Consider the following 144,179-nt stretch of genomic DNA (forward strand, 5'->3'; position numbering starts at 1 on the left):
GAAAGTTATGAGCATTTGAATATTGCGATCACTAATGCTATGGAGATCCTTAAATTGGCAATGCGACAAAGATGTGTGATGTCACTTGTGAACAACTCTCCCCATTACTTTAGTACTTATTTCACTTATATTCTCACTTTTATAGAGTCTATCACAAGGTGAGGTGCTCTCTTTATGAGAGGACAAGTACAGAGGTTTCACAACATTATATCATTGATGAATCGTTTGTCATATGATTAGAATGAGCAAAAAGAGATGTTTTGGGGTATATTTTCAGTGTCCAAAAGGGGAGAGTTGTTCATCTGTGACATCATAGATCTTGGTCGCATTGCCAATGGGAGGATCTCCATAGCATTAGTGATCTCGACATTCAAATGCCCATAACTCTTCTATTGCTAGTCCTATTTTACTCAAACTTTTGTTGATCTTATTCTTTGATTTTTCTGCTTTCACAGAAGCTAACTTGCTCCAAGAGTTTCATTCTCCTTTAAGTGTGTGAATCAGGTGCCAAATTTCCCATACGAGTACATTCAGATCCGGATTCACAAAGATGGTTTTGGATCCAGGGTTTATGTATATTTCATCCATTAATCACGTTTAATTCAGCTCGTTTGTTGAGCAAGCGTCCAAAAATGATTGCGTACTTTTATCAGAGCATAAAATTGATGCCTATTACTAAGCTTACATCGTTAATGAGTCATCTGATTTGAATTAATGACTCCACTGTTTATGTCAATTGATTTACACCAACAGTGCATGAATGCAGTAACCATAGTAGCAAGCCTCAATTGAGCATCCTGTCGCAAAAGTGCACATTTGCTTTTCTATGTTTTTTTTTCAACACGTGCTAAATTAAGCGTCATTAATGGACAAAACTTTTGTAAAGCTTGGTTTGAAATCATGCATTTGAAACCACTTTTTTAATATGGGCTTTGGGGATGGATGACAGAGCTAGCATAAGTTCACAGAAAGTGCCCCATTCCTGCAGTTTTATGCCAGTTGTCAAAGTTCATTTACTTTGAATGTCTTCAAATATGTCCAATTTGCTTGTTTTTAGATGAAATTATAATTATGTTTTGTTGTGTATACTAAATGCATTTGCGTATTTTGGTGCATATGCTCATTTAAAAATCATGTTCATTCTTTAGAAACAATTTTACAAGTATTAATCAAAATTGTGTCTCTTGAAACCTGGTATAACTTAGTATCACTCGAGCTCGGTCCAATAATGCACTTTAGAAAGATTCTATATTGTTACATTTTGCTACATTTGCACTGAATTAGTTTATGAGACATGTGAACAATAACTTACATTTCAATTTTTACTTTTAACCTCATGTAAATACAGAGATTTATTAAAGAACAATTGAAAAAAATCATTGTATATTGATTTTAATTACTATTCATTCCTGTTCCAAACAGTAGATTTTAAAAAAGATTAAAATCATGTAGAAGTATCTTTCTATTCTTTAAAGGCATGTTCTCTCTGTCTCTCTCTCTCTCTCTTTTCTTTATTTTGCCTTTGCCTTTATATTATCCTTTGTTACTCTCTCTCTTATTTATAATCTCTTTTTATAATAATTTTGTTAAAAAGATAACAAGAAAGGACATATCTTTACAATATAATGGATGTAAAACTTGCCGATGGTTTCTTTAAAGGAGAATGAAACCCTTGAAACCAGCTGAATCCATATCAAAGAGAAAAATCAAAGAAACATATTGTTGAAAGTTTGAGGAAGATTGAATGAATAATAAGAAAGTTATGAGCATTTGAATATTGAGATCACTAATGCCATGTAGATCCTCCCATTGGCAATGCGACCAAGATCTGTGATGTCACACACGTACAACTCCCTCATTGCTTTAGTACTTATTTCACTTATATTCTCAATTTTATAGAATCTATCACAAGGTGAGGTGTTCTCTTTATGAGAGGACAAGTACAGAGGTTTCACAACATTATATCATTGATGAATCGTTTGTCATATGATTAGAAAGAGCAAAAAGAGATGTTTTGGGGTATATTTTCAGTGTCCAAAAGGGGAGAGTTGTTCATCTGTGATATCATAGATCTTGGTTGCGTTGCCAATGGGAGGATCTCCATAGCATTAGTGATCTCGACATTCAAATGCTCATAACTCTTCTATTGCTAATCCTATTTTACTCAAACTTTTGTTGATCTTATTCTTTGATTTTTCTGCTTTCACAAAAGCTTACTTGCTCCAAGAGTTTCATTCTCCTTTAATAGACTTCTTTATTCAGTAGTGTAATGAACCCAAAATTTTGAGTGCGTCAAATGCAGCGTATGGAGCAAAGTTCTAAAAGGATGTGAGTGAACGAAGCAAACAAGGACAAATATGAACATTTTTAGTACAAAAATTATTTTGAGGGATAGATTTTGACATAATATTAAGGAAAAAAAAACACTCCATTCGTTCCCTTTGATTTTTGTCTCACCTGCATAGCAGAGAAAACTATAGGCGCCGCTTTTCAGACGGCGACGTCAACATTGAAATCTTTTAAGGTCAAGTTTTTGAAATGTCATAACTTAGAGAGTATATGGACCTAGTTCATGAAACTTGGACAGAAGGGTAATTGTGTATCACGAAAGATCCTGTCTGAGTTTCAGATCACATGACCAAGGTCAAAGGTTACTAAGAGTCAACAAACTTTGGCCAGGTTGGGGGTATTTGTGGAATTGTCATACCTTTTAAATTTTATGGATCTACATGTATCCCTGAATATCCTGTGCGCGTTTCAGGTGACATGACCAAAATCAAAGGTCATTTAAGGTCAATGAACTTTGGCCGTACTTGGGGTATTTGTTAAATTGGCATCATAACTTCATAGTTATCATAGTTTATGGATCTACTCATGTAGTTCATGGAACATAGACATAAGGGTAATCAAGTATGGATTATTGTTTTGCACACGTCTTGGGTCACATGATCATGGTCAAAGGTCATTTTGGGTCCTACCCTCACATTTTCCCATTTACCCCCCCCCCCCTCCTTCTTACTCTCCATCTTACTTTCTCTCCCCCTATCTGTATCTATTTACATATCTGCCAGGGGCAACGGAAGCAGGGAGGGGGGCAATTGCCCCCAAAATTTCCCATAGAAAAAAATTGCCTTTTTCAAAATGGAAAGCGCCTTTTTTTTTTCAAAATGAAATGTGCCCTCTTTCAAAATGAAATACCCTTTTTGAAGTAAAACATAATACATTTTAGGTTAGAAAATCACAACATTTTTGGCTCGCGCTCGCATCAATTATTGATTAGTAAGGTACTCATTCTGTTCTTGGTCACAAAAATACATATAAATGTCCAGTTTTCAGGTTAGAATATCACAAATCTTTGGCTCGCGCTGTTGCGGGGTGACTATTTGTGCTGGGGTGACAATTTGTGGTGCAACATCCCCCCCCCAAAAAAAAAAAAAAAAAAAAAAAAAAAACGAAAACGAAAATATGTTCCGCCGCGCCTAATACCTGGCAAGTATTCTTATCAAACAGGAATATTCCTATTTCGGGTAAAAGAATGTTGCCATTTTGATCTGTGTGTTTTTATGTGAGCATTTTTCTCTAGTATTGTACATGTTGTATAGGCAATTTAAGAATGTTCCTGTTTCTGGCAATTTCTTATGAATATGCTTCCTTTCTCTCACCCCCCCCCCCTCTCTCTATCTCTCTCTCTCTCTCCCTCTCTCTACCCCCTTTCTCTGTTTGTCTCCATCTTTCTCTCCCTTTCTCCTATTTTTTCTCTCTCTTTCCCCTATGCCCCCCCCCCCTTATTTCTACCCCCTCTATTGACGGCAAAATTGAAGAACACCACTTGTCGCGATCCATTTTCATAATCATTGAAAAGTGATAATTTCACTCCATACTGCTTATAATGATTTACCTGTGACTAAATCTCGGCATTCACAGATAATAATCTCGGGGATTCTACTTGGAAAGAACTTAATGGATAGGGATTTATTTTTCTTTTCTCTCTGTGTAATCTTTGCCTAATCACGTGTCCTACTTTTCCCAGTGTCTTTTAAATGTCATATATCCCTAGGCCCGAATAGTATAGGCTCTATTGTGCAGATGTTAACTGAAGAAGAAAAAAAAAGGAGACAAAACAGCTCTTAATTTACCATACATTATCTTATGATTAATAAGTAATACAGAATGTATAGATAGATTACTGCCTTGGGAGCGCGGATATTTTTTTATTGGGTCATTTTTTTTTAATTGGGGGCGGCGGATTTACAGCGTGGAAGACAATGTAGTTGGCCTACATCGCAATCCGATGGGGAGGGAGTCGTCTATTTAATGTTTGACAGAAATTTTAGGAACAAGTAGGTGCTATGCGAAGGGGGGAGGCGGCTAGGTGGGGGAAAAGGGAAGAGGGGGGTACGTATGGAGAGAGGGGGAGGAGAAAGTGCAAAAGAAAAGAGAGACGGGGAAATAGAAGGAGAGGGAGAAAGATATGTCGGAATCGAATATCATATTGATAATCATTTATACGCAAATATATATAAATATAAATATATATATAGTGTTTATTGACTTTACATATTCCTGGTTCCTGTTCTGGGTCCACATGAACAAGAAATAAAAACACTTGAAGTGAACTGGCGGAATTGCAGAAAACAATACATTTTTTTACAATGGGCAGTGGCGTAAAGATGGAGGGGGGGTTGGGGCGCTTGCCCCCCCAAAAAAAATGGAAAGAGAGAAGGGTGAAATACTAATGTCAAAACCTATCACAAAATTGGATTTGTGTCATAAGAATGTCGAAATTTTTTCCCGCTCACAACTTTTCATATATGTTGCCAGATATGCCATATCTGGTCCCCTGCAATTGTGTTTTTGCTCATTACGTCACTGACAATTGGGCCCCAATTGGGCTACTGATGTGATCTATTGCGGCCATCCGTTCCACCTCAAGCTCTCTTTTACTTACGATAAATATCTGTCTGTCTCCAATAAAAGTGGGATTCCCCCCTTGCTATAGGCTATCAATTACGGATGTTTTCTTCTTCTTGACGCTTGATCAATTATACTCACTATAAGAAATGTAAGGAGAAATCAGGCATTTTCGGGTGCAAACAAGATTACACCGCAAGGGGCTGCCGGTATTTCACTCAAGGTGCTTGTGGATCAATAGGCATTGCCCACACTCCGATTTTCTCATCTTGAAAATATCGTCAATATTTTCAATGAAGATCGATTTGTTGTGCCCTATGAAATTTGGCACACTTGACCGAGTAATTGGTGAAATGACCTGGGGAGGAGCTTTTAAGATGGGGCGCTGGTTTTTGAAAAAAAAAGTAGACAAGGAAAAGAAAAACAAAAGGTTCCCACTCCAAAACGAACTTGCTTTTAGTCATAAAAATTTGACAAGGAAAAAATAAAAAGGTTTCTCGCTCCAAAATGAAGGTGAATTTGGTAAAATTCATACTTTTTAGCATACCAACCTAATTTTCAGTGGGTGCTGCCACTGGTGTATAACTTACGCAACACCCCCTAGACAAATCTGCACTGTAAAAACTCCGGTGTTGATTTACCACCAGCCCTTATGTCCACGCCAGAGAAGTATTAAACAACATCAGTTTGGGTTTGGTCTAACACCAGATAGGTGTTTATACAACACCATTTAGTATTAAAACAGCATCAGCTGGATTCAAAACTGGTGTTGTTTCAATACTTCTCTGGTGTGGATATATATATATTCCGGTCTGGTGGTAAATCAACACCGGAGTTCTTTCAATGGGGGGGGGGGGGGGGGCTTCGATCAGCACCCCCGCGTCCCGCCATGTCCCGGTGACTTGGAAAGGCCGGTAGGATTGTTTTCTGGAAAAAAAATTCTCAAAATTCTTCGAATTCACTGTCATGTTGCTGCTCTACGAAAGCGTTAACTGAGTAAATAAGATCAGTTGCAATTAAACGGATCTAAAAAAAAATCATAACACACAACAAAGATATGTGATCAAAATGAATGGTAATGTAATGTAATTCAGAACTTAATACGTAAACGTGTTTATTAATTTCTCTTTGTATATAATCAATCGTTTTATGATTTCTGTATACAGCAGAAAGAATCATTTATCTTTATTATTATTTATTTATCTTTACTCTTATTCTTATTCATATTTTATTCATTATATCTTTTGGTTTGTTTATTTCTTTTATTTTATCTTATTTTTAATTCATAAAATGTACTTATAAAGGGGGGCCTTCACCCTACAAGCTCTGCTTTTTAATTGGTCTCCTTCCATTTCTATATCATGGTATTATTGTATTATAAAAATTGATTTAAATGTTATAGTTTGTAAATATGTATATCGAACTATCAATGTATATAAAAAAAAGATTGGAAGAGGAAATGAATGAATTGAATTGAATAGTGATGGCAAACTTCTAAAAATATATATGTAATGTATCAAAGAAGCAAAATAAGTAACCAGTCACCACTTTGTAAAAAAAAAAAAAAAAAAAAATCAGTGCCCTGAATTCGGCTAATTCATCATTAAAGTCCTTGTCTCGCCTGTAATAAATTTCACATTTTGTTAACTTCTAGAAATTACCAACGACAATTATTCATTATGTAGGTCCACCAGTGAAGCCTACGGGATATCAATTTCAGTACATAAGAAAACTCTCCCATTAAAATCTCAAGAATTGCAATTCAAATAAGGCGAGCATCCGTCTGTTATCTAAATTGTGTCAGACGGAGATTGCGACTTGATGCATGTATAATCTAAAATCATACGCAGTATTCCTTCCGAAGACCCAATTGTGTGACTCAGGGGCGCGCCCGGGAGGTGCCATGTTATTTTGATGGGTGGGAGAGGGGGGGGGGGGGGTGGCAAGACGACGTAAACGTGACGTCATATTTTGTCTTAATTTAATTATAAAGGTAATATACAACGTTACACGGTCCTGGCCGCTCAGTTTTATAAAAATTTCTTGCTTCTTTATTCCCCTTTCTCCCCTTTTTTGACTTGTTGAAATTTGGGGCGAACGCCCCTGCCCCCTGTGGCTTTTCCCCTTGATTTAGATACATGAATAAAAAGGTAACATGTGACTTACATTCTCTCTTTTTTTTTCTTTCCTTTCTTGTACCGAGTATTTTTTTTTCGCTGTGGCTCCGCTCCTTATTACGCATGGATGAGAAGCTCAAATGTCACTTCCATTTTATATCCTTCCCTCTTGTTTCGTTCCTTTCCATTTTTTTTTTGTGCGAATATTATTTTTTTCTGAAGGGGTAGAGTATCATGCGGGCGGTAGACCCCTGCCCCCCTCCTCCTATGGCACTGCCCGTTGATACATTTGCATGTAAAACAACCTCCAATGTCACTTTCATTCTCTCTTGTTTCCTTTGACCTTCTTTCTCCCCTTTCCACTGTTTGTACCGAATGGAGAAGTGAAAAATTACATGGGCTGTCACCCCCCCCCCCCCCCCCCCGCTGTGGCTCTACCCCTTATTATGCATGATGATAAGCTCAAATGTCACTTCCATTTTATTTCACTCCCTCTTCTTTCTTTCCTTTCCATTTTTGTTTGTACACAGAGTATTTTTTTTCTGAACGGGTAAAGAATCATGCGGGCGATAGCCCCTTGCCTCCCCCTCCTCCTCCTCCTAGTCTGCAGGCACAGACCCTGATTGGAACTTTGATCAACAAGTGTGCCTCCTTGCAAAGACTAGCACATACAAAATTTGCTGTTCCAATACAGCGAGAGAGCCTTCACTACACATGGCATGAGTAGGCTGCACATTCAGACCCTTAACTCGAGTGAAGGGTTTGCCCAGCACTGCCCATTGATGCAGATACATCTGCATAATCTCGAATTTCGCTTTCATTCTCCTCTATTATTTCCTTTTACCTTCTTTCTTTCCTTTCCACTTTTTGTACCGAATGGACAAGTGAAAAGTGAGCTGTCACCCCTGCACACCCCCCCCCCCCCCCGCTGTGGCTCCGCCCCTCAATGTAGATATATCTGCATGTATAACAAGCTCGAATGTCACTTTTATTCCCTCTTATTTCCTTCTCTCTTCTTTCTTTCCTTTCCATTTTTTTTTACAGAGTGGGGGTGGAAAATTATGTGGGCGATGCCCCCTGCCCCCCCCCCCCCCCGCCCCCGTGGCTCCGCCACTGTCGATAGAATAATGTGCATATAATAAGAAGCTTGAATGTCTCTTTCATTCTATCTTATAACATTTTCTCTCTCTTCTTTCTTTCCTTTCCAATTTTTTTTTCCTGTACTGAGTATAATATTTTTTTTTCTTGAGGGGTGAGTAATATTTGTGTGTCCAGGAAGACGGGCTACAAGTGTTGTAGATGCAATCCAAATGACACCGTTTCCTCATCAGACGAAGGGGGATTGTTCTTGCGGTCTGCGGCTGACCGATTGAACTCAAGTACTAGTTCCCCAGACCACAAGTGATTACTTCACGTTATCTCAAGTTCAGACATGAGAAGAACCCCCCCCCCCACGCCTGTCTTGATTTATTAAGAAAAAAATGAGAGTAGACCGCATAAAACAATAATGAATAATAATAAATAACATTTATACAGCGCTTAATACATATTGTTTCTTGAAGGGCTAGATACTGTAAGTAAATAGAATATAAGTTCAAGAGATGAATCTATGTGTAGGCCTATTCATAAATAATCTTTTGAGGTGTGTAAAAGTAAAATCAGCCAGACATGAAGTTGAATTCCCCCCCCAAAATAATGATTTTGAAGAAAAAAATACTACATAATAGTTATCTTTTTTTAATACCTCATTGTTAATAAAAATATTGTTATTGTTCATATATTATTGTTAATATGTTCATATGTCATTGTTAGTATGTTATTGTTAATAATTATGTTCATTTTAATATGTTCATTTTTAAACGCATATTCATTAATGTAAATATGTCATATTTATACGCAAATCCACTATTGAAAATAAAATGTTCTCGTTGAGACTCTCATACTTCTGATAGGGGATCGATAGAGTTTAATAAAGTCTCATTTCATCTTATCTTATCTTTACCTTATCTTTGTTTTTATATATTTCCTTTTCATTTTCTATATTTCTAACTTTAAAATTAAATAAATCCAATAAAATGTCAAAACATTTTACAAGTTCTTGGTGAATTGGGCGACACAGCAAAAGCTTATTTATGAAAATAAAATTTCATACAGATAATTTTCTGTCTTCAAATTACTTCTTGCCCATTTAACTAATTCCTCATCTTAATTGCAGTTTTCCATCTTGTCTCATAATACTTTTTTTCTTCTTCATCTTAATTATTCGGTTTTTTTTTCTTCACTCATAATGATTTCGTTCAATCATGTACGATACATGGTATAATACCTCAAAAATTTTATCGTGTATTTTGATTTAAGACCCGCCCCACCTCAGTGGCGCGGCACCAAGGGGGGGGGGGGCATGGGGGCGTCCTCCGTTAACCGTTGCCCCCCCTATCATGCCTATTGAAAAAAACGACAACAAAACGCCCGTGCCCCCGCAACATTTCCTTTTGCCCTTTACTTGCCCCCCCCCCCCCATATCATGTGCCGCCATTGCCACATCCCCAAATCCCCCTTTTAGTTGTTCGGCGCCTTTACCTTTTCTTCTATTCCTTTCATTTAAAATTCCAATCTAGTTGCTAGTTTATAAAAGATGGGTCGAGTATGCCTTGAAGAGTCTGTCAGGTCACGTGACTCCAATTTTCCGTTTTAAGAAGCCCTCTTTTCTTCTTCAACTGCCTCCTGGCTACTTCTAAACTATGAATAGAATGGGGGAAATAATATTACTCGGAGAAAGAAGTCTTCTCGTGATAGAAACAAAGCACCAATTCTCTTCGAGCTGTTCGTAAAATGGTGATGCTTGAATATCGCATCCTTCATAGACTTAAGTCTATGAGGGCTTTTATTTCGTTCTACGATCATTCCCCTAAATAAACATTGTGTTAAAGGGGAAGTTCACCCTGAAGAAAACTTTGTTGTAAAAATAGCAGAAAAAATAGTAAAACATATTGGTGAAGGTTTGAGGAAAATCCGTTAAAGAGTAAGAAAGTTATTAGAGTTCAAAGTTTTGGATTTGTGACGTCATAAACGAGCATTGCCCCATGTGTTATGTAATATAAATTGCATGAATTTCAAATTTTGTATGGTTCCTGATGACTTAATTTTGTTTTCTATTCATGATCGGGTGTGAAATGATTGGTCTATTGATATACAAAAGGTACAGTGAAAACCATTTTCAATTTTCTGAGAAAATGAAATTTCATTGATTTTTTACCATTCGCTATGTAGGAATGCTGCTCGCATATGACGTCACAAATCAAATAATTGAAATTCTAATAACTTTTTAATTATTTGATGAATTTTTCTCAAAGCATCCTGACAGTAGTGCGCATTCGCCACCCACTCCCAACCAGGGGAGTGTTTCATCAACATTTTCATCCGACAAGTTGTCAGATCTGACATCTTTCTCTGATGTTGATTGGCTGAGAGGTACTGTTACTATGGTAACTGTCGGATAAAATGGGACTTGTCGGATAAAACGTCCGACAAGTCCTTTCATGAAACGCCCCCCAGATTTCGAGGGGTGAATCATGATTAGGGCGACCCCAAGATGTTTTGATTGGGGGGGGGGGGGGGGCAAGACGACCTCAAGCTGAAGTCAGCTTTTCTCCGTTGATTTGTAGGTGTATTACAAAGGGTAAATTGGCAATTCGTCAACTGCCAAGATGCTTAAATCTCATTTAAGAAGATGCTTAAATCTCATTTGTTTCAACATGTTTAATATATTGCAAGTAGTGTTTCATTTTGTGTAGTTTTTGTTTTTTGTTTTGTCATTTGTACAGCGCTTTTTAACTTTTGAAAAAGCGCTTAATAAGAAGTAATTATTATTATTATTATTAGTCCACTCACCACACGGTCTACCTTCACTTAGTCTAATGCCATTCCGTCCATTAACATTCCGTCTAACAAGCACTTGGTCTAATCATCACTTCGTCTAATCATCAGTTCGTCTATCACCATTTTGTCCCATAACCAGTTGGTCTAATATCTATTTAATTTTCATTAATTTCTTCCAATTAGGCCTAACACTTAGTCCAAGTTAGACCAACTGGTGTATGGACTACATGGCTAGCGGACCAACTGGTTATTAGACGAAATGGTAATTAGACCGATAGAGCATGAACTGAAGATAGAACAAATGATTGTAGACGAGTTGGTAATTGGACGAATTGACATGAGACCATTAGAAATAAACCATTACAAAGTTACACAGCCCAGACCTCTCCTTTTTATACACTTCTTTCTCCTATCTTCTCTTTTCTCCCTCTTCCCGCCATTTTCCTCCTCCTTTTTCCTACTTGATAAATAACAGCCTCCACTGTGGCACTGCCATAAAAAGATATCTATTACACAGAAAAAAGAAAACTGCATAATTACAATTGATCTTAAAACTAAACACACCAGGAAACATGCCATCATTTCGTTTGACAGCAAAAAAGAAAAAAAATCTTTTTATCTTTCAATTTATAAAACATTTGCAAGAGTATAGTCTGTTCTTAAGCGCTTCCTGAATACATTATTTCAAGGAGACTCGATATTTTGTTTAAAAAGTGACAGCAAATACCTTATTCATGGTATTGGGGTGGGTGGGAAAAATACGGAATGAAAAGGGGGATAAGAGATGAATAAAAATCATCGAAAATATAATAACCTTTTTGGCAAAGGGGTAATGAGAAACAAAGGCATGTTTTCCAGGACGGGGTCATCGATGTGGAATTTGCATTGGCGCCTGTTTCCCTCGTTATTTATTCATCTCATTTTGCGTCCCATCATCCGCGCATCTTCATTATCTATTCACAATTCTCTATCTCCCGATCTCCTCCAACAATTGACAGTTCGTGTCTAAATCTGAAGTAATGGTGTTAACGAACCGGATTCCTCACAATATGGGTTAAGGGCTTGGTGAGGGGCACAAAAGGAAAGGAAAACTACTTCTGAGGCAAACGAGAGGAAGAGAGAAGAGGAGAGGGATAGAGAGAGATAGAAAAGAGGAGAAGAGGAAGGGAATGGAGTAGAAATAGAAAGAGAGGGGGCGGGTAGGGGGTGGAGAGAAAGGGGGAAATGAGTGCTAGAGGGAGAGGGGGGGGGGGAGAGAAATGGGAAGAGAGATGGTAAATGGATAAGGAGAGCGACGGTTAGAAAGAGGGGAGAGAGAGAAATGGAGAGAGAGAAAAGTGAATGTAGAGACAGAGGGGGAGAGGGAGAGAGAGGAGACGGCGCGCCGAAGGGGGGAAGGGATGGGTGGAAGGGAGAAAAGGAGTTTGATAGGGTGAAATTAATAAGATATCGACAAAGAGATTTTTACCCCAAAAATATATTTTTTAAAGACATGCAATTATGAGGAATTATAAAAGCAATTACAGCCCAACAAAACCTTTAGTTATACCGACCGGAACCATGCCCTTCTTTTATAAATTCACTGTCATGTTTGGGGATTATCGTTGTCATTTTCTTTAAAATGTCAATCCTTTAATCCGTATCTTATATATAGTAGTTTTTAACATGTTAGAATGGAAATGAAATAAATAATTGATAATTAAATCAGTTGAATGGGCTGACGATATCACGTTAAATAAAATGCCACACGAAGACACAATCCAATCCTCTGTCATCCTCTCATCTACTTATCCCACATCTTTGCCGACATCACGAGTTCAGTTACGACACTCGGGGCCCCCCTTTCACAAAACACAATATTCAAAATATCAAGTGCAAGTCCCACATTTCGCGTTTGATTTTTATTTTTTTATATTTTATTTCGTTTGATCTTATTTGCCCACGCGTGTCACCCGGAAATGAATACCGTTCAAACTGGTGTTTCATTTTGGTTCCAGCAAATTCGTAGGCCCTATTTCATTTGGACTAAAAATATTCTTGAGTTTTCAGTAAATGATGTACACTATATGAAAAATAAATATTTCAGACGATTTTTAGTTTCTTTTCTCATTCGATTGCAAAGTAGACAACAGGCGAATGAATCATATGAAAGCACGCATGAAAAATAGATTACCACTGATCTAGATCATTTTCTTCCAAAAGAAAAATTTCACGACTAAGAAAAACAAAAGAGAAAAGGCGATAAAATGAAAATTAAAAAAGAAATAAAATATAATTTTTTAATGAATTGTCTCTCTCTTTTGTCTAAAATTAAATTATTATTCCTCTTCACCACAATTGATCAAATTCCTTTTTAGCATCCTCCAAACACTCTCCTCAGTCCTCTTTCTTAAACAAACATCTTACTCCTCCCCTAAAATGCACTCAAATTTTTATAAATTCCATCATTGAGAATATACTTTTATGCAAACAATTTTGCCTCTATTTAAAATGTAAAAAAATCTCCATGGCAAAGTCATAATTAATAAAACAATGAGCGTAGAATCATGTTAAGTAATTTTCCCTCTTTGGTTCATTTAAGATCTATAGGAAATTAAGGTGAAAATCCTTATTTTGATGGTTATAAAGAATTCAAACTCCAAGGAACTTTACATATTAGTGTTTGTCTATTTACCACAAAATAAAGATAACTTTGATAGTTAAATTGAAACAATACAATAAATGACAATTCAGAAAAAGACTGTTTTTTTCATTTTATCCATCTGGCCCTTTTAATAACAGTATAGCACAAAATATGGTCTCAAGTCAAACAACCAAGAAAAAAAAGAAGAAAAGAAATAGCTCTGTACATAAATTGGAGAAAATTGAATAGGAAATATTTTATGATGTACATGTATATAATGTGAAAAATAAAGATTTCATGAATGAGGCTCGAACAGTGTACACATGTATATAAAAGTGGCACTGTTGTGCTTTGCCTTTATGTGCATTATGTGATTCAAGTTTGCAATTTATACAGCAAATTGGTGCTGGGAAGTTTGGTTACCATGGTAACTGGGTAGAGAAGGGGGGAAAGCCGTTTCTTGCCATAACATCAACACAAACTTTTTTCATATGCCGCAATAGTACACTTTATTTCTACTTTTTTTTCTTCTTCAAAGTAAATCGTGTAGTTAATCTTTCACAGTAGCAAAATCTGAGGTAATTCGCAGACAATCATTATCTTTCATTATTTCCCCTCTCTCTCTCTCATATTGATATGATCTTATACATTGTTTCCCTTGAGAAAGCCTAGGAAAGTGACAGAAATATATTATACTCTGAATATGAAACACGTTGATGTGTCTTTCATAATAATATGAGTCTATAAAAATAGGATATATCTGTATTAACTAGACAGCAGCGTTGAAGACTGATTTTATCTTAAGCAAGTTCATTCCTAGTTATCTATATTCCTTTATCGTTCTAATCAAAATAGTGGAAAATAAGAGACACAAAATAAAGAAAGGAATACATAAAAGAAGAATTTTTACAAAGTAGATCAAGTGATCTAATGAATTATCATGACAAGTACAAGTTTAATTATCAAAATTTTGTTCTTATTAGTTACATAGAACTTTACATACATTTCTTTTTACTCATATAAAAGAAATATCATTTTAAACCATTTCAGCCATTTTTATCAATATTATTTCAGCCCAGTATTTATACCTTAGATTTTACAATTCTTTGGCTAAATTCAACTGAAAAATAGACCTGATAAATTCATCACTAATTCATTCCACTTTCTTGTCTCTCTTCTATTACTTTTCATATACACATATATCGACTTTTCATTTACCCAATTACATACTGATAGTAGTGAAAATAATAATTTAGAAATACAATTTCAGATAATCTATAGAAGTTAGTCCAATACAAGCAAAACATTTGACAAAAAAAAATGATTCTCCTCCATCAATTTATCTATTTCAGTCCAATACACCTTATTCCTGAATTCACCAACAATATAAACATTACAGTGAACTATGGTAGCCATGAAGAACATTGAAAATACTCAACATAATTTGGCAAATCTACAAATTAAAAAAATATTACATCATTTAATTAATCAGATATCATAAGGAATACAAACAACAATTGATACAAAAACAACACAAATTTGGAGGAAATAATGAGGGAAATTACTTTTTTTTTTAAAGAGTCATATTAAACAAAAAGTGTTAATACCAACTTTATCACTGTCTTGATGCGCTAATGGATGGACTTCTCGCCTTCTTAAGCGCCAGCAAGTGAAATTGATGGACTGTACAAAAAAGCCTTCAACGGATCTTAATATTATGCCCACATAGTGGATCATCAGGCATGGAAACACATCGACTCTCGGGGGATGCGAATCCAATGCTCAACATTTTAATCATTCTAATTCCTAGTCATCATTCCTTTGACGCCCCTTTGCATTCATCATTTTGTGACATTTTTATGAGGGCCTATTAGGAACACCACCTTTTTCGAAACCCAATCTATCCATTATCCTTAAAGAGAGGAATTAAAAGAAATGGGTACATCTTTATTCATACCCAATTCTTTATTGATGAGGTTTTTTACAAGAAAGGAATATGTAAAAAAAAAAAAAAAAAACTCTTGACCCACTCAACTTGTGAAAGGGGTATTACAGAGTTAATCAAATTCAGCGAAGACAAACTGATGTGATCTTTGAGATTATAACATGATGAGGACCTAAATCTGCATATTTCATACATTCTCTTCTTTTTTTCTAAAAAACATATAACTAGACAGATAATATATTGTTTAATCTTGTAAATCCTTTATTCTTCTTCCTAGCGATTAATCAAATATTTCATTCAAAACATCCAAGGTTTGTTTCAGTTCCTAAGCATTTGATATATAAATCCTACTTTGAGCATTTCCCCTCCTTACACTGACTTATCAGAAACTATTCTTAAAGGGATAGATAAGATCTGATACTTAGAGAATAATAACAAATATTTTTAAAATAATATGGTTTTTTTCTATCGATTTTAAGGATTCATACAAGTATTTTCTAAAATCTAATAAAGCCAAAACCAAGATGAATAAAAATAAAATGCTAGAAAATACCCTGTGTTGCTTTCAGCTGGTTTTGGAAAAGAAAATTATTCATACTTAATGTTTAATGATTTAATTTAATATTTGTTTACATCTATCATCATTTTTAGCAGTGGAACAAAGCAGTGTGACAGAATGAAACAAACAGATTCAATTAACATGAATAATAGAATCAAATTAAGGTAATTTATTCATGTATTAATTTATGAAATGTCGAATGTAATTGCCCAGGATATCATATGCAATGGACTGTTCTAAATATGTTAACAACCGATTCAAAGTACATTAGTTAGAGCCGATTAAGTACTCCAAATCAGGAACGACTTACAACTCTGCTTTGGTCATGGGCGTAGGTGTTAACAAATGCATACTCACTTATAGAGATAGGCAAGTGATAGGATGAAAAACATAAAAGGAAATATTAAATCTCGGATAATATTCACCACAGTTCAACCCGAAAGAGGAACGTAACATGGGTGACACAAAAATCCATGAAGTTCATGGGATATATTAAAATTCATTGGTGGACAATTTTTGGTTCTAATTTTTCCAAATTTATGACCCAGAGAGTTCACACCTCCTGCACTCTGCATTGGAGTGAATGGGAGATCACTCCTCTATCGGTGTTCTGTTTAAACCCTTGAGGACGGACCATTCCACCCCTCCCCTCCTCCTGGCCTTTTAAGCTTATTTTTTCCATTCAACCTTTTAAAAATATGAAACTGGATGAGAAGTGAATGCCCAAAGCATTACAGTGCGGTTGCTGGCAGAGGAAAACAAAACAGGAAGTTCAAACCACGGTGAAGATGCTTCATTTTAATTTGTATTTGTTTGCTTAGATTAAATTAATTCTCTGTCCCACTTTATTCCAACATTTTCAAGGATTGATCCCTTACTTTTAGCTACCTTGGTTGGAAAAATGCGTATCATTTCAACCACTATTGTGAGGCTTGATATATGGGAGCTGCCACCAACGATGTCAGCAAAGAAGCGGTTGTGGCTTGCTTCACGTTGGCCGAGTACCTAGCTTGGTGAAACCTAGGCAAAGAGATGTTTAAGCAACATGCGTCCAGGATTTGAAAAGTGGACTGGAACTCTTGAGAGCGTGTAACAACATTCATGATGACTGGAAGTGGGCGATCTTTGTAGTGAATTAATGGGGATCGAAGAACTGGATCCTGAACAGCATTTCCAGTTTATATATTTTTTTTTTACTTCGTAGTTTTTCATTGCAGATCTACAAGGATTGTTTCTCCCCATGTCGAGCGTAGGTCATGTGGCTTATGTTAATGTTTCTCCAAAGCTTTCGTGGATACGAGGAAGTCGGGGTGTGAGAATGGGAGGGGATAATGGATGATTGTTAACAGGCATCAGGTCTACTGTCTTACGGATGAATCCGTTCCAGGAACCGACCATATGAGCTGGCCGTGCCACAAAGAAAGTCTATAGTTCCTGATTCATATCCTTTCCTGGCTCCACAGTGAAATTTGAACCATGTGGCGAACGTGCTTCGCAGGCATCAAGCAACCAACAACCTCAATGACCACTAGCTACTACCATCAGCACTCTTAAGGAGCACAGGCAGCTCCAATAAAAATACATTCCCAATTACAAAATAACCCTTATTATAAGACATAATAATTTAATATATTAACAAATAAAAAGAGAATTGGGTCACAATTGGTTGGTAATTATAGCTGGTAGTTGGATATATCACTTGGCAATCCATCCGTTGAAGGGTTATGAATAGTTTAAAAATTGTTGTGTCGGTGCAAGAGCGCCCTTGGCAAAACATTTTTGCGCACAACGTTGGTGCAGAAACGCCCTTACGCAATGCACTTAGGCGCACTGCTAAGGGCATTTTTATGTGCATGTGATTTTCGAAATAGTGGTGTTAAGGGCGTCCTTGCACCGATACGACGACATCACCATGGAAACATGAATTTATTTTAATAGTCCTGAACTTCTTGGGAAATTAATAATCATCGTACCATGGATATCAACAACTCCTTTAAAGTGTTTTGAAATGTTAATGCTTTAAATGATATTTACCACTGTATGTTGGTCCCTTTTTTTGTGTAATCAGAAGAGGGGGTTATGAGGGACAATTTCACAAGACAAATTTGTGCAATTTGTTGGTCTCTTAATTTTAGTAAACATTGTCAATTATCAAAACACAATATAATATTATATTATCCTTAGAATTTATCAATGGTGCTACTACAACAGTGCGAAAAAATATCATACACAGATATGTGGAAATACCCTGACATTTAATGAAATGGAAACTATGAAATTCATCTGTAGAAACAAGTTATTAAAAAAAAATCAGCCTTGTTTAGTTTTGCACTGGTATAGAAAAGTCATAGAGAAAGGAAAATAAACATTAAAAAAATAAGGAAAAAAGAGAGATAGAGCTAGAGTAACTATGTCTTTCATCTCATATCTGAACAATAACAATATTTACTTTCTCTCTCACACATTATTCAAAATAACAAATCCTCAGTCACTTTTTACAATGCAGCATTCAAGATTGCAGCCTCTGTTGTAGAAAAAAAAAATTGAAGAATGAATGAAGACGTGTGTTGTTTTTTGTTATGAAGATACATGAAAAAACAGATTCGGCTTAAGGTAGGTAGACTCGATGTATAAAAAAATAGACACTGCGTTTCTTTCCTCTCAGATACGATTGAAGATCAAACAAACCCTCTTGACGGTATGTACTAACAATAATAAAAAGTCCAGTAATGAAATAACGACAGGCTCATTGCGTACTGTGTAGACTGAGAGTTGAACATCAAAAGAATCAATAAAAACATCCATCATCTAGATAGTCAACAAGTTACAAAAAGAAAATTTATCCTGAGTCTAGTTTTCAACCATTACAGGCAGGTAGCGATCTGAAAAATCCTCCTAAAATTACATTTTTGACAACATATCACTCACGTTTGCCAACATCCATAAAATGCAAGTGAGAAATTTAATTGATTGCTCGTGCATACTCTTCTAGCGCTGCTTCCAAAAGCTAAAAATTCACTACATGAAAAGTAATCATCTCATACATGTTGTATGAGGAATAATTAGGTTTAGCCGACGATGAAAGTGGTATATTTTCTGCTTCTTAAGAGCATCCTTTAGTATTTAAGCCTTGACAGGTCTGTCAATAAATATAATTCTGGTTTATCAAAAAGACGGTTATTATTTTGATAGATATGGGAAAACCAATTAATAAATATAACAAATTGAAAAATGAAGATAAGCATTATTTTCTAGTTTGGCTCCTTTTTTATTTCTTCGGTCTCCCCTCTTTGAATACCAATTAAAGGCGAATGACTGAATCTTTTATAAAAGACATCATTTTAAGTAATAGCTCAAATTAACTTTATCGATTAATACTTCTGAAGGATTTAGCGATAAATTGATTTGAAACATTCTTTTCCAAAATTACATGAATTTTTTTTCAATCTTTCAGCTATATATTTCAGTTTGTACATTTCAAGACAAATAAAGAATAGGAAGTGTAGGCTCATTTGGTAGAGCGTCCGCCTCACAACTGGGAGATCGTCAGAAAAAAAGGCATCAAAGATGGGAGTTGCTACTATAGAGCTACGTCGATCTGGCGCTGCGCAGTGGCTACCAGGCCAACAATCAATTGGGCAAAATGAATGTTTGGAGATTTTTTATTTCAGATCTCTTATTTTCAAACAATAAAATATGGTTATCATTTTCCTTTTTCATTTTCATGATGTCATGTTGATGTTTATGATCGAAAATCATTAAACAATACATTCCTATGTTTAATATTGATTCCAAAAATGTAAGAGCTTGGTTTTGCAGCCAAATGGGAAGCAAGGTACAAAGCATGGGTGTTTCTCAAGAGGAAGCTGAAAAAAAAAATGTCACAAAACATAAAAAAAAACAATCATTGATACTACAATCTATTCCAACTTCCATCAAAGAAAATGGAATAAAAATCTACACAATGAGACCAGATTTTGAGAGCTTTCGTCACAGGCGCATTCTGCGAAAAAAGGCCGTCTGTTTTCATCAATACATAGTCAAATGCCATTCCCTTCAGAATTTCAATTCGTAGATGTCATTTCTTTTTTATATGTTATTCACTATTTACACTGCTGTCTTAAATATTATACAACTTGGCCACTGATAAAACTTTTCACAGTACAGTAAATGATATAAAACAATACATAGTAACATTATTTTTGGTACCTTTGTAAATTGTGCTTCTCTTGTCATATCATTTCTATTTCTCTTTATGCGTGGAACAATCAGGAGCCAAGAGCTATTTAAACACAGATTAGGGGGAAAAAAGGAGCTGCAAAAAAAAACCAACCAACAATTCCAAGCCAAACGGTCCTCAAAGTAATTGTTTATCTGTAATCAATTGCAAATTTGTCTGCTTCATGCGATGTAAAGTTTAATAGATTTCCTGTTGTTAACATTGATATATTGATTGCAAAGTTAAAAATAACACTTGCCATTGATTTAAATGGAGATCCATGCCACGCCCACCTATCTCAAATGGATACTCATTATATATTAGTCATCTATCAAAGACAATTATACGTTCCAAGATAATGCTTTGTGATAAGATCCTTACAGTTGTTCAGGCTGCCAAAAGTGATCATGAACATTCAAACTTTCATTTATTTGATACCTCCACTTACAATAAAGATAACCATAGAATTTTAGGTGCATATCTAAAAAAAATAAAACAAGGACAGTGTTATCTCAAGGGCTTAAGAGTTTCAATGTTAAAAAATTTTGAAAGTTTAATTTATTTTCAACAACAAACTGAATATTTCTTACCTGTGTCAGAATGGAATGGATTCATGATAAGCAAGTGTTTTCATGTTTTTTTACAGTTCATTTATGGCTTTTAGAACATAATTTTTTGCTCTCCCTAAGTTAAAAGGACCTACATACCCTGTTTGAACCCTTTCTTTGCATTTCGTGCTGTGCTAACAAAAACAGTGCTTGCACTTGTCTTCAAATCAAACAATATTACAAGAGATACTTCCTTCTTCTAACATTTTTCACTGACATATCGGTGCCATAACGGCACAGGGTTACATCAACACACATTCAGAATGGCCTGAATTCCCTCTGTTTTCTATTGCTTACAAAGCCCTCTCGGGCTCAAAATCACACATCTATGCATAAAAAAATCAGACATTCAACCTGAAAAATCGCCTTGTCCATTGTGAAGAAATGAAGCCCAGTGCTGACGACAGCATGACCTGGGATTTGTTTGAATCGGTACTACTTTGCAGACTCAAAACCTTCAACTGTCACTGTAAAGAGATGACATATATATCATCTGTAGGAGATTTGCCCTTTTTTTTACCCCGCTCTTTAGGTCTGGTTATGAGAACATTCTGCAAAAGTTTGCTCTATGAAATATCCAACTATTACTGCGTTTCTTGAATACAACTCTCGTTACCAATTGCAGCGGTGATTGTCCTGAAATCTGAAATATTGAGAGAACTTCTAGGAAAGTCTCCTTTTTGACCCCAAATAGTCATGTCATAAATATTCTCAGGGTTTGTTAATTGGATGCAGACCAGCTGATATCCACCCAGATCTTAAGGTGCTGCAATTTCCTCATTAGCTTGATGATGAAAGAATATTTCAATTTTCTATGTTCCCCATGGTTGCTAGCTTCACCAAGGTGCCTTTCAGGAAACCCAAGGTTCCTTTACAGAAAAAGATGTTTCTCTGAGTCTGGGCAACAAATGCTTCCCTGCAGAACTCCCAAAATCAGTCTTGGGATTCATCACAAACTCCTAGAAATATGCCCAACTCTGGAGTACATCCTTCTTCCTTTGCCTTGAAGATTCTCCCAGAAACATGGCCAGCTCTGCTGAACGTCCTTTTCCCTTTGGCTCGTCGATTCACCTCAATACACCAACATGCAGGATATCTTGGTCACCACTGCTTCAAGGTGAACCCCAAACACCATCTTCTGTGAACAATCTTGATACCTGATAATATTGTCTTACACAGGTGCCCCTCCAGAGCTGCAATCCCATAAAGAAGTCTCCAAAGAGAATTCTCCAAAGAGAAGTCTCCACAGATGAACCCCCAGAGAGGATGTTGCACAATGTCTTTGCAGTCTTTGAAGGCTCATCCGATCAACACACATACTATCTACTTATCTAGTTATGCCACCTTTGGCTCAACTTCAGAACAGCCTCATGGCCATGGCTGTGGAGTCCGGTGGTGGTGGTGCCACCATGGTGTGGCGTGGTACTGCTGTAAGCTCCAGGTAACTGGTGCTGATGGTCCGTAGTGTAGGCATACACATGAGTACCTGGGGTAGGAGATTGGGCTTACAGCGGTGGTTCTGCGAAAGCATGTAGGCAAAGCCGCTCAGTACTTTGTCTTGTAGGGCTTCCACCTGCATCTTCTGTTTCAGTCCTTGTAAATCTATGAGTAAAGAAATGAAAAGAAGACAATGTAACATCAATGATATTAATTTGTTGAAAAACATGTGGCATTATAATCAGTAATAACTGCATGATATGATGACAAGTCTAGACAAAACAATTATGAAAATTATAGAGCGTTACCTAGAGGTACCAAAACAAATGAGCTTTTGACCTGGAGTAGTAAATATACATGTACCATCTTGGTTTATTTATTTATATCATTATCTTAAGGAAGGTTATAAGGCACTGTAAAATCATAGAAACTACCCCAACATCATTCCATACACACCTATGGCTACTATAGTCTGTTAAGAAACCTTCCTCAATTCCTGTTTTGGGGTCATACACATTAAATATACTTAGAAGTGGAGATATATGTTTATATTTTTATATTTCATTAATTGTTTATTCCAATTTTGTAACTTACAGCCCTTCAGAGGCTGAATTGCAATCAAATTTCAAAAGATACAAAAACGGTACATACTACATGTACATACATAATTGATATGAATATGATAAGCACAACAAATTAAAATCTATCATAGAATTTTACGTGAACAAATACAGAATAATTCATGGATTGATATTATCATGTACATTCAGATGCAGCTCTTTGATACTAAGGATTAAAATCTTACTATAGCTCTGAATGAAATCTTTCAGAAGATGTGAAATAGATAATGCTGAAATAAAGATAACTAATAATTTTCCATTCCCCAAATCTTAAGGTTTTAAAGAAGGTGGAGAGAAGTTCAAGATGAGCAGATAAAAGAGACAAAGATTAAGAGTGAAACGGGAAATTAAAAACAGATACTGATATAGTAAGAGACAAGAAGATGCGATAAAAAAGATAAATGTGGAGCAAGAATGCTCATCTTATTGCACATGGACTTAACCCGTTGACTACCAACTTCTAATAGGCTTTGTGCAGGGACTGGCTGGTTACAGTAGGCACCAGGTTTAGTAGTGCAACAAGGACTTTAGGGACCTGATCATCTGTCTAAGAAAGATCTAAAACATTCTCTAAGGGGATAGGCCCTGAAGCATATGCAGTGTATTGGGGATTTTCTGATGGCTAACCAAGAGTTTAACCACTTGATTACCAAGTCCCAACTTCACAGAAGACTATGTACACAAGGAGTATGGTTCTTATAGGTAGTGTTAAGAACTGAAATGGAGTGACTTGTATGGAGGCTGATATAAACTGATATGATAGAAATGGACAATTTAGAGAATTTACATCATGTTATGTGAAAGAAATCAAGCAAATAAAGCATCAAAATTTCTTCTTGGGTTTATTCCCAATTATATTTATTCATCAAGAAATTATTCTATCAACAAGAATATTTCTGAAACTATGTCACATTCTATTCTTAATTTCATTTGCAAAAAGGAAAATTGGTCCATTTAAATTACTACTGAATGGGAGAAATGATTGAAAATGACAGTTAGATTTGCTGTGAAGTACAAGCTTATGTTGGCATCATTTTTTTTTCTTCCACAGAGCATGGAGCTTTTACCCCTTCATTTAACAATCTTTAGCATAATTCATCAGTTATCTGGCTTATCATATCAACCTCTGGCAAATCCTTTGCCTCACATTGTGGCATGTTGGCAATTACAAGATGCTTTCCTCTTCCCCAATTTCTCCAATTTTTTCATCGATGCCGGGCTGGTTTGCGGAGATATCATTCAAAATTGAACCCGTATTCCGATGATTGTGAATTATTCATGGCATGTTAGACAACAATGATAAGCCCCCTGTCGCACTCTTGCCTTCCTCCCCAAAGCCTAGTTGAAGTTGATAAGTGAATTGATGGGATGAAGTGAGCACTAACCTGAGGCGAGTAGGAGGAGCGCGGAGAAGACAGCGATGTCTTCCTCTCTCAGGTGCATTCCGTGAAGGCTCTCTGCCAGGCTGAACAGAAGCTCAAAGAACACGGCCAGATTGAAGTCACTTGCTGTCAGAGAGAAAAAAAGTCAAAGAAGAAACGTTGACAGTAAGTTTCATTTTCTTAGGAGAAAAATATCATCAGGTAATTGCTTATAAAGCTGGAGAAAGTCATAGATTGGTAATTGTTGGATATGAATAATGGAGAATTTATTTTGCTGATGTTCGCTTTACGTGAGGCTTTCAGAAAACTGCCTTGGGTAACAATGTTTTTTTTTCTTCAAGAATTATACATTAAAAAACAGATTCCATAATGCATAGCAGCTAGTCTGCAGGCACAGACTCCGACTGAATCTTTGATCAACAAGTGGGTCCTCACACAAAATTTTCAGCGAGAAGGCCCTCTGTACAGAAGACATAGTCTGCCGCACATTCAAACCACCTAACTCGAGTGAAGGGTTTGCACCCATGTGCAGCTATTGACAGCTACCTAATCACGATTAAATTATGACCAATAGATTATCAAGAGGAATAATCTGCCACTCTGATTTGTGGCAAATTCGAATTCTTTATTTTATTTCAGCCTCGTATAGTTTATGAAAATATGGACAAGGTTTGATTCATTACATGTGGGTGCTTCATAAAGCTGTTCATAAGTTAAGAACGACTAGTGAACCTTTCTTACGCACTAAATAATCACCAATGAACATTTAACGGTGAACATCATTTACCACAAGAAAGGAGCACCAGTCGTTCTTAAAGTCACTCTTCACTTACGAACAGCTTTATGAAACGGCCCCCAGATACGATTAAGGCACAATAATGGGCAAGGTCATGGTACCATATGTTGGTTAATCATTTCTAATCAGACTTTCATCAATCACATGCATGCTTTATACATGAATCTTTGAAAGCCCCGTTTCCCACTCGCCCAAGCAATCATTACAGAAATCCCAGTTCATCTGTGATCGATCAGTGCAATCTAATAACATAACAAATACCACAAAAAATTATAGATACATTTCCCCCTTTATGACATAACCTACAAGTATCAACCGGTTTATGGCTTCCCCTTCTATCGCTCATTCATTCTTGTATTCATCAATAATTAATTGGACAATCGTAAACTCGGTCCCTCAATCATAGACTCAATCCACCCATCAATCCATCTACATTGTCACCTGCACTACAGTCCCCAGTAGGTGGTTTCAAACCGCCTCGATCACAAGAATCCCCGTTAAATTACGAGAACTTTTTTAGGCTGAAAAATACCCATTAATTATTCCTGCATTCACACCGCCCTGAAACATACCCTTCGGGATAAGTTCCTGAAGTTACGAGCATGCGCAGTATGGTCTGATAAGCAGCAAGGCGCGAAATTCAAAATCACTAGCCCAGCAGCAACCCATGCACGGCGCCGCACCCAACGACACGCTGGGCTAAAAGTTCCCGTAATTTGCTTTCAGACCGCCAAAATACCCACGACCTTGGAAAAATCCCCGCGAAAGTTCTCGTAATTTCGCCAAGTACCTACTATTTATCGGGTATTTTCTTTCGGGGATATTACGCGTAGTTTGCTTTCACACCGCCAAAATACCTGGTATTCTCTGATCGGGGTAAATTTCCCGATCAGAGAATACCTGGAACTGGCGAACTTCGAGGCGGTCTGAAACCACCTAGTATGTAACCGATGGCCGATCATCCATACATGTCAGGCCCCTATTCAGTTAATCAATGGTTCATCGCTGCCTTTTAAAATCCCTGATCCTTATCAATTTACAAGAAAAAGACAGAGAAAATCGGTCAGCTATATATATATATCTTTATTATATTGATGAAGCAAGTTGACTGTGTCGGTTTTGTTTGAAAAACAAATGAAAAAGATAATCATGAACAGAAAAACCGTGGAGATTGACTTTCCCTGACATTCGGGCATGGCCATTAGCCCTATGATATTCTGTTCATAATTGCTTTAATTTATAAATTGATATATACTTGTATGTGTGAATAGCAATAGCACATTCTATATGTTAATGGGCTTTTGTGTCTTCAGAGTTGTCCTACTAAACTTCTGAACCCTTGCTGAGAGCTCGCAATAGATGGACGTCTCGTAGGTCACTAATGTAAATGTATTCTGGAGTTGTCCAAACATACGGTTAAGAAGAGACTCTAAGAATCTCCATTAAAGGGGTACTATCATGATGTCAACAAGGTACTGAAGATACTGCTTTCAAACCGAACTGATAAAAAAAAATACCTGCTCTTTTCTGATCAGGAATTCTACCAGGGTAAAAGCAAAGTTTGTTCCTGAAATAAAATATCTGGTAGTTAGGAGCGGGGTGGGAAATAATTTCTATTTTTTTTAGGGCCTATTCTTTTTCCACATTGGGGTGTAGGGAGATTCTTGGATACTGTTTGTGGCGGATCTTGTGGCAAATCTAGGAACAGGGTAGCCCCTATGCAGGTAAAGGTTAAGTAGCAGAGATGGGTATGACTGCATGCATTGGATAGGCTCGAGCAAGTTCTCATTAGTAAGGGTATTTTTGCAAATGGGCAGGTGTGAATAAATATTAAGGAGAAAGTAGAATAATACTGGAGGGATGACAGAAAAGGATAAAATAGATAATACCAACATGTAATTAAGATATTGTTTAAAAGATTTAAAAATATATATGACAATTGCAGAAAGGAACAAATCATAAAATGAGAGAGCAAACAACTTAGATGAGAAATACGGAGCATGGGAAAAATGTAGCATGCAGATAGGAGAGACTTTTAAATAAGTGGATTTTGAAAGCATGTTGGTTTTCAATTCATATCACATGAGTGACACTCAATATTTTCTTCTAAAAAAGAATTTCTAAAATCTGCATTTTTATGTTGGCTATTTAATGAAACGACTAAGACCAAAAATGCTCAGTCATATTAAGTGTAAGTGAAAGTTTAGTTTTCTTCAAATGGTGTACACTGGGGTCTTGCCTTGTGGCTCGAGCACAGTTTGGCACCTACATTGCATACACTGCCTTTACACTAAAAACAATCAGTTCCGTATTTCGAGGAGGGGAAAAAAATGATTGAAGTATGAGAGATGAAATCGATAATCAATTATGCATGCAGCAACTAGATCATAAAAGTAATTCTGAAATTAATCTTCCATCAGTTAATTGGCTCATCTCGACTGCAAAGCTTAACCTCCAAAAATAGAAGCCAAGTCCAAGGCTGCATGGGCCTGGAAACGTGATGTGACGTGAGAATGTAATGATATTAGTGCAAAGTAATACTCTTGTCTACGGCATACTTGGCATACCTAAACGCAACGGTATCTAATAGATGTTTGGCGGCAATATATAAGGAATGACCTTGACTTCTGCAAGTTTAACTTCAGGTGTTGTGTACGTAGGGTTAAACTGAAGTAGGGCAGGTAGAGCTTGTTGAGAGGACAGACGGATGGAAAGCTGGTTAATGAATGGACTGGCCATGTCCAACTGCTCATCTGATGAGTTCACCAGCAGTTCCACAGCCATTGTGCTGCATATCATACATATCCTCATCACGATGTGGACCCTATCCGTTGCATAGTACGTTTGATGTTCTACATTGTTTGCAATTGTCTCTTTAAAGTAATTTTCATCTGTATCGCATCACACATGATTATGACTTCCATACTATATTGTTCAGCTCTCTTAACTTATCATCATCATCATTTGAATGTAGACATATATTTCATACTATCTACCCATTCTGTTTTGTGAATTTGTTAGATCCGTCAAATCAGCCCTTTTGTTTTCGGATATCATATTTCAAAGTATTCTACTCAAAGTTATGATCCTTTTTAAGACTATAGCTCCATAACTTGGATAACATTAAATATTGCATCTTGTAATTTTGCTTAGAGATCTTACAGTTACACATTTATAATGCATTGTAAAAAATATTACGAAGATGGAAGGAAAGTATTCAACGCAAAGCCTTGACTAAGATGAAAAAAACAAATTTTCTTGTTTTATATTTCCGTCAATACCCACAATCACAGTATTGATTATTATATTCTGGGATACATTATATGATTTTCATATAAACTATGAATATTTAGTAACTCAGGTATTCTAAATACCTTGATCAGTGGCATAGCTAGAATGCAAAACTTTCACCCTCAAAACATGATAGGGGAGGACAGCGCTATAATCTGGCCTCCTTTCTATCACTTGTGGTGCTTTAATTCCTCATTAAATTAAAGTTTTCACTTTCTCCTATCTCCCCTTCTTACTTTTGCCCCATTATGCACCCCTGGAAGTGGCACCCAGGGCAATTGGTCATTTAGCCCCTCCCTAGATGAATCCGATCCTTAAAAAAACAGTGCACAAACAAAATACTGGTATATAGTTGTTTGTGAAGTATTGGTATTATTATAAAGCTCGCCAGAGAAGCCCACATCACCGAATCAAGTGCACATCAAATCAATCACAGTGAAAGAATTATGAAGCACTTATACCAATAAATATTCCCTACCCCCTTGGGCTTACATTGATGCCAGGCAGCAACTGTTTGGAAACATCATGAGGAGAATAAACAAGGTATATATGGAGAATGTCCTTAAACCTGAAGTCACCGAGATGGAGGAAAGAAAATAAGATCAAGCTTCAACCTTGACATCGTAATTTCCTGGGACCGGTCCCGCGGAATTAATGAGAGCTCAAATAATTCTGGACAGGTATTCGGTGGTCCTCTTCAAGAAAAGCACCGCAGTCTGCAAATCAGCGGGGTAAAGGCGGATTAGTGGTTGATGGATGAGAGGGAGGGATGATCTGGGCAGACTTAATCCAACCTACTAATCCCCCGGAGTCTACAAAGAACTGAAAGCATTCCTCTATCGGGTCCCGGGAGGGCGTTTGTTGGACAGGACTGTCGACAAGGGATGCAGATCAACAGCAAGGCAGTAGCTTCACTCAAGATGCTACATAGAGAGGGGGTAGAATACGTGTAGTATGACAAAAAGAAAAAAGGACAGGACATAGAGAAAGGGAGAGAGGGAGAACAGACAAAGACAGACATACACCCACACAAACATAGATCTGACACACTGAGAGTATAAGGAAAGAGGGGGATTCAAGAGATTCAGTCAAATTATTTAGAAAAGGAAGGGAATGTATCATGCAATTACTGTGAGGAAATTAGTTCTCTTTACAATCTTCACTAAATAATTGAAAACTATTCAGGAACGTCAAAATATTCCAATTAAAAAGACGACAACCTGATGCATTGAATAAATGGGGATGATTAAGATATAAATATTCTTGTTGGATTTTTTAAAAACAGATTTTTTTTTTTTTTTTTAACTCATCAAAAAAAATATGTGGAGTGTTTCTTAATATGATTGAGTATAAAATACCAGACAACCCCCACCCCACAAAAAGTATATGGTTGAATTATCATAATATTAGAACGAACACTTGTTCTTTCCCTTTCTATTGAGTATTATTTCAAGTCTTCTATCAGTCTCCTTTCATCCATCTCTCCCTTCATATAATTCCTTTAACTCATCTCTATATTCTTTCACAAGCCTGTCAAATCCTTCTAACTTCAAATTATATTCGACTATCCAGTCCCTACTCTCTAACCTAGCTCCTTGCTAACATTTCCTATGATTATTGTCCTATATACATGTATATATCTCCTTTTTCTCTTGATTCACATTTTCTATTTCAACCCATCTCTCCATCTCTCTAATCTTCTATCCATTTCTCCCCTCCATCTCTCATTCTCTCTCCTCTGCTTGTTCTGTTGGGATGCCCGGCCAGAGAACTGATTGAGAGTCATGCTCTTGACCTTGGCAGTGCATTGTTGGTAGATGGAAAGGTTATGAGTCACAGAGAGAAACGGAGCTATCGGTTTTATGATGATCATCTCCACCGCAAGAGCCACGGAGCAGTCTGATGCATCTGCCAAACGCGAATGGTGCGTTCCACATTACCAACGAGGCAGAACTAATATGTCCCACTTTACATCCACGAACACAGCTTCATGGAACACCGTCACCCCCCCCCCCACACCACCACCACTACCATCATCAATACAAAACCAAACCTCTATATGACTACATGTGGTCTAATTCACAGGCGGCCCTAGTTGGTTTCATCCTCTATCTTGTCTCTCGATGCGATCCCCTCATACTCTGTGTTCTGGGGCATGAGTTGCCTATCTGGAACATGATAATTTGTCAGGTGCAGCCGACGACGTGAAAATGGGTCATTAATTTTGGAGATGAATTTCGAAGGGATCGAAGAGAGTGATTGTCGGGACCGCGTAGGACGGAGGGACAGACAGGGACATTGAAGTACCACATGTGTTTTATGAGTCTGCACTAAAGAGCAATCCAAGAGGTCACTCCAAGGCAAAAATATGCTCATTTTTTCTTGTGTGAACTGATAACAATTACAACCATCCATAGCATTCAAGAATTCATTAAAAAATGTCTGCCAAGTACGTCACAAAATCTCCAAAATTAGTAAAATCAAGTTATTGCAGAAATGTAGCAGAGAAAAGGAAAAGAAATATGCCGTTAACAGGCAATTTCTTAAAACATGTCATAATAAAAAATTTACCATAACAGTTTAAAGCTACTGAAATCTTTTCATCCAAAAATTGCGCATTTGGTATTGTATTGATTCTTCACGGAACAAGACCCTATTTCGCAATCCCTTATATATATATAATGACATAAACACTCCCATATTTTCTTCAGTGTGTTTGCCAGTTTAGTTTCTGAAGTGAATCAGCAATTACAGAGGAGGAAGGGCACAATCTTTCTTGGCTCAAATCAAAGGGGGGAAAGAGGGCTACACTAAACTGGATCAAAACCCAGGGTTGAACACCTATCCCATTTCAATCTTGACTTTCACTTTGCTCAAATTGACCTGCTTAAAGCCAGTCAGAGTGGGTGTTGGGTTTCATGTCTACAGACAGTTTAAACAATATACACAGAGATGTAGTTGGTCTGGCATAAATATGATGCATTGTTGCTTGTACATAGACATACAAGCAAATCCGTCATCCCTTTTCCACTCTTGTCGATGGTAATTAGATTTGTGTGTGTGTGTGTGAGGGTGAAGGACTACTGGGGAGTTGCAAGAAACTTGCAATCAATTGCAAGTCTATTTTTGGTCCCAAATCAATCAAATTAATTGCAAATTTGTGATTGATTGCTAATCTGCTCCTTGAAACAAGAAGTGTAACCTGATTTGCTACAGCTACACTATATCTATCAATTGTAAATTTGCAATAGAATTTTTGCAATTGATTGCAAATATTTTCTTGCTTGCAACACCCCCTATGACTGATTAAGAGCATATACACATCCTTTAAGAAAGTCTTTTCTCAACTTTGATGTAGCCATTTTGTTGTTGCAATGCACAGTAGTTTTGAGTGTGGGCCAGGTGTGTGGGTGCACATACACAAACACACACACCCACACAAGAGAAGCATATTTGTCTACTTCAATGCCTGGCAATCTGAAAGGCATGTTTATGTGAACACATGCATACACATTTGTTTTCTCCACTTTGTTACCAAAATTTGACATGTGAGGGTGTGGGTGGGTGTGTGTGTGTTTTGAGGGATGCATGAAAGCAAATGTGAGAAGTATCCTGACATATGCATACATAATTATTTTTGGATGCAAGCATGTGTGAAATAGTGGGTTTATTTCTGCTGTGGTAATTCATTTGAGTGAAAATGTATGGATGTGGGTGTACATGCAAGCCCATGATATTTCTCTAGTGTATATGAAAATGTGATTTGTGGGTGTGAGTGTGTGCCCTGTACATGTAATCCTCATTTGCATATGCTGCTTCCATATGACATTTGTGTGTATGAGGGTGTGGATACACAAGCAATCCCAATGTATTTTTGCTTCTATATTGCATGTGTGCTTGTGCGCGGGTGGGTGTGTTTGTGCGAGTGGGTACACAAGCAAGCCTCCTCGGATCTTCCTTCCACTTTGTTGTCGCATGGTGTCCTGCATATATAGATATATATATCTCCTTATTTCCTTATACATGGCACGGGTAAGAGACATGTTAGTAGGCTTGGAGCGAAGTGGGATGGTGCGTTGACGTCAACGTTAGGAATACAGCCCAGAGCACTGCTCCTGAATACTGATGCAATGAAGAAGAAGAGCCGTCTTTTTAGTCTATGCATCGGGCACCAGGAAGGGCTGCGGTAACGCTTCACTGATATACATACCTGATAACCCGATACTCTTATTAGAACTTCATCTTCCGGTGCCTCTGTCATCTATTTTGCCCTTCTGATGAACTCCTCAAAGATCCTATTTTGGCCTTTGCAATTTCAACGTGTTCACTGTAAAACATTTAGTGTGGTGAAAGTGTGTATATATCTGTAGATCAAACGTCAGAATGAAGCTGTATTTCATGCTCTTTGTTGAAATGAGTTGTTCAAGTAAAGTTTAGTTTAGGTACCTTGTCATTCTTTAAATTTGGCATCTTAAGGACAGAAATGAGAGCTGTTTCCAACAAAAACAAAATTCCAATCATTCAATCAATATAATGGGTATATCTAGGCAGATAAAACACCTAACATTAAATCAGTATCCAATAAAAAGTATAAAAAAATGAACCCGATACTCTTATTAGAACTTCATCTTCCGTTGCCTCTGTCATCTGTTTTGCCCCTCTGATGAACTCCTCAAAGATCCTATTTTGGCCTTTGCAATTTCAATGTGTTCACTGTAAAACATTTAGTGTGGTGAAAGTGTGTGTATATCTGTAGATCAAACGTCAGAATGAAGCTGTATTTCATGCTCTTTGTTGAAATGAGTTGTTCAAGTAAAGTTTAGTTTAGGTACATTGTCATTCTTTAAATTTGGCATTTTAAGGACAGAAATGAGAGCTTTTTCCAACAATAACAAAATTCCAATCATTCAATCAATATAATGGGTATATCTAGGCAGATAAAACACCTAACACGAAAGCGGTATCCAATAAAAGTTACAAAAATTGAACATTGTTCTGCAAATTTACTCCAGTTGGGTGAGGCAAACATGTATTCAAGCAAGCACTCTTGAATTACCTGCATTGCTGTGAGATTGGAAAAATTTGTTATAACTTCAGCAATTTTCTACCATGCCAAACTGACAATAACTTAATTTCTCTTTTCACGCTGGTTTGCTGAATAACTTTTCAATTACTTTTCTGCTTATCTGTTGAAAAAATATCCACATGTTATCAGTTCATGGGTGGTAGAAAAAAAAATTGTGACTTTTATTAATTCTGTTTGGTGAATGCAAGCAAGAATTGGAAATAAGCGTACAAATCCCTAGTATTCTCATCCTCCTTCTGGTACACATTAACAATCCTAAGCTCAATTTTCCTCCAACATTTGTTACTGCTTTTCAGACTGAGCGAATGCAAATTCAGCAAAACACATGTCAGTTTAGCGAGGAAATGTGATTATTATTAGGCAAATCCACAAAAATGCAGAGCAAAAGTTTGGGAGAGCTCCACGCGGCACTAACAAGACAGAAAGAATGTTAAACTGAGGTAAGGGAAGGTTTGATTTTTAAGAGGTACAGAAAGCATGGAAGACGGGGGGGGGGGGGGGTGGAAGAGAGAGAGTGGGGGGGGGGGAGAGGGGGGGATGGAAAGAGGGAAAGGCTGAGAGAAACGAAGAGGGAGATGGGAAGAGGAAAGACGTCTGGGGTCAAAAGAACAAGGAATGGAGGGGTGAGGGGAGAAGAGATAAAGAAGTAACAGAAAGATGGAAAACAGGTAAAATGGGAGATTTGGTTTTGGTTAAAAAAGAAAGAAAATGGAAACAATATGTTGCCACATGTCAAGGGCAGTAAACCCCAGGGATGGTAAGAGGGCTGGAATGAAAGAGTAGATGAAGACAGAGATTATAGAGAAGGGCAGGAATAAAGAGAAAAGAAAAAGAAAGAGGACGATAGAGAGAGCAAAGAGAGGGAGAGAGAAAGAGAGAGAGCAAGGGAGGAATAAGAGTGGGATGGATCAAGACGGGGGAGACGTGCAGGGGAGTAAATGGAGAGATTTGGGACGGTTTTGACAATGTAAGGGGAGAAATCCCCTATGCTAGGTCCAGATTAATCTCAGAGACTTGCTAGGGATGACAGGAGCAGGCAAGTTGAAGGACCCACACAAAGAAAATGATTGGATGTCATACATTACATGGACTCCTACTGGCTTGCTGTCTGCCTGCGAGATTTGATACACGGCTTGATGATGCCATGCTTGGTTGGACCACGGAGATACAATTTGGGTAGACTACCACACTCAGGGCCTATATCCCAGTTATGATACCAATCTAAAAGGCATTTCAAAAACCTTTTCTAACACTTATAAGAAGAAGATGCCATATCCCAGCTATATGACCAATCTAAAGTAGATTTTACATACCAGTGAAATCAGATGATGTTGATCTAACATACATTTTATAAACCAGTACTGATACGTTCCTAAATTAGATTTCATAACTACAACAGAGTTGGTACATATGCTAGTTATATTACTAATCTAAAGTCAATTGCATGTACCAGTTACATAACTAATCTAAAGTAAAGCTTGTGTGTACCAGTTACGAGACAAATTTAAAGTACAATTTTTTTACACCAATTATAAGACTAATCTAAAGTAGATTTCATATACCAGTAATAAATACAAATCAAAAGTAAATACCCTATATATACCAGTTATGATAAATTTAAAGTAATATAGCTATACTAATCTAAAAGAGATTTTTATACCAGTTGTTAGACTAATCTAGAGTAGATTACGTTTTCATTTAAATTAATAATTAGCTCCATAACATCTTTTAAAAACCGTTTTTAATTTCATATAATTTTCGGCATTATCTATTATTTTATTTACAACCTACTCTCTAATATCACAATTCAAATGTGAAAAGAATTCATGACTTCTGGCTATATCTATATATATTAAATACCTGATGACGTTAGTGAAATCCTTACAAAAGTATTTACAAATCATGTTGTAGGAGAAAAAGAATAGAATATAACAAACACACACAAAAAAACCTACCCTGGACAAAAACATGTAGGAGTACCCCATGCATAAATGATAAAAAAAGAGAAAAGTTGGGATAAAATAAGATCCAAATATATTCAGAGCACATCCAAGCCAGACGTCATTTGAGAGTAAAGCACACTCTCGAAAAAGAAGAACTTGGAATATATTGAAGTGGTGTTGTTGTTGATGTTTTCTGAATTTCCTAGGCATTGGTTGTCTTGGGAATCTCTTTGGACATTTATTAATAGCCTACTTTTATTGGTTTTTGACCTGTATTTTCCTGGGGTTTTAAGTAACACAGAAATCAGGACAAAGATTTTATTAACATGTATCTAAATAAAAAAAAAACATTACGACCTAATACCAATTTCTAAGAGATCTTTTTTTTTCATTTTGATAGATTATGGACCATTTTCTGAAGTCCATTCTGCATTTATTCTGTCCTGGGTCCCGTAACACAAAGGTTAGCGATTAATCGTACGCTTGATTTTTACGATCAATTGTACATTGTAGTCAATGTAATTGATCGTAAAAAATGTTCTACGATCATTGCTAAGCTTTGTGTTACGGGCCCCTTAAAGTTTTGGGAAGCCAAAAATGTCAACCTTTTGTTAATATTGTATGCTTCTAATGTTTGATGTGCTCTTTCCCATATGCTTTATCAGTTAAGAAAACTATTCTCGTTATCATTCCATGGCAGTTATTAATGATTCAAGTGTCAAATAAGCTGAACCAGTACTATGTGTCTAGTTTCGACCAGTATGACAGGAAGAGTAGGAGAAAGTGAAATTTGACTTTAATTTAATTTGACTCAGCCCTCTTAGCGGTGCATAAAGTGACAAACAGTGCACAAAAGTTTTTACTAGGCCAACGTACCATGCAATTTCTGATTGGTTACATAACAAAATGAGCTTAATTCTGGAACTTCTTGTTTGCGTCATAACACAGAACTTGCGACAAAATACAAACAGTAATCACTTAATTTCAAACCTCTTTTCCCTGATCCCTCTTGAAGTTTTTCGTTTTCTTTTTTTAACTCCATGTGGCATCATTTCTTCAGAACTTCGGACAAAAAACCCTTCTAAACACCCTATTTTCAACCTTTCCTACATCCACCCAAAATTTCATACTCTCTTCATTAAAAACCAATCACGCAGAATGACATAACTGGAACAACCAAGTTGCAGGTGAGTGACGTAGCCTTCGTAGGAGATTTATTCACCTTCAGTTCTTGAGCTATCTGATTTACTTCTCTTTTCAACCCTGGATCTCGGGGACTACACAGAGAACGCGGTTAAGAAAAGAAGAAAAATGTGCTTGAAACGCGACTTGGCAGGGCCGCGGGGAAGAACTAGAACACTGGAAAATGATGTCTACCCACGGAACATCCTCTGCCTGTTTCCTGTTCTTATATTTTGGGGTTTTATCGATGTTCGATATCTCTTTTCCTGTCATGAGGACCGACACGCTAAATTTAGGGTACCTGTGCAGCCAACATGCCTCTACGTGCAACATGGCAACGTCATTCCAAGCATGGTTATTTCTTCCCCTTGTCTTACGGATCAAGACGGTGTTCCTGCCATTGTTGGTGACATTACTGTTCAATCTCCTATGAAGATGTAAGGGGCTAGTTTAGTTTCCGTATGAGCTCTGTCCATGTCGAGGTCTAGCGTGGAGTCGTGATTTCAAAGTAACTTTCAAGCAAGTCATAGGCACAGACTATTTCTGTAGGGTTATGAATGCGTACAATACATACAGTACGTGTTCTACAGAGTTAATCAAGAATTAAAGATAAATTCCGATTGTGGGAACGATCTCAAAATGACTTTTTACAGAATTTAATATAATGATCACCAAAGTGTCTGTTTGTATGAATAAAAAATATGTGCCAAAGGATTCTGGAAGAAATTGTGTAATTGCTGAGAAATAAGCAAAATAAGCGCGGAATCGGTCACTTCCGTCAGGTCTTTATTCCAGCAATAATAATACACTGTCCCATGTGTGCCTATCTATGTTGGCGATCTTCAGTGTGATAGTTTTTTAGCTAGATATTATGATTTCACAAAGTTCAGTTTATGTAACTGTACCAGATCTAGATCCACGATGATATATCGATACTTTACCTTGGTTTTACACTTTCTCACAAAATCAGTGTTTTACTGCAACTACGTTCATTTAGCTTTAAAGTAGATCCAAATTCATATACGCCTTAGTCAAAATACCTTGATATTAAGGTATTATGAAGCACACATAAATGGGTGTTTTAGGAACCTCATAGGTAAATCAGTAATATTACCATAATATTACCATATTCTACACACCTCAGTCAAAATACCTCGATATTAAGGTATTATGAAGCACACATGAATGGGTGTTTTAAGAGCCTCATAGGTAAATCAGTAATATTACCATATTCATATATGCCTTAGTCAAAATACCTTGATATTGTGGTATTATGAGGCATGTATGAATGGGTGTTTTAAGAGCCTCATAGGTAAGTCAGTAATATTACCATAATATTACTATATTCATATTTGCCTCAGTCAAAATACCTTGATATTATGGTATTATGAGGCACATATGAATGGGTATTTTAAGAGCCTAATAGGTAAATCAGTAATATTACCATATTCATATACACCTTAGTCAAAATACCTTGATATTGTGGTATTATGGAGCACATATGAATGGGTGTTTTAGGAGACTCATAGGTAAATCCGTAATAATACCATAATATTACCATATTCATATACACCTTAGTCAAAATACCTTGATATTGTGGTATTATGAGGCACATATGAATGGGTGTTTTTAGAGCCTCATAGGTAAATCAGTAATATTACCATATTCATATACACCTTAGTCAAAATACCTTGATACTGTGGTATCATGAGGCATATACAAATGTGGGTTTTACATGCCTACTGAGGCAATTTTGGAATATTACCATAATATTGGGGTCATAGCATATACCAGCATGGTGTGTCATGTTTTGCCATGTTTTTTTTATATTTTAGGGGACCTTGCTTAAAAAGTTTGTGAATATAATTTTAGTCTCCAATATTGAATTATGTTTGTTCCATGTAACTTAGTATATACATTTTAGGGGTTTATGCTCAAAATGAATAAATTGAACTTGACTTGGTATAAGTGACAGCGAGAGAGAGAGAAATAGAGAGGGGTGTATAGAGGAGAGAAGGAGAAGATGAAATGGGACAGGGGTCATGGTTGAAAAAGATGATATGAAGAGGACAAAGAAAAAAGAAAAGTTTGAATACTTACTAAGTTTTCTGGCTTGCTCAGGTGATAGCCACATCCCCTCCCACACTCTAAGTAACTTTGACTTGTGGTCATAGATCTGTGACAACTGTAATAGAATAACCTCTAGACCACCTGCAACAAAAATAAAAAAGATGATGATAATAACAATAATAATAACAATAATTATAATAATAATAGCATTATGATAATAATATTCAGTTCCTTAACAGTGCATATCACATATCACCTAACGCCTCTATGCTCTTTCAAAAGGATATATATATATATATATACATATATATGTAGATAGAATATAGTTACCATGGCTTTAACCAACAAGCCTTTTACAATGCACAGGCTTTCAAGGAATAAATTCCTGCCGGGTACCCATTTACCTCATCCTGGGTCGAGTGCAGCAAAGCGTGGATCACTTTCTTGCTAAAGGAAATTATGCCATGGCTGGGATTCGAAACAATGACCCACAGTTTCATAGTTTGGAGGCGATTCCACTGGGCCACAGCATTTCATAATCCATGTAAGACCTTGTTCAGAAATGCTACCAATAAGCTATCTAACATTTTGTGCTTATAAGGAATACGGTATTCCCTATGATATGATAAGAAATATGGCACAGAGTCAGATTTCTTTTTTAAATGTCCATCCATCTGCAAAACAAAATGGAGGACCGATTTTTTTAAATGAAAAACAAAATATGATGTCATGATTCTGTCTAAAGAATGTTGCATAGAAATCTGTGATTTGATAGCTGATGCGTATACTGCACATTTATGATAAAACAGGTTATTTTTCCCAACATGTGAACACAACACATGATGTTAATATTGTATGTTTGAAAAAAGTATAAAGTAATATAAATGAAGTACATAGTTAATCTGTAAACTGAATATTTGATATAGTATATCAATCTTTATTATCCATCTTTTTAATTACAATACCAATATATCTAGATTCCCCAAAATGCCTCTTTCGCAGGTGGGGGGAGGGGAGCTTCATATACTGTTTGTGCTCTTGTTCTCATAACAAGTGGAATGCCTCTGGCCGTCTCACCTGCATCACGCGATTCAATATAGCAGCAGTGCTGATTTTGAAAACTACTATAACTCGCACAAGATGTTCAGTGATACTTGGTTACTCTTATTTCCACGTTTTATGAACTAGACCCATACACTTATAGAGATATGATGGTAATTCAACAAATACCCCCAACGTGGCCAAAGTTCATTGACCTTACATGACCTTTGACCTTGATCATGTGACCTGAAACTCGCACAGGATGTTCAGTGATACTTGATTACTCTTATGTCTAAGTTTCAAGAGAAAGATCCATCAACTTTCCAAGTTATGATGGTAATTCAACAGATACCCCCATTATGGCCAAAGTTCATTGACCTTTGACCTTGGTCATGTGACCTAAAATGCGCAAAGGATGTTCAGTGATACTTCATTACTCTTATGTCCAAGTTTTATGAACTAGACCAACACACTTTCAAAGTTATGGCGGTAATTCAACAAATACCCCAATTTGACCAAAGTTCATTGACCCTAAATGACCTTTGACCTTGATCATGTGACCTGAAACTTGCACAGGATGTTCAGTAATACTTGATTACTATTATGTCCAAGTTTCATGAATCAGATCCATAAACTTTTAAAGTTATGATGGTAAATCTACAGATACCCCCAATTCGGCCAAAGTTCATTGACCCTAAATGACCATTGACCTTGGTCATGTGACGTGAAACTCATGCAGGATGTTCAGTGATACTTGATTAACCTTATGCATAAGTTTCATGAACTAGGTCCATATATTTTCTAAGTTATGATGACATTTCAAAAACTTAACCTTAGGTTAAGATTTTGATGTTGATTCCCCCAACATGGTCTAAGTTCATTGACCCTAAATGACCATTGACCATGGTCATGTGACATGAAACTCAGGCAGGATGTTCAGTAATACTTGATTAACCTTATGGCCAAGTTTCATGAACTAGGTCCATATACTTTCTAAGTTATGCTGTCATTTCAAAAACTTAACCTCAGGTTAAGATTTGGTGTTGACGACGCCGCCGCCGCCGCCGTCGGAAAAGCGGCGCCTATAGTCTCACTCTGCTATGCAGGTGAGACAAAAAGCAAGACTCCAAGTGCAGTGTACAACCTGTAAACCTTTAAAAAATCAAAACAATAACAATAATAAGAAGAAGAACAACAAAAACAACAATAATATCCTGCTTTTATATGTACGCGCCTAATACATTAAAGCGATTATATTATTACCAAGTTCAAAATATTGAATTTTGTAAGAACTCTTTTTAAATAATTGTTAGAATTTAAGCAATAGTTATGGCTGAAAAGTGAAAAATCCAGTCGCATGCAATTGTGTTCAATATTTCTTACCAATTTGCAATAAAATCCTCTGGTCCTCTTTACTAAAATCCCCAAAGCCTGGTATGGACTCTGCAAACTGGACGATTCGTTCATACTGGCTGCCCAATAAGACTGACAGTCGTGTTAAAATCTCTTCCTTGGTCTGTATTACAATAAAACAAGAGAAAAAAAGACAAATTTATGGTTTAGATAAGATTTATAAATTTGGATATAGAGTGATACAATTTTATTTTATTGATAAGATCATTTGCATGAGTATAAGGATGGATTTTTAGTAAATATTTCTATAAAAAAAAGTATGTTTCCAATATGAAATGTAAATGAAATCTTCTATATGCACTTAATTAATCTTTCTCAAGTTTATTGATGCAAGATTTTGGACCTGCCTTAGACTTTCTGCAGTGTATCAACATGAAATGGGACTAATCCTATGACGGCAGCACATATTATGCAAAGCATTTCTATGTTATCTTAGCAAGTATTTTTTTTTAATCGTTGATATTCTGAAGAGTGCCCGAGGCAGGCTGAATAATTTTCATCAGCGAATTTGAAAACTGTTAGATCTATTGGCATTTAAAAGATTTCTTGTTATTTCCATCCACATATGTATATATAGAACACTGTCTCTCTTTAACAAGTATCATATTCGGTGACACGACATTTGCTCCTGTAACATTTGCTCTGGTCTGAATATCTCAGAGGGCATAAGGTTAGAATTAGGATTGTCATAGAGTTTTTTGTTCAGAATAATGTAAAGATAATGATTAGGGTTTTATTAAGTTTTGTAGGTTGGATTTTATGTTTGGCTTAACGTGCAGATTTTCAACAGGAGCAATTGTCGCCGGAGCAAATGTCATGGAACCATTATATTCACTAGCTCAACAAGTTTGTACATGCATGCACATGTGAAAATATACATGAAGGGGGAGACTTGTAGCAAAAATATTCCTCAAAATTACTTCTCACACAAAATACTTCTCAAAATCACTTCTCACACAGAATTAATATCACTTCATTTGATCGTGTGTATCTTAAACCAAACATTCTTCTACCCCTTATGTGACGTAATATAATTTCTATCCAAACACTCGCAAATTGTAGTAGCTGTGTATTTTGAGAAAGGGGCTTTGCACTTGAGGTAATGTATACCTGTATTTAAGAGAAAGCTCCGAGATGTTTAAAGTCTAGCTCCGTTCTACTGAGATATTGGCTGGTGCTGACAAGTCAAGTTCGGCGGATATTATTCTTAAAGGGATAGAAGCGCCAAAGGATGGACAAAATCAATATTCTTTGTTGCCATTCAGAACTTTGCACGAGGAAGCCACCATATGTCAGGACTACATCAATATGATAGTGGGTGGCAATGTGGGGGGGGGGGGGCTTACCCTCCCCCTTTCAAATTTTGAATCTTGTACAGCACCTTGTGGGAGAGGAATGTCTCATCCCCCCCCCCCCCGGACCAAAAATCTTATAAAATCGTTGCCATGCATTCCCGTAATTCAAAAATTAAAATCATTAACTGCAAAACACTTGGGTCCCTTTCAGGCCAAGTCGGTCATCAGATAACTCCAGAGTCTAATTGAAGTGATATGATAAAAGACTCAGGTAACAAAATTATCTGTTTAATCATTGAAGAGGACTTTTTTTATTATCTGAATTCTGGTCGATAAAATACAAAAAAATCATATCTCAGGTTTATATATATGGAAACCCATGTCTCTCTTTCACCAAGCAAAAAAACTTCACTCTTAAGCATCAAAAGCCCTCACTCTTACCCCCTAATATACACAAATCCCATCAAGCTGGAATTTCTTTATAATGCTAAGAGTTAAGTGCATGGTAGAGTGTTTTCAGATCTCCTTAAGATAAGGGTAATACAAGGGGAATAAGAACAATGTTACAAAGATTCACAACTGATACGACAGCCCTCCCTATTCTGAATACATTAAAAAAAATCAATGTGTTGAATTAATGTTTAAATATGTGGAACACAATTGTCTAAAACATGATTTTTTGTCTTATTAATGTTGCTATTTTTCAGGGTGTATCGAAGTGAGTTTCACAATTTTCGTACTTATAATTATTTAACCTAGCCCAATCAAAGAAAGCTTGGAATAAGTTTTGATTGATCTATTTCACCACTAAGGCTATTAAAAATAGTTCTCATCTTACTATTATCACTTTTCTCAAAGTGATATTATTAAAATTATCTTACTATTATCACTTTGTGAAAAATTATGAGAAGCTAAATAAATAATTCTCTAAAACCTTGTAGCCACACATTACACACCACTGAAAATAAATATGTCAACTGAAACAACAGTTTAAAATAAATGAATGCAACATTTCACAAAGTTTAAATATCTGACTGAAAATTGGTTACATGCTGAAAATAAAGTCATCCTTTATGGTGACAGAAATATATGAGCCTTAAAAAAAAATAATATATCGAATATAAATCGAGACCTCGATTTCCTTTTTACCCATAAACATTGATGTAATGGCTATAATGAACTGAATTACATATAAATTATCAAAGCTCAAACAATTCAGAGAGCAACCACTAATCATCTGCTTCTGCAAAGGAAGAATTTTTATGACTTTTGGACAAATTTCCTGGGGACAAGGTTAAAGATAAATTCCAGTTTTGGTAACGATCTAAAAATGACTTTTTACAGAATCTAATATAATGACCACCTAAGTGTCTGTTTGTATGAATAAAAAATATGTGCCAAAGGATTCTGGAAGAAATTGTGTGATTGCTGAGAAATAAGCAAAATAAGCGCGGATTCGGTCACTTCCGTCGGGTCTTTATTTTAGCAATAATAATACACTGTCCCACGTGTGCCTATCTGTGTTGGTGATCTTCAGTGTGAACATTTTTCAGCGTAGATTTCAAGATTTCACAAAGTTCAGTTTATGTAACTGTACCAGATCTAGATCCTCGATGATATACTGACAATTAAGCCTTGTTTTACAGACTTTCTCAAGAAATCAGTGTTTACTGCAAATACTGGAATTTCTATTTAAGCTAATTTCAGGCGAGCAAAGACAAAAACAAGGATTCTTTTACATGCCTATATTCCCATCTGCAGGACGTTTACTCCCTTTTTTTCAACAAAGGTGTGAGTGTGGTCAAAAAGTTATTGCACAATTTCCATTGAATTGGAGAGGCAAATGGTCTTTTTTAATAATTGTTTTCTATGATTTTTTTCATATCCTTGTGGCATGTGTTAATGACAGAGCTAATCTAGAAATAAAGTTTTACTACTACTACTACTACTACTACTACTTCTACTACTACTACTACTATTACTACTATTGCTGCTACTACTACTACTACTACTACTACTACTACTACTACTACCTACTACTATTATCATTATTATTGTTGTTGTTGTTATTGTTATTGGTGCTATTGTTGTTGTTATTATTATTATCATAAATATTATCATTATTATTATTATCATCATCATCATCATTATTAATTTATCAATATTATTATCATCACCATCATCTCCATCAAGGCTATTATCTAAATAAATAGCCTCACTTGCAAAAAAAAAGGTTTGATATGAGAGAGTACTTCATGGCTTTCAATAAATCAGGTAAAAAAAAAAGTATACTTCACATGAGAACACCCGTTAGGTGGATAGCTTTTCATTAGCAAACTCTTTATCTTTCGATTGGCTCCCGTGCCACAGGCTTTTCTGTACTATCGCAAACACAATCAAGCTTATTAACAGGTGCACACATCTTATTTTATTGGTTTAAGATTTGCAACATGATCAGGACTCAAGGTCAAACCTATTGATGGAATTTTTAAAATAAATTATTAAATATAAGCATGGGTAATGTCAACAATGATGTTTTCTGTAAACAATCTCTCGATACACCTGTACTTAGAATCTGCACAACGACACAAACAGCAAAGTATTTGTGGTAACATTCGGAAAGGCGGAGTAAAAAGCTTTGTGGATTGACGCCGAGCCGTAATTGCAAATGCAAGATTAATTTCGGTGTCAACAAACATGCCACACTCATCTTTCTAAACGATAGGCAAAACACTGTCCTCTACTATGCAGAATGGAGGGCAGAAACAAAAAAAGTGCATTGGCCTTTCTGACCCCCTGAGGTGTATAGTCTTGTCCAAGCCACTGGAGTATTAATGAGATCAATTACATCACCAGGTGTGATGAAATCTCTGGTGCTATTTTCTACTTCGTGTCGTGCTGTGCGCCGCTCCGTCGACGCTAAACAAGATCATGGTCACAACAGTTTTTGTCCGTGACACCGTTATTGTTTTTGGCCCCGAGTAAATTAAAATTCTGGGTATTCCAGTTTCACAAGTCTAACCTTGCCCTTAATACAATAAAATCCTTGGCAATTTTTTTTTGTATGAAACAACTGTGTATGGTATATCATAATGACTTATATTTTTACTAAGAATATACCATTGTTTCATTTCCCGAATCTCGTTCATCTTCGTAAATGGTCTTCAAACAATTAAGCATCCTCAAAATAAACTTAACTGAAGGACCATTTTAAAATGTTATCTTGCTTCATTTATTGGATAAAAGATTATCGGATTTGTAAGTAAATCTCAACAATTCTTATTTTTTCTGTACCAAAACCAATCTTCTACAATAACCCATTTTGCTTCCTCTGAAACCAATCTACTGATTATAAGCCAGAAGGGTTGTAGCTCATTGCATTCAGTATGAAAAGGTAATGAACTCATAGCTCAAATTGGTCAATAACATATCAATTTTCTTGAGAGTGAAATTAGGAAATAACTACCAGAAGAAGGATGGGGGATTGAAAAAAAATATTAAAAGAAAAAGGCAGAGAGGGGCGGGGATAGAAGTAGAGGAGAGTTTTTCATCAGAGGAATGATTGTCCCTCTTGACATTTAGTAGGGACACATGTGAAAGTCTTATACCAAGCTATGAAACATCCAATTTGCTTAGCACAGCATCGAATTAGTCCCATTAGGAATAACGGTCTTAATGAACCAAGTCCGTTCCCCTTCCCATCATGCTTGGAATGGGCTTCCTCTTCTCAACCGACCCATTTACGATCTCCCATTTTTCAATTACCCCTCTTTAGGGTGACCCAAAATCCATGTTCTACTTTTAATGTCCTGCTTTCAAACCCATGTCATGTTCTACTTTTTCAATTAGACTATGCCCTCTCACTCTTCTTCCTACTTCTTTCTCTCTCTCTCTATTATGCCCCTCTCTCTCATATTTCTCTTTCTCTTTTCCTCTTCTATGCCCCTCTCTTTTGCTCCCCCGCTCCCCACCTCTCTTTGTCCTTCATATTCCTCCTCATCCCTTCCTAGCTCCCCTCTCTCATTCCCTCTCTTCCTTAAAAAACAAGAAAGAAAATGGCATCCTTCGGGAGAAACGTCTTCCACCATCTAATGCACAACCCTTTTTCCCCTCTTGCACATCACCCTCGGAACATCGCTCTCTTATTGGGTAAATTGAGAAACACTCCTTCTCATTGTAACTTGACAAGCTCTCCTGATGAATTCAGGGACAGAAAGGGGATGGGCCGAAAAATACAGAGATTTCTCATACAGAAGCAAAAATAAAAATCTACATGCTCCTGCATTTGGTAAGCTAAAATGTAATTACAAAAAAGGGGCTGTACTTTTCATAGTAATATATTTCAGTAGGCTGTCTCATTTGCATATTACTAATATTATTAGCTGCCCCCCCCCCCCAAAAAAAATCATACAGTATACTTGCAAAATTCGATCTGACAAACAATACCAGAGAGTTATAAGCTTCTTTATTTCCATATCAGAAGCACAAATGACCAGCAATTACATCCCCTAATGTAGAAGGAGAAAGGCGGAGAACAAATTCAAGCAATCTCCTTCGGACACCTATGACTTGACTTGAACAAGAGCTTTCCTTTAACACACCATCTCAGCATCTTAAAGAGACCTAATCCTCCAAATGCACGCTAACCCAAACTGCAAAGCCCTCAAATGACAGGCTGGTAAACCTCTCTCAGAGCTCTGTTTAGTAAAAGCCTTTCTCGACGACGACACGATGATTCAGGTAATGAAAAACAAGCACGAGACTTGCTACATGACAGACCCTCAAGAAAAAAAAAGGAATGTGTATTTATTATTCATGTGACACATGGTGGAGAACACTTGAAAATTTTAATTTCTTGACATTTACAGTCATAATCTGCTAAAAATGTTTCATGCTGGCTGAATGTCACCAAAAAAAAAAGACAGCAAGTGTTTGAAGACACACACAAACACACCGAAAAAGTTTATGCAATTTCTGAGTAGTTCTATATGACTGGTATTGTATACACTGATTAATTTGTGGTGGAGTATCTTCACGAGTAGTAAAAGTAAATATGAAATTCTTCTTTGTCATGTATTCATATCAACTGAATAAAAATGCAATAAAATTTGTGACACTAAAGCCTCTCCAATTTCCCATAATCACTTAACATTGCAAAAAGTTATGGTGTTTATCATAAATAGATGTAGTAAAAACAGAATAAATATTGACAAATGAGTATTGAGGCTATGAACAGGTCAAGAGGTATACTATTAATGCAGACATAAAGATTCTCCAGAAAACATTGTTGTAAAATAATCTAATCTGTCTGTTAAATAAAGTAAGGCACCTTGAAAGGTTCAAACAAAAAAGGAAGAAATACCCTTTCTACAAATATAATAGTTAAATGAGCTTCCATTCAAAACTATACTTTATCAAAAAGAACATCAGCTTGGGGGTATATTGGGTATATACCTGTATTACATCAGTACAAGGAATATAATTTTTTGTCGTCATAAGTAGTTACACATAGCCACGTATTACTTGCGATTTCAAGAACGAGATGCATTACTTGTATGGATCAACTGCAATTATAGGGACCATAATAGTGAGTATGGAAGGGTAAAGCAGTGGATAGTTTATATATCTTGCAGCACATGATCCAAATGCCTTGTTATGCCAACATATCTTTGGGTTTATGTACATATGGCTTCTTATTCTAACCCTTCTATATATATCTAACCAAAGGCACAGTTTACCTCAACCTATTGCCGAAGAAATCCCATTTAGGAAAACAACTTGCACATTATAAGTATAAGTACCCTCTATCTAGGAATGCAAATACGCCCTAAGCTATCCAAATTGCAATATAAACATGGCAAGGTTTAATAAACAGTGTAGCACTGCCATTAATACCAGTCTAAGTTAGTCACATATGCATGTTCATCAATCTTTGCATTTGGCCCCCCCCCCCCCCTCCTCGCCATCCCTTGCTTCTCCTCAAGCTATAACAGAGAGTGAAAGATGAGACTTTTTCATAATTGATATTTCACATGTTAATGAATTAAAATTTGATCAGTTTTACATTTAAAAATGATCCAGATCCATTGTAGTTTACAAAAGCTGTTAGGGCCGATAGCTTACTATCTTCATTAGATAGCTGTCTGGGGGGAGATGGATAAAACAAGTGTTTTGCTACTTTTTAACATAGAATACAGGAAAGCGGAGGTCAACATGACAGATACTAGCAAACGAAGGTCTAAAAATAGAGAGATTGATAGGGATAGAGAGAGTGGGAAGAGAAAATAACAGATGGCAATTCAGAGCAAGAGAATAGAAGACAGATAGAGAGAGAGAGAAAAGATATGTGACCCCACACAAAGTCAAGGCAGAATAAGAAAACGGCAGTATATGCCACCTGTGAACCTTGTTTTAATTTTTGAAAAGAATCTCATTTAGAATAGGTGTAAATATTTGTGCAGGAGGAGGAAGGACAAGGAGAGAGAAAGATGGAGAGGTTGAAAAGAGAGGATGTGGGGGGGGGGATGTTCAATATTTGAAATAAAGAGTAGTTTAATTTTGAAGATAACCCCTTTTAAAATAGGTGATTTTTTTGTGTAGGAGAAGAAAAGGCAGAAAGAGCAAAGGGGGGGGGGTAATGTAAAAGAAAGAGCAACAGTAATAAGGGGCATAAGATTTATCATGAAAATAAAAGCAATGCATGAAGAAAGTTACACATGGAATGGGGAAAGTTCATGGCATGCATATTAAGATCAAGAGAAAAAGAAAGATTTAGAGAGATGAGAAGAAAAGAGAGAAAAAGTTTCAGAGTGAAAGAAAGCTAGAGAGAGAGAGAGAGAAAAGAACAGAGAGGGGAACACGAAATAGATAAAAAGCACCAGAATGAGAGAAAGCTAGAGAGAGAGGGGAAGTTAGGGAATAAGAGCGAGTATGAAATGGGCGATAAGAACTCTACAAAAAAATTCACATAATGAATGTAACCTATTCACGTTATACACAAAGGAGGGATGGGAGATAAGGCATCACAAACAAAATGGTCACATCATATTGAACATTCAAATGTCAAATATAATGCTCGTTCATATGACACTGAACAAGCACCACCTCTGTTCGCAGCTACTCTCTTTCTCTTTTATTCCTCGCCTTTTTTATCACCTCTTTATCTCTACCTTCCACTCTCTCCCTCTCTCTCTCTCTTTCTTCCCCGCTTTTTCTCCTGCTTGTGTTTCTTCCTCCTCCTCTACCACGTGATGTCCTGCTTGGACGCACGGCGCGTGGGCCAGAGTCTGGCAGACAGGCGCCAGTAATATGGAGGTTAGGCAATTATCAATATTATTTTCTTTTTACTAAGCATTCCAGCCCAACTCCACGCCACATCTCCCCCTTTCTGCATCCAAAGCTATTGCATTTATGTGCGCATATATTATGCTATCATTTGCATTCCAGTGTGCAATTTCTTATCATTGTTCAACTTCAAGCAAACGTTTAAATCCTGTTCGTTCGTGCTGGATACAACCTCCTTCGCTTCAAATCAAATTATTTCTGCTTATGATTAATAAGGTGTACATTAGTGTCAACAGTGCAGAGTCCTCCTTCATAATGGTTTGATGTAATAGAAAATGCACAATTTCTATAACAAGTTCATTATCAACCAAACTGAAATGAACGGTTTCAGTAGCTATAAAGTGTTCAGGTACATTTGTTATAATAACAATTTTTTTTTACAGATCCCTGATATATTCAAATTATGGGAGAATCTGCAATTTGTGCGTTATATTACTTTCAATGAAAATTTTAAAGAAAATTAAGATGAAAAGGATGAATATATCTGAAGCAACACAGGAATGTGAAAGAAAGTAGAAGAGAGGGAGAGAGTGAGAACAAGCAAGAGAGATGTTGCTCCTGGTGGAACGGGAGGGGCAGTAGAGGGGCGAATATATGGAAATTAAATTCAATACATGTAGACTGGTGGTCTGAATGAAGATAAAGAGATATTATTTTCTATATTTTTACTGAAGGTCTGGCGATCCCTTTGATTCGTTATCTACCAATGACCCAAGCAACCATGATAATTAATCCCTTCTGAAGTGGCTTTATTTGATACATCAAAGCATTAAAAAAAAATTCAAACTGATGGGATACTCTGGATTTGAATGGGATATTTGTAAATCTACCCGACTTATTCTAAATATCATTGTATTCTGGTGACAGCAAGGTTGCTGGGTAATCACAGAATTTAGTCAAATCTGCAATTACTAAAGTATAATACATGGGATTATAAGATATCCATAGTTCAAGGAGTGCACTCGATCTACCTTTTTGTTTTTCCCCTCTTCTTTCTGTGATGTGATGGAAAACCAAGAGGGTGTTTTGGTCCAGAGAAAATGCAATTTTTGAAAGGGTTGACACATTCTCATTTTTCTCAAAACATATATTTATCAATACAAAAGTGGGACTGCCAGCCTTAATAGGAATATCAATAACTTAATATCTAATGCTGATTATCAATTATGGAACAGATCCTGTATAAATTTCTCTTGAAAGAGGCCCACAACCTTACAATGTTCATAGTATTCTAACATAAAAACATACTTTAGTGATACCAAGGATGATCATGAAAGGACAGCAACATCGTTGAACATTCAATAATGTGTGTCTTCACTCTGCATGTACCCATGATGCTATCTCACAAGCTCTGATGGAAATCTACATGTATGTTCGCATCTTGATATAAATGATTTTAAGATGTTATATTCTGAAATTTTTTTCTGCCTTCCATCCTTGGGAATTCCTAAGAAAAAAAACATACATTTTCAACTTTTCTTTGTCAGGACCCCACTATTTCATTTAGACAACATATTGTCTTTATGCATACGGCCCAATGATTTACTTTTTAATTTTCGTCTGATAAGAGATTCAAACTTTAAAATGAGAAATCTTTTGATCGAAAAAAAAAACCCAGAATGAATACTTAAAAGAAAAAAAAAAGAATAATTTTTCTGGATTCTACTCTTTTAATTGAGACAAATATGTAATATTTGATATTGCATATTCTACACAAGGTGTATTCTATGATGTACTTGTTCACATCTCTGACAATGAATTTGATGAGTGATCTCTTTACTTTCCAAAAGTGAATAAAGGCTTTAAAAGACAATGGAAAAGTGTAGCTGAGCTTTAAAAGTAACACGAAGACCCATCAGGTATGCGGTGTCCAGGGTTTCTTCATGCGGTGTAGCACTCGCGTTCATTGGCTCTCTGTGCCGCTGCCAACGGGTCAGAGGGTCACGCAATGTATCCTACCAAGGAGAACAAGGCAGAGAGTCAAGAAGCCGTGAGTCATGTGATATTGGAAAATAAATGATTGGCAAATAGGACTTGAGTTGAATGTCGATCGGTTTCAGAGGGCCTTCCGGTTTGATAAAGGGGATGAGACTTATGTGATTCGATTCTTTTCTCGTTCTTCTTTGGAAAGAATCAAACAAGAAGATGGAAGGGGAGGAAAATCCCCCACTCTATCGTGAGAGAAGATAGAAGAAATGAGAAAGAAGGGAGAGGTAACACAGAAGATGAGCTTGGGATGTAATCTGTATGTTTGATATTTACACAATACCAAGAATAGCTAGAAATCTGATACCTGAGTTCTGAAAAAAAAATTGCGAGCTAGATGATATTACCTGCCCCCCCCCCCCCACAAGTAAAGCTCTATCAAACCATAACCGCAAGCCAACAATGAAGAGACAAAGTATTAAAGAAAACAAAATGTCAATAGATTTTATATAATGGCTGCAAAACAATTTATATCCTTAATCCACTTTTGTAGTAAACATCTAGATGAAGAAAGATTGGATAATGCATGAGAGATGGAAGGAAATGCCTCTTGTAATATCTGAGTTTTTTAAAGAATTCTCACATATGCAGGGGAAGTCAAAACATTTGTTTTCCATTCAAGCCACCCTCAATATAGTTTTGACAGATGAGCGGACCTACTCTCTTCTATCTCTCTATAAGCCATGCCGTTGTGATCAACCCCTGTGTGTTCTCAACTGTCCAAATGCCTCCCCTTCGGGTTTCCAACCCCTCTTTTTCCTCATCCAGGAACAAGGGAAACGTTTGGGAAAACAAGAAAACAAGTCATGTCGGAGGAGGGCCAGACCGTGAGGCTGGCTGCCAGGTGCCAAGCAGTTCTGGGCGCCGTGGATGTCATACGACTCCATCAAGCTGACTGGTTTTTCTTGATGGAAGACCTATATCCTAGGTCTGATGTGTCATTCATCAACAGTGGAAGGGTTAAGTGAGGTTAAACTCTAGAGGTAGAAGGCAGACCAGTGGAAACCAGGGGGATAAAGCAAAAAGGGAGGGAAATAGCAAGTGAAATAGATACAGGATTTGCTTGGTGGAAGACACCCTTCCAAAAGAACTACAAAATCCATTCACTAATGTTCTTATACAAAATGAGATAAAACAAATAATCACAATAAGAATTTTTCTCGGAGTGTATCAATTAAGAATCCATATTCATAAAATCTATATAGAAGCTAAATTTTTACTGTGGCCATATAAGATATAACGATGCCTTAAGAATTAAGAAAGACAGTTGTTCATTATTTTCATTGTGGCTTAGTTCTAGTGCCAATTCTTTAGCCCTCAATTTTTGTTACTAAAATAACCATCAAATCTCATATTTTCATCAATATTTGAATAGCGTAATGACCATGCATGAAGAAAATGCTACATTGCCATTATCATCTAAATATCACAAGGATAACATCTACAGATAATGTGCATTTTACAGAACACAAGCAAAAGTACAAACCACTTTGCATTAATTAAGATTTTGAAATACTTTCCTAGATCAAAAGTATAAATTTTACATTATAGAATGAACAAGTTAATTTTCATTCGTTGAGTGGATTCATGAAAAATAAATTTATATATCTAATGACGGAATGTACAAATTAAATTTCATTCATTCGAGGAGGTTCATGGAAAATCAATTTCAAAATGTAGGTCTTTGGTTAAGTGTATGATATAAAAATGACCTCTGTCTACTAATATCAATGAATCTGCACTTGACATTTAAATTTTCAAAAGCAAGTTTTACCGATCCTAAATTGATTATGAACTCAAGTTCATCTTACTTGATTTATATCCCATTTCTTAATCTCTCGTGTAAATATGTATTTCCCTCTCTCCTTATCTTGACTGAACCTCACTTATCTTGTCCTTTTCAATTAAGCCATTATGTTTTTTCATATAAATCTATGCTTCTTTATACCAAACATATGGATGCATGTTTCTTGTGGCTGTATCGCATTTTGGTTATTATCTTTACACTATGTGGTGAACCTCCTCACTGACTCTCAATGACTAGTGTAATTTTCAGCACTGTCATTTCTACAGTGCTTGCTAACACTTCCATCTCTCCATTTGCATATTGACTCCACCATCTCTTTTCCCCCCTCCCTTTATCATCTCTCTACGTCCTTGGACGAATGTCATACATCTTCTGTGTTACGAGGCGTGCCGACATTCGCTGACCCTTTGCTGGCCCCGCAAATCCAATTCAAAGTACTCATATAATATTAAGAGCTTATGCATCCTCCTATGAAATGTTAATCAATCAATGCTAACCAGTGGGTCAGTCACGGAGGAACTCACATTACATACATGGATGCATGCCGAGGGTTCTTTCCTTCCATACAAATCAACCTCCCTAAACACACGCTAGGATGGAGCCGGGAGTGGCTTAACCAACAAACGTTGATGTCTTTCCTCTACACACAATCAGGCTCATTATCAAGGACTATAACAAGATGGTATTAATATAATATCATCAATAAATAAAATATATTTTTCTAATGATATACCTATATATAACATGGTAATTATTACACATCATCTAAACAAATGTAATAGCACTTGTATATTTCATTTTGTTATCTAAAAAATCCTTTTGGCGATAAAGTAGACTTTGCAATACATATTCATATCTCAGAATGTAAGTGAAATACAACTTTCAACAGCCAACAGTGTATGTAAGGAAAGTTTAATCTTAGGTTCACTCAAAAATTTCAAGCAATTTATCCTGATACACGCATAGACTACTTTTTTTCATTCTAAAATTCAAAGAGGCTTTTGATTTAATTTTTCCCTAATTATACAATTCTTCTTCTGCTCTCCTTCCTATAACACTCTTGTTTGTACATAGAAAAAATACAGAATATACTTTTTCGATAACAAAAGTGGCAATCCTAAATCCATGGTCCATTTTGATGTGTCCATCTCCCATGTAAATGTCAACATCCAGAGTTAGATAACAGATTCTCCACCTTCATCATATTATCCCATGTAACAATTGACTATCATTCCTGTTACAGCTTCAATTTTATCTTCTCATTCCAAAGCCTGTTTTGTACCTTACAATCCATCTCTCTCTCTCTCTCAAGCAACTCCTGGAATTATCTTTGCAAGGTAGTACACTGCCAACTAGATTGGAGGCTCCTTTAAATCAAGGACATAAGGCAAGGCCATGGCAGAATGGAGTAAGATACCTTAATGAACATTGTATATCATTTGCATACAAAATGAATGCTTATAAGACGTTTTTGTGCAATTTTGGAAGGGGACTAGACTAGATATACAAAAAAAAAACAATGGCCCAAGAACTGACCCTTGGGACACACCAATTTCAAATATTTGATAAAAATTGTGTATCATATTGAATAATTAGGCAACGTTTATGTCTAATTTTTGCAAGTGGACTATAAGATAGGCAGAAAAATAATGGCCAAAGGACTGACACTTGGGGGACACCAATGTAAAAATTTGTATCAACAAAAATGATATCAGGAGCCTGCTACACCAACCAGACAAGCCTTCGAACAAGAAGAAATCACACTAAACACCATACCACTACAGACAATCACACCAGAAACAAACATTTAAAAAAAAGTATTTAAAACTCCTGTTTTCCTTCCAAAAGCTTGTCTACAGATTACTGAAATAAGAAATATTCTTTTGGAGAAAAATAAAATCACTAAAAAGACCAAATAAAGAGCATCAGACTCTTTCCTTTTCTTTGCAGCATGTGGAAATATCTGGAGGGACCGCTGTTGTGAGCTCCTACGCTGATGTGTATTTTACATGCCACTTAAAGTGCATTGCATTGTTAGTGGGTAATACCTGAATGTAGCCATTAAACATGATATCACATTTAAGTTTTGTATGTAAACAAGGGTGCATGTAGAAAGCCCTGGGGCACCCCAACGGTCTGAACCAGATTCTTAATCCCTCGCATGCATACGCGTATGATATTCCATTGTTCCCTAACCCACTTCCTCTAAACAAAAATGTTCAAGTGAAACTTGCACTCTTCCACACATTTTCTCTCCTTTTTAACCTTTTTTTGGGTTAAACTCAAGGAAATATTATGAAAACATGCGCCAGGCTTATTCTGAGAAAATTTGTGTTCCGGGCTTGTAAAAGTGCAACTGAAGGAGCAAGAGAGGGAAAACGATTGAGGAGAATGAGGATTATAGCCAGAAAGTGGTGTAACAATGGCTGGGTTTTAACCACAGAAGGAACTGGGTTAGCAAAATACCCTGTGCCCTGGAGAGTGCCCCCTAGTGCCCGACGAGAAGCAGTGGGTTGCACAAATGAAAGAGACTCGTACAATGCGGGAGAATGTATGGAGGGAGAGCGGGGACAACTGCTGAGGGAGGACTATCTTAGTACTTGGAAGCTAACAACCAGAAGAGAATTAGGTAGTCAATCATAAACATAAACTGATTTTTATCTACTCATCATGGCCTACTAAAAATGGAAGTATGCGATATGAAAAATTATTTACTGCTGGCCGAAGAATGTAAGAATAAAAAGTGACAACCCAAACTTCCAGTGTCTTGAATATTATCTGACAGAAATTATCTCTTTTATTATTGTACATGAGCAAATATAAACCATTTGCTAGGTTAAGTTTATGGAATAGTTAGAGAGGGGAGAGGGAGGGCTAGAAAGAAAAGACTAAAAAATTAATGGAGACACACGGATAAGGAAATATCAGAGAGGGGGAGAAAGAGAGGAGAAATAAATAAATGAGTGAAATGTAGTTAAGGGGCCCATTTAATAAAGAGTTGCTATCATAGGAAGTTGCTATGATAGCAACTCTGGTAGAATAGCAACTTTGCATTTCATAAAAGCACATTCGCTGGAAAGTCAGGAGAGACAGATAGAGGGGGGGGGTAGCGAGATAGCTATACAGATGCGGGGGGGGGGGTGTCAGGGATAGAACGGGATAAAGAGAAAGAGAACAAGAGAAGCATGGATTCCTCAATAGATACAGTTAGAGTGAGACAGAAAGAGTGATAAAGTGAAGGATAACAAAATATGGATGGATTCAGATAGAAATGGAGAGACAAGAAAAGAATGTGGTGGGGGGAGAAAGGGGTAGTGGGAAATAACAGGGAGAGAGAGAGAGAGGGAGAGTGAGAGAGAGATTCGTTGCCGATATCAACGATGAAAATTATTCAGGATTAAGAGAAATATCAGAAGGAGAGAGGCCAGAGGGGAGTTGCATTGATTGAGTGGAATGTAAGAAGGTTTGCTGTAGAGCTTGAGCCTCAGCTCATTCACCTAAGAGATCGAGACTCTCCATGAGATAATTAATTTTTACTGAAAGAAAAAAAAATTTGCTGGCCTTTCGAGTGTCGGTGCGAACACATACGTATACGCAAGCTGCACTGTATTGGCAGTGAATTACTTGGATTACATGGACCATATCGTGTTATATTGCCTGGCATGGTGGTGCACTGGTTAAGTGCCTGCCTGATATATGACAGGTCATGGGTTCCATCCCCAGCCAAGTCATACAAAAGTATTATTACAAAATGGAAGTAAATTCCATGATCTGTAGCAAGGTGCTCAGCATATCAGAATAGAGATGAACATGATACTTCGCAGGGCCTGCTGGAAGATAACTTCATAAAGCTGAGGAGGCTATCCTGGGTAAATCAGAGTTATCATTATCATTATTAAATTATGAATCATAAGATGCACGCGTATACTGCAGTTTACAACCAGTAATATACTTAAAGGAGAATGAAACTCTTGGAGCAAGTTAGCTTTTGTGAAAGCAGAAAAATCAAAGAATAAGATCAACAAAAGTTTGAGTAGTAAAATAGGACTAGCAATAGAAGAGTTATGAGCATTTGAATGTCGATATCACTAATGCTATGGAGATCCTCCAATTGGCAATGCGGCCAAGATCTATGATGTCACAGATGAACAACTCTCCCCTTTTGGACGCTGAAAATATACCCCAAAACATCTCTTTTTGCTCATTCTAATCATATGACAAACGACTCATCAATGATATAATGTTGTGAAACCTCTGTACTTGTCCTCTCATAAAGAGAACACCTCACCTTGTGATAGACTCTATAAAAGTGAGAATATAAGTGAAATAAGTACTAAAGTAATGAGGGAGTTGTACGTGTGTGACATCACAGATCTTGGTCGCATTGCCAATGGGAGGATCTACATGGCATTAGTGATCTAAATATTCAAATGCTCATAACTTTCTTATTATTCATTCAATCTTCCTCAAACTTTCAACAATATGTTTATTTGATTTTTCTCTTTGATATGGATTCAGCTGGTTTCAAGGGTTTCATTCTCCTTTAAGGTTTTATTTTCTTCCCACATATTATGTATTCAAATATCTATATCACACATGGATATAGTGCAGAGTCTTATTGCTAATTAGTGATATAAAAGGATGCAAAATCATCCAACAGAAATCCAATGTATAACCCTATATATACAATGATCCCATTATAAAAGTAACATAAAAAGAAGAAAAAACAGCAAAATTATTCAACAGAATTCCAAACACCAAATATAAAAGTTATCTCAATGAGTTATCCTCGCGAAATCTGTTCATAATTGAAGTAAATGTTTATAGGCCAATATAATTAGTGTTACTGACTAGATCTATACTAGGTGTGGGCCTTGGAACGTCGCATTTAATTATAAGCCCTTTATATACTCCCAATGAAGCCAGTTAATGATTTTTTAAATTTATATAAAAAGTATCAACATCTGATTATATTTTGGAAGAATGGAAGTATTGCACATATCAGCAATAATAACAAGTGGAGCGCCTCTGACTGTCTCGTCTGCATTACGCCATTCAATAGAGCAGCAGCAGCAGTGCTGACTTTGAAAAAAAAAAAATAGTTATTAAAAAATTGTGAACTGAATCTCGAGCAGGATGTTAAATGATACTAGATAACTCTAATGTCTAAGTTTCATGAACTAGATATAAACTTTCAAAGTTACATGTATGATGGCAATTCAGCAAATACCTCCAACATGCCTGGCCAAAGTTTGTTGACCATAAATGACCTCTGACCTTAGTCATGTGACCTAAAACTTGCACAGGATGTTTGCTGATACTTGATTGCTCTTATATCCAAGTTTAATTAACTAGATCTAAAAACTATCAAAGTTATGATGGAAATCAGCAAATACCCCCAACATGGCCAAAGTTTGTTGACCCTAAATGACCTTTGACCTTGGTCATGTGACATCAAACTCTACAGGATGTTCAGCAATACTTAATACCCATTAAGTCCAAGTTTCATGAACTAGGCCCATATACTTTCTAAGTTATGATGACATTTCAAAAACTTAACCTTCACTTAAGATTTGGTGTCGACGCTGCCGACACCGCCGTCGGAAAAGCGGCGCCTATAGTTTTGCTCTGCTATGCAGGCGAGACAAAAATGGATTTAAATTCTTGTTGATTGACTTTGCCAGACATGAAGGGGCAAGAATAAAGATTTTTTTCATCTTTTTATCATTCTACTCACTTTTATGCACATGTACACAGCAGGTCAAAGACCATTAAAAAATTGAGCCCATCAGCCACAAACCATAACTAGCACGATTTCCCTTCAACTAATTGCTCTAATTCTACGGCACAGAAACATTGATTCTATCTCCCTTTTTCTTTTGTTTTTCTTTCGACTACTTTTTAATTTCAAGCTCCCCTGAAAGCACCGAGCACCGCTGCCGTTCCTTCCCTTGTTTTTCCCCTGCTTCATGTTTTCCATCAAGACATTTTCGAGAACATTGTTTGGGCCCACATGAGAGCCGTACAGACCACATGATGGGCTTGTATCCTCAAGGAGTAAGACACATATAGGTCAGCAATTAAGTTTTCCGTATGCAGGGGCTCTGGAAGAAACGTTAGTCAATCCCTTTGGCATTACAGTTCCTCCTGTTCAGACAAATCAATTTTGGCAGTTTCTTGTACCCATAATTGTTACCAGGTATGCGGACGGTCTTACATTCATCTGAACATGAGGATTGATTTTGCAAACTGCATTGAGTTTGTAATATAGATTCTGGCAATGAAAATTCATATTTTAATGGAGCATAATTATTTTTACTAGTTCTGGTTTAACACAAGACTGGTTTATTCAATCCTCATTTGACCACTTGCATTAATGCTAATCTGAACTGAAAGATGAACAAGACTATGCATGGAGACATAGACGACACAAATGCAGTTACTCCACTGCCGTTTCTAGATAATGATGGCGCAGTTAAATCTTATTTTTCTCTTCAAGAATATTTTTTGTGAGAACAGATGGGGTAGAGTGGAGAAGGGGTAGAGTGGAGAAGAAGGGAGGAGGAGAGAAAGTGGGACGAGAAAAGGGGACGGGGGCAGCAGGGGGTTATGGGGGAAGGGAGAGACTGCTACGTGAACAATAGCGAGACCTGAACATGAACAAGCCTTGGAGCTACAAAACACCTCGGTTCCAGTCATTGTTCCACATTCACTCGCCCCGTTATCTGGGCTAAACATACCAAACTTTCTGGGTCCCAACGGAAATCAAAATAAAACCCCAGGTTGCCATTGTTCGGCATGAACGTCCTGCCAGGCCCCCACGGAGAGCACCGTCCAGAATTTCAATGTTAAAGGTAAATGCTAGTTTTGGTAACGATATCAAAATGAGTTCGTACAGAATCCAATGAAATGACCACCAAAGTGTCTGTTTGTATAAATAAAACGCATGTGCCAAAGGATTCTGGAAGAAATTGTGTAATTGCTGAGAAATCAGCAAATAAGCACAGGATTCGGGTAGAGCGTCGGGCCCGACGCTCAAAGCAATAATTATACACTGTCCCACGTGCGCTTATCTGTGTTGGGGAAGTTCAGTCTGAACATTTTTCAGCGTAGATTTCAAGATTTCACAAAGTTCAGTTTATGTAACTGTACCAGATCTAGATCCCCGATGATATTCTGACAATTAAGCCTGGTTTTACAGACTTTCTCATGAAATCAGTGTTTACTGCAACTACTGGCATTTCTCTTTAAGGGGTGGGTGGGGACCGTGGGGTTCAATTGGCAATGCAGGGAAAGGTTAATTTTCAATTTGTTAAAGGGATATTAAAATTCTCTTGCTGATGAATAAACTGATAGATAACAGTATTGTGCACAGAGAATCAAACAATAAACCATACATAAATTTCACACTTTCAAAATGAAATAAATTCATCAGATTTTGCAGTGAATCAAATCATACTTGAATTCTGTTACACGATTCAGTTTTTGAACCTACACATAATATGCGAGAAATGACAACAAAAATTCTTAAAGATATAATACACAGGAGCATTCCTGCTCTCTTGGGGCAACACGAAGACATTGACATTTTCAAGTTGAGTAAAAAATAAAAATGCTGATGCCCGGGAACTGTAACATGATATAAATTGCAAATGAGAGTCTGAAATGCAAAGACGAAAATTAAGGAAGGCACTCAAAAGATCATTACGCCTAACTTTAGATGCTATATAACATCAAGGAATATAGAAAAACAAGATGCACATGAAAGAGTAAAGGCAAATATAATGTGACGTAGAAAAGGCAAATTTTTAGTTTACAGCAAAAAACGGATATAATATCATGCATTTCAAACTTAAAACTCAAAATTCTAAATTAAAAATAATTAATGTTATATGACCATCTCACTCTTTCCATATCTATAATTCATGACTAATATCAGTATGTTTATGAAGCTTGCAATTAGATCTCTTTAAAGTTTAAGGGGTGTTTTTTTTCTCTTCTACAACTGGGTTATTAAAAACCATACACAGCTTGTTACTATCTTGCAAAATCATATTCAATAGCCCTTGCTTTTTCGCTACATTATGTGAGATTGCATTTTCAGAGAATAAATATCAATAAAAAATAGTAGGTGTGAATGATATTGCACATTGATTACAAATACACACAAAAACTTTACTTTTCTTTCCACTGAAAAAAAAAACATTCATCAATGCTGAAAACAGATCAATAAAAATAATTAGGGCTTTTGATTTCTACCTAAATACTAATCAGGTTCATATTTTCAGTGTAGAATTTTTTTTTTGTAAAGGCAAAACAAAAACTGGTTACATATCAAATATTGGTAACTATAAGATCCTATAACAGATTAGATAGTGTATAATTTACACAAAACTCCTCAAAATGAAGCGGAAAAGCAATTAAATAAATATATGTTCTATACTCACTCCTATTATATTCAGTTCAGGTATCAATTTTTTCTTTACAGTACTTCATGTTCTACTGAACCCCCTGGATTCGGTTTTAAGCAAAAAAAAAAAAAAAAATTATTCGCACATGCTCTCTGTAGTTTTATCAGGTGTATCATCTACAATAAAAATGTGTAAAACTAGGGCAATACAAGGAATTCATATTTATTTTGAATATGAACTGCTCAGGTTAGAAGAATTATTCACAACAAATACAGAAAAAAATATTGACAAAGATGGTAGTAAACCCTAATCATTTCACGCATAATATTTTTTTTACATTAAGCAAATGTTCTCAATTATCCTACAATCAAGTTTAGAACCACAACAAGACCTTCCCCTTCTCCTGTTCAAGAAGTGGGTCACAAGGTCGTTTCCTTTTCATCTCGAATTAAGTGGGTCAATGACGAGTTATCAAAACCTCACAGCCTACCAGCCCAAATGTTACAACAATATTTTGTTCAATTTCACCACCATCGCCTCTGTGTGCTACACAATATCCAACATACCACTGAAGCAGGCGCATAGTGAAATATTGATGGCTCGGAACTTCGGTCTCTCTATTAGCAATAACAAATTCCAATCAGCATAGAAATGACAGTAATGACATGGTTTTTCCATTATAAATGAACTCTCCCTTGCTCGTAAACTTTGTACGATGATACAATAATTGGGTCAATGGATAGCGCCCTTGTAGATTAAATATATCATTCATAGTTAATTGCACGGGGATACTGATGGGTGATTTCATGAAGACATAAAACGACAGGCATGATGCATTCATGGGACCGACTCACATGAATTTCAAGTGTGATTACATGCAGACAGGCAACATGATCATTTGTTTTCTCTTTCACATCGAAGAGGGGGTAAATATTATTTTACAACGCAGAGTAAAGAAGGATGCAAAAAAATACGAAGCAGGAACGCTTAAACTCGGTCAAAAATTGTTGTAAGCTTTACGTTTCGACCTGAATTCCACGCAAATACCGTGCTGAATCTTGCAGTTGCGCTGCCATTTGGCAGTTAAACAAACACACGATCCATCTGCATCCCCCTTCAGAATATATAAGACACCCCATACCCTACATCTTCCCTGTTTTGGGCTGATATCTGATAGGAACAACTATTTGATGAGGTGAGCACGGAGGCATATGACATAGTTCCTGACGGAGGAGAAAGTAGAATAAGCAAGAGCATACTGGGTCATGTCAACAAGGCCGGGATGCCATATGCCCATGTCTCCCACTCCCAATTGGGCACTTAGAATACCAATTTATTGGATAATTGAGATAATGTCTACAATTCGCGCCGTGTAAATGTATCTCCCTGATTGAAAGATCAATATTTGTGTACTAGTTTTCACGTGGAAGATGCCCAGTAAATAGTAATGACTGGGTGCACAGGCACAGATCTACAGAAAATATTGAAATGAAAGGATGACTATGTGATTAAGGGTGGTGGTGGTGGTTCGGGGGGGGGGGGTGATATGATGGTAAAAATGTCAAAAGTGGAATATAGATAGTATAAAATAAAAGAGCAACACAATGATTTTAAAAGATATATAGATATTTAGTGTTGAAATGGCAAAGAAATAGAGTACATTATTTACAAAAAGCATAATAAGAAGTAAAGCATGTACAATGAAGAAATAAAAAAATTGCACATTCAAGTATAACATAAATCTAGAAAAAATATAAACTTTCAGAAAGCCGATAGTTATGAACATGTATATTGATAGGATCTAATCAGTGTTCTTTGAATTCATAATGAATCTGGAGTCATTATACAAAAATAAAATCAACTGAACATTACACTCATCAGACATAGGCCTCTTTAAATTATTCAAAAACTTGCATCATCTTGAGGCAAGATCGCAAAGTCCGAACAAGTGATTGCTCCTATACAAAGAGTCATGAATTTTGAATAATAAATACAGAGAGTAGAGGGGGGGGGGGGGGAAATGTGCATGAGCAAACCTAGCAGTTCAGCCAAAAGATTTGAATGTAAAAAATAATTAAAAGGAATTGCCAGCAAGAACCCCAAAACAAATATTGGACAGACAATTATTCAGGCGAGCACAATGCGCCTTCACACCACCGCCCCATCCAATAAAAAGGTGATGCACACGTCAAAGCACACATTGCTCCTTACAAACCTACGCATTCATCATGGGGGGAAACGCATAATAAAAATTGCATGGAGTAGTTTTAAACAAACATCAAGGAGGGAACACACACTTGCGCATATTATAAATGTAGCTATAAGCAGCAAGTGCCAATCTGTATGAACCCCTTTCCACGCATCTTCTCCCCATACACACTTCGAACCCACTTTACAATCCATCTCTGCAAGCAAAATGCAAACATAATCCTGTATTATTTTTCTGTCTTCTCTGTATTCAAATTAATCATAGTTCCTTGCGCTCATTGAGCGTTGCATAGCTTCGCTAGCCCTGAACAACGTTGATAAGCAGAGCACGAGAATTAGGTCATACACAGAAGCCCCCCATACTCCCTTTATCAGGTCTCTATCTCTCTCTCTCACAACCTGCGTACAAACCAAACGCACCACATCGATGTAAACACCCCTGACCTCCGAGTCACCCAGCTCCTCAGTATTTTTTTTTTCCTCAGCAGCCAATACATCTGACATATATGGGCCTTATAATCTTTTTATTACATCGTAAGATTGTATTCTCGGCAGTGCACTAATGTCTCCCGTGAATACATTCCTTCTTGCCAAAGCATGTCTCTGCATTTGACATCATCACGCTTCTTCGGTGCATTATGCATCATCTTACAAATTCTGTCATAACAATAACTCTTCTCCTTGCAAACTAGAAAACCTCAAGGAATCCTATTGTCAATTATGTTCCAAATCAGAAATAAACCGATGCCGTGCCCTTTTGCTGCTGAAATGTTCATTTTTTTTAAATTGATAAATATCATAGATTTAATAGAAGTACTGTACTTCCCTTTGCATCATCTTTCCTTAGAATGTTTGTTTTTTATTTTTCTATTCTTTGTCTTGGAGAGGTATACACGACTGAATTTTGGATGTTTTTATCAGTACTGGAAAAGAAATGAAATAGAAATGAAATGTTAGTTAACCGTGATCATACCTTTACCAGAACTTGTTAGGCCAACCTATCTTACGAACCCACAATGATCTTTCAAGCAGCAAAAAGAAATCAATATTTTCCTGATCTTGAATTTTCTGTTTTTTCTCTCCACATTCAATATTTTGTTACATGATGTACCATGCCTTTGTATTGATAATTTGAGAGAGTGGAAGAGGAGGCCGGGTCATCATTTCCTGAGATATAAGTTTAAATCCAATTCATTGCATATAAAACTGATACATATATATCGGACAACATAAATCACATAAGGAATCCCCTTTCATGACTCGTGAATAAAACCTAACCAACGACTAGAAATTCAATATGTTTTCTCTTTGGGTCAAATTTGCATGCATATTGGAGGCCTATGGGAAATTGACATGGAGCTTCGCACAGGCCCAGTCGAGTATCTGCATGCCGCGGATATTTTCTTTTTATTCCAGGAAGCGTAACAAAGGCATTGTGGCAAAACAATACATGATGGATCGCAGTGTGCTTCTTTTGAGAGGTGTGAAATTGTTCATCATAATTCGATCAAACTTGACTTTACAAATATCATTACTGACAATACAGTCACACTCTGGCCATTATACAGGCGGTAATATTTAGATAATGCATATGATGCAGGGTTAAAGACAGACGGAAGGGATTTAGTCCACAGTCTTTAAAGAAATGAAAAGTTCTGTTCCTTATTAAATATTCATGAAAATGTTAAGTACAGAACAATTCACTGGTTTATTCTTTTTTCATATAACCCTTTTCTCCTTTTCTTTTTAGTTCTAATACAAAAATTTGAAAAAAGGAAAATATAGCCACAAAAGATAAGTTATTGTTACCAATTTTAAGAATGTTTTATCAAGTAAAGTTACAAATTATCTAAACTGGGTTATAGCCGATCTAAAGCTTCAAAGGTAAAGGGCCAGTTATGCGAATTATAGCTTAACATTCTATTTCAAAAGTGTAGTGGTCATTTAATTTTGTTTTTTCAGAATTAGAATTCAAATAAAATCATGGCATATTTTCAGCCATTAGAATTTAAATTTGGCATTACTTTAATGGGTTTTTTTTATATCAGAAAAGTAAAGAAAGGGATGATATCCTGAAATGTTCTGCCCATTCCATGCTTGAGAAGGGGTTTTATATAACCAACTGAAAGTCATGCAGATATGTCATTTTAATCTGGCACCCAATCAAAATATTTTTTTAATTAAAATTGGTAAAACACATTTTTATTAGATATCCTTCACATCAGAACGGCTTTAGGGCACACACACATTCCTAGTAATCTAGTAAAGAATAGGAAAAGTTACACTGACTTTTGGACGATTTACCAAAACTAAAGATAGGCTTTAAACCCTGATAGTTAAAATTCCAACCCTGTTGTATGTGTCCTATGGGCCGATGCGTTGAAAATTCATGTCCGACACATTGGCAGTGACAGAATGCATGGATGAAGCCAAGGTGAGATAAGTTTGGTTTGGCTATGCTGCAGCTCATTAATGTTGATGCTCATTCTCATGCAGTACCGCTACATGTTAGACATTTTCCTATCAATAATTAAGCATTTCTCCCGTCCACTTCATGAGGCTACAACCAAGGGAAATCTCGTTGGTTGTTTTTTTTCTTAAAGATAAACCCCGGTACTGGTGACAACAGGAAATAAAATGCTCAGAGACCTGAACAAAAATTTACGTAGAATCATTACAAATAATGATGAAGTAAACAGTATCTGCTAAATGATTGTTCAGGATAATGTATAATTTTAGAGTAATGATATAATTACAGAGCAAGTGAAGACCGGAAAATTTACTGAAAATGCCGTCTGTATATAGTGTGGTCCCACATCGTGTTTCCTGCATGTTAGCTACACCAGGATAAACATGTGGTAATGAAATGAATATAATTTCAAGACACATGGGTGGAGGGTGGCAAATGTAGATTAATGCCTTGCCAAAGGACATGAGTGCCATGGTGGGATTCAGAGGCCAGAGATTTATCCACTGAGCCAAAACACCTCTACATTATAACAGGAAACAACAAACAGTATAAATAAAATTAAACCCTAAAACCTCTTTTTAAGACATACATGAAACCTACAGCGTATACTACCAGGAGATTTTCAAAATGTTTACTAATAGCTTATTAATGATATAGATGTTTATACTGTACGCTCATCGGTATTTTGACAGTTGATGGAGTTAAAAAGAATTAATACAAAAAGGAAACCGAAGCACAATTTATGGTTCTTGTTTCATTTCACCACTCACAGTTGAAATCACTAATTGATCATTTTATTTTTTATTTTATTTTTAGAAATGCATTGATTCATACACACTTGCCAAAATATAAAAATGAATATCGATTATTAATCTGATACACAGACACAAACCCCCGTATGCAAATATAGGCCCATATTTACCTTAAACCATTATAAAATTCTGTTCTGTAAACTATGGAAAGCCAAATGTTACAGAAAAATTTCATAGATTATAATCAATTTATAATAATAATAATAAGGGTATTTATATTGCGCACATATCCACCTTGTTAGGTGCTCAAGGCGCTCCTATATTACCCGGCTAAGCTAGGCGTTCATAGCGCGTATCAGCACAACAGCAAACTGTCTGGCAATAATGACTATAAAATGGCCAAGGAAAGGGGAATCCAGGAGCAAATAAAACCCACTATTCACAAAGCTTGGACACATCTGGCTTCCCCATAATTTGAGCCCAGAATTAGTCAGTGTTTTAAGTTAACACATAGTTTTGAACACAAGGCATAATCTGTTCAAACAAACCCATACGCATTAAAACATAAATAATTGAGCATTTATACTCTCTCATCTCAGTACATGATGAAATGCAATAGATTCTGAATACGTAGTTTCATAAACACGTATCAGTGTAATCAAATCAATAAAAATTACCAATGCTCATTTTCTTTAAAAATTGCGTTGACAGGCATTTTCGTTGTCAACCGTGCTTGCTTTTTTTTAATCACGAACCCATTCAGAAATAGGCACCATCTATTTACTGATTATCGAAGCTAAAACAGTTGACAGATATAAATCGACAATCAGAAACTCAAAATAGTTTCGCCATGATCAAATCCTCATCAGATACGTCAAAGGCTTAGCCTGCCAGAATCAAGAAGCACAGCCCCTAGCTACATGAGGAAGAAGCAACTCTAGGTGGTTTCAAACCGCCTCGATCACAAGAATCCCCGTTAAATTACGAGAACATTTATAGGCTAAAAAATACCCATTAATTATTCCTGCATTCACATCGCCCCGAAACATACCCTTCGGGATAAATTCCTGAAGTTAGGAGCATGCGCAGTATGGTCTAATAAGCAGGCAGGGCGCGAGATTCAAAACCACTAGCCCAGCAGCCACCCACGGCGCCCGCGCCCAACGACACGCTGGGCTAAAAGTTCCCGTAAATTGCTTTCACATTGCCAAAATACCTGCGACCTTGGAAAAATCCCCGCGAAATTTCTCGTAATTTCGCCAAGTACCTACTATTTAGCGGGTATTTTCTTTCGGAGAAATTACGCGTAGTTTGCTTTCACATTACCAAAATGCCTGGTATTTTCTGATCGGGGAAAATTTCCCGATCAGAGAATACCTGGAACTGACGAACTTCGAGGCGGTCTGAAACCACCTTCTGTAAGGAAATAAATGTACATGTATATATGATACCAGCTAAATCCCTCCAAGTAGTCACAGTAATTTGAGGAATGTTGGTCAAAGAGTCATTTCTATATTTTAACATCCTTCTTTGCAGAGGAACTATAACGTACTATTACTGTTTTGTTCGTTGTTTGATCTATGAAACTGTCAAAGCCCTGATTTTAGGGTAGAAAAGTGCGGATTAAATGCAGCCATACAGCACATCAAACGTATGGAAGAAGTGATGCGGTCCTGTGGATAAATCCTCGGACTTCAAACCGTAAGGTACCAGGTTCAAATCCCTGCCACAGCACTGTCCTTAGGCAAGGCATTAATCTACTAATCTGTCATACCTGACCAAGGTGAGATAAATGGGTACTTGACAGGAATTCATTCCTTGAAATGCTTGTGCCCCCCCCCCCCCACACCACTCATGCAGTTAATTCAATGAATCGACAAGGCAATAATATCCAAAGTCCTTTGGAAGCACATAGAGATTGTGATATGTGCTTCATGAGAACTGAATATTTTTAGCAGTCGTAATGATATAGCGATGAAACGTCAATCAGTTTTACTACCTAGGCATAAAGTATAGTAAAGGTCCATAGTATTTCAAGACTATAATAAATGATCTGATGCAGGGTAGTTGAAGTGAAAATGACAATAAAAAAGGAGTAGAATGATTTCTGGATAAGCTTCTGGATCTGACCCAATTCTACTAATTATGCTCCACAGCTCCATCAGAGCCTGTATAGAGTTGAATTAATTACGGGTGATAACACCAAGAGATGACAGAGTGACGTTTTCCATGACCTAACAGTGAACTCAATACAGATGCGTATTTCAAAGCATATATAGAGGACGATAAATGTTATTGAATGGCATATTAGGAGAAAGTGTCAAATTAAATTGCCTCGGTTATATGGGTAAGGGACATTTAAGCTCTCGGATAATGGCATAATATATCACCTCCGAGGGAAATTCAAATACATAATTCATAGCGATAGCTTTTTAGATCAAGTTAAAGTATGGGTTATAAACATAACGGAAGTTTAATATGCAGGTTTGGTTTTATTTCTTAAACTCTGGCTAGAGGGGATATTGCATTTTTTTCTGTCAAACTCATAAACAAGATCAAATATTCTAATCCCTGAAAGGACATTGATTCTGTGTAAAAGGCTGTGAAATTTTAGTAAGTGAAGGACATGTGAAACATGTATGCTTCTTGTTCATACAATAAAACTAAGGGGCAAAACTGGCTTGCCAGTGAAGTCTTTCACTCTAAATTCATGAAGACACATAAATTCATTACATTACATGAAATCAATGTGACATTTTATGCCAACCTCGATCCCCCAAGAATATTACATCGCTTATGACTTTACTTGCATCTTTCTCTTTCAATATGCATTCTGATTTCTAGTCGCCTGCCCCGGGAGGGAACTTCTGAAATCTCCCTCTTGGTTTTCCTTTTGTTTCCTTGGTCTTTCTTCCTTCCACCTTTCTCTCTCCCTCTCATCTTTGCTTTCCTCCAAAATACTCGATTTCCTTTCTCACTTGGCTTCATCTTTCCTTCTCAGTAATGGCGCTAAGGCCGCCCAAGGCCGGTGGATTTCACTCAGGTTTCTCTCAACGCTCAGGCCACGTCCAAGGACACTTAAGCCTGGAAGGAAGCAGGCTTAGGTCACCTTGAGGTCAAGGGAATGCATGTCCACCTAAACACGTGTCACCACTTACAATGGATACTTGTAAGAATATGTTACATCATCTGACCCACTGCCAGATAGTTCAACAATAGGCGGTTTCAAACCGCCTCAATCACAAGAATCCCCGTTAAATTACGAGAACATTTTTAGGCTAAAAAATACCCATTAATTATTCCTGCATTCACACCGCCCCGAAACATACCCTTCGGGATAAATTGCTGAAGTTAGGAGCATGCGCAGTATGGTCTGTATAAGCAGGCAAGGCGCGAGATTCAAAATCACTAGCCCAGCAGCCACCCACGGTGCCCGCGCCCAACGACACGCTGGGCTAAAAGTTCCCGTAAATTGCTTTCACATTGCCAAAATACCTGCGACCTTGGAAAAATCCCCGCGAAAGTTCTCGTAATTTCGCCAAGTACCTACTATTTAGCGGGTATTTTCTTTCGGGGAAATTACGCGTAGTTTGCTTTCACATTACCAAAATACCTGGTATTTTATGATCGGGGTAAATTTCCCGATCAGAGAATACCTGGAACTGACAAACTTCGAGGCGGTCTGAAACCACCTAGTGAAATATCAACAAGTTGTTCGTGATCAATCATTGTCTTTATCTTGTTACCAAGATATGTTCAAATACGTCCTTTTAAATCCTTAATTTCTCTCCCCTTTTCTCAAGATTAATGAACGCTGCGTGAACATACAGATCTTGCAAATAAGACATTAGCACAAGTTGCACACATTGTGGTGCTGACTGGTGTACAAAGGGTGCCACACCAATGGATATTGATAATGATACTTATAATAAATAGTTCTTGTATACAGCACATATCACATTATTATAACGTCTCTAGGCAGTTCCAAAGATCTTGGATATTATTACCCCGGCTTCAGCTTGGCGGTGGGAATTACTTACAGCGCACACGCATTTCATGGAATTAATTCCTACCAGTTACCCATCTACCTCACCTGGGTCGAGTGCAGCACAATGTGGATAAATTTCTTGCTGAAGGGAAACTACACCATAGCCGGGATTTTAACCCACGACCCTCTGTTTTAAAGTCCGAACACTAATCCACCGGGCCACAACGCTCCATTATTACAACACCTTTAGACTCTTTAGTGTTATGTTCATTATGGTGTAATTTTAACACTTTAGGGTGTGGTCCTATAGGAACACCAACTAATATATGTTTTAAAATCCCACTGTTTACAGAACATGGGGAATAACAAAAAGCATTGCTTTTGCAGAATAGGAGAGTGGGGGCATGAATCAATGTCAAGGTTACAGTAAAATACACCTATACATGTCGGGTCAAGTATAATTACCCAGCTCAGGTGACTGGATGGAACCCATTATTTGAAGATTCTAAGATCTTCTCCAATAAAACCTTTTATTGACCAAATATCCACCAAGAACAAACGTCAGGCGAGATGAAAGCTGACACTTTAATTTGACAAAGCGGAAATAGTCATATCTCAAGATAGTGTGGTCCCGTTACAATCCCAGTTTCCATGGTGACTCTATATTGTATGTACAAGCAATTAATGGCCCACCTTTATCATATGCCGAGAAATCTAAAAAGAACGAGAATAGACACTGACCTTGGTGGGGGAAATGCGAAAGCAAATTTGCAGACTGTTTACCTTTCGCAGAATGGATATTTCCAATCTTTTAGGATATTGCATATTGTTTGAATGTTTGCATAATCAGCTCTGTTGATTCCTTTTGTTGCATGTACTAAGAAATTGCCCATTTCTTTGGAACAGTCGATATTCTCTGATCGCAATATCTTATTCAACACCGACTCAAAGAGACTAAATGTTAAAAGAATGAATGGTGAATAGAGAAAGATACACCAGGAGCACTTTGGAATGGGATTTGTGGGGGTAATTCATTATTGCTATCTTCACAAGATATGAACAGAGTAGGCCTACATGTATATATATTTAAAGGAGAAGTCCACCCCAACAAAAAGTTGATTTGAATAAAAAGAGAATAATCCAACAAGCATAACACTAAAAATTTCATCAAAATCAGATGTAAAAAAAGAAAGTTACGACATTTTAAAGTTTTGCTTAATTTCACAAAATAGTTATATGCACATTCTGGCTGGTATGCAAATGAGGAGACTATGATGTCATCCAGTCACTATTTCTTTTGTATTTTATTGTATGAAATATTCTAATTTTCTCCTCATTGTCAAGTGATACAACAACTAATTCCTCCCTGAACATGTGGAATTAGCATTGTTTAATACTATATGGTTCAGTCAAGTTGGTCCTATAAAAAATGAAATATTGTATAATTCAAAAAATAAAAAACAAAAGAAATAGTGAGTGATGGACATCATCGACTGACTCACCAAGTTGTGCATATCACTGTTTTGTGAAAAATAAGCGAAACTTTAAAATGTTATAACTTACTTATTTTACATCCGATTTTGATGAAATTTTCAGCACTATGCTCGTTTGATTTTTCTCTATTTATTCAAGTCAGCATTTTCCTCAGGTGGACTTGACCTTTAAAAAATATATGTCATTGTTGAAAATCCTGATTAAGTTAATTCCTTGATTACTGAGTTCTGGAATTCCCTTATGCATTGCTTTACAACTTCAAATTTCAACAGTGTAAAGAAGAATTACTCTTTCAAATGAACTAATATCCCGATTTTTACGTTATGGTTTTGAAGATCAAATTAATATTTTGGCTTTTTACAAGGAACCTTCTCTGGGAACTTACTGTTGGTTTGGGGCTGGTGGGTCACATATTCTATCCAAATAACATGGTCCACATGGAAAACGGAATAAAACATTGAGAGTGACAAGCACTCAGCAACTCAACGAGGCAGACAGCATTTGGTTGAATGTCATGGCTTGTAAAGTATGATGCTACGTACTGTACAATAGGGTAACTGCAAGAAGATCCAATAAGCTACAAGGTATGGCTTATTGCATTAGCAGGGTCCCCATATGTGATTCGGCTTAGGCTGGTTAGACGAACACGACATGAAGAATCGAGGCTTTACATCTCATTTCTCAGTACAAATACCGAAGCCACGGTCAGAAGTGACATGTGCTGCTTCATTCCCGATGTGCAAGCAGTCTTCTTACCCCTACTTGCACTTTTGTTTCCCCTTCCCCTTATTTGCGTTCTGTCTCCCCTTTCGTCAGTTCTTAAGCCCACCCTTCATCTCGCTATCCGCCACACTAACAAAGACCATTTGTTTCTATTTGACAAAGCCATCTTGAAGGGTCTCATGTCGTTCTCGATCTTCAACCAAATCGCACTATGGATACACTCTTACCCCTCCTGAACAGGATATATTTTTCCTTCTTCTATTTGCCCCACAAGCTAGTGCACAAGGCAGCAATTTGCTTGGGATCTCTTTGCAACTAATAACAAAGCCAATCTGACAATGGGGGGGGGGGGGACGCCTCTGTCTATTTAAAACTTTGCATTGTCCCATCAAAGTCTCGTCATATCCTCCACGTCACCAGTCCTGCTTTATTACTTCAAAAGGGAATGTCCCCTCCCCTTTCCTGGATCTCTCTCTTGTAGGTTTCTGTTTTGTAACTGATGGAGACATTCTCCTTTCATCTCCGTCTCGGCCATCTTCCCCATTCTTCCTAAGTTGTCTGAACTGTTTTATCAGTCACACTATACTCAGGATATTCACTTCTACCGTCCTAGTCTTGTCTCTCTTTATACTTTCCACAACAAGCTGGCTAAGCCCACCTTGGCTTTAACTCGCCAGCCTTCCCCCATCCCATCCCTGTGTCACTTCCCGTAAGCAGACCCTTCCTCTCAAATACATGTTTTTTGCATTAACTCTTTTTTCATGCAACTCCACGTTCATGAGCCAGTAATGTGTGCAAGGCAGCGCACTGTGTAATGTCCCGCACAGAGGCAGGCTCACGCAAGGGCATGCTCATGTATGTGGCTATGTTGTTCGCCTTCAGATCTAATCAAAGCAAGTGGAGCGCAAGCATGCATTCAGTCTCCCGCAACCCACGTAAGTAGACCATGCACTTTTTCATAGCCCGAACCCATCTGCAGCACATCTCCACCCCTCCCACAGTATCCCCGGCCACCCCACACACGACAACAAAATTTAGGTTATGACCCTCTTTTTCCATCAACTTCCTGACTCGTGCCCGAAATGCGGTGATATATTTTCAATATATCGTGCACGTCCCGCTACATGAAGAGATCCATGTTAGAGCGCAAGCCAGAATTCATTTGAGCGACCAAATTTCCTCCCAAATATCTTCAAACCGCATTAAACGGGAGCTCTGTCAGGCTCTGACATGGGGGAGCTATCTAAATTGGCTGCACGACGGCATGGGGAAATGTCAGAGGCCAAGCCAAAACATAATAACACCAATTTAGCCGTAATACACAACTCATGTTCTGATCCAACCTCATATTCAAAAGTACCGTATGTTGGAACAGAAAAGGAGAGGAGAGAGAAAATGATGAGGAAATATAGTTCAAATAAAAATTACTTTGACAAAAATAGAATGTCATACATATGCTCCGAAATGTTGAGATTCGAATGCCCTGCATTTCTTTTCTGATCAAGCATAGCACAGAGTACAGATTGAGCCTTTTACATATTTGTAGAATATCATATTGGTTGGAGAAGTGAAATCCTCAAGCTTCATATCATAATCATATGCATTTTTCTTTTTATTTTTAGTCACATGACCTTAGTACCAGTAAGTGCCAAGGAAAACCTTTATTGCCTGATCAATTAACATCTATCAATTCCCTCTCAATGTTTTTAGGATGAAAGAGCATGCGATATAATGACCTTGAGTGGTGTGAAGAAAGAACAGAATCCGCAGAGTTTTACCAATATCAAGGGCACATGCATTTTTCCCGGAAATAAATATACTGATTAGATGTGTTAACGAGGACGATCATTTAGCTAGTTGCGTCCCCAATTTCTCACTATCACACATTGAAGCTTTTTTTTTTTTTTTTTTTTTTAGTAGAGCAAATCGATCGGTGTTTTTTTTTTGTAGTACAGCAAGTCAATCGTTTGAATGCGAGTGTCTGTGGTAGTCGGAAGTTGTTCTGATCACAACTCCGCATAGAAGTAGTTTAGTATGTGTGCGCATGATTTTCATTGGTGTTCTATTCTCCTAGTTTCACTACCTTGTTCTACAAAGAGAAGTGTGAAAAAAAAATTGGTCGGAGGTGCACGGCACATGGCATAATTGATCGAACATGGAATACAGGAAATCATGTACATCGGAGATGCATGAACACGCAAGAGATGAGAGAAATGGAGCGTTGCCCGACCGACGACCTGCGACCTTTTTCTCGAATCCTGCCTGTGGCTTATGTGAAAACATTCTTCCAATGAATTGCGATCCCTTTAAATTTTCCCCTTTCAGTCTTCGTTTAATAACTCCTTATCCTATTTCATAGCTCAGTAATCACATAATGTGATTTTTGATGTGATATTTTCTCCTATTAGCAATCATCCTTCCCGTCTTCATCTCTTCCAGCTTTTGTCTATCTATCTTTCCTCACAATCCTGACACCCTATCTCCCTCCTCCACCTCCTCCTCCTCCTCCCCTTCCACCCTCCTCTCTCGCTTCGCTCCCGTCTGCTTCCATCCCAGCAGCACCTTCATCTTCATCTACCACTCTCCATCATCGCATACCTCCTCCGCCTACATCCTACGTGATGCCTCCCCCAACACGTTGAGCAACCCACCTGCCGGTGCCCATCAAAGATGCTTCAATTTCCATGCAAATGAGCTTGGGTCTCCATGGTGCTTGATCACAAGGGAGACACCCCTTGCGAGCGTATAGCCTCATCCGCGGACACCCTTATATCAATACCTCCGTCAAAAATGATTTAAAAAACGACCGGGTGTTGTTTTGTAATAAAACTCCAAATTAGGCATTAATTACCAGAGGCGTTATGGAAATCAAGGGTTTATTTCCAAACAGGATAAGTTTTCATTTGTTATTTGCTTGAAGAAATCAGAAGAAATGATGAGGTTTACCAGAACCCAGGCTAACGCTCGTAAGTTAGGCTACGCTACGGGCCGAGATGCTACTTCCTGGATTGTTGTTATGATGTCAGAGTTTTTGCAAGTGCTTATTAAGCAGATAATATTTAAGTTAGAATCTAATTCATCTCAACACTTTCCAATCGACTAAAGTTTACAAGTCAACCCACTCCTCCCTCTCTCTTTCTCACTCTGAGCACATGTCACTTCAAAGCTTCCTTTTCATTACAATTAATTTATGGAACAAGTTTTCATTTTTCTATGAAACATTGAGGCCGGAACATACAGTATATTTGAGGACCCTTGAAACTCAATATGCTACCCCATTTCAAAACATGTACAATCATGAAATTATGACTTCATTTTCCATTTTCATTACATCGTAATTTGTTTGGAATGTAACATGATGAATCTTCATTTAATAAATTAAGTGAATGACGCTTGTTTATGGTGCAAGATACCGTTTGTTATTATGAATGAGTTAGCAAACTTCTTATTTTGATCTCATGTGAAGTTTACTCTAATTCACTATTGATTATCATAAAATTTATATGTTAAAAGTGATATAATATAATATTCTCCTTTAGAAAACTTCGGTAACTTCTTCAGTTCCCCCTTCCTTCCACCGTTTTCATCAAACTTTTATCTTGCGCTGTAATAATTTCACCTTTTCATTATAATTTGCCTCCCCCTTCTCTCTCTCTTATTTCCTTCTCTCAAGTGTAAATCAATTTCTTTTCACACTATTGTCTCCATGTATCACTTGCATTTATCACTACCACTATATTTGGAGACCTGTCTTTAGAAGATCCATACATTTTCATGTCTATTATGTCTTCATTAAAGAAATGTAATACCGGTACCAATTACCATAACACTTACATCATCTATTTGTAATAATGCACAGACAGGCAGATCCATAAGAAGACATCTTTTTTTTTTTCACTTTTCCAAAAAAAGACTTCATCACCAACAAAAAAAAGAATTGACCCTCCCCCCGTACCCCACTCTGGGCTTGTATGTACAAACAGCTCTAACTTTTTTTTTCTGTTTATGGCAAAAGGAAAAACCCAAGTTGGGGAATACCCAGTTGTTTTTAGGGACAAGATAGCAATTTCAGGAAATTTGCAATTAACATTTAACATACTGTTTGAAAATGTTGTGGGACAATATAATGCATAAACATGCACCACTGCATACGCAACTACATAACCAGCACCTTATAAATGCTAAATGTTTTCATTACTATATACGACAGAAAAAAAAAGAATCATCACCTGCATATTTTCACTTATAAACTCACGCAATCGCGAGTCACAAATTAGCTTCCCATATGTCATTCGTAAAGTTTAAAATTATCTTCAGAAACAGCTTTTTGAAAGAGCCCCTGTGCCCCGTAATGCAAAGATTAGCAATTAATCGCTAATTTGAAAGACCAATTCTAATTGGATCTTCGCCAGTCTACTGAGCGATATGTGCATGCAACAATAGTCTCAATAGGCCATTGCATTTAGCGATTAACCATTAACCTTTGTGTAATTATGGAGCCCTGGTTGGTTACAAACATCAAGGTGAATTTACCTGTCACCAACCATGGTTAAATACCTTTAAACACCCTTTCACCTTGCATTATGACCAAAAGGCAATGCAATAGAAGCCTGCCAATCATGTCCCACTCTCTGATACTCATCCTCACTATTACACACAGAAGCATCACACTCTCATCTCCATCCATCGAGGCTCCTGACCGTACCCCTCAAACCTGAAGATTTTTTCCCCCCCATCTCGTCACTCGTCTGCGAATGTTCTTAGCCAGTGCATCTTTAATTAGTATCTGTAAGCCATTTCATGCGCGCTCCAACATGAAGCGTGGTAACGGTAGACGTTCAATAGCACAGGGCTAATATCAATTCGGAGAGAAACCTACGTCCCCCATACTAATGTTTCATCAATTTGAGCTAAATATTGACTTAGAGCAAGACTTTAGTGGCGGATGTATCTCTGTTATTTGAGGATTTCAATGGCAAGGACAGGCTGAGAAAGGTTTTTGACAGATTGCTCACTTGATTTCATTTAATGATTTACAAAAAATATCTGATTACGAATTTTGCAGGCATTCGCCGGTCAGTGATAATGAGTGTTAGGACCATGATGTCAACCTGTTAAGTAATTATGCAATGATAAATGCATTTCCGGGAATGGCATATTAAACTATTATTTCAATTAATTCTCATCAAAATATGGCTAATAACAGGAATTTTGCTCTTAATAAATTAATTCTGACATAAATAATCAATTTAAGATGAAATACCTGCCAACAATCAAACAAACAACTTCATCATCTTTGTGGAAAAAAGGTTGTTTACAGGCTTGGGTTGAGAGGGTAACTCATTGGGTATATTTCAATTTTATCATGTTACTTCATATCATTTCATTTCTTAGGAGTCAAGTTTATTGCATTACCGTAAACAAGGTCAAGGTTCGCATGACTATTTAGCCTCTGCCATCAATGTCACATATCTTTCATTTCCCTTTTATATATTACGAAAAATCTGCGTTTCTCTTTCTGGAGCATTTTTATTTTCCTCCTCTGTCCAGGCATTCATATTTCCGAAAGGTTCCCCGACCAACTGGCCGTCTGTCTCTGCCTCGTTGAAATCAATAATTGAAATATGGACGTTCCCTAGAGGGGGAACCTGGTAACACCAAGGGACCTGATAGGATGTTAAAATATTGTATGATCTTTCATGTCAACAAGACTCAACTATTCTTCTCTCCTCCTTTTAATCTAGTGCACACTTCCTTCCCCTGTGCTTGGACTTTTCTTCTTGGTTTTCTAAAGAGAGCTGTTTGCTGAAGGACAAGCAAGTTCAGGGAATGGTTGAGACAGAATGAATTAGAGAAAGAAACTTGGAAACACTCAATTTGCAAAATTGAAATTGCTGCTTTAAATCTTAAATTCACAAAGAAATTTCTTCTACACCCTAGACTTCTAGGATTTATAAATCTAGATATGAATAGTGAGGGAGTAGCCGGATGCTAGAGATATATTTAAACCTGCTAGATTTGAAATGAAGTGAATATACTTTAATCTAATACCTGTCAGGTTTTTAAAAAAAAATCAAAATTTTCAGCTTGCACTGTTCAATTTAAATCCTTAAAATTAAAAGTGTACAGTTGATATGGTTTCTGGTGATAAATTCCTACACACACTTTGGCATTTTCAATGAATGCTTTCACAAAACAAATTCCAGATGAATTCAGTACTGTAAATGGTGGCTAATGATATGTAGAAATACTGAGGGCTACCATAAGAAATGTTGGGAGGAAGAATATTGTGAAAACGGGGAGAGGAGTGAGGGGAGAAGAAAAGTGCAGGAGGATCAAACAACTACTAGCTCAAAATCATCCACTGTATTTTGAACATAAATCTCTTGGGAAAGGCTGGTAAATATGCAAATGTCTGCAGAGTGGAATATTTAAACAGAACAGGTTTATTGGGTTGAGCTCCTGGCTGTAGGGCCTTGAAGCTGTCAAACGAGCTTCTCGTAATCCTACTTTGATTATTTTGAACATTTTTTAAAGGAATCGCATGATATGAAAAACAACATTTTGACTACTTTTCAAGATTGATTATCAGTAACAACTTTGCTCTTTATATCAAAGGAATTACTGTTTCATCATTACAAAATATTGCTCTGAAAGTCAAGAGAACAAGTCACAAGCATTTTAACATTTGCAATAGAAATAAATCGCTTCAGAAATCAATTACTCACAAATATTACTTCTTTGATGATACATGTATCTGCAATGTAAAAATTGTATTCGTAACAGGTAAAGAGCATTTAGGCCTAGATATTTAAGCTCTGCTTTCCATAAACATATTTTGAGACAATATCAGTATGGTTTAATATATCTTGTAAATTGATCGAAATTAAATGAATGGTAAAGGTGAGAGCCAGAAAAGGAACGGCCCTTTGGATATGAATGCAGGATTAATAACATCAAATCAAATCTTTATTGAACACAGGGAAAAACAAACAGACAAACATGACAGATAGATTAACAACAGGAAAATTCCGGGAGAGGGTAACTCTAGCCAAGTGATCCTCCATTGGATCTATCCTCGTGCGTACATAACAAGTGCCCGAAATAGGCAACATTTAAGGCTCAGCCCTTGCTAGGATTTCAGATGGCATCGTCTATGGTTACAACTACCAAAGGTTCAAGAACTCATGCTGACATTTTACGTGGCTTGTTTTTCCCATCCCGCTTTCCTTCCTCGCTCAAGCAAGCTTCAAACTCTCTCCCTCTGCCCTTTCTTCCGTTTTTTTTCTTCCTCCTCCCTTCTGTCTTCTCATTCCTTTCCCATCACAGCCTTTATAATACTCCCTCATGCAAATTCATTTCAGGAATTCTTGGAAGAAAGCGAGACAGATGGATATAGACATGAAGATAGAGAGAGGTGGGGGGGGGGGGAGGATAATAAGATCATGACATGGAAGGAGGGGTTGTATTTGTTGTTAAGTGTTTGGAGGTGTAGGGCGGGATATTGCCCGGTAGGGACAGTACAGTGCCTACGGTTAATGCAGTGCAACGGAAAGGGGCCTCATAGAACACATCCTGAACAATCTGTCATCAGATGTCTCCTCTCTCTTGTTTACCATGCCAGATTAAGTTCTCCTTTTCCTCCTATCCCCATCTCCTTCTTCTATCCTTTGTTTTTATCCTTGTTCCCTCGGTCGGTCGGTCGATCTATCATTTCACACTCAATATCTTGTATCCTCTTTAACCGGCTATTCCACCCAATGTGCGTAGATTCTACACCATTGGTACGTGGCACACTTGTGTGTGTCCCTATATTCAACTGAACTTTTATTCTACCAGAGACTGAAACAAATATCTGAGCACATTTGCAGGCAGACTGCTTCTGTTTGAATGATATTGTTACAATTTCACGATTATTTTCATGGATCTCCTTGATCAGTTCTCTTGATCAAGTCCCCATAAATTTTGGAAGTCTTGACCGCCCTTTTTATCTGATTATGTGATAAATTATTTCATATTTGTTCAAATAAGTTTTTATTGGGGGTTTCGAGCACATTTCTGTGCATTTCTTCCAATTCACTATTAAATGGAATGATTAATAACTTCTTCTCAGCTAGCTTACTATACAAGTCATGGCCAGTGAAGGCCTTAGTGTTGGAAGACCCCAGACATTTGGCAGTGTGGCTCTGGTAGGAGGGGCAGTAGGCCTACTGAGGAAGGGGCAGAACACTGAATGCAATTTCCTTCAATTCTCCTGATCAAACCTCCAATATTTCTACTGTCTTAAATATTTTTACTCGAATACTAGTAATTTGGGAAGGCTTGGAAAGTGTTTGGTGTTTTTGCTCGTAATACAAAATAGCAATGTTCATGGGGATTTATGGAAGTGTAGGGGGTGACACCCATTTGCTCCAGGCTTTAATGTGTCTAAGATGTACATGTATTGTTAGGGTTATGGTTGCAATAGGGTTTAATGTTAGGTTTAGTGTAGGGTATAGTGTTAAATCCAGGGTTGAAGCCACTGGAAAAGAAAGAGGGGGGCTGCTTAGGGGGACATGGACCCTATAGAATTTTCACGACCAAGGAAGAAAAAGGAGAAAAGAGTGCCATATGGTGCTATCTGCAGAATGTTATGTCAAAATCTATCACAAAATAAGACTTTATGATCATAAAGGTCAAAATTTTAGCTCGCTTCTTTTTAAAAACTTTACCTGACAGGCCATGCCTGGCCCCCCTCGACATTATTGACTCATTACACTACTGGTTGAAGTTAGTCATCCAATTAGTGTATAGAATTCATCGTGGAGTAACTGTTAGAAGAGCAAATGGAACTATGGAAGGAAGGGGATGAATGAAACATACTCCATATTCTGGCATTTTATTTTCTCTCTTGTCCACTATCAAAATCGAGAATGCAAATATGGTATTGTCTCATTGTCCAAAATCTAGGATTGCCCACGTTGGTACAGGAAATCTAAAATTTATCTACCTTCTCTGTAGCTCTGGTCACTCCACAATTACCGACACGCGTTATCAAAGGACATGGACGCCATTCTCTTCTCCACAACTCCCTACTATGAACATAAAAAAGGACATGAACTAAGTTCATGGTTATATAGGTTGCTTGCTTATGAATAAATCAATATCAAAAGGCAAAGTGTATAGGCCTATAGTACTAGTGCAGACTTTATACGTCACATGAGATTATCATACCCTAGCTGGTCAAGTTTTCGTCTTCAGCAGTGGAGCTAAAAATAAAAACCTCTCATTGATCTGTGGATGTCTTTAGGCTGATCGGTATTTTCACTTCCATCAAGCCTGCATTATTTTGGCAAGAAAGCCTGTAAATATTGCAGAAAATTACTGAGCATCAATCAGATAGATTTTTGTACCCTATATTCTAAAGCAAAATGTTGATGGGTTGAAAGGGATTCGCTAATAGTATCATTGCTTCTTACACAGGTTGATTGAACAGATCTAATTATAAGAACTATAAGTCAATCCAGAACGTCTATACAAAACAACAGATGGACAATATGTCACTGGCATTTGTGGGCAAATGCAATCACATATCCTCGACTGCACTTTTCCAAATTAAGACAAATGATGCTCGATATGTTCAGCGAAAAAAAAAAGGAAAGAAGGTGAAAGAGGTAAAACGTTGTTTGGAAACATTTCTTGGAGGCAACATTAATCATCGCAAAGTGCAAATGCAGTTAGCACACTCGACTGGAAACTGGCGAGATGGGGCAACATTCTTAGCACACTGGGTACACAAGGGAACTGGCAACTGTTTGAGCACACTACGGTCTCATAAAAGGCGCTGCATTACGCCACGATCTCCGTGGACTTTTCCTCCATTCCCTCGAGTCTCGGCTGTGAGATTTTTACATCTGCAAACACGAATTTGCGCCTCAAACACAAGGCCTTGCATACAAACGCCAGGGTATATACATACAGTGCACTCTGGCACAAAAATCGCACACACGGCCACCAATGCTTTCTCTTTCTCCACATCTTTCTCTTTTCTTCAGTCTTAAAACTAAATAATTGCACACTGATCAGAAACTCCCCCCTTCATACAATCCCTTGGTTATATTTTTGAGGAGTATTTAAAAAAAAAAGAATGAAAAGGGGAGAATGGTGAATAGTTGTGAGGTTTAGAGTAAATCAACTGTGGGACTCCAGGAAGCCAGGAGGCCCCTGCATCGCGTGCTTGCTGCCTGAAACTGTATCCTTAGCTCTCTGCCTGGAAGAATAGTGCTCGCATTGGGTTACATGTTGTTTGAGCTCTCTGCGCACATCTATTCTTTCGTCACCAAAACGTTTGGGCAACTTGAACTTGGGGGAAAAAGGCAGGGACTGGCGAGGATGGAGAGAGAGAAAAAGAGAGAAGGAGAAAGGAGTATATTAAATGGAAATGAAAATAAACAGAGAGGGGAAAGATGAAGGAAGAAGGTGAAGAGAGGGGGAGGGAAGGCAAAGGATGGGAAATGAGGGGAAAGGAATATTGTAGTGCAACGAAACTTAAATAAGCGGATGGCTGAGAAAGAATTTATAAATAGCGAGTAAAGGAGAGAAGACTGAAGAGGGGAGTGACAGATAAAATGAGCACTTACGGCTGTAAAAAAAGAAACCGAGTGGAAATCTAGACTGTAAATAAGACATAGCAAGAGGACAGGTATGAATGAAAACAGTCTGGATTAAATGGATAAGCATGCACAACCAAGCTTTCTAACTGTCTGTTGAAGCTAGGTGTATGTATGGTTTAAAAAATAAATAGAGTGAAGTTGGGGGTCATATCCTTACAACTGTATTACCGGAATATTCAAACATTAATCAATGCATGGTGAAATATTGAGCAAACATAAATTTACATAAGGATAGCAAATACCGCGACGTATGATGTATAATGTTATACAATAAGAATACAGAAACATTCAATTGAAAAGAAGTATATTAGTCATTTAAAGGTGTATTATTATTCCAAGGATATGCATGTTGAATGTGTGTTTAAAGGCTATATGCCAAAACAGTTCATGGTGTCTTGCCCAGGGTCCCCTAACACAAAGGTTTGCGATTAATCTCGTACGCTTGATTCTTAAGATTGATTGTACACTGTAGTCAATGGAATCAATCGTAGAAAAATGTTCTACGATCATTGCTAAGCTTTGAGTTACAGGCCACAGAAGAACGCAGCAGTTTGGTCACAAGTTCTTGAATATAAACCTGAAAGACATTTCGTCAACTCTACTCTTTAAAACGATTTGATTCATCCAACAAAAGTCTTGCTCTCATATGAAAGGCAAACAGATTGCCTCCAATCTATCTTGTTCTGATAGAGCTAAAATTACCATTAAAATGTATACTAAACTCCTTTGAATATTCAACGGGAATATATATCAAGACTAATTAACGACAAAGGAGTCTATTGGATGGCCCCATTGTGCAGTTAAATCTACATGGATGATAGCTACAGCTAGTCTCCCTTCAGAACACAACCTATTGATTTGTAATGTAACACACTATATTTCTTTGAGATAATACTGCAAGACACACTCATGTGCACAGGTTGGTAAAGGTGGTTTTTGTGGTATACTGCGTCCTCATATTTGACACTTATTTGAGGCCAGCTTCTGAGGCATACATCCCAATGACTGGTCCGCGACACATATGAATGGTGTTGGGGGAAAGCCACAACATTTGCCATGTGTAGCTGTGGAAATTACACAGCTCAATGCTGGGTAATGGAATGCCGCAATTATACTGCAAAACCAAATATGGATGGGAAAAAAAATGACCCATCGGTTACGGGAAGCGATCGATCCATGTGTTTTCTCTATTTACAATAAAAGGATAGAATCCAATTTAAAAGTTTAAGCAAATTTTCATATTTGCTATATCAATATGAAAGGCGATGTACATCCCACAAGGGGATGTAACAGTTGATTGCACTGATATTAACTAGTTTAACAAAAAAGTAAACAAATAAATAAATGTTTATGATATAATCATTTTTTTTTTCTCAATTGTATTCATAGATATGTGTTGCATTTCTATGCAAATTTTTAGAAAATGTTAAGCAAAACACACACAAAAATGTCTATGGGGCACTATGAGCGTTGTTGGATGCGCCTGTTATCCCAGCTAGAGGGGGGGAAGTTCCAAATTGACGCATAGGTTCAAGGTTCGAGCCCTATTCACGTTTTTCAGATGGTGGCATTAAAAGATCTATCCAAAACAAAAATAATCATATCTGACTGATACACATCTGAAAATCTCGATTAAAAACAATTATATTTTTAAAAATTTTTATTCAAGACACTGCCCTGTGGTTCCAGTGGGTGTAAGTTATGAGGGACATAGACTTATTATTAGACCACTGGTTATGGTATTACGGGAAGATAGTTTGCGAAGAGATTATTTAGTATTACAAATTCATCATGAAAGAAAGTGTCTCAACAAAAAGAGCAATTGCAAAAAAACACTCAAAACACAAACATCAAAATCTGATGAAATGCCATAACTGTATTATGAAAGAAACGAGAACAAGAGAGAACGAGAAAGGGAAAGAAGGTGGAAGGAAGTGGAAGAAAATAATCAATAAACACAGATTCAAGCGAGAGACGGCGGCGGACAAAAAGATACAATGACAGAAAGAGAACAACTGTCATTTATGAAAGCATTGTGGCTATTTGCCCTCGGATCAGTGAGGGTGAGCTGTCACACTATCCATTCTGTAACGTTCCTATTCCTCCAACCCCTCCCCTTGAATATATATGTTCACTGTCTTGTGTTTTGAAGATATGGCCTGGCCGACCAGTCCACACTGACATGAAAGCATCCATGCCCTAAATCTCATCTCTGACGGATGGCACAATTTTTGTTTTCATGCACTGTTTATTAGATATTCTTCCCGCACCACATGATGTGTGCGAAGTGACTCTGTCCCTCTTTCCTCCCTTTTCTTCTTAATTCCCCAAATGACATCTTCCACCTTGCCCGCTGACGTCAGAGTGTTTTTCTTTTCAGTTTGTCTCTGGTGAGTAGCCAAAATAAAAGACGGGAGAAAAGGATGGAAAAGAAAATATTATCACAGGAGCAATGAAAATAATGAGATGTATGTGGATGGCATATAGCACTATCTAGTTCTGATGTGCTCCCATGGAATATACAGAATATGAAGTATTTTAATTGCTGTAACCATATACTAGTACACTTGCATGAATTATTTTAAAAACAAAGAATGCTGAAAAAGACAGGAATTTATTTCAGAACCTGATCAAAACAGTACAGTCATGATTAAAGTTTAAGCGGGTAGCTCATATGTAAGTTAGAGTTTTTAAAAACAAATTTCAACATTTCAAATATGTATTTCAGCAATAGAACAATTTTCTGCATAATTACCCTCTACAATGAAAGAAGAAAATATTTTCAAAATTTTCCCATATTAATGAGTCACATTTAGAAATTCCACCAAGGAGCATATTAAATAGAGCATAATTCAAGTAAATCAAGAGCGAATAAAGGTATCTTTCCATCAGACTTCTACCAAGAGAGTCCGCAGCCAGTCACACCTGTGAAGCGGACTGGAGACCGATCAAAGCTACTACGTGATGTCTAATGACAACTTGGGAGTCACTCTTGTTTGTGTGAATGTAGCACAAGTATATAGTATTATGATATTCAGTTGTTGGAACTTAAAAACCATCTAGGCATGTTTAATCATATGGTTTGTTGTTGTAAAAGAATACCGACGGAAGATGGATTTACTCATTGAAAGTAAATATAAAGCAAAATTGCCCGACACACTGTGCAAATTTAATGTGGGTTATTTTCTTGCCAATTTCCCGTTTTCGCGAGCGCTCCAAAAATAACGGGAGCGAGCCACAGGATGCTTGTTACTCGACCCAAAAATGTCATAAGCTATCACACATGAATTGCCGACATATTGAACATTATCCCCTCAAGCAAACAGGGGGGGGAAATTCTGGGGACGACTAAGCAAGGGGATTTCCAGGACAAGGTTCCCTTGACATGTAAATGCCAATTGCTGGTGATAAACTGCCTTTATGTGAAAGGGACATCAACATACTTGTACTTCATTTCTCGACTGCATTAGGAAAATCAAAGTTTAATGTGAAAGGTTTTTCTCTCTTTTCTTTTCTTTCATATTTTTTTTTTGCTGTCCAAGTTAGCAATTTTGTGGGGAGGGGGGGGGGGGGAGAGAGCAGAGATGTATGTGTGAAGTTGGAGTTTCTCTATATTAACCATTCAAGTCAACACTTTCAACCTGCTCAATTATTCAATGAGGGGGAGGGGATGGTCATTAATTGAGGAGCTGGCAGGAGGGGTTTAAAGAGGAGCGACATAATGAGAGGAAAGAGATGGAGAGAGAGGAGGGAGGAAAGGGAAAGAGAGGGAGAGAGACCCAGGAGAAAGATAGATGGGAGAATAGGGACAGGGTGGAGGGAGATGGCTCTTATTTGCCCTTACAGAAAAATATTTTTTTCTCTAATGGGGGGAACTGGAATAGAGCGAAAGATGGTGAGAATGGATTAGAAAGAGGGAAATGAGAATGTTAAAAAAATACAGAGAAGGTGAAAATATCTGAGCAAAGAGAAGGAGGATGGGGAGGAGGAAAAATAAAGTGGGAAGAGGGAAAGAGAGGGAAAAAGCAGGAAGGGGAGGGAGGAGATGAGGGTAGGGGGAGGGAAAAAGGTATAAGGAAAGGGAGGGAAGAAAAGGGGGAAAGGAGAGAAGGGGGATGGAGGGAACGATGAAGGGAGGGAAGAATGGTTGATGGAGACCGGAGGAAGCAGAGGAGAGTGATAATCTGCTTAGGGATGATTCATTATGTTTTCATCAGTAAGCTGTTGCTGGGCCATCCATCATCCTTCTGAAAGGCATAGCTTCAATACATGGGCTGCATGGGGATCAAGTGTACGGTAAGTGTATGTAGATTATATCACAGAGGGGCAATGTCCACTTAATTACTCTCACTTCTTAAACCTTCGCTACACCCCTTAATCCTTCATCTCGTCCATATTTCTTTAACTTTCATGCTATATTTTTCTCTTCCCCCCATGGTGGTTATATATTAAAGCATATTAAACAGAGAGTAATGGTATAGAAATAGGAAGAAACATTTTATTTTATTTTGTCTTATTCTGTCGAAAAAAGGAAGGGGGGAAAATTAATGCTCTTCTGTCATGCAATCCTACTAGAAATGGAAAATAATAATAATAGACAGTTCTTGTATAGCGCATAACACATTATGAATAACATCTCTATGTGCTTCCAAAAGACTTGGATATTACTGCACTAGTAATCTAAATAAGAATCAAGAAAAGTATAAGATGATCTTATGATGGAGTATCTGATTTTGACAAATAGTAAATGGCTAAAAGATCCATGATTATAAAATAGACCAATTGTTTGGAAAGAATATATTCTCCAATGTGACTTCTGTCTCCCAGCTAAATAGGCACTTGATGCAGTTTGCATGACAGAAGAGCATTAATTTTCCCCCTTCCTTTTTTGTCGGCTGAGGCATGTTCGTGCAAAACAAGCGAAAGATGGGATAAATATATGCAAATGAAGCAGATTTGCGTATAAATTTGTAAATCTGAGACAACGTCTGGCAGGCCGGGTGCCGAGAAGGGAATATCGGGTTTTGCATTCAAGTCAATGACCTGGTAAAGCGGTAGGTTACGTGTCTAGGGTTTTCATCTCTTCGCTCTTTCTCGGCCTGTTCGTCATCCCTGTCCGCGTCTTCTAACGCTCTCCTTCAAGACGACATCGCATCTAGGTAACCCATCACCGCCGGGAGGACTGCCCCATATTCTCTTCTCTCTTGATCAACAGCCATCTTCACAGGTTCAACGACTTCTCGTTCACATAAAAAAAAACGAGCATCGTGCGATTACGTTGCCACTCCCAGCGCGACACACTATCCTGGTCGATATGGTAAATACGCCGCTTTTTCCCTCTCTGTTTCAAAGGGCGAGCCAGCCAGGCCGGCGCCAGGACAGAGGGCTATTTTGGAGGCGCAGAAAGTGACACACAGTCGCTGCCCTAGGTGCGATCGCACAATGCCAGCCTGCGCACCACCTTCACCTGTTTGGCGATGGGGGTAACTAATCCACACCCCATGCTCTTGGGGCTCTCTACTCCCTTCTGCCCCAAAACTCCTTTCTCCTCCCCCACGCAGCAACAACTCTCACTGTACCCATCGATAAACTAGGTCTATGCTGATGCCCTTATTTGATTTGGCATTCATGAAGGCGCGTCACAAATGGACTCTAGCCACGGGCATGTAGTGGTCATTAATTACCACCGAGTGCCAGGGTGTCTCCATGCAATTTCAAAGACCACTGGTGAAATCCTACCCTTCCTTATCACACTTTAGTGTCCGTTGGCTCCATTTCTCCATCCCGCCCCCCTTCAACAACACAGGATCCTGTGACAGAATTACTGTTTCTATCATGTTATAGGTGTTTGACCTAAAACTTGCTTAAACCTTTACATCCAACCCTTTACCGTGATCCCAGCTTCAAGATCTGAACTTGTCAGGGTTCCGAGATATTGCCTTCTCTTATCTGGCAAGTAAGTGTGTTCTGTCTTGCCTGGACTGGCTGACACAATTTCATTATTCCATTCCTTCCTGCCCCTCATGGCTACCTCATAACTCTTCTTACTTCCCATGAGCTGGCCAAGTGCATGTTCTCCGGTTGCTTTTGGCCATATAGCAGTAGCGGCTTTTTAAATGTCAAGCGCATGACGAATTTGCATAGCATAGGTTCATTTACAGTAGCACATTAACATACTCCTGTAACCGTAGCTTACACGGCAATATAAGATTGACTTAGGAGAGCAAACCCTGCATCATTTATTAGCATTAGCAATCTCAAAACCAGTGGGAATATTGAAAAATTGTTATCATTATATATTAACATGAATTGATTATGAAATATAAAATGAATAGGATAAACACTGGATACATGAAGTCACTCTTTCATTCTAACAATAAAAAAATATGAAATATATATCACAGGGAAAAAACCATTGTGAATATTTTATAGAACACCACTACATTTAGTAATACTCATGGGGCAGAGCCAAACCTGAATCTAAAGATTTTAGGGCTGTTATGGTTAAGAAAAATCTCTGTCGATATATCGCTAAAAATATCTTTCCGATATCGATAACTATCGACAAAAGAACATAATCAATACGCATTTTTTATACATTATAGCGATGACACAATACTCGTGATGATCAAAATTTGTATCTGCCACTGTACCAAGAATGCTTTAAAATCCGCGTTCATCGGATGTAAACGATTACATAACATCTTTTAACAAACATTTAGCATAAATACATCCTCACCTTTCATGTTATTAGCATTACTTTAGGGTTGGATGAAGTTCTATTGATAACTTTGGACATCATTCTGAGCAGTCAACGTCTTTCGCCTATCCGCCATTTTGATATCGTGCTGTACATCTTCGAATGTAGAAGGCAGCAAGACACGGCAATGTGCTGCCATCTACGTTGGTACTTCAATAAAATTGAGCTTGCGCTTGTGAATGTTTTTGATATATGATCCAATGGAGTCAAAAGCAGTCACGATGTTTGGATTATAGCGAAGTGAGATCGTGTTTTGTGGCTAGTAAGTATTCGTATTTTTTAAAGATTTTGGAGTAACTTCTGTTGCTATTCTGTGCATTTTGAGGAAAAATGTGTTTTCCGTGATTTTCCATTTGAAACTTTCAAAAGGCCGTTTCCATGAATTCCATGAAATCGCGGAAAATTACTTTCATGTCCCTACATAATAGCGGGTATCATCGGCAACGAGAGAAAGGTTATCGATATCGCTAAGTGGCAAAAAACAAGCGATTATCGACAAGTCTAGCACTAAAAGATTTAAACAAAAATTTTCGGGGAGATGGACAATAATCATTGCCAGCTATTTATAGTAGATGAGACGTTGACCAACTGGCTATGATGAAATGTAGTCAACCTTGCATCAAGCATAATTATATGTTTAATTTAATAAAAATATTCAAGAGTCAAAGAGTTAACACAGGTTTGGGGAGGGGGAACTGTCAAATGATTTAGAAGCACACCCAAATTAATATGAAAAAAAGGGTAAGCAATAGGATGCACCACTGAAGAAATCCATGTACTAGCAGGACAATATCACATTAAGGATGCAATCAATCTCATCTCTGATTGAATCGATCCTCACTCTCGGCATCAGTAAAGAAAACAATAAGCTCAGCCTGCATCTCGGAAACATGTTCATGAACCCCCCCCCCCCCCTGCAGAAAACCCGAGGTATTTGCTTGCCTCACATGTGCTATGTCGTAGCCGCACGTGCCATGCTTTTCGCATCTCACTGTGAATGTGCAGCGTGTAATTGTATTGATGAAAGAGGTGCCAGCTTTTTGGGTTACTGTGGGACCCAATGGGTATTAAACTTGCAAGCAGGAAGCGGAAAGGCGTGAGATGGGAGCTGCATGGAAAAAGAAGAAGAAGAGAGATTTCAACATTGCTGCACCGCGAATAAGACATCAAGATCACAGATGCCAGTGCCTTGCAGATAAAAAAAAACTAAAACCAGAACATGGACAGGCAAGGCTAGATGTGATGATACTGATGCAGCTTGCATGGATGTAGATTTGGGACAAGTAACCTGAAGTGTGTCTTTGAAGCATTAAAATGCAATAAACCCGAAGAAAACTTTTAACGTAAAGTGAACAGGGAACATGTGTGTGGGTATGGGTGCATGTGTGTGTGTGTATTTTGAGCTTTTGTTAAGTGTATCAATCAGATATGATTATGTTGTATACTACTTTGATTATACAAATCCAATCACATCCTTCTGCAAGGTATTTATAAACATTTGTCACTTTCCACCCAGGTGTATTGGGTACTGGGTTAAGGAACAGATTCCTTGAATGCTCGAAAGGCTGATCATCAAGGTGGGGGTAACAGTATTTAGTGTCAAGGAACACTGTAGTAAAGGTTATACATAAATGTTGTATACTATTATTACTTATTATCGTTTCAGGGGGGTGTTTCACAAAGATTTAAGTATGACTTAGAGTCGCACTTAAATGTTTAGTGGAATGCATATAAAAGGCCTGACCGCATTGGTCAGATCATGCCAAGAAGATGCACGGTACTGTGTATTGATCAATAAGATTGTGCGTTACATATCATGAACACGTCAGCACTTAAGTGCGACTCTAAGTCATACTTAAATCTTTGTGAAACACCCCCAGATCTTGGTACTACTGTGAAACTACCTTTTTATCAAAAGACACTAGACAGAAAATCTGTGTCATGGTTTTCCTATCATCAAGATACAAATTAAATACTTTTGTTTGGAGAAATGTATATATATATATATATATATATATATATATATATATATATATATATTATATAGCAGGAATACAATTAAAAGTCATTTATAGTCACTCAATAGGACAAACACAATTTGGTAGATGCAAGACGTGGATGAATGAAATATGAAATGGAAATTGAGCATTGTGCAAAATGGAAAAAAGGGAGGGAGTAGATGCTCTCACACAAATCCCATTACAGAAAATAATTGATATTTTTTTATCAGAAATTCTACTCAAATCAGATAAAGCCAGGTATTGTGCCAGTGTGAAAGCACATTACTTGTCGTTCCCCTGAAAGAAATACCAGCGAGTAATTTACAGGCACTTTCTATTAAAAAAAAAAAACTTTAGCTGTGCAATATCTCCAAGGTCATCGAGGGTATTCCCAATGTGAAAGCAAATTATGAAAATTTCAGATATATAATCAGAGGCAAGCAGGTAGCACATCCTTTGCATTTAGGGTATGCAAGAATCTTGTTGCTGGCTCTTAACAAGAGGAATAGCATCTGTTTCATGCAGGAGTGAATGCACAAAATAAGTTACCTGGTATTTTGAGGCTTAAGCAAGTTTGTTTCTATAATTGCACAGGAATTCTTACGATCAGGCGGGTATGCATGGAAATGAGAGCACTATGAGAGAAGGAAATTTTGTGATACAATTGAATCAATAATGGCATTCACGGAGCAGGAATAGCTGTAAATAGCCTTCGGTCACATCATTGTGTAAGGAAAGGGGGCCTGGGTTAAGTCCTTTTGTGGCCTAACCTATTTAAACTTGACTGTTGCTTTGGCGCAGTGCACGCACCAGCTATTCGCAGAGCCCTGCTCCGGCTCCCCTTTCGAATCGCACCGATAAATCATTTCGATTCTTGTCCAATGACAGGTCCAAACAACAGCCAACTGCATGCTGGATTTCTCGTCTTAAGGATCCGGTGTGTCGCAAGGTGTGAGGTTTGCTTAAAGGATTAATATTTCATTCTTGCAAGTTTAAGAATTATTTCCTCATGTACTGATGAGGAACGACCTTTCCTCTAGTTTTCTACAATGGTAGGATTCCCTACTGGAGTGAGTTTATGCAAAATATGTTGATGTTTTCCTCCAAAGGCACTCGAGAAGAACAAAGTTGACTAGGATTGATGAACTTAAAATTGATGAGAGGAAAATTCGGAGATATATCTTTATGATTCACGTCCCTATTTGTATGCATTTCACTGAAAATTATTCACCAGATAATTCAGATTTCCTACAAGCATCCTGTACACCACTAACATCACAGTGTGTCATTGCCAGAATGATAATTCCTAATGACAAACATAGAATTAATCATTGTCTGTTCCAATCAAGTTTAATACCTGAAATTCGAAACTTGTTGATGTCCTGAAATTCCATCTGAGTGCCTACGGTGGACACGAACTAGAAAGTCGCGACAGCGAAGTTAAGCAAGCATCCCACACAAATCGTCCGGTCTAATGAAATTCGCCTTAAAATCTGGAATTCGCCTTTAATGCACATAAGAGCTAATCCATCACTTTTGCCCTATTTATTTCCTATTCTTCTTTGCTCCTATTCTTCTCGCTCCCTCTTTCTTTCTCTTCTCCATTCCTTCGCTCTTCCATTTCTATTTCTCTTTTGTTACAGAGTTGGGAGGATAAAACTGCCAAGTATAGCTAGGCGCACAATGCAAAGTGTCAAGTGGGTGTGGAGGGGACAATTGCTAAATGTGGTTAATTTCTGATGGAGGAGTTCGGGGCCAACCCCGGCTCAAAGGACCGGGGTTAAAAATGTCAAGCACTTTTCTGCGAGCCTCCTTCACACGTTGCCCCAGTACTGTCAGAGATAACCAGCCTGATTTATGGCTCCAGATCCAAAAGATACACGTGTTCCTACACCCTCAAATGTATCCCTTTAGGATCCTACATTGTGGCTGCACATTAACAATCGGAAAAAACGGAGGTAAAGGGGGAACATAATTGATTGGTGGGATGGATAAAGGATTCAAGCCTACGTGATAAGTCAATAAGTGCGTATAATTGATCTTTTGCATTCTGGATAGTGACAACCGAAGTGACAACAAAGCAAGCAATACCATTCCTGAACAAAAAAAACAAAAAAAAATGAGGGTTTTATATTGCATATCCCTCTTTATTACACTGTACATCCTGACCTGAAAAAAAAAAGACGATGTATGGATCAAGTTTGAAAGAAATTGTCACCTGAATCTGATTTTGTTTGTTCATAACACCTGGAAAATCTGGTAAATCTTTCCCTTTCATATATGGTTTGCACAATGACATACAGTAGGTGACAGGGTAGGATATGATAAGCCCGCCACAATTAGTACAGTACTACCTACAACAGTCAGACCGCAGGTCCCCATGCTAATGAGCAAAAAGGCCAGATTCATCCAAATCATCTCGTGGCTGAATCCTCCTCCTTGCAAAATCTCGTGATTCGTGAGATTTTCTTTCTCTAATAATTTACCTGTTTTAACTTCTAGTTAAATGAAATATCATTGCTCCATCAGATAGAGTAAATGTTATTCTTTCACATTGGTCATTTATTTTGTATACAATAGTTTGAGAAATAAGTGAATTTCTGGCCTGAAAATGTGCCTCAAAACTGAATTTTCTTCCTCTGTTTTCTTTTGCAAATTGTGCAAAACTTTTTATTTTGAGCCTCAATGATATATATATCACCATAAAGCTGAACTTCTGTACTTTCTCACAATGCCACTCTTGATATGCGGCACCTTTTAATCGGGTCAAGATCACACTTTTCCCACCAAGGTACAAGACGAGATTTCTGAAATTCTGTACTTGCATGAAATCCAGAGTTCTGATTGGCTGGATAAGGTTCACAGAACAACAGGCGCGGGTAGTTTGAGGAGATTACCACGTGGGAAGTGTGACCTTCCCATGAGCCCAGGCAGTGGAACCGTTGGCCAGTGTGTGGTCCCTTTGACCAATCAGAGTGCAGTATTCTTGTTTTCAAGCTGCTTTATGTACTTAGACAATGAAAAGTGTGATCTTGACCCGATTAAACCAATTCTTATTTTGAAACTTATACCATTTTAAAGCATACATATTCAGCTTTATCATGATATAAAAATCATTTGGGCTCAAACAAAAATAAAGGGTGAAAATAGCAGCTTTTGTCAGGTGAAAATAATTATTTTGTAGCATATTTTAGATCACAATCTTAACGTATATTACAAAATCTTTGAATAAATTCAAACACATGACCTGAAAGAATGATTCTTCTTCTTTACAATGATACCAAAATCATGAAATTCGATGCACAATTAGAGCAGCAATGACAGAATGAAAAGAGGTGTTTTGGTCCGCATCAAGCTCATTAAATATGCAAAACTTCTCAAGTCATGAATATCACTTGGATGAAAGAAGCCACTTTTTTGGGACCTGCCTACTGACTGTACAATGGCGCTGTCTAGTCATTCAAATGAACAAAATGTCGAAATGGAAATATTTCTACTGTATTATACTGGTAGGCCTATATGCATTCAAAATCTATACAGATCTAACATTTGTACCTGGCTTTGAAGATTTTTAATGTCTTCCTGACAGAAGAATCGGGATTATATAACAATATCATCAGGAACCACTGTGATGAATCGGTACAAACAACTCAATATTTCCCTTTTTATAATCAAATATATCTGGGGAAAAGATTGACACTAGACTATGATAAAAATACCAAAACACAAAAATCTGCTAATATTTCAAAAAGGATGATAGTCAGTGCAAACATTTCAATTCTGACTTCAGTATACATTGGTAAATCTTTCAGAGAGCATAAAAAAATGAAGTGAACTACTTGTCATTTGATTCATTGTTTTACCCCTGCATTTTGACTCCTTAAATTATGTTATTAAACTTCATGTAGTGGTTCACAGCTGAGAGTTTGCGTCATCACTAGAGTATATTGATCCCTATGAGCTCATATGTCACAGTTAATGTCCACAGCGCAATGGCATACTACAGGGGAATTTCCCTTCCGTTATCTGTTCGCAGACTTGGTTTTTCAAAACATGTATACAATGGTCTGATATGTTAAACTATAAAAAAAGGGCAATCAGGATCGAGCATCGAACCTGGGTCTCATTTCATATAGATTTGTTAGAATTAATATCAAATGAACAGTTTCAATAACAAATTTACTATTAGCCAATCAGATGAAGGATTTTAGTAGCTTTTAACTATAATTGCAAATTTGTTATTATCACGTTTCTTATGACAGGAGGGGCCCCTGCTCCAAATGTGGGACATGAGCAAGATGGCACTTGTAAGATAAGCCCCAGTCACACGGAATTCACTGGAGCCAGAATGATCAAAGTTACTATATAATTTTCAATGGTATATCATCGGTTGGTTTTGAGTTGGTGTTTTTGCTATGAATGTAGCATTTTTCTAGACTTAAACCTTAAACTGACTGTGCCTATACAGACAAATCAGTCATCTTCCCAAGCCTCTCTTCAACTTTCCTTCTCCTTTACTTCTTTCTCTTTATCTTTCGCCTCCCTTCTTTCATTCCTTCCTTTCCCCTCTCCCTATCTATGCCCCCTCTCCTCCCCCTCTCTCGCCCTCCCTCTCAAACACCTGTAAACAGATCAATCTCCTATGCATATTCAGAGCAATGGTGGAAAACCCCCACATTAAAGGTATTGTTTAACTTTGTGAGCAGCCGATTTAAAAAATTCTCAAACCAAGACGAAACATGTGTACAAGTGCATGTACTAGAACTAATAAACCCTGAAAACAACCATTATTGAGAATGAAAAGCTAAAACTACAAGGCAAACCCCGATTTTGTAAATAGGCGTCTTATAGACGCCTAAATAGTACACATAAGTGTATGGGATGAAATTAAGATGGTGTTTTCGGTCACTTTATATTTCAATTTTTGAAGCACTAAATAATTATTTTTGAACGCAATTTTTTCTGGGCTTCATTTTTGTAACATATCACAGACACAGGTGACAAGTGTGACCTTCTAGCTCAGATTTTTTTAAAGTCAAACCAATGTTAAACAATCACTTTAACTGGAAGTGTATCATCACATGAAATGACCCAGTAAACAACACCTCAAGGAATACTGCAATAGAGCACTGTTCAATCAACGCATTTTTACCAAGAAACACTACGAAACACTAAGAAGCAATTTTCAAGACATCCCATTTGACCCATGGAGTAATATCTCCATGTTCAAACCATGGTCGCATTCACATTGTTAAAACACCGTTTTAAATTTTAAGCATGTTATTTAAGCCTGTTCAGCTATTATTTGAACCTTAAACAACTTGTTTAAAGTTTGAACGATTAGTTTGCAAAATTAAACAATGGTTGTTTCAGTGATGGGCTTTCACAACAAGTTCAAAACTTTATCAACCTGCATGAAGCCATCTTCCAAGTCAAGTCACTGCACATGACCTCACATCGATGACCTCTGACCCTTAATACTAGCTAGATCCCCTGACAGCATCTGGTCATGATTTTGGCTAATTGGCCAATTACAGACCTGCAATCAATACTCAGGTATATTTTGTAAGATGAAGAGTGAGATTTTCTTAAAGAAATACTAGTACCTAATTGCGATCATGACGGCATGATTCATTAAACTGTCAAGATCGCAGACAGGCAAATACTCGGGTATATGTTTTAGACGAAAAGTAACATTTTCTTTGAGAAATATGTAAATGTGATCACAACGGCATGAATCATTAAATTGTCACATCACATTCCACTAACCCCAGTTAAATCTTTAAAATAAATGTGTCTGTGATGTGTGGTAGGTGTTTTCACACCCATATGATCACAGAAATACCTTTAAAATTACAACGGAAACTTGTTAAGACCTGATGATTTATTCTGCACATTTACATCATCCTGAACCAGATAGATATTTCGTAGTAAATAAACCTCTAGCATGACCAGTGCATACTAGTAAATGCACCGTGACCTAGAATAAACATTTGGAAATTTTCTTTTGAATCAGAAAGTATATGTCATATTTACGTAGCACTTAATACAATGTATCCAATTAATCTACGCACACTATTACCCCAGCTGTAGCGAAGCTACTCTGATAGAGTGCTCAAGTATTCAGGGGATTTTTCCTACCACGTAACCAATTTAAAAACATTAAGAAACCGCCTTGTCAAAGGACGCAAGTGATGCCTGGGATTCGAACCCCAGAAAGGAAGTACTTCACGCAGACCGATATCATTTGCGAAGAGTTTTTCTGGGATTTTACAGGTTCCTTTTTTTTTCACGCTAGCGAAACACAAGGTATTTGTCTGACAGGGTGGGTGTGAAGCTGCATATTCGAACCCTTTAAATGCTCTGCCTGTTTTTGTATCTGGCTGTGTTTACACTACATATGACTCACTCAGGCCTCCAGTACATACTCCATACTGCTTGTCTCTACACCTTTTTCTCATTCATATCCCCCATCCCCCTCCTCTCTCTCTCCCTCTCCCTCTCTCTCTCTTTCTCTCTCTGATCCTGATCCATCAAAAATTGATTTAGGATGATTCATTTATTTAAAAGAAAGAGAAGACTGAATCACACCTGATATAACCCTCCAGCACAACCAGTTCCATATTTCAGAATACCCATTGTCAATTATCTATTAAACTGAAATGCATCAAACTACAAAAACACAGGATTTAAGGATTACATCAAAATGCCACATGCAAGAATAATATTTATGGATCTGCAGTTGAATCATTAGGTAAGGTATTCTTCAGGAAAATGCCCTGTCATATATAATCTCAAATAATGCATTCCAAAGCTCTTTCACTACTGGTTACAGAGAGAGGTCTTTGAAGGAATTCAAACTAAGAGAAATCTCAAATTGGATGCCAAAAGGAGTGCAGGCTTATAATGCTTTATGGAAATACACATGTTTTGAATGCAAATCTCTGTAGAGATAAACCGTCAAGAACTAGAATGTCTTATCCTTATCAAAAGCTGATCACGTAAATCTGACTTCATGCACATATTTTTATTATCCATTATCAACCTGTTTGCTTATTGGTTTGTTTGTCAAGATATGACAACTGGGGGCTTTCCATTTGGCTAAAATAAACATCTCACAGTCTGTTTAGTTACATAATTAACATCACTTTTATATGACCTACTTCATATAACAAGGGCATCAACAGCTTCTGATTATTATTATTTTATATATATATTTTTTTTTGGGGGGGGGGGAGGGTGGGACATGCCTCCTCTCATGGTTAATTTTGCCATGAAAATAATTTTTTTTTCAATGCAATGTGTAGCATTGCCAACAAATACAAATAAGGTGGAGGGTGACAACTGACGAGGCATGTTTTAATTGGAGTATGCAAATCTATGTTTTATAAAAGTGACCAACAGCTATAATTCCCTTCTGAATGCCTCTGTAGTGTAAATAATAATCATTAAAACAATTTAAAAATAGAGCATTGGCCTTGTCTGCTATCCCAGACACCGTCATCAACATTAACATCATAACTGGAGAGCCTCAACATGTGTAGAGTACCGAAGCGATGACATCAGTTGCCATGGTGTCATGGCGGCCTGGTTCTAAACAAATGAATCGCTGAATGAAAGTGTGTGTTTCTCATAGAAGAAAATGGCTGCTATCGGAATTTGATCGCTTGCAACCTATTTTTCAGACGAGCCAAAGTCATTTGCAAATAAAAATGTGTACAGATGATCGTCAGCTGCGACTCTGTTTAGAACCAGCCCGCCAGGACACCATGGCAACTGACGTCACACTTCGGTACCCTATATCCTGCTCTAAGCATTATGGGCCTGTGAATTCTAATTTGAAAGGAATAATATCAAATAAATAAGTTCTGACGTGAAATATCAAATATCTGTGAGGAAAATAACTAATTAGCAATGGCCATATTCAAAATTAAAAAGAACAGATCAATTTTTCCCCTCCATTTTGTGATCTTGAAACACAACACTGCCTATCAAGAAAATCCACTTAAGGTTACCCTTGACCTTTACACTGATCACTACAATTCAAAATTCTATCTATAAAATTCCATCTGGAATTGGAGGAGCTCAGGCGAGCTATTGTGCCTTGTCTAGTAAACCACATACATAATCAGTTTCTGGAAACATCATTTTTCTGGATGTCAATGCCGGCAGGCTCGCTGGGCATGGAGACCGAGACTTCAACTACGGCAATCATATTCCTATAACCGAGATATCTTCCTGGCATCGAGTTCAAGGTTGCGGTAAATAGGACGGTGAGTCCAGGGCTATCTAGGTCTGATGACAGCTTGAGATCGGGGTCGTTCTGTCTAAAAGAATATCTTTGTTGACAAAATGAGGACAAGTATCAGCAAGGAAACCTGGGCTTCGCCTCTTCCCCCTGGGGATGAGGAGAAAGTACCATCTTTATATTACCCCTCTATCTTATTCTTTAAGATCTCTTACCCCCCAATAGAGTGATAGCAATCTCTGTCTAATGGCAACACTCGCCATTTGTATGGATCTGTAACACCATCAGGCTTCCTGCATGCCACACTTCCTGTCCACTGCACAATCAGAACAATTGAAATCACATTCTTGGTGTAACAATCGTGCTGCTACAAATGACCCCGCCCTCTTTCCTTTGGAAAGACAATACAGGGGCCCTGCAAAACAAGTATTATGCATTTTCTCAAGTTTAGAGGAGGCCTACACTTTGATGACCCCATGCCTCTACATTTCCGCCAGAAATTGTTCCCAATACGCCCTTCTCAGCATGGTACTGCATAAGATTCAACATGTAGATGCGATCATCTTCAATCAAGAACATTTCCTCACCAGATCCAAAGACTTTGCTTCAGTGACTCATGGCAGTGCTCTCGAACAATCTGGAAACTTAATTCACATTTCTGGAATGAGCTGGTCACATATGGTCAGATGTACTTCAATCTACAGAGGCTTTGTTTCTGTTATGAATGATTTGAATTTGATTGCACATTTCAAAAACGATAAATAAGACAAGGGCATTAAGAATATAAAAGAATGGTCTTCATCTGAACTAGATTCTTAGCTCTTATATTCACAACAAATCATTGATTAATCTTAAATTAAAAAAACAAAAACAATTTAATTGTAAGCAATTTGGATTTGCTTACTCTAAATTGAAGGAAAGGATGAAAGACGAAAATGCTTATTGCTTGGCAGCCTCTTAGAAATGACACATATACTTAAAGTTCCCCACTTTTGAGGAGAGATTGATTAAAAACCATTACAAAATATAAACAGAGAAATCTCCCAAGAATACAGTAAGTCAGAAATACAAAAGAATCTACATTCCTGTCAGGTCATTAGCTACTTAATATTCTGCTCCGAAACCAACATTATTTTTCAGGTAGGCCCTTATTTTCCACAAAGCACCCACTCATCTGAACGTGACAAGAATTAGCAATGACCATAGCAGTTGTTGGTGTGACAATTTCATATCTTATCAAGATAAATAGCAGGTCATAGAAAGTTGGCACATAGATCCATCAAGTCAATATACACTTCTGCTGACTTTAATGCCAATAATAACAAGTCTCTTTGTAAAACCATATATTTTGTTATGATTTATAATTCTGTAAAATTATATCCTGAAGTTTTGACCTACATGATTATAATATCATAATAGCTTTAATGACCCATCACGAATGTGACTTGAGTGGTCCTTGACATTAATTCTACGAGAACTTAATAAATAGATTTCATATACTTCAAAGTAATACCAGAATATCTGCGAATCATAAAAGTCGAAATCCATTCTACAAAAAAGGGGTCTTAGATTCATGACAGAACTTCTGTGACATATTTGTCAAGCAACAAACACAAGATAATGCATCTTAATATTTCTGCCAAATAAACGGATCCCAGAAGTTGTGTTGAAAATCTTGGCTGCCTATTGACAAAGTTCAGACATTCTCTCTTGAACTTGTTCAATCATTATAGTTATACTGAGCTATCCGTGACCTATGACAAAACAAACGGGACTGTTTGGGGTGGGGTACCTGCCATGTTGCTTCACTGGTGCCATACAGGAAAACAAAATGAAGACAAGACATCAAGCCAATTGATTAGATGGACAGGCAAGGGGAAGCATATCAGAGACCCTTCCAGATCTACTAAAAAGCTTCCATGCCCACTCAATCAAATAAATTACCTGGTATTTTCTGATCCTGAATTCTACCCAGATAAAAAAAGAACAGGTAACTTGCTCGTGTGAAAGAATTCAACTTGTAATATCCACACAAGAAAATAGGAAGTTTGTAGATGCTTTTTTCCATATGAGAACTTTTTTCGCAAGAATTTCTCAGAGTTTACAGGGAATTTTTGCAGTGTGGTTGCATGGTATGGTTTACTTTGACGTGAGACAAGAATAATTCTTTGTATAGGAACGCAAGCATCTCATTGCTGGCCCACAAGAACCCGGCGAGTCGGTACCTACTGAACAACCTCCAGAGAGAAATGGTATGTCTTCTGTACCTTGGTTGGCCCCTATACCCCCCTCTCATCAGCCTAAAATGCAGCTGCGGAATGCATTCTCTTTCAATTGCCCCCCTCCTTGTTTCTTGAATTACCCAGAGAGAGACTTGGTACACTGATGGGATATGGCAGGTCGGGTAACTGCCTTGGTGTATGATCAGCTGTGTTGCAGCCATATATTGGTCACATCAGGAGGGCTCCAAAGTGACGCAGTGATGTACATTGACGGTGTTCAATCAACAAATTGAACTCTTGAAGCATGGGTTCAAAGACTGGTTCTTGAATTTTGGTTGTATATCTTGCTTTCAGTGGTCTTGTTTTGTTTGTTGAAGAAGAAATTATCTTTTAGGCAACTTGTCAAAAGATCAATACCTTGCTTCCTTGCATTCTCCATCATTTTGTCTGTGATAAAATGAAAGGATTGGTAAACAAAAGCCGCTTGCAGGATTCCTGCGAAAATGATGTGGCTCGTCATTAGACAAGGTGTCCTGAAGCGCAAATGCTGAAACTGGTGTGTTATGAAAGGCAACTCAGAGACATCAAAAGTCGATGGAATGCAACAGAGCTCTCAACCACGATTCTAGCTAGCTGGGACTTCTCTCGTTCTGAAGCTCTTAGTTTACCTCAATCTCTTTGGACAAACTCACTGATCTGCAAAGTGCAGTGGGTGGGTTTTAAAGAAACAATGTGAGTGAATGCTCTCTCATGATATATGATTCATGTTCATGATTCTAACCTAAGAAAATAGATTGAACGCACTCTCTGTTTACCCATCTTTATCATTGGCTTTACATGAAAGTCAGCAGTGTTCATTTTTCTTTCTTTTTTCTTAAAGTAACAAGGGATGTGATCACCAAGGAAACGAGATTACCCTATACACTGAGAGCAAGAGGGATTTTAACTAGCAAGCAGTTACATCCTTATGGTCCTAAACACTAAGGGCATGCCATGCATCCGCAGTCATTTTAATGTGCATTCAATAATTAACACGATCGTACTTGACCAAATGTAAACAAGCAATTTATTAACAAACATTTTCAAGCTCTCTTGAATAGTTGCCTACATGGAGAATAAAGACAAAATCTGAGAGGTCATTGACATTGCCAATTTCCCAAGATTTTTTTTATATAAATGATGAATATTTCAATTTTGCCAATACTTTAAGTGTCCTGAATTCAACATAGAATTATTTTTAATATGAAAATAAATCTGATAAAGAGACTATGCAAGTTGATAGAGAGATAAAAAACCCTGAGATGTTAAAAGTAGTGTACTGTGTCATTTCCAAATCCAATAGAAAGATCATAGTTATTTACTTATCCACATGACGCGAAGGTATCTTCCTTCTCGTTTTCAAGACATCATATATTTTTTGCCCAATCACTAAGCCGAAAGGGGGACTGTAAGTTTTCCAACAGGCAAAACGAGGGGGAGGATTTGTAGATAATCCCTGAAGAGAGGATTGAAATCAAAAGTGGGTAAGGGGGAGGTTTTATGCCACGATAGGAGCAAAAAAATGTGAGATGTCATGCCTATCATGTTCAGCGTCTAACATGGTTTCCTGTGAATTTGCTCCGCGATTAGGGGTGTTTTTTCAGAAACTGAAGAGGCAGGAATGTTTAGTTTTGTGTGAGTGCCCTTTCTGATCCACACGCTGAAAGATCCTCCCGTATTTTCTTCCTTTCATCTTCCTCAAACACTGCGTCCTACATTGGTCTACTAGTCTCCATGTGTGAGTCAGTCGCCATATGTGTTAAAACATTCAAGGCATGAATGTGCCATTCAACGTACAGTTACAGCATTCCAAGGCACAAGCCAGTAGCAAATTTTCCGTACACTTAGATCACACAAAATCACACAAAACCAATTGATTGAATGCTTATTCCCATAACTTAATACTAAAATTACTAAAATACCAGATATTCATATTAACACAGTAATAAATGGTTCAGAAATTTACTAAAAATGATTTTACGGTATTTCTTTTTTCATAACATGAAAAAAAGAAATAGTGTAAAATTATCTTTGAAAATGGCTAAACCCTAACGAAAATGTAAAATTCAATGAAAAAATTAAACATAAATCACTTTATAAAAAGGAAAATTTAACAACTTTATTATGTTTCAGCCAACTGTTACAATCTAGAATAAGGTTTTTGGTGATGTTAGAGCTTCAAAAATCAATACAATGACTACTGATACACCACAAGATTGTCTTATTGTATTAATGCATAAAAATCATTTTAAAGAAGAATAAAAATGAAAAGAATATCAATTTTAAAAAGGGGGGAATCAAAGTGAGCCTTTTAATTGCATCTGCAATGCAATTAAAAGCCTCAATCTAAAAAAATCGAGTATAAGCATATCAATAACCACCATTTCTGCCCAAATAACTTCCATGAATAATTCAATGATTGCAGTTTAGGAGAAGAAAAAGTAATTTTGTTCTGTTGATTTATTATACTTTTTTGTCAAATGAGATTTATTAACCTGGCTCGAGATACAATTTTTCCAGGGTTTAAAGCAGATTTACTCTTAGCTTCCGCCTTCCATTTCATTTGATCTCAATGTGCCTTTTATACATAGGTTCATATAAAGTTCTTTTTAATGTCAATTTTCAAAATCAGTAAACAAGTCGCCAGGATTAAAAATATATATATACATTTTCACTTGACAATCATAGCTAATGCCATCAAAAATCATAATCTTTTAAGTACATGTAGTTGCAAGCAATGTATGAACTAAACTGTAGATAAGAGGAATACATACAGAAATTGGTGGATAAATTGTGAGCTCATTTCCAGATAGATTCTTAAGAGTGGCAAGTGCAAATAAAATTATTTACTTTGATAAAATGGGTAAAATGTATTACTCTAGTCTTGGAGAAGGCAATCAATCAAAACTATCCTGAATCTATTAATTTCTTTGCCTTAATTTTCCTCCCATTTTTCTTGGGGTGTTTTATCAAAGCTCATAAAAAAGGGATGGAGTGCCCAATATTCATTGCACTATGAATATACATTGCATAATGGGTGAGCTGATCACATCAAAGGTCATTTAATCTGCACTTTAAAAAATGAATGTCTTTAATTCTCTGTTGTATTTGTGACAAACCTTCAATAATATCCCTCTACCTCTTTCACTATCATCAATACCAACACAAATTAAAAAAAAAGAAATTGTAAGAGGATAATGAAGGAAAAAGAGTACTAATGCCAGTATACATGTAGTAGATTATTGTTTTTCACCTGCACAGGAATGCCTTATCTGAAAGGTAAGTTAATGAGCATTTCCCTTCAAAAGAAACAAGATCTTTCAATTCAGTGTAGCGAGCTAAAGAGGTATTGGTTTACAGAATAGGTAGGTTGAGATAGAAAAGGGTAGAGAATCAACGAAAGATAGCTTTCAAATGTTTCAGAGTGGGCGGTGAACCCTTGACATGTTTGTTAGTAACTTCTCACGCACACGCACGCAGGGGGCAGAACAGGGCCCTGTTTAACAAACAGTTGCGACTGATCCGATCAACCACAAATATGGAAAGCACGCAACGTCAACATCTAAAATGCATGTTTGTTCAAAATATTTTCTATATATGCCGCATATTACTACATTCATCTTTTTTTTAAATTCAGTGTGCTTCTTTTTTTTAAAAGGACATTTAAAAAGAATTCTTGTTACATAATTATGACATTGTTCGATTTCCATACAGTTCAGGTTGATCAGATCATTCGTAACTCTTTGTAAGACAGAGCCCAGGACACACTAAAGAATATAACATCAGGGTTTACATTTTACCCTTTACTTTCTGACATAGCCCTACCTTGATGTCTTGTCAATAGAAAATTATTGAGCTTACAGACATGAAAAGGAATACTCCAAACATAAAAAAAGAAAATGGTCTACAAGTGATTTGGTAACTCTCTTATAAACGTAAGTCAAATACAAACACCCCCTGCTTGAGGAGAAAAATCAAAGTGAAAGAAAAGGGTGAAAAAAGGAATAAGAATCATGGTTTACATGAAAACTGTGTACCATCTGTGAACGATTTTTGAATGTCCCATTGTAAAGTAACCGCAATCACTCATTTGGTGTCCCACAGGGATTCTACCGTTCTCTCGTCCTCCCTCTCCCTCTTATTCACTCTCTCCTTCTCCCACCCCCCTTTGCCCTTCCCTCCCCTTAACCGACCTCCTTCTAACTTTCTCCTCGTTTGTCTTTCGGCTCCCTCTCTCTCTCTCTCTCTGCCGTTCATCAAATCTTATTTTGCCCTGGTTAAAGGCTGGCCCTGTCTCTCGACATTGACTGGCCCTAGGCCAAGTTGTGGCTAATGTTACAAGCAGGCTTCGGTCTGCATGCCCTGCTATAACTTGACATTGGTTGCTCAGCATACATGCTCCCGATTTTAAGTGTATTGCTGTGATTACTTTAGCAGCCTCATCCCCAAACCCCACTTCTTTTTTTTTTTAAATGACCTAAAAAAAAGTTGAATGCCTAGTTTCACACTATCTGAGCAAATTGCGCAGTGTCATGTTTTATTCTGACAACATGTACATTGTAGGTGTTACCTGGTTGTTAACAGACAGAGATTCAGATAGGATATCCAAGAATCCATCACTCTTTTCTAATCCCTCTGGAATGGGGATTCATTAGTGATATGACATACACCAAACATCCAGGTTATACGTTCCGTTCTTCCTCCTCCTATACTCCTATATCTTCCGGAAAGCATCCCAGGAACATCCCGAAAACACATCAAATATCTACTAAGTAGCTCTATGTACCAAGTCACTATGAATGACAATATTAGAGACCTAAATACTCTTCACTGGTTTAGTTTTCATTTCTTCTTTACAATGCATCAACATACACCATAGAAGAGGAGGCTTTGTGAATCCCCCCCCCCCCACCATTCTAAAAAAATCTTAACATTTCATAATCCTTCTTCACAAAAGTACATACAAGAACATTCATTTAACCTTGACAAAATTTCAGGCTTGCATGTAATCTTTGTCTATAATACTGTTTGAAATTAAAGAAAGCATTTTTATGAGCTATTTCTTATATCTTTCTCTCCACTTGGGTCTTTGCACTCTTTTTCTTCTTCTTCTTATTTCGGTCTGTCTCGACAACTTAGCACTCGTTATTTACATTAGCCGCTCTGCCGTGTGGATGGTTCGTTCATGCTGGGAATGGGCGCCCTCGTTTTAACGGATCATCACATTCAGATTGCACATTTCTATCGCATCCATGAATCACCACAGTGAGTAATAGGCTTTTTCTTTTAATTAATTCCTAAAGAACGCCTTCTGTGATCACTGAAATAATGTCAGAGATACAAAGAAAAAAAATGTGGTTTAACTTACAAAATCATCATTACTGTAAAAAATGGAAAATTCAAAAATTTCTGTCTGAAAAAAGGATTGAATTTCCAAACGTTTATAGTAAAAAAAAATGACTTGATGATGCTTTGTTTTTGTAGGCTGTGGGACTATTTCATTTAAAGACACAGAAGAAAATATAAAGTAGGACAATTATTTCACATTACCAATCAACCATCCATATAAACACAATTTTTTCCATCATCTAATGAAACCTGGGCATGGAATACCAGCAGCCAATTAAGTCAATGTTGTCTAGCCTGAAACAATAAATGAACTTAATTTCTCAATTAAGCATCTCATCTTACAGAAATGCTGACCCTTAATTTCTATTTCCTGCAGGTATTACTTATTTCATTTTCACAAACCAACAGATTTCCAAATAATGTATTATTGGAAAAAAATTCAGAACAGTTGGAGTCTGGCAATATAATAAAAGACATTTAAAAAAAAAAGTGCTCTGGCTTGCTGCAAGCAATAATTTCTAGTAGAGCTGGAACACATTCAGCAATTATAAGACAACACAAAATAATTTTAAAATAAAGAAAAGAACCCCCTCCTCCTCCCTAAAAACCAACAACATGTAGATACACAAACTGAATACACATGGACATTCAGAATGTTAGATTCCTATTGCAATAAGTCAAAATTGATTTGACTAGAAAATGTTTCAGACGCATGTAGTAATGCAAATCAACTCTTCTCTCCAAAGATAAATTTGTACGGCAAAGTTCATGGCTTCACCTACAGCTTCATACTGTGTCTAGATAACCTTGATCACAACAACCTCTATACCACCCAGCCCTCCGTGCTATACCCCCATGCAGCCCTGACGTCTATTTGCTCAGATACAGCCTATCCTGGCAGCCACAGCCCAACCTGGCTCTGTTGTGCCGTCTCTCCAAGGCCTAAGTAAGTCGGCTGAAAATTACCAATTTGCACTCCATTTGGGTCCGCGGGGGCACTGCACTTTAGCCGTTGCCCCGTGCGTGTATATTTCTGTCTGGCAGACGCACCCTATTTCTACTCTTGTTTCATGGGAGAGAGAGAGAGGGGGGACTTTGAAATAAGCAAAGGAGCGAGGTTTAAAATCCTATTATGCTCTGGTTAACATCCAGTTCATCAAATCTAATTTGGCCTACTTTTTCGCCCTGCACTCTACCTTAACAATGTTTACTCGCTTTTTTTATTTTCACTATGCCACTTTTATAACCCAAGTGGTTGGTCTCATTTTTTGTTTCCTAGAAACAACAAACACCTTCTCTCTGTGACCCTAAAATGATTCATGCCATGCTCCAAAAATGAAATTTCATTACTCCATTCGAAAGTAGGTGAACCGCAACAGACTCTATCATTATCATTATGAACCACTAAATTGGTGAACAAGGGCAGAGAGAAAATAATATGGAATTTTTTTTCATACTTAATGTACGTCAAGTACCAATATGCATGACTGCATGTACATAAAGTTGAGCTTTTATCATGTTTAAATTTTGGAAATAATGATAAGTATGTATATATCAGTATACTGATAAATCTGATTTATTTTCATTTAATTAAAAATGACCATCTTGCCATTCAAGAAAATAATGAATCACATTTATTCTGAATTACACATTTAGACTACAACAAATTAAATTTTTCTTTCTAAAAAGGAAAACAAAATAGTTTGAAATCTCCCAAAATAACCACACACAAAAAAATCAAGATAACAGATACTGAGAACATAATCAAATATTCATATATATTAACCTACAGGTGTATTAATCATGATAACGTCCGAAATACATCCAGAATCGTGACAGTTTCCGTCCTGGAAAATAGTTCCTGTTACATGACCCTTCGGGAAGTGACCTAGATATTCAAATGACAAGTTCCCGTCCATTTCCAAAGTTCCTCTTTAGTCGACTACAGACAGGAGAAAGGATATTTCTTTCCCCATTATTGCATTTTGATGTTAACCTCTCTCTCTTCATTTTTATTCCCCACCCCCCCCCCCTCTCTCTCTCTGTCCCTCCGCCTCCATTTTGCCATCTCTCCATCTCTATACCACTTGGAATTCTGTTGTTCCTTTCTTCATGCATCCCGTTAAATCTGCATCATTTTTCTCACTTTTTTCCTCATTGTTCTTCTGTCTTTCCATCTCTCTCACTCTCTCTCTCCTATCTTATCTCATCTTACCATTTGGAAGTCTGGCGTTCCTTTCTTTATGCATCCCAGAGCCACATCAAACGAGGGAGACTTGTGATTCAATAGTTTACAGGCTCTGTCGTGGCCAGAAGTGATGGCCTTACAAACTTGTTCTGTGCAAAAAATGAAAAGAAAAAGATTTTACAAAAATGATGAAGAGGAAAGAAAGAAGCTCAATATTTTTACGAGAGACATAAAGCAATGATTCAACTTAAATCATTTAAATTGAATTCAATTTCAATAAATCAGGAATAAAGAAAAAAGCATCAAAGTCATACCGATGTAGATTATAATAATAACAAATAAGTATTCAATCGCAAAGAATCTCACAAACCCACAAGGCACAGTACCAGAAACTACTGTGCATATATTAGCATACTTGAAATGTAATATTTTTGTTTTTCATGAGTTTCCATTTCATCAAGGCATTTTGAAGTTGAATTTTTTAACCAACATGTAGTTTTCAAAAATAATTCAGCATAATAACAAAAATAACTATGGCAAAAAAAAAACACACACAAGAAAAAATATACAAGGGATCTTATCCACGATTAAAATCAAAGCTGTCGGTCCATTATCCAAGCAATCTCCCTGTCTCGCTGCAGTAGCAGGGAATAATTCTTTTATCATGAGAGAGAAGCATAAATGTTTCCCATTGCATTTTAATGTGTTAAAATCCCAGGGATTTGATGTATTGCTTGTCAAGAATGGAAATGTTTTCTAGGGCATAACTCCACTGCAATTGGAACATCCAGTTCAATAGAAGTGGAGTGAGTCATGTGGAGTCCATATAAACACGCTGACAGGAGCTGAAAGGGGACCTCATTCTTCATTTTTAATTTGATAAGGATTAAAACTTATCTTCCCGATTCATCTGCAAAACGGTTGAAATGGAAATAAGCAGGAAAATACAGTTGAAACATAAAGGAATGCGTGAGGGGATTGGGGATTATGTTCCGACAAAACTATAAACCAAGCATACTTGGCTCATAAAAACCATCAATGCATTTCCAAATTGTCCCATAACAGGGGCATGAAAGCTGCGGGAATTAACCAGGCTTCCGACAAACGATTCGTCCGAATAATTAGGGCATGCACTAGCTGTAAAGCCGCTTTGGTGGGTAAGCCGTGGATTCATCGTAAATGCTCCATATATGTGTTCTAATTACTCAAATTGCTCACCCCCATTTCAAACAAATGCCAACTCCTTCATTTCGCGCTCATTTTGACTCAAGGCGAAAATGATGAACACGTACTGACTGTGCAAGTAATGGAAACAAGCAAAGACAGTAAAAAAAGTTAAGCAGGTACCGTGGGGATAAGGGGGGGAGAGGTTGTCGAACGGGCAGTGATAAAAACCTGTTTATAACTAAGGCAAGCTGCTGCATTTTTCATGCGGTAATTATCAAACAGAGAATAGAAGACAATGATAATACGATGACGAGATAATGCAATTAGGGCCGCTGAAATCAGGTTAAAGTCGATCTGCTGCCACCCCTTCGCAGGCAACTTATTATCAAGGATCGAGTGATTTAATCTAATGGAAGGGGCGGGCTGTACGGAGAAGGAAAAAAAAACTGGCACAGCCTTCGTTCGTCAGGGGCTTTTTCTGCAAGAGCTTTGCGGTAAAGTGGGGCTTATCTTGGTGATGAAAGGCAAGGGCTACGGTGAGTATCAAGATTCAAATCTCAAGGGCAGAGTTGATTAAGGCTGTGTCATTACTCGAGCCTTTCAATTAGTGTAATAGATCTGTGAGGCAGCCCCATTCCCGGACAAAAGGACGTATCTCAAGTCTCACGATTGGATGGTAAATGATGGTAGTTTCCTGACAGAAAGGTGCACTACCAAACATGATCGCAGACGCTCTGATGGATTTTCCCCCTTTTTCTCAAACACAAACATCTATTTCAGAATTGCAATTGAACACGAATCAATACATAAACAGACCAAATTCAATTAATCAGAACAAGGATATCAAAAAGTTCTTCTAACAGTAACATAAAAATATTATTCCAGACTTGACCATTCGACAAACTTTGTTTTTATTTTAATCTTCCAATGCTCCATTACCATAAGATTGAGACTCAAATCAATAATGAATAAACTTCCAAGTTGATAGAACGTTGACCAGACAAATAATCAACGGTATTTCGTCTATTTTCTAATTATCAAAGAAAAATACATGATGAAGTATGCAATTGTTCAACAGGTGGTGTGTCTCTTCAGCCAATCAAATTGTCATTAAATCTATTTTGATTTAGTATCAACGGGTTCTGCCATGAAAAATAAAATGAATGTACATGATACAATAGGTTTCTTGTAACATGACTCTAAGGGGGTGTTGCAAGAAAATATTTGCAATCAATTGCAAATATTCTGTTGCAATTTTACAGTTGATTGATCACTTTTAACGATAGCAAATCAGATTACACTCATTGTTTCATGGAGCAGATTAGCAATCAATCGCAAATTTGCAATTATTTGCACGGTATATGCTTGATTTTTGGGAACAAAAATAGACTTGCAATTGATCGCAAGTTTCTTGCAACGCCCCATAAGACACTAAGATCAGGCAAAACTTTTCAGAGAGTTCTCTGATAGCGGCTTTCAAAAAAATAATCGATTACTATATTTTCTTTACTTTGAGGGATATCTTCTGTCATTTCAAATAAATTTACTGTTAGAATTACATTACTGATAGTTAAAAAACATTTCTCCCACTTGATCAAATAGGTGGTTAAGTATGACTGCCGATCTTCCTTTAAAGTTTTACCACCTTAGTTCATGGATGGAAGTGATGATAACATGATTTAAGGTCAAGCCCCCCCCCCCCCAGCCCTCCCCTACCCCTCAAGAAGAAATGGCACCGGTCTTTGAATACAGATCCCCTCATTAGCCGAGATTTTCAATTAAGCTCTACCGTGGTCTGTCTCAATAAATGCAAAATTTGATTTAGGGAAAATAACAAGACTGGTGGCCGAGTCGATGAATCGAGGGCAAGGGGCATGAAAAAGATGTGGCGTTCCCCTCCTGGGGGGAGACATTCTCGCCCCGGGGCCTCGGCAACCGACCGAAAAAATAGTGCATCATGGGAATAGATTCTGCGTAATTACGGGATCCTGCATGCTGCTGGCTGCCCGAAGACACGGTCGCTCTAGTTATCAAACAGGGCATAAAACAATTGGATTTCAGGAAATACATCCAATCTGTGTACCGTTTTGACACAATGCCATGATGTGTTGTGAGGTGGTGGCTTTTACCTTCTCGTGTTCCTTCCTATGATCAAGGAGGTAGATTAAAAAGAGGTAGATTTTTCTAGAGTGCTTTCCTGGATATGAAATAGCAGATAGCAGTGAACAAACCAGGCACGGGTCACAGAATATGATCCTAGAGGACTATTAATGCATACAGTCTTGAATGATGTAGTGCCAATTGTGTATATATATGTCATGTTAACTCACTTTGAAATCTAGCAATTTGGTGGAAGTGAAGGTACTTAGGGGATTGTTTTGTCTTAACCAATGTACAATAATGATCCAAGGGAATTATATTTTAAGACATTCCGTAATTTTAGATTTTTTAAAAATATATCAGAATGATGGGTGATTAATTGAAGTTTACAGGTCATTCGTAAGCCCATTTTTTGATTTTCAAACACATTCCTCCAAAGGTGCATGTCACCATCCCAATCAATTACTTTATCGTATGTATACATACCCTAAAAGACTTATTTTGTGGATGATTTAGAATAAATATGTGAATTACTAACTTTTTCATAAAATTCATTCCATATGCATATTTTTCTCGTATTAATATAAAGCAACCTTTCACGTATATGGAATGGGATGAAAATGTAATGATATACTTTTTATCTGTAGCCTTCTGATACATCCAACCACTAATTTTGTAAAATTAGTATTCATAAAACCCATCTTAAAGAAAATTAGACCCCATTCTCATTTACACTTTCTAAAACTAGATTACTGGAAACTGATTCAGGAAAACAGTTTGGAAGATCGCTTTGATGGCGTTCCCATTTGATCATCAGAAGCGGTCTTGTTGCTACGGGAACAGTTGTGTACTCACTTATGCAAAAACCAGTTTAACGAGGCAAAGCGATCTTGAAAACTACATCGCGAGGCGGTTTTATGAAGATCGCTTCCAAAATTGCTTCGACCGTTTTCATTACACATGAAACTAGTTTCCAGTAAACTAGTATTAAGAAAGTAATGAGAACGGTGTCTTAAAACCATTACCGACAGAGAGAGCTAAATATTAGTAAAAACCAATAACAAACAAACAACCAATCTAAATAAAAAAAATCATTTCATTTTTATCAATTCAGATATATCTTTTTCCAATTTAACTGTTTCAAATGAAAGTAGGCACATGCCGCACATGGGAGGTCTTTTTTTTTATCTTCTTCAAACAAACTTTTAAAAGAACACTACACAAACATAGAATCATTTTCAACTTCATAATTCAATCAAGGGAATAAAATAACCAGGCCTGAAATTCAATCAAATGTGAATCTTTTTTTTATTCTTCCACCAAACAATGAACGATGCCAGTATGGCAAGACCCAGTTATTACTTTTTTTCTTAGACCACATTGCGTGTCATTCAGGATAAAATCAGGTCTGCTTTTTTTTTTTTAAAGTCTTTATGAAGAATCAGAGTCTGTGAAATGGCAGCCTTATTTTGCCGCTCAGCAAAGAAGAAAAAAAAAGGTACTAATAAATGGGTCTTTCTGTGTGACAACAAAGGCAGATCTAGGTTATGGACTCTGTTGAACATTCAAGTCATTCAATGTGATTGTATGTTTCTAGAGCTACATGCGGAGCTTGGGTGATCAAGAAAAAGTGGGAAACATTATTTCTTTTCTAAGGCTGCAATAAAATTTCCACATGCCTTTATTATTTGTCCTTTCCAATTCGAGTTACTCACTAGCCCTTTCACCCCATCAGAACATTCCTTGATTATAAATACTTGAATACCTTTTTTAATGATCATTCCACTCATTCTCCACTTCTTACTTCCCCTCTCTCTCTGTTCCATTCTTTCCTTCTCTCTATTTTCCTTTCTTCTTCCATACTTCTTTTCCTCCTCTCCTTATTTCCAAACAATATTGAACAAGCAACTTATACAATGAAAGTAGGTCGTGCTACAGCACAGGAGAGAATTTGTTATCGTCAAATAATGTCATTCAATCAAGCTGATAATTGGTAGTCCTTGCCAATTAGGGAAGTAGACTAAAACTAATGCATAACTATGAAATCTTCTTCAAGTGATCCGATCCGACCAATTCGGAGGAGTTCAGCATAAATTAATGGGTAAATTAAAGCAGAGAGCCAGCACCAGCAAAAATTCATTTCATGAAGCGAAAAGAAATTGCTACAATTTGGTAAACCTCTATATTTTCCCCCATTTGAATGCCCCACTTTATTTTCCCACCCCAATCTCTGGCATAAATTCTAGAGGGATTTCACACACCAAAGCAAAGAAGAAATCTGGATTCTTAACGGACTAGTCCACCCCCAACAAAAAGTTGATTTGAATAAAAAGAGAAAAATCCAACAAACATAACACTGAAAATTTCATCAAAATTGGATGTAAAATAAGAAAGTTATGACATTTTAAAGTTTCCCTTAATTTCACAAAATAGTTATATGCACATCCTGGTCGGTATGCAAATGAGGAGACTGATGACTAAACCACTCACTGTTTCTTTTGTATTTTATTATGTGAAATATGAAATATTCTAATTTTCTCCCCATGGTCAAGTGAAACAAAGATTAATTCCTCCCTGAACGTGTGGAATTAGCATTGTTTAACTATATGGTTCGGTCAAGTTGATCCTTATTGTCAAATCTGTAAAAAAATATGATATATTGTATAAGTCAAACAATAACAAACAAAAGAAATATTGAGTGAGGGACATCATCTACTGTCTCATTTGCATGTCACTGAGTTGTGCATATCACTGTTTCGTGAAAAATAAACAAAACATTAAAATGTCAGAATTTTGTTATTTTACATCCGATTTTGATGAAATTTTCAACGTGACGCTAGTTTGATTTTTCTCAATTTTTTAAAATCTACATTTTTCTGGGATGGACTTGACCTTTAAAACAAGTAACACCGATAAACTGCCTGTGCAAAGACAGAGGATGTAGGCTAAGTGAATGAGATATCTTGTGAGGGGGAGGCTTTTGTTTCTAAAGAACAGAGAAAGAGTTGGATAACATCACAAGAACTGTGCATCTTTATTGAATGTGTCTGGAGAGCTTACGTAAATCCTGGCGGGGAATGATTTAGTATTTTCCTGATCATTCTGACATAGATTTCTGTGTCTCCTTTATAAGTCTCCTGCATTAAAAGGTAGCCTAGATCTGTTATAAAAAATCTGATATTATACAAACTCAGCTGTAAATTGAAGAGTCTTCATTAATAATAATATTCTCTAAGTGCTTCCAAATGGACTTAATTGCTATGCTATACTTGGTCAGTAGGGTATACTTGTGGATAATTGTAAGCTCCAAGCAGGTTTCTAAAATGTTACCAATCGATCTAATACCTCTTAAGGATGACATACTTAACAGTCAGATATGGATCAGTGAAAATGTCACGCTAACCTTTACAAAAACTCGAGCAAATTGTGGCCTCAGTTTCAACTCTCCTCGTTATGAAATCCTGTCTATTCCAATGTGTGCAAATTCACTAAATGTAGTAATACAGAGTGTATTTTTGGACAGGTGCAGTATTTTTAGTGGTAAAGCAAGGACACCTTGAAATATACATTGAAATACTAAAAGTGCATCGGAGTTTCATGTAGCCTAAATATCCACTGCAATGGTCCATGGTCCCTCTGTTGCAGTTTTCTCAATACCCTGAAGAAACATACATGTACTTTTGAAATTATGGTGTCATGTTCATGGTTTCTGTAATTCAAACTAATTCCTTTATTTAAATTCCCCCCATTCTGTGCTTGGTATCAGTACATTATGGCAATGTAACCCAATTTTACATTTATCTCCTTATGAATATGTATGATTTTACTTGGGACCATATGAACGTATGACTGATGTGTTCACTCTAGAAGAATCCATTATCACTATTATCATTAATTATTATTATCATCATCATCATCATTATTATCATTACTATTATTATTATTACTACTATTTATTATCATTACTACTATTATTATTATAATTATTATTCATTATCATTTAAAACTCGATATTAGACACATTTAAATAAAATCTGTTCAGAATATGATGGAAGCTCGAGCTAAAGCCGGGGTAATAATAGCAGCGCTTTGTATCCTCAAAAAAGCGTAAAAAGCGCTTTATAAATCCAGCTATTATTATTATTATTATAAAGACTAACATTCAAAGAAATCAATACATTAATACCTGAAAAACTGTTTACACGGAAGTAAATGAACAAAGTCATATTAACGTTCATGCATTTATAGGTGTCAACATGTATTGCTGCATTTAATCTTTGCAGTGGGACATCTCCATGCATGAATCTTGATGTGAGTGCACCGAAATGGTCGTGAGTGTTAGCGTTCAAATGTTATGCAGCATTGTCTATAGATTACTGAGACAGGGGCAAAATGTCAATACGAGTGCTGACCTGTATCTTACTCAGGAAAATTGCAGGGCTGATTGCTAAAGGCGCCCTAGAATACTAACAATGAATGACATATCAAAATAAGTTACTCCTTTTCTGCTCTTTTTTTTAAATACATATACCTTAGTAGTACTTTTAAAAATGTAATGAATTTGGTATAGTGCATGGCCGTGTACTATATCACTATATATGCATTTATGTGTGTACCAAAAATGTATTATGTGTTCATTACCTAATAAAATACAACAATTTAAAAAGAATAAAGTTCAGATACCCTAGTGCTTTTATTACAAAGTAATGCTTCAAAACAAATTTGAGCATGTTTAGGTACCTTATAAGTATCATTTCCTAGATTAATTTTAAGAACAGTTTTAACAAATAACTCTTGATTATAAAAGTGGATACATCTGCTGAATTAACCATCAAGGGTGATCAATTAGGGGTACAATGTTGTTGGATACTCATCATCAAACATTTAGGTTAACTGGAGAATGGCAATTAGCCAGCTAAATAGAAGGACAGAATATCTCATTATCATGCACTAGAACAGGGGCTCAATTAAGAAGAGCAAGAGCGGAGGACATCTTGCTCGACTGTCCATCTGGGGTTGTCAACGCACGGAAAGAGAATCCTTGTTGTTTCCTCGTAGCACGAGGGCAGCGTTTAAATGCAGTTTTGAAACATTGCTTTCCAAGCAGATGCCGCAATTTCTGAGCGGACACGGGAAGCACTACTTAGCATACATGTGTCTTTTTTATTTGTTTGTATTCTGTGAAGACGGAACACTGCACATACTAATCTTGTTTGTCCTTTAAAGACACCATAGAATGAGTAAATGGCACAATGTCAAATATTTGCATTGCATTCATTGGGACACTATTGATCAACTGCCAAATTGAATGGGATTACCCAGCTGCGTAAAATCACGATACCTAACGTCACTGCCAATAATCATCAAAACTGTTAATGATGCCCACGTCACGGGTAATAGACCACCCGTTTGTTTGAAAGACAACAATCATAACCTGCTTTTAATATAATTCTAAGCACATTCCGACAACGTGTCTAAGTGCTTAACACAATCTGATACAAACATTGACAGCTAGGTTTTTTTGTATGTAATGAACTTGACTGGTATAGATTATTTATCTTATTTCAACATTTTTTTTCATTCAATATTTCTTCTTAACTGTTCAATTAAACATTAGCTGCAAACAGGAAGACCAAATTTTGGCAAGCTGTTGCATAACAAGTCCACATCTACTGCAGATCATATGACAAACATTATCAGGTCCTTGGACTAATGTAGATTGGCCATGTTACATAAATAGGCAAATTATGTATGATTATCTGACAATAGGTATAAATTGGACAACATGGAAGAACAGACCAATTAAGCGAACAGACCAATTAGGCAAGCAGCTAAAAAATTGGCTATTTTTCCCAAAAAATGAATTTAATGAGGAAAATACTATAAAAAAGCTATTTCTTCAAAGACAAAGACATGCCTGATTTTATTACCTTTTGCACTGCCCCAAGTGTTTTATGACTCTGCAATATTAATATTTACTTATGCCCCCCCCCCCTTCCCCCGTCCACTGGCTATTTTTTTCATTCAAATCACTTTTTGAAATTCAGAGAGATCTAGTTCATGCAGCACACAATCAGTTCATTGATATCATTATTACAAAAATATAGAAGAACTACATTTTGGCTCATTGACACAATTAAACATTTGATTTAGATGAATGTGTTACTAACATTCTGGAATGACCGACATTGAATCGAAGCCATCCATTATCACAATGTATGAATGGTTTTCTCAAGTGCCACGATTCATGGTGGATTTAACACTGAATGGATGGAATTTAAGGGACAATCGCTGACTGATAGGTCTCCTGATTAATCAATGATCCCCAACAATAGATGGATTGGATGGGACTGTAATGAAGTGATTGTTCAGTAGGGTACATGAATGAGGAAGATGAAAAGTCAATTTTGTGATATATTCATCATCATTGCAATCAAAATGGGTTACATGAATAGTAACGTTAATCATCCACCAATAATTCACATAGACTTTGCATAAGGAATCCCCTGGCCCTGTCTTTCAAAAAGTTGTAATCGATATGATTGAAAATAAAATTGAGATTAATCTCAATTAGCATCTCTTAAATACACTAATAGAGATTGATATCCGTTTGAGTTTGATTTGAATCTTAGCTCTTTGTAAGACAGGCCTCTGGTTCCGTCTAGGAAATAGGTTGTTATAGTATCACTCCTTGATGACATATTTCTGAGGCAATGCCTGCATGGGCCGATGGATAGAGAATTAACTTTTGAAGTAAGACGTCACATTGGTGTATAAAATAGCTTTAACCATCGTGACATCATACTTTATATCTACAAGTAATTAGAAATAGTGGAATGTGGACATGCTTACCAAGTTCAACCCATTTTGGTGCACTTGGCCATCGGGTAACAGGGTTCGTCGATTCCAATGCCTGCTTATTCTTCTCTGCCTCCTGTGCTGGGTGCTTTTCTCCGGTCCGTGACCGAGCCTCATTTGAAAGGTCCTTTGCAGGCAGAGGGCGTTTCGCCCAGGTCGGCCTGTGGTCTTCTGATTTAATCCAAGACGGGAGGGAAGAAGCATGGGACCGAATTGGTAAGACTGCACCGGAAGACTTTGGCGGGGCTTTGTGGGACAGGGGCTCGTGGCGTTGCGAATCGCACAAGGGTTTGCTAGTTGAGTCCAGTGGCGGGGGAGAGTATGCGGCGCTGTAACTAACATGGTTGTGATGGTGTGGTGGTGGTTGTTGTAGTTGTTGTTGTTGATGATGGTGGTGGTGGTGATGATGGTGATAGTGGCAAGCTTCACAGTTTGTTACTGCAGAAGGGGAGCTGCAAGGTGGTGAAGTGTGCGACGGTGATACACGAGTTGGGGACATCTGGGGTGGGGATGTGTGGGTAGGAGATACGTGAATAGGAGATACGTGACTAGGGGAAACGTGAGCCGGTGACACGCGGGATGGAGACACCCTGGTCGTCGGAGAGGCCCTGGTTGTTGAGGTTGTGAGAGGTGAAGCATGGGAGGGCGATACACGCTGTGGTGACACCTGAGGAGGTGATATCAATGGAGGTGATACTCTAAGTGGTGAGGATGCGTGAAGAGGTGAGGCTCGAGGAGGGGAGTTCTGTTGAGGAGGTGACGTTTGTGATCTATCCATGTCGTATGATCCAAACACTTGATCTGGACTCTGCTGGCGACCGTCTGTAGAACCACTGCCGCTGCTGCTGCTACTGCAGACGTGCGGGGTACTGTTATCCAAGCGTTCCACCTCACTCTGGTGCAACGAATGAACATGAACAGGCTCGTGAGGGTAGACGTGGATAGGACGAGCCACTTGCACGCAGGGCCGCTTGATGTGTGCCGGCAGGGCCTCCTTGCCTCCACCGCTCTGACGCTTAGACATGCTGACTTCACAAGCTCCTCACCTGATGAATTCTGACTGTATAGACAAAATCAAAAGGAAATCAAAGAGATTAGTCAGCACAAGAAGGACATGGATACCTGATAGCAATCTTAGTAGAACATTGAACAGTTCAACACAACTTACTCAGGCATACAAAAGAAAGAGAGTTTAACTATGTCAAAAGGAAAGGATCGGTTTTCAGCTTAAGTATGCCAACCTGAATCATGATCATAATACACTATGGACTACATACAAGATTGGATTGACTATCAGGTCTCGTTATCTCCCTACATGGTAATTGAAATGATCTTATCAACCAGACGAAGAATCCCATATCAAGTTCAAGAGTCCAAATCTCAGAAAGCTAAGACTCACGATCACAAACAAAACATTCAAATACATAACTGTTTAAGTCTCTCCTTAAAACCCACCTCTTTTAATAAGTTTCACTTGCCTATTTTTCGCTTCTTTTGTTCTGTATGAAATTATCCCCCTTAGTTAATTGGCATTATCATATTGTGTTCAGATTTTTAAGTCGGATTGTAAGCTTAGTTTTTAGGATTATTTAGATTTACATACATGATTATCGACCCGTTATATTTAAGTTGTGTATTCACCGATTATCTCTTTATTTGTACGTATGATTAATTTTTCGTAATTTTGTTTTCACTTTCAGTTCCTTTGTTGTTCTTTTTCTGAGATATCTTGTATTTTCCCCCTTCTTTCTTAGCGCTTTGAAACTTTTGTATAAAGCGCTCTATAAATTTTGTATATTATTATTATTATAAAGAAAATAAAGAAACCACTTGTTCTTTAGGTAACCAATAAGACATCACATCATCTTTGTAATTATCCGTCTCCACTTTTGCTACTGTATTTCGATTCCAGAGGCAACAGAACCACAACCCCCCCCCCAAAAAAAAAAAAAACTATATCAATCAATAGTAGACAACAGCATCCCCAAGCCCTGGATAGAGTCAAGTTATCCCTCTTTAGCGGTGTCGAAACGCTCCATTACGCTGACGTGCCATAACATTTTTGCTCCCTATTGTCACCTATTCACTGCTTGACAGGTCCTGCACACAGAAAAGTTTGTGTAAGCAATAAGTGTTGATTATCTAGTGATAAATGGAGCAGTGCACGACAAGTGTCACAATTCTATTTGGAATCAGAAAGCCATGAAATATCTCTTTTGCATCAAGCCCTTTGTGATGGCATATTTTATACAAAAAATGGACCAATATACACAAAGGCAGTTTTCCCTCATTGTCAAAGTTACAATAACCATTCAGGATATATTTCATCACTTTGGAAACGTCCTCTTAATAAAGATAAATGAACTTCAAGGTGATAATAACGTATTTTTCATTTTTTTCCCCATGTGTTTGTTCCATACTTCTCATAACATGAAATGCAAGCTGCAATGTAACCATGCATGCTTTCAGGATTCAGAATATATAGGCCATTGTGTGCAAGAGCTCCTTGGAGTTCAGTTCCACTTCAAAGTTTTAATTTCTAAATGCAAATGTAGACATTAAGGGGATTGGATTTCAATCAGGATAGCATATAAGCTAGAAGTCCCAGGAAAACTTGAAAATATTGAACAATTAAATTACAAATAAATTGCTATCCACCACTAGCATGTCCATACGGCTTACCCAACACTTGCTTTTAATTGTCAAGTATTTCTTTCCATTTTCATATTCACACTTAGTTACAGGATTCCTTTTCCATGTAAATTGGGTATGAAAAGTGTTGTCATTTAGTTGCAGCATCTTTTACTACTCCCTTTCTCTCCCCCCCCCCCCCCTCAACTCCGCTTGCTCTTTTTGGCCTTAGTTACTTTTCTACAGATGGCATAGTGGCGGCCATTTTTTATTACATCCACTTTCAGCATGCCATTCCAGTGCCCTTATTCAGTCCCTCATCCATCCCATCACCATGGCAACTCTCTCTCTCTCTTCCTCTCTCTCTCTCCTTCATTCCCACGTTCAAGTGCAGGCCTATATTCCGATGCAGGTAACCCGATCCAATGGGCATGGTCAAAAGCAAGGGCGCTGCAGAGAAATCAAAACACTTCTCTCAATGAGAAGGGTCACTTCGGGACAAACCGGGGCTGGAGAACAAAAAATAGAAATGGCCTCGGGGCTGGAATGAACTGACCATGGTTTCCATTCGTATTCCTCCCAGGAGTATTCAAGAACTTGACACACTATAACATGGACCAGCTAGACAATGACGACAGTTCGTGATATTCCACAGCAATGTGCAAGTGAAAAGGCATGCTTAAAACCTGTACTGGATATTTGTGAGAGTGAACTATACAAACGTATACACGTATATTCATTCTGTCATTATTTCCAATCCTTATCTAAACGTGCTGAGCAATATACAAGTTAGAAAAGAATGTGGAAGACGTTTCAATCATTCTGTAGCATACAAAAAAAATGCTTTTGATTTAAAAAATTGAACTCAACCTATTTATTATGTTGATGTCTTCTCATAAGACCAAATAGCCTACTCTGGATGTTCCTCAAAACTTTAAAGTTTTGAACAGGACAACTGGCAGACAACTCCTCAAACAAGAAAAAGTGGCAGTTCTATCAAGCAAGGCAAATATTTATTAAAGAGCATTTTTGATATCAACTTAAGTGCCGACAAAGTATTCCAGCTAAATGATTTCAGAAGAGAAGGCTAATAAGCAATTTAAAATCAAATCCTAAAAAAAGGCTTGGTCTAAAATACTACAAACAATAATCGTACTTAAAATTAGGTTATGTTAATAGAAAATGATGGATTCGTTGAGTTATGGAGAAATCATATTGCTTCAATGTTGCTTTCATTATCATGTCTTAGAAATCAAATTGATAATAATGGGACGGGAATTGATTAGACAATAAATATATAAATTTCTTAAAGGCATTGAATTCAATGCATACAAAATCATTTAAAAGCAAGTACATGACTTCAAGATATTTTCAAATATCAATTGTTTGATTCCTATACATTTACATAATAAACGAGCAAATGAATCTTAAATCACATTTTTCAGCTGTGTTGCTTTTTAACTGTCTTGTTAAATCAGTAAACAGAATTTCTTAGGACAACAGAAATGTGTTAGATAAATAATAATAATAATAGCCAATTTTTATAAAGCGCTTTTCCCAGAATGGCTCAAAGCGCGTTACAGCATATTTTAAGATGAGGGTAAATAAAACATGTTTTGTGTAATCTTTACTGAAAATTTACTTTGCATTAGGCAATAAATTCATTTATTCTTGACTGTTGCAGACTTACCTGCATTTGATTTGGTATCCCATTTATTATGCAGATTACCAATATACTTGAAAGATTATATTCAGGTGGCAAGTTTATTAGGTTTTGCGTTGTTAGACATTTCATTTTTTTTTTGAAATGCATTTAGTTTTACTAAATAGGTTCATTATTGCGGATTGAAATAATCGCTAGAGGGTATTCATTTGTCTCGCAATCTACTATGGTCAACAAGGAAATTCGTGATCACTCTCGCAAAAAGTGTTCACTAGCTTACAAGTTCACGAGCTTTCGAGTGCCGCTGCAACTCTTTATCAAGTGACGAAAATTATCTGAAAACGTACTCTATTTATACTAATCTCCAGGACCGTACGCACGAACGCGAGAACAATAGGTGGGCATTGATCCGTTGCGTCGGTATGCGGTGCGGCCGGTAATCCGTATATGCAAATAAGCCGGGGGTATATTTAGTTTTGTTCTAAGAAAAAAAGAATTTTCAAAAACCCCTATCATGAAGTTAAATTCCCTTCAAAGTAAATTTCATAAATGATTATTCATAATTATGAACAAAAAAAATTTGCAACCATATCCTCAAGCTCACATCCCAATCAAAGTATATTTCATAAAACTTCCTGTGCATTTGGGTCTGTAGGAGTGGTGCTCCTTCTTTCGTTCATTTTAATCCTCTTTTTCTTGATCATCACCTCAATTGCTCCCTCTTTGATCACTTTGGTAAATGAACACAAAGACAAGGTGGAAATTGGAGAAAAGGGGGTGGCGTAATGCGCAGGTGAAGTCGAACACACACAAGTAGGGAATAAGAAGAAAAAGAAGTTAACCTAATATTGAATGTACAGCCAAAAAGCTTAGGATTTGTCGCCTTCCAATTCTTTGTGTTTCAGTTCCACCTTCTCTGTCAGGCATACATCAAAGAGCTCTTTACAATAGGCATCTAACAATGAATGTATACCACATGGAATAGAAAAAAAGGGAGGGAAATGGCTTTTTAGAAAAACAAGAAGAAAACGTAGTGCAAAAGACAGCTTTGGTGTGAGAAGAAAAAAAAAACACTCTGCCACAAAGTACAAACCCAAATAAGGAGAGATTTGGAAAGGTTCAAGGTCGTAGGTAACCAACGCTCAGCTTCATTTTCACAGCACACTGCTAAATATTGATTCAACCATCACATGGACCAGGAGGGACATCATCCTACCCTGCTTTCACACAAACACAAAGTTAATTAAAGCCAAATATTGAACCCCTTCATGGTTCAAGGACACCACTTCTTCCCCACATGTTCCTGACATTTCTTTCGTTTGTTCCTTTCTGCCCAATATCACGAGATTTTTAGGGCGGATCTGAAGAGGAGGGAACGTCGCCCTACAACCCTCCGGTACCTTCGTGCCATGGCAACACGTATCTTCCCCTCCCCACGCCCCTGCATGCTAAACATCACCCCATCTCTCGCTGGAACTTCACATACCAGATCGCTAACTCTAAGCGTTATATCAACATTTCGTAATGGAATATCTTTCATCGAAAGTGGTCCTGTAACTGTTTTCTCTGCCCTCAACGGTCTCCTTCTTCTTTCTCTTTTACTTTTTTTTTTGTCCCTCCTCTCCCCCTCTTCCATCACTTCAATTTAGCTCCATCTTTCTTCCAGCTAGTCTCTTCATCTCTAGGGCTATTATATTAGCAGCCCAATCTGTCAAGTACCAAAGTCTGTAAAAATCAAGGGCGGTATTCTGCGCAAGGTTACCGCCGCAGGGCTTTTCTCTTTTTTTTTTCCTTCCCCGGGACTTGATTACACAGGGATCTATCTAATGCCCGAGTCTTGTTGATTTGGGGCTTGCTGACAATTCGTGGCCCACATTGCGGACTAACATCCCACAGTCGTTCCTCCCATTTTTCATCGGTTAGAAAGTAAAGAGACGGGAAGGGAACGAGCGACAGGAAGATTCCAATGAGAGAGAAAAAAAAAGGGTTGTCAGAAAGAAAAGATGATGCTTTGATTTCTTCTTCTTCTCCATCACGTCTGTTTTTCTTGGAGCTCTTCCCCCAACCTCCGATATGTCAATAGCGTCACAGCTGGGATGAACCCAGTTACAATACAGAATATAATCGAGGTGAACATCGGATTCTGATGTTGCGCTATATACCCAGACAAGTACAGGCAACCCGGGTGGATTATTTACCTAACACTTTTTATTTTGTTTGGCCTGCTAATCAAACCGGCAATGGTGTACGAGACATTTTCTTGACTCTGAGAGATCATGTCCCCTTTTAGAATCGTCTTCCACTTGTCAGCGAGTCCCCCTGGTATCTGTCACACTTTTACCCAAAACTTTGCTCTCTCGTTTGTAGGCCGTCGGAATAAAAAAAATAAAAAAAATTTGGACTACATCTTGTAATTTTTTCCAGGAGGAGAGCTGCAGGAAAGTGGCACTGGAAACTACCACCTTAAAATAGCTGGTCTCACCAACTCGCATGCTTGATCAAGTGGTAGGTCTCAAAAGCAGTCTAATTACCATCGGTGGGCTTTGAAGTCGAACTTATTCCACAATCATGACACTAAAAATTGTTAGCCAATTTCATGATGAAAATACCATCCTAATTCGTAGAGTATATAAGCAGTCATTCAAACATGAGTGCTTACTGGAATGTGGTGAAGGCCAAACGAAGCATGTCACAACATAATTTTCTGTAACAAGATATCGCCACCATCTTAATTGATATTTAAATGACTGACAGCCTGCTCTAGCTTAATTAACAAAAAGTTGTGCATCACATAGTTTTGGAATAATACAGGCATGCCACCCTCTTTGTGCCCTTGAAATAAGCCAGAATTAATTTCAATTTCATCAAATTTGATTATGAAACACCATATTATCTTCAGAATTTCAGAAGCCTTTATATAAATTGGGTATTACAATGAATACCTCCCACTATAAAGTGAGAATTCTTAATATTGACAACATATTGATGGTAAAGAAGGTTACAAAATTATATAGAAATCTCCTTTTATTACAAGCATGGAAAATCGCTCATGTAGATCTTAATTACCTCCATGATAAGGAGCTTTCATCTCTCAGCATAAATTAATTAATTCATTAAGTAATTCACTGTCACTGAGAGCATTTCTATTCTTGTTTTTTTTTTATCCATAATCTGGATTGTGAAAATGATGTACTTCATTTGCCAATTTTCTTTCATATATAAAAACTGTGAAAGAAAGGAGATAAAGAAGGACTACAAAGGAGAAGTGGATCTTAAATATTTTTTAAATCAACATTTTCAGCATTTGGCAAGGCATCATTCTTTATATTTTTGATCAGTTTTATTTTGATAAATTAGGTTTTTGGTTTCTTAAAGGTTGCATTCATAAAAACTGCACAAACTCTGTTCAGCTTACAAGCCAAAGTCATTACTGATTTATTTTTATTGTAAACAATTCTCATTGATATCAGTTATTAAATATAGAATGTACATAATTTGAAAACAAAACATGGATATTGTATATCTCTGGAAATCTAGAGAATAGAAAATAAATATGATTAATTTCAATATTCGTCACAATAAACAATTACTACTCATTCATATCCTTCACAACTGAACTATGACTTACACGTGAACACAAAGCATTGTAGTTGAAATATCACGAGTACAACAGGGAAAAAAATTGGACTAGAGAATAAAGATTAAGGGAAATTATTTTTTATCTGATTATATCAGGGGCCCTAGAACCCTGTCGAGAAGGGAACCGATGGTACAACGGTGACCTGCTTTTGGGTTTGACCTCAGACAATTAGCGGAGGGCTGACTTTGCTCTGTTTTTCCACAGGAAGTTTCGACAGAGAGCTCCCTATCATTTTAACTAGATCTCAAAAATAGAACGGAGAGCAAAACAGCATGAAGCTAGACCCTATATTCCTTCCTGAATAACAATTGCCAAGACTGAAAAAAAAATCACTGCAGATTCATATTATCCGTTATATGTAAACTAAAGTTCCCTTTTTTTTTATTCCATTCAGGTTAGGTCGGTCAGAGGATTACCAATAAGAAATATTATCAATTTCAAAATTCTAAATAGAATATGTGATTTGCAATAAGCCTTAACAGCTTATAAACATGATATATACTTGTGTGTTGGTTTTGAATTAATTCAACCCCATCCCCTAAAAAAATCCCCCCCCCCAAAAAAAAAAGTATATATATATATAATAAAAAAATAATAATATCTGGGATAATATGCTAACTTCTTTATATTCATAATTGCCAAATAGCCAACACAAATTTTATTCAATAGCATTTTTTAATCATTTCTTTTTTAATAGTGAATACTCCACTCCCTACCTATGTAACAAAAATTGAAACAAAATCTGATAAAAGGGTAAATTCTGACTCGGCCTTTACATTCTGAGATTTTTTTTGGTTCTTTTTATTTCCATCGTGGCTGAAAAAAACAAATCAGTGCTGACCTTTTCTCAGGAGGAGAGGAAAGAACAGGGAATTGGCCTGTATTATTATGGGTTAACAATGATTAACCGTTTCCGAGCCCAGGTAAGCGTATACCATCATAAATGTCAATGACTGAAAGACTGAAGAGAAGTAAGTGCCGTTGATTCGCAGGAATTATCGCATCCTGTAAGGTAAAATTTTCATTGTACAAAATTGCCTTCACCTTCACCACCATCATCATCGTAAGACGATTAGATTAATTTTTGGTGGAATTATTTTCTTTTTTCAAGACTGTTTTATTTCTCGATCAAGTCCTTCCATATAAAGTATTACATGCACAGATACATGGTTATTAAAAGAAGTTGCACACATTTCAAAACAAATCTAAACAAATAGCTAATTCTTTATACAAAATATACCACTTTTTTTATGCATGTTCATCAAATTATGTTTAAAAGAAATAATTCTCTCGGGTGTTTCGATTTTCTCCAAACCAAGTATGAAATGAGTGGGTTTGATATTCCTGTATTTACATGAATAAATGAATATTTTGCAAAGAACACAATTATATTGGTAAGATGAAAATTATTGAGGGGTTATAGCTCCAAAACAATTTTCAATGTCACTGAGTTTGATGGAATTATTTTGTTAATGACCACTGTATAATGATATTTTACAAACTTAGATTTTTGCATGTCATATTATTACCAGCTCAGAAAATATCTCACAAATAAGAATTCCAGTTTCTTTAACAATATGTTGTATTTGTATCGGGGTTTACAATGTCATTTTTGCAATTCTAGAACATCTGTAATCAATGATAAATTCATTGAAGTATACAAAAACAATCTACAGAAAGGCTGGCATACATTTGAGTAAAATGTTTTCCTCCAAAACAGAAACATCTACATGTATGATGCTGTTTAGATATAACACTTTAATTCAATTTAATTTATTTTATAGACGATTTATTTGCACCCCACTTAATGATCACTACAAAAAATATCAATTTTGATGTATGATTTCAAAGTGGTTATTTGTGATATGGCATTCATTTTTTATTTTTGAATGTTTGCATATCTGTTACTACTAAACAGAATAATAAAAAAATAAACATCACAGGTTTGTGTTTTCTTTAATAAACTTAATTTTCCTGATTTTATCTTAAAATTATTGCATTAGAGTTGTTGCTTTGTTAAATTCAAAATTGAAAACAAAAGGAGAATTATTATCAACTAAATTCTAGACATCATCCCAGGTTACAATATTCAAGATGTTACATTCTAGTTTCATTGTTAATACTGTATTAAGCCAAAATATCATAGCATTATAGACTATATTGGAACTACATGATCACATTTTTTAATGGAAAAATGTAAATGGGAACACTTTACAGACATGCAGATGGGTGCATACTGGGAAAAAAAACCTATGATGTCACCCTAATTAGACCAAGGGATATGCTGGATGAAAGAGCTTTTGCCAGAAATTTGAAATCCTTCAAGATAAATCCTTGACAAATCACATCTTATCCATAATATTCCTGGCAAGCTATTCTGGAATATGTAGCATATACTACTACAATTTTCATGGCTCAAATCAATCATTCAATCAAAACTAGACAAGGAGAGTACGATGCACTTGGCATATGGGAGAAAAGGCACTGATGGAGAAAAGACCTACTGCATGTAGCCTCAAAGACATTGGCAAAAGACACTGGCAAAACGGAGTCGTTCCTACTTTAAAAATTGCTACACATTTCACTGCACACAATGCGAGAATGGACATAGAGAGGGGACGACAAAAGTATTTCCCGGTATGAAGAGGGGAACGGGACAAAATGAAAGAAAAGTAGAAATTCTAATGCCAATGAGAAGATGGAGTGATAGAGAGAGCACTATGAAGTTCACCATCTCTCTCGCTCCCTCTCTCGACTTGCCAGACTTAATTTTGGTGGCTACGATCGAAGATTGTAATCAATTTAATATAGGTCAACTTGGGCTAGCACCACAATGCAAGAAGTGATGCTTGCTTTAATCCTAATATGCTCTCTATTTTTCTTTTTCTCTCTTTCTGTTTTACAAAATGTTGGAACCACATAGCATTATAGTATTATATAGAGAGGGGAAGATGAAGAGCGTAAAACCACCAGATGAAGTACAAGGAAATGTCAATAGGGGGATGGTAGAAAAGGAAACAGGAATGGAAAGGGGAAAGAGCATTTCAGCTGGTTCCTTGAAGCCTATATCATTAGCTTTGGAAAATAAAGGTTCAATCTAATGTAATTTACATTAAACTTCTGGTATCTACTGACATTCCAATAAAGTGACTATCAAATATTTTTTTATTCATTAATTCTCCAAGTAAATTCAAATAATTTTTTAAAAGCATATTTGGCACCTTGCTTGCTAATATTTATTTTTCTCCACCAAGGGCCTTTGAACACATTCCAATAAATTCAATGATTGCATACAAAGAATAGGAATACATCCTGAAATTTTCAACACACTCCGTGCTTGTGAAATCGTTGGTATTATACCAAATTTTAAAAAATCCCAATCAAAATAGATTTTCATGTAAAATTGAAGAAAAAAAACCTCTCCTCAAACATATTTTTGTTTCATTATCATCCACATTCCACACAATAATAGTTCAAGGACAAACACGTTCATACTATGAAATAATGAAGTAAAATATAGACCAATAAGGGGATTTTCCAAAACTAAAGTGAGGCTAGAAGAAAAATTGGCAAACCATGATTAAACACTTAAAGGAATGCTTAATATAATAAAACAAAAGTGCATCTTTCCTATTCCAACAACTGAAGAACAGAGATAAAATAAAATGCTGCTTGGTTTTATATGGAGCAGTTACATATGAATATCAGCTATATAAGCACAAATTGCAGAACACAATTTTATTTTCTGCATTTTCTTTTTTTAAGACAACAAAAACAAGGAATCAATTGTATTTTTTCAAGTACATAAGAGAGCATCAGTTATAACTGAGAACAGACCAAAAATGGAGTTCATATAGGATGTTTAAAAATTGAAACATAAAGTTGACTATATATATTGTGAACAAAAAACATAGGATTCTTTAAATCATATAGATCTTCCTCATGATCGCATTTGTTTCACCCTGGGCCGTCAAAATCACTTTCTTGGTTAAAATATGGCACATGTTAATAGCATCCATAAATATGTGACTGATTTTTTTTTTAATGTAAAAACTAAATCCTTCTTCCATTTTTACTCTTCACAGAATACATGTAGGTGGTTCAATATTTCACATATTTCAGAATAATTAAGATAGCCTTAGCAGGCACACACTTAGCTTGTGAATATTCAAATCACTTGCAGTTCACACAAAGGCAAAACTGCAGATATCTTTTACTGAGACACATAAACATTTGGTAAATGAAATAGCATCACGGAAATCACAAAATAAAAAAAGAATTACGTAGCTCTAGTAAACAACCTTGTAAACATGTATAGTACATTGCTTATTCAAACCTTAAAGATTAATTATCAGTAAAGTGACTTTAGGAACAAACAATACAAGATACAGTATATATTGGAAACTATAAGCTGTCATACCTCTGCTTAAATCAGTTTTAATGATATATGGGATGAGTTGATTTCAGAGGTTGTTGTTGTTTTGAATTTTAATGATCTTACCATTCAATAATATTTCATAAGAGCAAATCTAGGATGTTCACTTAATCCAATAAGTTTGAAGAATTACTTACTTCAAAAAAGAAATAATTCTTAATCATTCATGTAATTATTGGCATTGTATTCAATTAGTGAAACAAAGGTAAAATCAAATACATTATAACTCCTGAATCACTTCAAATTTGTATAACACAAAATAATAGGAATAATGGAGGCCAAGGTTGATACTCAAGCTTTGTTTAGATCTTGAATGCTATTTTTTTATCAGAAATTACCATCGACTGTAAATGATTACAAGGATCTCAAGCACGTATTGAATCGGCAGAGGTGACGATGGCAGTGAAATGATACACTAGTTTTTCACCCTATGGAAACCAAATTTTAGAAACTTACCCTATATGCAGCTGTAAAAGGTAATGGTCCCGTCCAACACAAAATCCAAACACATCTGATACACAAAAAAGTTCACGGCCAATAACAAAAGGGTTGTACCCTTTTTCTAGCTCCAATAAGCATACACCAAAAGTCCATTTAAACAAAATTATTGAATGCCGATCAATCTTGTCTGTTCTCCTCGAGATTTCACGGCAAACAAAATATCCCTGCAACTATTATTTTTCAACACAGGTCATCACATATAGAGGCGATCCACAATGCAAGAAAAGTACTCCTCAGAATGTATATGGGAGAGACGTGTATATACGTCTGCATCCGAACCTGCACAGATTTCCAGCCAGGCTGCACCAAGCAAGCCAGCCACCGTGATATAGAGAGAGCGCTGGAGAGCTAACGAAGGGGAGCAGCGTTGGGGAGAGAGAGAGAGAGCGAGAGGTAATATGATTTCACCCTGCCCGCTGCTGTTCGATCGACTGTGGCTTGCTTCGATAGCCCACGTAGCGAGAGCAAAACGCAAAACAAAGCCAGCCCAGCGCAGTCCATTTGCCTAATGGAGAAACAAGGTGAACTACTTTTCATGCTTCCTTCTTGTAGTACAAGGTCATGCGGCGGGTTAAGGTGTAGCAGTCTGCGTTCGCTCGCTAGCTAGCTAGCTAGCTCGTTCTCTGGTAGTTCAGCTTGCCTGGGTTCTGGCTGGCTGTACAGATGTTGAAGATAGAGAGCACTATATCATTTTAATCAATGGCTATGAGAAAGAGAGGATGAGGATAAATCATGCAGAATAGATAGAGGGAGACAGACATCAGACAAATATGATATCAATGGATAATCCTTTTCTCTACGGCAAACACAATCACAGTGTCTGAAATAAGTTTCTGAATTGAATACATCTAAATTCAAACATTGACTTATCAAATATACTAATACAAGGTAGTTTAGTTCAGTTTCAAATTTACTTTATCATTAGAATTTGCTCTGAAAAATCAGGGTAAGCTTTCTTTATCATACACTTTGCATCTTGAAAAGTTAAGCTTGCTAAAAATGCAGTATAATCCCTAGATATGCATAACGCCAGTCAAGTATTAAAAAAAGTTGTTTTTTTCTGACTGAATATATATAAGTGTATGGATCAATCTTATTTAAGACCCATACAATCTTACACCGCTTTATCGTATCAAAACACTTCATAAAACTTAGAAAGTAATTTCTGGAAAACAGCATCTATAGGTAAATACAACTCAACTATAACTTAAACTAATTCTAGTATAATTATTCCAATAAACATTAATGCTGAGTCAAAAAACATAGTATGTTTTTTGTTTAGTTGGCATGATTTTGCTGATTTAACTTTGATCAAAGCAAAGCCAGCTGACTTCTCATACACTCTTTAAAAATTGTTGAGTAAAACTGAGTATACAAACAGTGTGCAAGAGGATAACATGTTTGTTGAGTAAAATTATGTCCATTCTCAGGTCAATTCATACCCTATTTTGAAACAATGTTGTGTATATTCTAGACAGTGTTTGGTGTCATTTTAAAAGAAAATATCCCCTTTTCAATGTTTCCTGGAGAGTAGAAGCTTATAATTGACCTTTACCAGTGGCAATTACACCTGCATGGCCTAGTTACATCGTTGCCTTTTTTCACGACAGTGTATTAATTGAATCTATCATTCAAAACACAATCCATTACTTCCACAAAAAAAACATGTTTTGTGTCTGTCTTTGGTCTACTTGTGTCTCTTTAAGATAACACTGAAATCATATGTTCCTGCATGTATTTTTTTTTGTCTACCAGTAAGTGCATTGGGATATAAAGAATGCCCAGGTCTTGATGCCAGCCAGGCAGACTTGGACAACTTCCAACAAAGGAGAAAGACATTAGTTATGTCTGATGTGGTTCATTGAAAATGTAAATCAACTCCCCCAAACCACAGAAGAGGAGGAGAGACTATTTCTCGGGACAAAGCATTTCTTGAAAAGCCCCATATTCACATCTGCCAGATCACGAAAAATACCTAGTATTTTTCAACTGAAAAAGCAATTAAGTACTTGCATTAACCTAAAAAGACAATACCCAATATTTTTATAATAATAAAAATTATAATTTAACAATGGTAGCCACTTTAACTCTATCAACTGTTCTCCCAGCAAGCCCTTCATAACATAATGTTGTTATTATAACCTTCTCCATTCTCACAGGGGCAAAAAAGCCCCTAAAGTTTCCTTATATGCTTTTCACATTGCATTTCCTTAAAGGAGAATGAAACCCTTGAAACCAGCTGAATCCATATCAAAGAGAAAAATCAAAGAAACATATTGTTGAAAGTTTGAGGAAGATTGAATGAATATTAAGAAAGTTATGAGCATTTGAATGTCGAGATCACTAATGCCATGTAGATCCTCCCATTGGCAATGCGACCAAGATCTGTGATGTCACACACGTACAACTCCCTCATTACTTTAGTACTTATTTCACTTATATTCTCACTTTTATAGAGTCTATCACAAGGTGAGGTGTTCTCTTTATGAGAGGACAAGTACAGAGGTTTCACAACATTATATCATTGGTGAATCGTTTGTCATATGATTAGAATGAACAAAAAGAGATGTTTTGGGGTATATTTTCAGTGTCCAAAAGGGGAGAGTTGTTCATCTGTGACATCATAGATCTTGGTCGCATTGCCAATAGGAGGATCTCCATAGCATTAGTGATCTCGACATTCAAATGCTCATAACTCTTCTATTGCTAGTCCTATTTTACTCAAACTTTTGTTGATCTTATTCTTTGATTTTTCTGCTTTCACAAAAGCTAACTTGCTCCAAGAGTTTCATTCTCCTTTAACCCCATACTATCCTTAACCCCGGACTATCCTTAACCCCATACTATCTGTTGGGGGATTCACACTGTCTTTCTTAACCCCATACTATCTGCTTAGCCGTGGTTAAGGCCTTAACCCCGGACTATCCCAGAGCTCATGAATATTGATGATTTTACCATACAGAGCGTGATTAACGTGCAATTTCGACTTCTGTGATTGGCTATTGCTTAGCCCCACTTTTCCTTAGCCCGGTTTCGTTTCACACTGCATCTCTTAGCACCGCAATTGTGGTGCTAGCACCACAATAAGCCGGCTAACCCTGCTTTTTTGCGGGGCCAGATAGTACCGTACTATTTACCGTGCTAGCCCACTTTGCTAAAACGAAGTGGGCTAAGCTTGACCCCGGGAAATTGGTGGGGCTAAGGCCCCCCCTTAGCCCCACCAATTTCCAGGGGTTAAGGAAAAAAAGTAGTGTGAAAAGCATATTAGTGTCCAACGTAAACAAACTGATATACAATGTATTTTGGATGATGAGCTAAAACAAGTAGCTCTGGAAATTTATTAATTTTTCAAAATAAATTATTTTGCCTGATTTGATTCCCATGGAAAATATTAAGGAATTTTTATTCAGTATATTTTGAATCAGTAAAGACATTCTCTATCATGATGTTATGATAATTTAATATTTGATATTTACATATAATCCCATACAAAGAAATAGTGATTGTATGACATCATCGCCTCCTTAATTTATGTAGGCCTACTGATCGGGATGTGCCTAAAACTGTTTTGTGAAAATAGGCAGAACTCATCAACATTAGACTTTGTTATTTTATACCCCTTTCATAAACCCAATAAAACCCAATTATGCGGCTAATAGCAGCATAATTTGGTCGTAAAATCAGAGGAGGACAAGAGTTATCCGCATTATTCTGATGCTGCTATTATCCGCATAATAGCGGCATCGGGACAAGATTTTGAGTTTATGAACATATTTCCAAATAATGCGGATAATTGCCATGGTGCGGTCACAAGGTCACCCTTTTCCATCACAACCGCATCGGAGGGGGCGTGTCCAGTTGTCATGACGATTATCCGCCTTTTTCAGGACGGGCGCTCGTAAAAATAATGCGGATAATTTTCGAAGTTTGTGAACGCAATTTTTATTGAATTATTCGCATTACTCTTAGGTGGCTAATTAGAGGATAAGTTTTATTGGGTTGATGAAAGGGGTATTACATCCATATTCGATGAAATTAGGTGGTTTCAGACCGCCTCGAAGTTCGCCAGTTCCAGGTATTCTCTGATCGGGAAATTTACCCCGATCAGAAAATACCAGGTATTTTGGCGGTGTGAGAGCAAACTACGCGTAATATCCCCGAAAGAAAATACCCGATAAATAGTAGGTACTTGGCGAAATTACGAGAACTTTCGCGGGGATTTTTCCAAGGTCGTGGGTATTTTGGCGGTCTGAAAGCAAATTACGGGAACTTTTAGCCCAGCGTGTCGTTGGGTGCGGCGCCGTGCATGGGTTGCTGCTGGGCTAGTGATTTTGAATTTCGCGCCTTGCTGCTTATCAGACCATACTGCGCATGCTCGTAACTTCAGGAACTTATCCCGAAGGGTATGTTTCAGGGCGGTGTGAATGCAGGAATAATTAATGGGTATTTTTCAGCCTAAAAAAATTCTCGTAATTTAACGGGGATTCTTGTGATTGAGGCGGTTTGAAACCACCTATTGTCTTTGTTAAGTTATACTTTGATTTTTCTCTATTCAATCAACTTTTTATTAATTCTAAATTGCCTTTACTTTTATATGAGGCAAACTTGGGTAGAGGTGGCATTGAAGAAGAAAAAAAAAATGGAAATGACTATTGGAAAAATAGCAAGACTGACATCATCAAAGAAATATAATTCAGCAATGGCTATTACACAATCTACATGGCAGAATCTATTGATGCATGCAGCTCACGTATTCATCGGAACAATGGATTGATTCTTAACTTGGAGAGCAAAATTTGATTACAAGTGTACTTCATATAAATTGCTTTCTGGTGCTTGACTACAGGATAAGATTGAGATTAATCACCTTTAATTCATAATGGATAATGATATCATCGAACTATTTGGTTTAATATAAGTTAAAATTTATGATCTAATGAAAGTCGCCAGTACAAATAACCCCCTAGGTTTTTACATTATCAAAACAATGAGTGATAACACAATGGAATCATTAAAGCCTGTTTTAAGCCTTGGTATAGTCATTGATGTAAATTACACTTCAGTTTCATATAAATTCCATTATTATAAAAGCATAGTGGTAATTTCAAATGGGGTTTTCAGCCAAAAGAATGCAACTATGAAATTCATTCACCCAATAGAATTCAAACTGGGCATCTAATGGCTAGCGCCCTCTTTCTATGTTTTTTTTTATTTTTCATTTAGAAATTGGCCTTTGGGCACCTATGCAAATTTATGTCGAATTGAAAATTGGAATATACAAAGCACATCATGCTGAAATTTTCTGCCCATTACATTGCTTGAGAAAAGGGTTTTATATAAACAAACAAAAATATTCAGATATCATTTTTTTTTCATCAAGTGACATGCAACTTTTTTTTGGAGGGGGGGGGGAGGGGGAGTTACAAATACAAAATGATAAATAATGAAAAGGAATGTTGTCTAATATGAAGCAATGTGAGCAAAGATTGAAACATATTTCAAACAAATATTAACAATGATTTACCAATGAACTCAACAATCACGACTGCACATTCACTTATGATTTTTGTAGAATTTTTATACATGTGAACGATGGTAGCATACATGCATACAGCAGGTGGATTTGTTTGTTGCTATTTTAGTACTGAATGTGACTTGTGATAACAAATGTTTATCTTTCAAATGGATACACTTTATGGTGATAAATGTTAATCTTTTTCATGGTATAAGATTCTATGGGTCATTTATTCATTAAGCTATTTGCATGAAGTTACAAATGGCTTTATCGGTGAACAGTGATATATCGCTATACAGCAGACTAAGCACCTAAGAACGGGTTACAGTCGTGCTTAAAGTCGTGCATAGCTTTAAGAACAGCTTGATAATAATACCATCCAGTTTCAACAGTCTATAAACCTCTGATGGAAACATAGCACACATTCACACATTCATACTTGATACTTGATGAGATAATTCCTCTTGCAGCTCCAAAAAAACTAAACTGGAATGAACTTTGCAATATGTAGTAAAAGATTGGTGTCATAGTGAAGATCTCTATTTTACAATAAAAGGAGTGCGTTGTGCCAGTAAAAACCTGGATACATCTTAAAGAACAAGAGATCCGGTTGGAGGCTGCAGATTTCTAATAATGGAAAGCGCAGCCTCTTTGAATGCTGGTAGACCTGTTTTGTATATAACTTCGCCAGGCAGGTGGTTCCATATTCGGATTGTCCTTGGGAAGAAGGAGTATTTGTAGGAATCAATTGACGATTTTGGCAAATTTCAGTGTATGGTCCTTCCTTGCAAGATATGTTGCCGGAGTGACTACAGTATAGCTGGCATTGGCATGTTGACCAGTCTGTAGTGAATCTTGAAAAGAAGAGAGCATTCTTCCTACATCCACAACCCCACCCCTCTCCTTCTCCACCACCCTGCAAACGAACCCATCGTGGCGGAGGGTAGAAGATATTCGATCCCCCGAACGGAAACGCAGCAACCGCTGCTCTCCGAGATTGCTAGAGACATGACTATGCATGCCATCTTCTATTCCGCGTAGTGTCCTTTGGAGTCGCCATAGACTGGCCATTCTATCGATCAACAGCAATGGGGGACGGATACCACATGGGACGAGGGGTGACCTGGATGCGGCCCCCTCGTCTACTCTAGAAGGGGCAGGGCTTTGGGGGAAGAACAGGACACACGGGCAATCAATGCCGCTCACTTATAAAATCATCCCACAACCATCATACAAAGATAGTTTCAATAATCATTAGATTGATGCAGGGGATATGGACATATTTTTCGTTTAAAAAAGTCAATTAAAATCATTCAGTATGAAGAATTCTGTGAATTTTGAGATAAACATTGAGTTCCATACAAAAATTGGTTGCATCTATCATCAGTGTCCATGCCAAATGACCAGGACAAATTACACATTTAAAAACAAGAGAAGTCCATGCCTTGAAAACATCAGTAAAGTATTTGCATGAAGATATTTACCATCTTCCAATACTGTAAATACACTTAAAGAAATTAAAATTTTCTTCTTACTTCGTGAATCGCAAATCTCTTCAGTATGGTAAAAAGACTAATCCTACACAAAACACGACCCAGTTCTTCTCTCTCCATTGTCAAAGTTTGACCTTGAAAATGGTTGATTAATGAGATACAAGAGCGGCTCTGAGTAAGAGAAATATTTACTCTTTTGGCTTATACCATTAACATTGTCAAAGTTGAATAGCGGAAAGTACAAAGGAGTAGAACAAGCATGATCTAACAACCTTCTTTGTCGGGATGGGAGTATTAAGTAATGTCAAATAATCACAATATCACTGTGTTTCTGTTGAAAAGAACGCATGATTCCAATTGTTCTCACTTTCCATTAACAATGAATTAATCAATTTTCCATAAGATAACATATTAATATAACATACATGGAGTGAGATTCAGAGGTAAGCACGGCAGAAGATGCACAAAATCATTCTTTTGATTAAGCCGCCATCTTTAGTAAGATGTCCTTTTATTTTCAAAATACCCACTGCCAAATTAAGAAGATAATATACATGTGGGTGCGCCGTGGTCTAGTAGTTATACGACTCTCGTCTTTCAATCAGAGGGATGTGGGTTTGAATCCCAGCCATGGCGTGTTTTCCTACAGCAAGAAATTTACCCACATTGTGCTGCACTCAACCCAGGTGTGGTGAATGCATGGGTACCCGGCAGGATTAATTCCTTGAATGCACTGACCACTGAAAGGCAGCTTGAGCTAAGGCCAGGGTAATAATAATAATAACAATGCGCCTCAGAATAGATTATTTCAAGATAGACTGCCCTATATAAATGCCTTTTATCATTATTGTGATTGATTTTGTGAAATTATAGTATGGAAAAATGCTCTATTCCAACTTTCAAAGAGGGGCAAACTTATTCTACAAACACAATTATGCCAAATGTGGCAACTAAAGTGGACATTTAATAATGCAACTCTATACTAAGGACACTCAACTTGTTATGGGTTTCTGGAACCTAGTATACATTGCAAACATGCTTTTGGCCTTCTCCTCTATACCTCCGGGGTCCCTGTCTAACAAAGAGTTATGATTGGTCCAATCTCCCGCGACTATGGAAAGCCAGCAACGTCAACATCTAAAATGCATGTTTGTTCAAAATATTTTCTTGACGTGATGTGTAATCATACATTTGTTCTTTTCTTGGAAATTCAGCGTGCTTCTCTTTGTTTACTAGAAATTACGACATTGTTGGATTTCCATATGGTTTAAGATGATGGGATCAATTGTAACTCTTTGTAAGACGGGCCCCAGGTGTGTGGTACAACACCTGTAATAAGGTAACAGCAGGGAAGCATGGGAATGCTGTTCATACATCATATTGATACAGGTGAATACGAGGAAACTGTTACAAGAGTATGATACCAAATTATAGACAACATAAGGGTAATTGTTTGATAACACCGGGATGCTTACAAAGGGATTTTCATGATAGGTGTCACAGAAGTTGGTCTTGTTAACTTAAAGGAAAACCAATGTCAAAATGTTAGTCCGACAGTTTGGTATTGCAGAGTCTAGTCTCAGAGAATCCCTACGAAAGAGTTCAGTCTCAAAGACAGAGTTTAAAAGATTTTTTAGTTTTGCCCAATGCAATTACATTTTAGACCAGAATCTTATGTAAAATGTAATTGCATCGGGCAAAAACAACATCTTTAGTCTGAATAAGACCAAGATTTGCTGAGACTTTGCAAGATATAACTCTGTGAGATCGGTTTCTATGACAGGACTCTTTACAAAGTATTACTTTGATATCAGAGTTTGGTGCTGTAGTATCAACGGATTTCTTCAAAATGGAAAAAATGGGGCACACGCCCCCTTCCACACCCATCGCCTCCCTCTACACACACACCCACCCACAAACACACACCCTCACACATCAGTGAAAAGACTCTATACTCTGTTAGATATCATCTTCTATGGGGTATTTGTCATACTAGATTTTAGCAATAAAGGGTGTGGTGTAGTATACAAAAAATCATCTTAAAAATGGAACAAGTGAAATGCCTCTGGCCGTCTCACCTGCATCACGCGATTCAATATAGCAGCAGTGCTGATTTTGAAAACTACTATAACTCGCACAAGATGTTCAGTGATACCTCGTTACTCTTATTTCCACGTTTTATGAACTAGACCAATACACTTATAGAGATATGATGGCAATTCAACAAATACCCCCAACGTGGCCAAAGTTCTTTGACCTTACATGACCTTTGACCTTGATCATGTGACTTGAAACTCGCACAGGATGTTCAGTGATACTTGATTACTATTATGTCCAAGTTTTATGAACTAGACCAACACACTTTCAAATTTATGGCTGTAATTCAACAAATACCCCAATTTGGCCAAAGTTCATTGACCCTAAATGACCTTTGACCTTGATCATGTGACCTGAAACTTGCACAGGATGTTCAGTAATACTTGATTACTATTATGTCCAAGTTTCATGAATCAGATCCATAAACTTTCAAAGTTATGATGGTAATTCAACAGATACCCCCAATTCGGCCAAAGTTCATTGACCCTAAATGACCTTTGACCTTGGTCATGTGATGTGAAACTCATGCAGGATGTTCAGTGATACTTGATTAACCTTATGTATAAGTTTCATAAACTAGGTCCATATATTTTCTAAGTTATGATGACATTTCAAAAACTTAACCTTAGGTTAAGATTTTGATGATGATTCCCCCAACATGGTCTAAGTTCATTGACCCTAAATGACCTTTGACCTTGGTCATGTGACATGAAACTCAGGCAGGATGTTCAGTAATACTTGATTAACCTTATGGCCAAGTTTCATGAACTAGGTCCATATACTTTCTAAGTTATGCTGTCATTTCAAAAACTTAACCTCAGGTTAAGATTTGGTGTTGACGCCGCCGCCGCCGTCGGAAAAGCGGCGCCTATAGTCTCACTCTGCTATGCAGGTGAGACAAAAATGGGACGGGGGATGGTGTACTATATTAAAAAATCTCTTAAAAATGGAAAAATGGGGAATATGCCCCTCCCCCTTCCCCTCCCATCCCCAGACACGAACACTTTATTGCCTGTTACAG

General features: G+C 37.1%; 2 protein-coding genes across 2 annotated transcripts; both read right to left on the reverse strand.

Annotated features, from left to right (window-relative positions):
- Positions 1 to 16,726: 16,726 nt before the first annotated feature.
- LOC129255912 (nuclear receptor ROR-alpha-like) lies at positions 16,727 to 90,277 on the reverse strand. The gene is made up of 5 exons (XM_064097938.1): positions 90,143 to 90,277; positions 41,093 to 41,225; positions 38,699 to 38,809; positions 24,304 to 24,426; positions 16,727 to 22,463 (listed from the first exon to the last, which is right to left on the reverse strand). Exons 1-5 carry the CDS (start codon positions 90,275 to 90,277, stop codon positions 22,219 to 22,221), a joined length of 747 nt encoding a protein of 248 aa, XP_063954008.1. The 3' UTR covers positions 16,727 to 22,218.
- An 18,362-nt stretch (positions 90,278 to 108,639) lies between these two features.
- Positions 108,640 to 122,244, reverse strand: LOC129257841 (uncharacterized). Its single transcript, XM_054896253.2, has 2 exons — positions 121,178 to 122,244; positions 108,640 to 111,207 (listed from the first exon to the last, which is right to left on the reverse strand). Exons 1-2 carry the CDS (start codon positions 122,205 to 122,207, stop codon positions 111,077 to 111,079), a joined length of 1,161 nt encoding a protein of 386 aa, XP_054752228.2. The 5' UTR covers positions 122,208 to 122,244; the 3' UTR covers positions 108,640 to 111,076.
- Positions 122,245 to 144,179: the final 21,935 nt, after the last annotated feature.

Source organism: Lytechinus pictus, chromosome 3 (genome assembly GCF_037042905.1).
Source record: "Lytechinus pictus isolate F3 Inbred chromosome 3, Lp3.0, whole genome shotgun sequence".
Taxonomy (NCBI): Eukaryota; Metazoa; Echinodermata; class Echinoidea; order Temnopleuroida; family Toxopneustidae; genus Lytechinus; species Lytechinus pictus.

What these genes read in the sequence shown, in the direction of transcription:
- LOC129255912 (XM_064097938.1), bottom strand. Translation starts at nt 90,277, where the DNA reads ATGAGGGGCAGGAAGGAATGGAATAATGAAATTGTGTCAGCCAGTCCA. An exon ending in GAGGATTTTATTGCAAATTG is followed by an intron (nt 38,810 to 41,092) that starts GTAAGAAATATT and finishes TTTTTGTTGCAG; the next exon opens with GTGGTCTAGAGGTTATTCTA. An exon ending in TGAGCAAGCCAGAAAACTTA is followed by an intron (nt 24,427 to 38,698) that starts GTAAGTATTCAA and finishes TCTCTCTGACAG; the next exon opens with CAAGTGACTTCAATCTGGCC.
- LOC129257841 (XM_054896253.2), bottom strand. Translation starts at nt 122,207, where the DNA reads ATGTCTAAGCGTCAGAGCGGTGGAGGCAAGGAGGCCCTGCCGGCACAC. An exon ending in ACCAAAATGGGTTGAACTTG is followed by an intron (nt 111,208 to 121,177) that starts GTAAGCATGTCC and finishes TTTTTTGCACAG; the next exon opens with AACAAGTTTGTAAGGCCATC.